At 37.9% G+C, this 130593-nt stretch overlaps 18 protein-coding genes and 1 long non-coding RNA gene across 21 annotated transcripts; 14 read left to right on the plus strand and 5 right to left on the minus strand.

Moving 5' to 3' along the window:
• The first annotated feature begins 13369 nt into the window (after window positions 1-13369).
• LOC106397313 lies at window positions 13370-15609 on the plus strand. Its single transcript, XM_013837897.2, has one exon. The coding sequence runs from the start codon at window positions 13409-13411 to the stop codon at window positions 15500-15502; it is 2094 nt and encodes a 697-aa protein (XP_013693351.1). The 5' UTR covers window positions 13370-13408; the 3' UTR covers window positions 15503-15609.
• Window positions 15610-19988: 4379 nt separating this feature from the next.
• Window positions 19989-22330, plus strand: BNAC05G17000D. Its single transcript, XM_013841003.3, has one exon. The coding sequence runs from the start codon at window positions 20048-20050 to the stop codon at window positions 22166-22168; it is 2121 nt and encodes a 706-aa protein (XP_013696457.1). The 5' UTR covers window positions 19989-20047; the 3' UTR covers window positions 22169-22330.
• Window positions 22331-28975: 6645 nt separating this feature from the next.
• Window positions 28976-32114, plus strand: LOC106397437 (replication factor C subunit 4-like). The gene is made up of 12 exons (XM_048756793.1): window positions 28976-29126; window positions 29227-29305; window positions 29429-29508; window positions 30021-30143; window positions 30291-30360; window positions 30441-30514; window positions 30767-30887; window positions 30973-31035; window positions 31129-31188; window positions 31292-31417; window positions 31498-31584; window positions 31776-32114. The coding sequence occupies exons 1-12, from the start codon at window positions 29083-29085 to the stop codon at window positions 31860-31862; spliced, it is 1014 nt and encodes a 337-aa protein (XP_048612750.1). The 5' UTR covers window positions 28976-29082; the 3' UTR covers window positions 31863-32114.
• A 204-nt stretch (window positions 32115-32318) lies between these two features.
• Window positions 32319-33325, plus strand: LOC106401330. The gene has a single exon (XM_013841830.3). It carries the CDS (start codon window positions 32547-32549, stop codon window positions 33156-33158), a length of 612 nt encoding a protein of 203 aa, XP_013697284.2. The 5' UTR covers window positions 32319-32546; the 3' UTR covers window positions 33159-33325.
• On the minus strand, window positions 33285-37107 carry LOC106401329 (SWI/SNF complex subunit SWI3C). The gene is made up of 9 exons (XM_013841829.3): window positions 36848-37107; window positions 36211-36729; window positions 35346-35875; window positions 34885-35242; window positions 34710-34783; window positions 34459-34544; window positions 34312-34349; window positions 34043-34209; window positions 33285-33966 (listed from the first exon to the last, which is right to left on the minus strand). The coding sequence occupies exons 1-9, from the start codon at window positions 36861-36863 to the stop codon at window positions 33436-33438; spliced, it is 2319 nt and encodes a 772-aa protein (XP_013697283.2). The 5' UTR covers window positions 36864-37107; the 3' UTR covers window positions 33285-33435.
• Window positions 37108-40697: 3590 nt separating this feature from the next.
• LOC106399952 lies at window positions 40698-41732 on the plus strand. The gene has a single exon (XM_022702446.1). It carries the CDS (start codon window positions 40698-40700, stop codon window positions 41730-41732), a length of 1035 nt encoding a protein of 344 aa, XP_022558167.1.
• Window positions 41733-46058: 4326 nt separating this feature from the next.
• On the plus strand, window positions 46059-47693 carry LOC106402204 (N-glycosylase/DNA lyase OGG1). Its single transcript, XM_013842894.3, has 3 exons — window positions 46059-46766; window positions 46933-47143; window positions 47248-47693. The coding sequence occupies exons 1-3, from the start codon at window positions 46123-46125 to the stop codon at window positions 47458-47460; spliced, it is 1068 nt and encodes a 355-aa protein (XP_013698348.1). The 5' UTR covers window positions 46059-46122; the 3' UTR covers window positions 47461-47693.
• Window positions 47694-47842: 149 nt separating this feature from the next.
• LOC106397178 (proteasome subunit beta type-3-A) lies at window positions 47843-49677 on the plus strand. Its single transcript, XM_013837748.3, has 7 exons — window positions 47843-47988; window positions 48067-48248; window positions 48342-48449; window positions 48527-48616; window positions 48891-48975; window positions 49207-49301; window positions 49400-49677. The coding sequence occupies exons 1-7, from the start codon at window positions 47983-47985 to the stop codon at window positions 49446-49448; spliced, it is 615 nt and encodes a 204-aa protein (XP_013693202.1). The 5' UTR covers window positions 47843-47982; the 3' UTR covers window positions 49449-49677.
• A 4-nt stretch (window positions 49678-49681) lies between these two features.
• Window positions 49682-54174, plus strand: LOC106397177. Its single transcript, XM_013837746.3, has 4 exons — window positions 49682-49907; window positions 49996-51919; window positions 52374-52505; window positions 52576-54174. Exons 1-2 carry the CDS (start codon window positions 49822-49824, stop codon window positions 50567-50569), a joined length of 660 nt encoding a protein of 219 aa, XP_013693200.2. The 5' UTR covers window positions 49682-49821; the 3' UTR covers window positions 50570-51919; window positions 52374-52505; window positions 52576-54174.
• Window positions 54175-56852: 2678 nt separating this feature from the next.
• Window positions 56853-59323, minus strand: LOC125586916. The gene is made up of 2 exons (XR_007323448.1): window positions 57396-59323; window positions 56853-57329 (listed from the first exon to the last, which is right to left on the minus strand). It is a non-coding gene; the product is annotated as an uncharacterized LOC125586916 (long non-coding RNA).
• A 213-nt stretch (window positions 59324-59536) lies between these two features.
• LOC106402308 (kinesin-like protein KIN-7C, mitochondrial) lies at window positions 59537-65905 on the plus strand. 2 transcript variants are annotated; one of them, XM_048756795.1, is made up of 23 exons: window positions 59537-59861; window positions 59936-60033; window positions 60138-60227; window positions 60376-60428; window positions 60754-60819; window positions 60901-60954; window positions 61270-61329; window positions 61451-61529; window positions 61836-61903; window positions 62041-62103; window positions 62239-62343; window positions 62421-62525; window positions 62692-62799; window positions 62881-63015; window positions 63256-63441; window positions 63567-63743; window positions 63924-64121; window positions 64250-64390; window positions 64487-64609; window positions 64719-64769; window positions 64862-64909; window positions 64999-65262; window positions 65352-65905. In XM_048756795.1, exons 1-23 carry the CDS (start codon window positions 59635-59637, stop codon window positions 65547-65549), a joined length of 2697 nt encoding a protein of 898 aa, XP_048612752.1. In that variant the 5' UTR covers window positions 59537-59634; the 3' UTR covers window positions 65550-65905. The 2 variants fall into 2 exon arrangements, with proteins under 2 accessions (XP_048612752.1, XP_048612753.1); XM_048756796.1 differs by having other exon boundaries at window positions 59539-59861; window positions 63271-63441.
• Window positions 65906-71237: 5332 nt separating this feature from the next.
• LOC106397252 (protein ROLLING AND ERECT LEAF 2) lies at window positions 71238-74937 on the plus strand. 2 transcript variants are annotated; one of them, XM_013837838.3, is made up of 5 exons: window positions 71238-71595; window positions 71692-73235; window positions 73358-73542; window positions 73625-73848; window positions 74001-74937. In XM_013837838.3, the coding sequence occupies exons 2-5, from the start codon at window positions 71765-71767 to the stop codon at window positions 74809-74811; spliced, it is 2691 nt and encodes an 896-aa protein (XP_013693292.1). In that variant the 5' UTR covers window positions 71238-71595; window positions 71692-71764; the 3' UTR covers window positions 74812-74937. The 2 variants fall into 2 exon arrangements, with proteins under 2 accessions (XP_013693292.1, XP_013693291.1); XM_013837837.3 differs by having other exon boundaries at window positions 71238-73235.
• A 306-nt stretch (window positions 74938-75243) lies between these two features.
• Window positions 75244-79318, plus strand: LOC106399787 (protein disulfide isomerase-like 1-1). Its single transcript, XM_013840239.3, has 9 exons — window positions 75244-75517; window positions 75795-75825; window positions 75904-76191; window positions 76268-76453; window positions 76535-76660; window positions 76971-77108; window positions 77192-77429; window positions 77501-77613; window positions 77694-79318. The coding sequence occupies exons 1-9, from the start codon at window positions 75351-75353 to the stop codon at window positions 77901-77903; spliced, it is 1497 nt and encodes a 498-aa protein (XP_013695693.1). The 5' UTR covers window positions 75244-75350; the 3' UTR covers window positions 77904-79318.
• Window positions 79319-86323: 7005 nt separating this feature from the next.
• On the plus strand, window positions 86324-88894 carry LOC106401035 (F-box protein 7). The gene is made up of 10 exons (XM_013841452.3): window positions 86324-86560; window positions 86905-86988; window positions 87056-87168; window positions 87260-87473; window positions 87608-87681; window positions 87772-87825; window positions 87916-88023; window positions 88112-88170; window positions 88325-88535; window positions 88631-88894. The coding sequence occupies exons 1-10, from the start codon at window positions 86551-86553 to the stop codon at window positions 88688-88690; spliced, it is 987 nt and encodes a 328-aa protein (XP_013696906.1). The 5' UTR covers window positions 86324-86550; the 3' UTR covers window positions 88691-88894.
• LOC106401037 (acetyltransferase At1g77540-like) lies at window positions 88720-89332 on the minus strand. The gene is made up of 2 exons (XM_013841454.2): window positions 89082-89332; window positions 88720-89004 (listed from the first exon to the last, which is right to left on the minus strand). Exons 1-2 carry the CDS (start codon window positions 89322-89324, stop codon window positions 88924-88926), a joined length of 324 nt encoding a protein of 107 aa, XP_013696908.2. The 5' UTR covers window positions 89325-89332; the 3' UTR covers window positions 88720-88923.
• Window positions 89333-89557: 225 nt separating this feature from the next.
• On the plus strand, window positions 89558-91065 carry LOC106347386 (BTB/POZ domain-containing protein At1g21780). The gene is made up of 4 exons (XM_013786915.3): window positions 89558-89785; window positions 89867-90012; window positions 90090-90205; window positions 90277-91065. Exons 1-4 carry the CDS (start codon window positions 89673-89675, stop codon window positions 90880-90882), a joined length of 981 nt encoding a protein of 326 aa, XP_013642369.2. The 5' UTR covers window positions 89558-89672; the 3' UTR covers window positions 90883-91065.
• A 14016-nt stretch (window positions 91066-105081) lies between these two features.
• On the minus strand, window positions 105082-106508 carry LOC106398671 (glutathione S-transferase T3-like). Its single transcript, XM_013839190.1, has 3 exons — window positions 106424-106508; window positions 105530-105906; window positions 105082-105438 (listed from the first exon to the last, which is right to left on the minus strand). Exons 1-3 carry the CDS (start codon window positions 106506-106508, stop codon window positions 105082-105084), a joined length of 819 nt encoding a protein of 272 aa, XP_013694644.1.
• Window positions 106509-120296: 13788 nt separating this feature from the next.
• LOC106402145 (TLC domain-containing protein 2) lies at window positions 120297-121635 on the plus strand. Its single transcript, XM_013842820.3, has 3 exons — window positions 120297-120693; window positions 120774-121051; window positions 121139-121635. The coding sequence occupies exons 1-3, from the start codon at window positions 120447-120449 to the stop codon at window positions 121472-121474; spliced, it is 861 nt and encodes a 286-aa protein (XP_013698274.1). The 5' UTR covers window positions 120297-120446; the 3' UTR covers window positions 121475-121635.
• Window positions 121636-126040: 4405 nt separating this feature from the next.
• On the minus strand, window positions 126041-127351 carry LOC106399358. The gene is made up of 2 exons (XM_013839839.3): window positions 126920-127351; window positions 126041-126608 (listed from the first exon to the last, which is right to left on the minus strand). The coding sequence occupies exons 1-2, from the start codon at window positions 127326-127328 to the stop codon at window positions 126262-126264; spliced, it is 756 nt and encodes a 251-aa protein (XP_013695293.2). The 5' UTR covers window positions 127329-127351; the 3' UTR covers window positions 126041-126261.
• Between the last annotated feature and the right edge of the window lie 3242 nt (window positions 127352-130593).

A 130593-nucleotide genomic window follows, 5' to 3' on the forward strand; every position in this document is an offset into this window, starting at 1 on the left:
CTCTTTGATATCCTTTACTCCACACATGTTGCATAACCATTACTATTTCTTGGACCTCACTTTCAAACGAATTGTTAACTCTTCTTCCCATCCCTTGTGCAGCCCCTTTGTAGTATTCATCTTCATCTCGTAGTATCCACCCATTCTTGGTGTTTGCGAGTTAATAAATGAACTATCAACATTACATTTCAGCCAACCCCTCTTTGGCTGTTTCCAGTGGTTGCTTCCATATCGCATTTGGTCTCTATGTTGGAATTTCTTTGTAGCATTATCCTTCCACTCCTGAGCATCTCTTCGTGCTTGATGCAATACCCATCTCCAGTCTATATGCTTTCTTTGAAATATAAGAATGTTGCGGTTTTTCCATAGTCTCCACATGATACAGAATGGGAGGTTTTGAAAATGAGCTAATCTTGTGTGTAGACAGCATTGTAGACACACTTCAATTTTCTCTTCCAGGGAAGCTAAAGGATCAGTAAGTATTCTATTATCTGTCCCTGATTCCCGCCATACTGCTTGGGCATACGGACAATCAAACAGCAGATGCTTCTCAGTTTGTGGTTCTTGACAACACCTTCTACAAAGGTCATCAGTAGTAATGTGTCTCCTCTTTAGATTGCTTCCAGTGGCTAGACTCCGTGATAATGATCTCCAAAGAAAATGATGGAGTTTTGGTGGCATTTTAGTCTTCCATAGTCTTCTTTTGAGGTCGATATTACCGAATGTTGGTTGAATCCCTTCTTCCGTTGAGAGGTGAGTACTCAACCAGTAGCCAGACTTTACTGTGTAGAGGCCATGCTCAGTATATTGCCAACCAAGCATATCAAAAGTTGCAAAGTTCGAGGTTTTTATGGTTGTTTTCTCTTACAAAAACTAAAGAACCAATTTTAAAAAGTCAAATTAAATGTATGGTCTTAGAGTGACTTAAACGCATGTTAGAGAAGTTAATCTTACAATACTAAAAGGGCATAATACTCAAAGGAGAGGCATGCCACATCATTTTAAAAATCGTCCAATATGAGCTTCCCATTTCGCCACGTCACATAGCTTGGTCTATTGAAAAGAGTAACTGGGCTTCACGTTTGTCTCTTAAAAATAAATCATGTCCCATTATCCAGTCCAGTTTCAAAAACCTCCTCTCCTATCAATCGATGAATCCGACTCTTCATTCCTCTTCCCCATCTCCGTTCCCAGCAATCACCGTTACCGCGAATCCCCTTCTCATCAATCAATGTTCCTCTTTAATCTCTTCTTGATGGTTTTGTTCCACCTCCCGTTGATCTTCCTCTTATATAAGTCGCTTCATCTAAACCTAAATATAGACAAAACCTAAAACCTCCCCTTACAAAACTACATCTACGGCGATGGAATGGAGGTAGTATAATATCTTCATGTAGACATATAACACAGTTTATACTGCATGGATTTTGTTGTCCCTCTTCAACTTCCTACCTCTGAACGAGCGATTCCTCACACCCACACAACAAGCACAAGTGGCTACAAAGAACTGTCATCGGAACACATTTTCCATCGGTATATGAGAACATTGTGTTATCCACTCATTGATTTGTGTCTCTCTGTGTTATGTTCTGATTTTTTTTTCCTATCTTTTTTAACGCTCATTCGGCATAAATTTTTGGCATAATTTCTAATGTTTTCTTTACAGCCAAGAAATCATGGCAAGCTGAAGCTCGGCTCTTACGAGATTACTATGTTTCTTGGTGCTTGCTTATATTGGTTCTTTTTCTTTAGATCAGTTGTGGCTTTCAAATATAGATGAGTGTTGCCTAATGTTTTTTACCTAGACGAACTTAGCTGAAGCTATTGGTGCTTCCTTCCTTCCGTCAATAGATGGTTACATGTTTATTAAAGGTGTGTACGCATCTCTGACTATACTTAGGACATAGATATCATAGGGATCAGTACATCTACTACAAATTTTAGACTTTCTCTAACCCATCTTTCTTCCGTATGGTTTATTGGGTAAGTAAAATGTAGAGTAGTGCAGAAAGAATAGGAAAATATGAATAATATTTTAGTGTTTGTAAATCCTTTTTTAATCTCTATCTGCTTTTCAGATTATGACCGAGGAGATTAAAACCGGTGCATGTCTAATTGTCTATGGATTACCAAGCACATGAGTTTAGAGTATTGGCCAACTCCAGTGGTACATGCATAGTACATGGTGGGTTCAAGTACTTGGAGTATTTGCTCTTATCTCTCAGTTTCCTTAGCCAGTTAGTACAAATGACTACCAACATTGTCATAGACATGTGGTGAAGCTAAGCCAACGTGAGTGTGATCAATAAACAAAATCGTTTTGGTTTTCTGTCTCTTCGCTATCATTTTTTGTCATTATTTGGTTGATTTTACTGCTGATCACATCTGTTTTGCCAGTAAGTTTACAATTTATTATGTACACACAAAATTTTCCATGTGTTACTCTCATTCGTCAAATCATTAATATTTGGGCTGCATTGTTTTTATTGATGTTGTTTACTATTTTATAGTGTCAGAGGAGATACATGGATACACCAACCAGCAACGTTTGTGTCATCAGGTACCACATGAATATGAACTGATTTGATATTTGCTTTCAGAAACATAAAATAAATAGCTAAAACAAAAAAAAAAATATCTTCCATGTGTTACTCTCATTAAGCATTGTCATTTCTGACTAGCTAATATCCACATACAACAATCATGTCATTGGTTCTTTACAAGATCTGGTCTTTCTTAAAAGTTTAGTTGCATCTATACTACAATAAATACATATGGTCTGAATTAGCTGAAGATGATGATATAACTGATTATTACTTATTTGCTTGGTTTCTAACAATTTTGTTACTGAGCCTCATTCTTAGATTATGCATTGTAAAAACACTTAACTCAACACCATTGGTCTCCTTTTCCGGAAAGAATACTGATGATGTTCCATGAAACATTAGTAAAGCAAGAAAAACTATCACTATAATCAGAACTTATATTGATCAATTTCTTAATTCCTACATATATATTCTTTGTTGCAGTTTTTCTTACCATTTGAGATTTTTCTTTGTTGGGAATAGATTCAACTTTAAGCTTATGTTGTGCAGAGACGCAACTTAAGCTTATGTTGTGCAGATTACTCGCACAATATACTTATGGCCTTAATATGCAGCATTTTGTTTCCAACAAGATGAGAGTCTACATTGGCAATAGAGAGACCAGGAAGAGAGTCATACATTGGCAGTAGAGAGGAATATGAAAACGAGTTGGTGGACGCTAAAAGAGATTGCCATGTTTTACATGAAGTCTATTTTCATGAAATATGGCAATAACAGGAGGGGTGTCCTTTGGATTTGTGTTTTTGGACGAGTACATAGCAAATGAGGAAGTATGGCGTTTTTTCTTTGAATTTTTTCGAAGAGCTCTTGGTCAAATGGTGTGAACACTTATCTTGATTCTTTTGCCACCTAATCTATGCTACGTGCGAACTTCCTTCTTTAAGTTTGTCATGACATCAAATAATAGCATAAAACTAATTTATTGACAACAAACAGTTTAATTATAAATTAATTTATTAAAATATTATTAAAAGACATTTGAACATTTAACTAAAGAAATAGCATAACAAACTATGAAAGTATTACCTATTTACAATTTAAACCTTCAAACTTTTTGGCTAGCACTTTTAACTTTCATATTAACATTTACATCATTAAAAACCTTCAATCTAATTTATTTATTTATCAAGTAAAAAATTGACATGTTGTACACGTAGAAATGATGATGTGTCAGTTATTTTCCAAAAATAATATTTAATTATAAAATAAATAAAACTAAATAAAAATTTAGAAAATTAAATAAAAATCAGAAAACTAAACAAAAATTAAGAAAATTAAAAAAAATAATTAAAAATCAGATAATTAAATTAAAATCCGGAAATTAAATTAAAATCAGAAAATAAATAAAATTAAAATTAAAATACATAAAATATAATAAATGAAAAATTCAGAAAATTCATAAAAATTAGAAAATTCTAAAAAATTCTAAAAAATTCTAAAAATCAAAATATAATTTTAATTAAAAAATATTTCTTTAAAATTACAAGATTGATTTAAAAAACTGACATATTATCATCATTGACAATAAAAATTTCCAACATATCAATGTTGAAAATGATGGTTTCTCACATAACAATTAACAATGATGGTTTTTGACATATATTTAACGATAATTTTTGACATCATCGTTTAAAATGAAGGTAGATATGTCAATAACACGACATTTTTAACAACCATCATTATTAACATAATAATATAATTATTACTTTGAATTTTTTATGTGAGTTTTGATATTCGAAAACTAAATATTTATAAACTAAGAATATTAATTTTATGTTTGAAATTTTTGAGGGGGAAAACTAAGAATATATTTCTGAATATTAATTACTAAAACAATAAATTATAATGTAATTTATCAGCTCTAAACGAATGAATAAACTAAACTTATCAACATCGTGTTAATGTCAAAAATTTCTGCTTATTCAAATGAAGTCCATCAACAAAAACAAGTAAAATGCGATGAGAAACTATCACATACCATTTTTTGTCAAAGAGAATTATTATTTATGTAAAACAATTAATTATTTTTATAAAATTTAAAAAGATATATATAAATAATTAATCCTCACAAAGCGTGGTCACAGATCTAGTAGAGGATAATTACACCAAATGTGGCATTGAATTTAGATGAACTAAGCCTACTAATTTGATTTCTGATATTTAACTAGATTTGGCTGATCATCCTCCTCTACATGTGGGTCCGCCCCTACTTCCTTCACACTTCTTTTTAACCTATCCTATAAAATATGAAATCTCATGAGTTTTTATATGAGAATTACTAGGGGCGGATCCACGTGTAGAGAAAGAGGGTTAGTTGATCATGTAGAGGAAGGGGGTCAACTGACCTGATTAAATATCAGAAATCAAGTTAGATTTTGGATTTAAATCCACTTTCTGACCCTTAAATTTAATTTTACTAAGTTGATGATTGTTTGAATGGTTTTTGCAATTTAGTTTTTCGTTTTAGATTATAGATTTTGGTTTTTCATTTTGCAGTAGATTTTAGTTTTTTTGAAAATCATGAATTGTTGTTTTAGATCTGGTTTTTGTTTTTAGATTTTTGTTTTTCAAAATAAAATAAGTTATTAAAATAAAATATTTATTTTAAAAACAAAAAAATATGATTATTATCACTATAAATAAATAAATTATAGCAATCTTAATTTAAATTAAATTATAAAATGAAAATAATAGCTATAATTTAAATTATATTTATTTTATATCTCCCGGAAAAAAACAATTAATAGTTAAGATTTAAAACTGACTACATATCAATAATTGGATCTAAAAGTACAATTCATTCTAAAATTAATAATTAGATTTTATAAAAAATATTTATATAATCATATTTTTTAAATGGTAAAATGACATAATATTTATGTAATTCAAATATTTTAACATAAAAATTAATAGCTATATTTTAAATAAAAGCAAAATTACAGTGTAATAAATGTATAAGAATTATAACTAAAAGTTTAATTAACTTAAATTTTAGTATATGATATTAACTAAATAATTATAAAATGGAAAAATTTCAAGTTTACCACTAGTACCATTATTCATCTTTACCATCACTAAAGAGATATTTTCAAAAATAAATTTTTCATTAAGTAGCAAAAGACTTTTATACCATTGTTTTAAGACTATTTATATATATAATAAATAATTATTTAATTAAATTAAAAATAAGTAAATAAAAATAAAAATAAATTATTATGTTTTTGGAATTATATTTTTCAAATTCGAACTTTTTATAAATTTTTTTTGAGTTTTGTTTATTTTGAAATTTTTTTTTCAAAATTTCTTTTTGAAAATCGAAAAATTATGTTTGAAACTATTTTTTAATTATATTTTTAAGTATTTATTTATATATTTATTATAATCCTAAATTTTACATTCCAAAAATCAATGTTTTGAAAACCGGACCGGATACCGACTCGGTATAGCTACCGATTGACTGGTTTGACCGGTTTGACCGGTTCAACCGGTTTGACCGGTTCAACCGGTTGGACCGGTCGAACCGGGTTTTCTGTTTTTAAGAATTAAATATATATTAATATTTATTTACACCATATAAACCTAAAACAAGGTGAAATTTGATGTTTACCACTTTCAAGATACCACTTTCAAAGTACCACTTTCAAGGTATGACTTTTCATCTTTACCACCACTAAAAGTACATTTTCAAAAATACTTTCCTCACTAAGTGACAAAAGACTCTTATATCCTTGTTATCTATAAATATGACAAAACATTATTTAAATAAATAAAAAATAAAAAACTAAAAAAATTAATTTTTTTTATGTTTTCGAATTATACTTTTTCAAATTCGAACTTTTTATAATTTGTTTTTTAAATTTTGTTTTTGAATTTTTTTTTTTTTTTCAAAATTTCTTTTCGAAAATCGAAAATATGTTTGAAACTATTTTTTTTTTTAATTTATATTTTTTTATATTTATTAGAATCCTAAATTTCACATTCCAAAAATCCTACCTCACTCTTCAACTCTAAAATCTAGGTCTATATTAGTTAACCCTAGATGTATAAATGTCTTTTTACCCTTCATTAAAAGTGAAGGTAAAAGTGATTAGGGTACACATCAAAAGTGGTACTATGAATGTGGTACTATGAATGTGGTATTTGTGGAAATTTTCCCTAAAAAAAAGCTGCTCCTTTATTTACAAAAATAAACAATAAACATAAATTTAGCTATATACACGATAAAGTGAACTCTATGTAAACTGAAATTGATAAAACCAAATGCTTGACCGTTCAGATTATGATATTTCTTTATTTTTACAATTAAATTTTAATTTTTATAAGTATGGCAAAATAAGAATAGTACTAGATTCTGATCCGCCCTTGAAAAGGCGGCTATATTTTTTGTTTTGTTTTTGAAATTTTTAATTTTTATATTGTAATTTTTAATCATTGTTGTGTTTATTATTAATCTAATTTAATATATTTTTGGTAAATAAATTAAATATATCAAGTTGCATAACTATATACATGTGTTTCAGAAAATGAACTTTAAACTTTATTCTTGAAGTTTGCAATATATTATATTTTCTTAATAATTACCTAATATAATTAATCAAAAATATTCGTACCCAAAAAAACCTAACTCGGAATCAATACACGTGGCCTATATAATCGAACAGTTCTTAAAATGTTATATCCGAAAAAATATCAAACCCCAACCCGTACCGTAACAAAAAAATTGAAAAATGTTTGAAAAAATATCGAACGGTTATAGCTTATATTATTGGTAAACTGCATATTGATTACGAACGGTTACATTAGGGTAATAGTCAATAAATATATGAAAAACAAAGTATATATATGACAGTAAACATATGTTTAATTATTAACAGGACATATATTTAGGGTTATATGAACAGGCGGTTATATTAGAAATTATCAAGGAAAGTATGGCGGCCACTAAACACATTATATATCCACGATCAAACAAAAATGTATCATATTAGTTGTAAAAAGAGCAGACAGTTAATTAGGAGCAAACAGATACGTAAAAGTGATATATACATTTTGATTTATCTTTAAATAAAAAAAATAGTTGGACCAACTAATATCAACCGGACATGTTCCTAATTTAATAGTATTGATATGAGATCTAAAAATATTTTTTACATCATTTCTTATGAAATAAAATTTAAAAAACTAATTAAATATTGATAGTCAAACGTTGATTTTGAAATACTAATTAAATTTTAATAACAACTGAAAGCACATTAATTATATGTTAATATTTTAGAACCGGGTTTTGAAGTTGACCCGGGTCACTGGGTTTACTAGTTTTTTGTCGGTTTTACTGGTTTTGTTCATATTCGGGTTTCAAATCAAACCGGACTCGGCTTCTTCAACGAGTTACGGTCGGACTGGTTCGACCGGCCGGTATGGTCCGGTTTTCAAAACCATGCCAAAAGCCCTACTCCACCCCTCAACCCTAAAGCTAGATTAGTTAACTTTAGAGGTACAAATATTTTTTACCTTTTATTAAAAAAGAATGTAAAAGTGGTTAGCTTAAACATGAAAAATGGTAATATGAATGTGGTATTTTTGACAATTTTCCTAAAATTAATCTATTTAAACATAACTCCAACAAATTAATTCGTAGAGAAGATTATTAATATTTTGTTTTATTCATGTCTTTTGGTAGAATATATGTATCTTTAGTAGAGCTTTACTAAAAAATATTTTTTACAAAAGTAATTTTTTTAAAAAATAAAAGTATATTTTAAATAATTAATTACTTTTATTTATTAAAAATAAAAAGTTATTAATATATATTATTTTCATATTATGTATGTTATGCAAATGATTCTTACTAAACTTTACATATAAGTATATTTTAATGCATGAGTATAGTAAAAACATTTTTTTCTAAAAAAAAAGAAGAAAAAGAAGATTGAAACCAACGTAATTTATTTTTGAAAAAAACCATGAAAACTTTGCTTTTGGTTTCGGTGTGAAAAAAAAAATTATTGGAAAAAACTAGTTTCTCTACATTTTAGGGAATTTATTCTTTAAAAATCTTGATTGAATGAAAAATAGTTTTTGGAAAACCAAAAACCAAAAAATAATTCAAAAACTACAAACATTGATCCTCTAAATTTGTTCTTTAGTTTTTGTAGGTTACGTTTCCTTCTTTCTATACCGCATCTGACACATATTTTTCTTTCATTTTTCTCCAAAATTAAAACATCATTTATTGTTCTTGTAATTTGTTTTTTCTTTTGCAGATATGCTTCAATAAATTATACTTTCTCTTGTTATTTTTCCACCTCACCAAAACTTCACTTGAAAAAATTCAAAACTACTTATTTCTTCACTACCACTATCATTTTTATTTACTTTTTTATTTTGTTGGTACATTTTTTATATAATAACAATCCAAATACATGTTTAATAATTTGAGACAATGAACTTTTGTATGTTTATTTTATTGATTATATCATCATTTAAAGTGTGATAATAATATATATTTTGAAATTTATTATATTAAATATATAATAGTATTTTTTTAAAAATTATTATCCCGCTTAAATTATTTTCTAAATCCGCCACTAAGCTGCACCGATTAAATATCATAAATCAAATTAATAGACCTAGTTCGCCTAAATTCAATGGCACATTTAGTGTAAATATCATCTGTTGACCCCTTTAACATGCGTTCAAGTCCACTCTCTGATCCCTACATTTAATTTTACTTTTTAAAATTGGTTATTTAATTTTTGTAGGTTACGTTTCCTTTTTTGTATAAAGTATCAGCCATATAGTTTTTCTTTCCTTTTTCACCAAAATTAAAATATCAATTATTGTCTTGTAATTTGTTTTACTTTTGCAGATATGCTTCCATAAATTATTTTTTCTTCTTGTTATTTTTTGCCTCATGAAAACCTCACTTCACAAAATTCAAAGCTACTTATTTCTTCATTACCAATATCATTTTTTTTGTACAAATTTTTATATTATAACAATCAAATGCATGTTTAATAATCTTAGACAGTGAACTTTTGTATATTTATTTAATTGAGATTATCATCATTTAGAGTATGATAATAATATATATTTCTGAAAATTATTATGTTAAATATATAATAATATTTTATTTAAATTATAAGCGCAGTTAAATTATTTTCTGAATCTGTCACTGAGTGTTTAAATATCAGAAATCAAGTTAGTAGGCCTAGTTCACCTGAATTCAATGACACATTTGGTGTAAATATCATCTGTTGACCCCTTTAACATGCGTTCAAGTCCACTCTCTGACCCCTACATTTAATTTTACTTTTTAAAATTGGTTATTTAATTTTTGTAGGTTACGTTTCCTTTTTTGTATAAAGTATCAGCCGTATAGTTTTTCTTTTCTTTTTCACCAAAATTAAAAAATCAATTATTGTCTTGTAATTTGTTTTACTTTTGCAGATATGCTTCCATAAATTATTTTTTCTTCTTGTTATATTTCACCTCATAAAAACCTCACTAGGAAAAATTCAAAGCTACTTATTTCTTCATTACCAATATCATTTTTTTCTACAATTTTTTTATATAATAACAATCAAATGCATGTTTAATAATCTTAGACAGTGAACTTTTGTATATTTATTTTATTGAGATTATCATCATTTAGAGTGTGATAATAATATATATTTCAGAAATTTATTATTTTAAATATATAATAATATTTAATTTAAATTATAACTGCAGTTAAATTATTTTCTGAATTTGCCACTGATGTTTAAATATCAGAAATCAAGTTAGCAGGCCCAGTTCACCTGAATTCAATGACACATTTGGTGTAAATATCCTCTTTTGACTCTTTTAACATGTGTTTAAGTCCACTCTCTGACCCATACATTTAATTTTACTTTTTAAAATCGGTTATATAGTTTTTGTAGTTTTTTTATATAACCATAGTGTGATCCCAAAGGTTTTCTACGCTCAAGGACTAATCACCACCAGATCCATAGAAATCCATGTTTTCTTGCCACTTAACGTGTCTATGGGTGGCCAAGGAGAACCAAGGGCGGAAGCTCCAGCCGGAGCCCAGAGCGGAAGCTCCAGCCAGCCGGAGCCCAGAGCGGAAGCTCCAGCCAGCCGGAGCCCAGAGCGGAAGCTCCAGCCAGCCGGAGCCCAGAGCGGAAGCTCCAGCCAGCCGGAGCCCATGACAGAAGCTCTAACCGGAACTCTTTTATCACTAGGCCAAGACCACTTGCTTACGTTTTTGTAGGTTATGTTTCCTTTTTTTTTGTATAAAGTATCTGCCATATAGTTTAATAATTTAACTTATTTCTTTCCTTTTTCACCAAAACTAAAACATCTTTTATTGTTCTTGTAATTTGTTTTACTTTTTGCAGATATGCTTCTATAAAAAAAAAATCTTGTTATGTTTTCGCCCCACCAAAACCTCACTTGACAAAATTCAAAACTACTTATTTCTTCATTACCACTATCATTTTGATTTACTTTTTATTTTTTGGTACAACTTTTTATATAATAACAATCAAATGCATGTTTAATCATTTTAGACAACGAACTTTGTATGTTTATTTTATTGAGATTATCATCATTTCAAGTGTGATAATAATATATATTTTGAATTTATTTTATTAAATATATAATAATATTTTATTTAAATTATGACTCCAGTTAAATTATTTTTCTGAATCTGTCATTGAACTGCCACAATTAAATATCAGAAATCAAGTTAGTGGGTTTAGTTCACTTAAATTCAGTGGCACATTTGGTGTAAATATCCTTTATTGCCCCCCTAACATGCGTTAAAGTCCACTCTCTGACCCAAACATTTAATCTATACTATTAAAGCAAAATTACTATTAAGATTTTGCCCTTAATTTTTAAAGTTATTTACAAGAGAATGTCACTCCTAAATTTATGCTATATACGGGTTATATAGAAATCGTCGGATTTTTTGTTCGACCACAGATCTAAGCCGGATATGGAAACACTGCTTGAAACTCAAAACAACTTTCATTTTTTTTTATAAAAAATTATAAATTCATACATATTTTATCAAAACTATCACCAGAAAATTGGTTATTTAGTTTTTGTAGGTTACGTTTCTTTTTTGTATAAAGTATCTGCCACATATTTTTTTCTTTCGTTTTTTACTAAAATTAAAACATCGTTTATTATTGTTCCTGTAATTTGTTTTATTTCTTGCAGATATGCTTCGACAAATTATTTTTTCTTCTTGTTATATTTTCACCTCACCAAAACCTCATTTGACAATATTCAAAACTACTTATTTCTTCTTTACCACTATCAATTTTATTTTTTGGTACAATTTTTTATATAATAACAATCAAATGCATGTTTAATAATCTTAGACAATGAATTTTTATATGTTTATTATATTGATTATATCATCATTTAAAGTGTGATAATAATATTTTTTTAAAAAAATTTATTATATTAAATATATAATATCATTTTATTTAATTATGTCCCCGGGTAAATTATCTTCTGAATTCGCCACTGGAAGGAAATTAGAGATATGGATTAGGACCACTAGGAGAAGTAGTAGCAACAAAGTTCCAAACGACAAGTAGTGAGTGCAAAGAAAATATCTATACACCGTATGGAAAAAAATGATCTCATAAAGCAACGTAGATGGTATCATGTCGTAGCGATATCTGGGTAAATCATTTCGTTATTAATGTTATCTTTATCGATGTATCTAAGCCAGGATTATCTAAATGTGTTAGAAGGATTTGTACCACTGCGACATGATACCATCCAGGTTGTATCCAAACCATAAGAGTCCACGAAACAACTAGACATCCAATAATTGGAGAGTGGGATCTTGTAGGCATTTTTTGTTCCCTTCGGAGCCATACAGAAAGAGATCATATTTTCAGTAGCAAGCATCTTTCAAACGACGACAAGGCAGATCCGTCAAATCACATAGCAGTTAATCTAGCCTAGTTTAATGTCATAATAATTGTACACTGTTCATGCTTCTTTAGTATATACTCACTCTGTTGTATTTTAATTATCATTTTAGATTTAAACGCACAGATTAAAAATATATTTAATTTTGTATATTTACTAAAAGAAAACAATATTACCAATACAAGTAACCACATTTTAACCAATAGAAAAATAGATTAAAATATAAAGTCAATAAATTTTGCGTTGAAACTATAAAATGACACTTATTATGAAACAAATTTTTTACTCTAAAACGACATTTAAATTGAAACAGAAAAATATAGTTTGATACTTATCCTAATTCAAGTAAGACATGCTTGATGATTTGTGTGATTAACCTCTGTTTATCTATAATTGAATATTTAAGATAAAATCTAAAAGATATACACATTTATTTGGATTGAAATCTGATGATCTATTACTAAATTTTACTGTTAATACTGCTAATATTCCTAGATTTTATTTGCCTCAAATCATTACTTCCCCGATAATGTCAAGATCCTATCCTGTAATGTTCCCAGTGTATTTTCTCATCCATGACCTTCAAATTCAGATTGACATTTATCCAAAACTACCAATCATATCAATTTCATCCCAAACAAACAAGGAATTTGAAACTTTTTTTATCACATAAAAAGGAAATAGAATCAAATAAATAAACTTAAAAGGCAAGGAATCTTCGTATTTAGTTAATAGAATATAAATTTCCCGAATTAGTCAAAAGCTTTAAAAATAAAAGTGTTATCCACGTCAGCACTTACAACTATTATATAATGCTCCCGCCAATTGCCAAATCCCAAACATTCAGACCACCCAAAAAAATCATGAACTCGACTCTAGTCTTCTTCTCGTTCTTCCTCATCTCTCTCTTCTGCTTATCAGCTTTAGCTGAGACCTCTCAAGCTTCTGATGGCTCCACCATCTTGTTCACGACGATGGGTAGCTCCACTTTCGAGTTCGACATCTTCACCCTCCACACCAGCCGTCGTCCTCCATCTCCTTCCGATGAGCACCGTCTCACCGACGGAAAATCAATCAACTTTAACGGCCACTTAGCGTCTCCTTCCCCGGCGCTAATCTCCCTTCTTCCCAATACATCCGGGGTCCAACCACAAGACAAGACTCTTCTCCATCTCATCTACGTCACCGAGAGAGACGGCGCGCCTACCTTACACTACGACGTCGTTCACAGCGATAATAAAGGAACCAACGTTCAAGTCCCGTTACTGTCAGAGCAACAGAGTGGCATGAGTGTAAACTCGATGAAAGACACTCCTGTCTTAACCAACGAGCATCTTGTCTACGTGTCGACTCACGAGAACTCCGGTAAGCCCATGGCGAGTTGGGCCGCAGTCTACTCCACCGAGTTAATAACTAAAGCGACTCAGCGTCTAACGCCTCCCGGAATCGCTGATTTCTCTCCGGCCGTGTCTCCGTCGGGGAAGTGGACCGCCGTGGCTTCCTACGGGGAGAAAGGTTGGAGTATTGTGTCGAAGGAGCTTAGCACGGACATCTACGTTTTCCTGACTGGAGACGGGACTCAGCGAGTCAAGGTGGTCGAGCTTGGAGGATGGCCGAGATGGACCGACGAGTCGACTCTTTATTTCCACCGCAAAAGCGACGACGGTTGGATCAGCGTGTACCGTGCGGTTTTACCCAAAACCGGACCGGTTTCAACCAAAACCGTAACGGTTACCCGAGTCACACCTTCTGGTATTCACGCGTTCACACCAGCCACGTCACCAAACAACAACGACTTCATCGCTGTTGCGACGAGGAGGCCCGAATCGGAGATCCGCCACGTGGAGCTTTTCGATTTAAAGAAAAACGAGTTCGTCGAGCTGACTCGTCTCGTGTCTCCGAAGAGTCACCATTTCAACCCGTTTCTTTCCCCTGACTCGTCCCGAGTCGGGTACCATAGCTGCAGAGGCGACAGAACGAATCCTCACAATCTCCTCCAGAGGCTCAAAACCACTTCGGAGGATCTATCTCTCTTCAGATTCGACGGCGCGTTCCCGTCTCTCTCCCCCGAAGGCAATCGTTTCGCGTTCGTCACGTTCACGGGAGTTTTCGTAGTGAACCAAGACGGTTCCGGTCTACGCCAGATTCTCCCGCAGGTTGGATTTGGAACGGTTTGGGATCCGGTTCGACGCGGGATCGTGTACACAAGCTCAGATCCCAGTCTTAATTTCACAGCTCCCGGCTTAGTAGGGACACATAAAATCAATATCCTCGCCGTTAACGTCGACGCACGAAACCCTTCATCCGCCGTTAAAAAACTAACGACTGGCGGCCAAAACAACGCCTTCCCGTGGCCATCACCCGACGGTAAACGCATCGTGTTCCGGTCTGACCGCTCCGGTACGAAAAACCTTTACATTATGGACGCGGAGAAAGGTGAAGCCGGTGGTTTGTTCAGACTAACCAACGGTAACTGGAACGATACGATAGCCACTTGGTCTCCAGACAATAACTGGATCGTGTTCGCATCGAACCGGGAATATATTGGTACGTTGTTGATGGATTTGTATGTGGTTCACCCGGACGGGACCGGTTTAAGGAAGGTGGCGCAAAACTTGACCGGTGGAGTTTCCATGCATCCCATGTTTAGTCCAGATAGTAAAAGAATCGTGTTCACTACTACTTACGCTGGTATCTCAGCAGAGCCTATTGGTAATCCGAAGTTTAACGTCGCGAGTAGTGAGATTTTTACTGTGAATTTGGATGGTTCTGATTTCATGAGGCTCACGCACAACTCGGTTGAAGATGGTCCGCCTCTGTGGTTTCCGAAGATCAAAGCTACTGGTGATGTAGCATGGCCCAAGAGGTTTGGGGCTAGCTGCGCTTTTGAAGATTTCAAGTCGCAGAATACGACCGTGAAAATGAATAAGCGGTCATTGATGTGTCCCTCACAATAGTTTGTTATTTAATAACTTACTGTTTGAGTTGATAACTTTGTTATAGTGATATCTTATAAATGTATTGGAAATGAATAAGGAATAATATAGTATTGTACTTTAGATTTCTTGATATCTTTCGGTGGTAAATTTATGAAAGAATGGCAATACATTTTCAAAAACTAGCTAGAAACATTTCATGAGAATTTGATTAATTTTCTCGTATCCATTAAACTAAAAGTCTGAGGTAGGGATCATAGTTACCTCAAACCGCTGGATATGTGGATAGCTATGATCTTTGTATTCAACCGATACAGAATGAGAATATGTTTATCAGTAAACTGCGTGGCTGATAACTGGTTGTTGGGATAATGTGCTACATTTGTATTAGTGCATATGTTCATTTGGGACGGTGTTAGACTTTTGGCTGTTTTTCTTTATAAAACTAGCTATTTAGAAAAAGAAGATGGAACCAGAGTATATTCAAATTGATTGTCATTCTCGTTTACATTGATTATTGTCTTAGAATGGCTTCTAATTTCGTATGTGTATTTTTAATGAAACCACAATAATATTCAAATTCATATATCTTGGTTACAATTCAATTAGATACCCAGTCATATATGGGTATTGGGTATCATCTAGCATCTTCAGTGATAGGGATGCACCGATGCAAGTTAACCAGCCAAGTCTTGACGTCTTATACCAATTGGATTGGAAATAAAATACAAGTCCGAAGGGGTGTCAAACTGAGTTATAGCTCATAAACTAGTCCAGTTCAGCTCGATTTTTCATGAGCATGAGAGCTGTTTTTTTTTAGGCTCATTTAGAAAATGAGCGTAATGATCGAGCTTAAATTAAATCACGAGTTATATGAACGATCTTTAATGAACATGAACGAACTCATGAGCTTGGTCGTTTTTATACTTTATATATATATATATTTGTGTGTGTGTGAATTTTATTTTTCTTATATAAGAAAATATAGTTTCTATATAAATCATATCTATCTTCTAATTAAAATTAAAATGTAAAATCAAAAAGCTTTAAATACATATAAGAATGTAAAATAATATTGATATCAATCCTCATATCATATATCTTTAGAATTAAAATGTAAAACAAAATATTCCTAAGACTCTCATGTGGAATATATATCTTTATTGTTTGAATAGATGAAGACTTTGAAGATGATTCATCTTAAGACTCGTATGTGGAATAGATTTTTGGATCACTAATTTAGTTTTTATTTAATTTATTATTAGGTTTTGGTTTTATTCAGTATTTAACATTAATGTTTTGAATTTTTAATATTAAATTTTAAATTATATTAGGAAAAATATTTTATTTAATTTTTATTTTATAATTTTTCTTTTTCATATTTGATCGCGAGTTAGCTCATTTAACTCATGATCTTGATGATCTGAGTTCGAGTTTACATATGGTAGCTCATATAATAAATAAGCTGAGTTGAGGTAGCTCATGAAAGATCCGAGCTCACTATGAGCTGAGCTGAGTTGAGCGAGCTAGCTCATTTTGACACCCCTACAAATCCGTAAGTCCAACATTTTCTATGATGTTGAAAACAAACATGAATTAACTTTGATTTTTTTTTTTAAGAAAACAAAACACAATTGAAACAAATATCCATCCAGAGTTTCTAAATTGATTATGGCTCCGATTGGTAAAGACTGTTGCTTTAGGCTTTGACTTTAAACTTTTGGCTGTAGAGATTTTAACTTTAAAAGTTGTGACTGTTAGTTACAATAATTTTATAAATCTGATTGGTATAAAAAACTGTAGAGGCTATAGAAAGAAAATAAACTGCATACACATACTTGAGGTGATGAAACATGACACCACAGCCGTAACGTTACAATGCCTCGCTATTTCATGTGCCTGTTTAGTTTATTTCATCTTTCTCAATTACAAAAAGGCGTGAAAATATAAATTTTTGAATCAACAAAAGTTGTTAGTTCTTGGAACAATCCATTCTCCCCGCTCACTTAATAGTAACTATCATGAGAATAAAGTACACAACTCTTTCAGTCATAAGGAATTTTTTTTTTGTTTATGAGAAATGGATCTTAAAATAAAGAGACAAAAAATAATTGTTAACTAACTAATTTATTCTTTGCGATAACATATATAATAAAGGTAGAGATGTGTTTCTATTCTTCGGGTAAGAAACGAAAAGAAAAAAAAGGTTTATTTTTTTTCTCAAAGCCACTATAAGCTGACTGTTGTTGGAAACTTAAAAAAGAGAATAAAATGGTTGTGATGGCTTTAGACAAATAAATGTTTCTAAAAGCCCGATTGGAGAAAAAATGACCGTAAGAACTGTTACAAACCATACAGCCTCAACAGTTCTACTACCAATCGGACCCTATGTGAAATAAATATTTACCATGAGATGTAAAGGAAGGGAATTTGGTGTGGGCATGGCGGAAGCTCCTGAAACTTAAACCATTGGCATATGATTATCTAAGGTATGAAATCAATGATGGGACTTCGGTCTCTTTTTGGTTTGATGATTGGCTTGGAGTTGGAAATTTGATATACGTCACATGCGATTTGGGAACTCTGTACCTTGGGGTTACGCGTTCTGCAACGCTTGTTGATGTGTTTGATGGACACAGTTGGAAGATTCGTAGTAGGGGAGAGCGTTGATACCCTGAGCTATATGCTAAAATTGCTGCTGCTAGTCTCCCTCGTCCACAATCTGGTGCTGATAGGGTGCTATGGAAGAATGATAATGAAGATTACAAGGAAAGCTACTCCTTTGCAACAACTAGGAACTCACTGAGAACCAAGAAAATCAATGTCTCTTGGCGACATCTTGTTTGTTTGGACACAGTACCTCGACAATCATTTATGACTTGGCTTGTGTTCCATAACCGACTCTCTACAGTGGACAGAATGAATATGTGGGGTATTGATCAAGGTTGCATGTTGTGTGGAGAAACCAATGAAACAAGGGACCACTTATTCTTTGCATGTCAATATACTTATGGATGAACATTGCTAGGAAGTTGCTTGAAGAATCCATCTAGCCAGATTGTGATGATATGATCACAATATTGTTGCACACTTCTCATAGTCGGCTAGACATAATTCTCATGAAGATGGTATTTCAGACCATTATATATATCATTTGGAGGGGGGGGGGGGAATTCAAAGCGTGGACATCTCTACATACTCGATCACTCGGAGCATTGACAAAATGATTCGTAATCATATTTCCTCTCTTCATTACGCTAGGGATCACCCGTAACCCATTGAAAGGGTTACTAAGAAGATGGTTCGAGATTAGTTCAGTTTGATACTTGGGACACCCATTCTTTTGTTTTTTCTTCTTAGTTTAGTCTTTACATTTTCTTAGACTAGTATTTATACTATTTTAAGAATTCAATATTCATTTTCTCTTTAAAAAAACATAACTCGATATTCATTTTCTCTTAAGAAAACATCTTTATCTCACTGGTGAATAAAAGATTTAAGCATTTTCAGAATCAACAAATGACAATGTTTAAGTGGATGTTTACGAGCTGCATCGAACCTGAAATATATATATTTTTCATCGACACTAGATGCCAAAATCAGGGATGAATCCGTGAACCACCTACTCTTTCAATGTCCATATGTGTATCACCAAATGGGGAGATGGCTGGGTCCTTGCTTGAAAACCTCCATCGAGTGTTAACCCAAATATGGAGGAGTGCGATGTCAATTAGAAGGGGAAGAAATGGTGAATATAGCTGGTCCAATGATCTACAAAAAGGTAAAATGGTGTCCTCCATCACCAAATTGGAATGTATTACTAATTTAAAAGGAATCATGATATACCTAATTGCAGAGTTGTAAGTTATTAAAAAAAAAACTAATGGTGGAAATGATGAACTTCGTAGCTGAACATTACTTGTATGAAGGGATTCACCACTAGAATAACATCGAAATTTTGTTGACATGACAAACCACAACCGATCAAATATGTAGTTGTATTTTGACTGCAAGTCCAACTTGTGTTCATTTGGGTTTGAGACGGTACTAGCCTTTTGTTTTGGCTCAGCATCCACTTAGCATTAACCAACAAAGTCTCACAACAACCATTATTTATCGTCCTCAACATATAGACTTCACATATGTTATATTCAACGACTATCGTCATGAGTGATGTGATACTTAACGTGGAACGTATTACTCTTCTCTCATACGTTTATCTTCTTTTTATCGCCTTGTAAATTAAATTAAATCGACAGTTGAAAAGTAGCGTTTCACCATGCTGGTTCTGGATCGGAACAAAGACTATTTTCTCCACTCATCCAATACAAGAGACGCAAAATCTTCTACGGAGATAACAATAGTATAGTAGTTGTTTATTTATCAACTTTACAATTACAGATTCCACGAGTGAGTGCCACGTATCAACATTATCTCGAAATGGCCCCACACTACCACAGTGACGTCATCACTTACACCACTCTCTTGCAAACGTTTCTCACGTCTATAATAATAACTTGAGATATCATCGGCTCCATCGTGTGGCCAACAACAAACCAACCCGCCATGAATATTGCTCCGCTTATACTCTTCGCGTCACTTCTGCTTCCGCTTCACTCATCGGCGGAAGAACATCAGAATTCAAACCCCAACGGTGGAGACACCATCGTGTTCACCACTCTAGGACGATCCCGCTACGAATTCGACATATTCGCCCTCTCCACGACTCATCCGCCGTCGATCTCCGGAGAGATTCGGATCACCGACGGCGAATCGGTGAACTTCAACGGCTACTTCCCTTCTCCATCTCCGGCGCTCATATCTCTCCTCCCCGACGCAACCCTAATACAACCGGGAGATTCCTCTCCTCTTCATCTCATCTACGTCACTGAGAGAAATGGTACTTCGAGCATCTACTACGATCTACTTCACGGCGGGGATCCCGATTCCAAAAGTAAAAGACGATCGATGTTAGAAGCACAGTCTCGAGTCCAGATTCAGTTGCTAACCAACGCTGATAACCGGAGTGGCAATACGGTAAATTCTTTTAAAGATAAGCCTAGTTTAAGCGGTGAGTTTCTCGTCTACGTGTCAACACACGAGAACTCAGGTGAGCCGAGGACTAGTTGGACTGCCGTTTACTCCACCGAGTTGAGAACCGGGTTAACTCGGAGGCTGACTCCGAGTGGAATCGCTGATTTCAGTCCTGCGCTGTCGCCTTCCGGGAACTTGACCGCGGTGGCTTCCTACGGAGAGAGAGGCTGGACAGGGGAAGTTGAGGAGCTTAGTACGGACATCTACGTGTTCTCGACTCGTGACGGGACTCAACGAGTCAAGGTCGTGGAGCACGGTGGCTGGCCATGTTGGGTCGATGAATCGACTCTGTATTTCCATAGAAGAAGCGATGATGGATGGATCAGTGTTTTCCGAGCGATCTTACCTCAAAGCGGATCGTTGAGTACAGAGTCAGTGAACATTCAGCGAGTTACACCACCGGGAGTTCACGCTTTTACACCTGCCACGTCACCGAACAACCATAACTTCATAGCTGTTGCGACGAGGAGACCAGGCTCGGATTACCGCCACGTGGAGCTGTTTGATCTCAGGAGGAGCGAGTTTACAGAGCTGACTCGTTTGGTGGCGCCGGGGAGTCACCATTTGAACCCGTTCCTCTCCCCTGACGGGTCGCGAGTCGGTTACCATAGTTGCAGAGGCCAGGCTAATGGAAAGAGAAGTCCTTTGCTTTTTCTTGAGAACATCCAAACCACTACAAGTGATCTCTCTCTGTTCAGAATCGACGGTTCGTTTCCGTCCTTCTCTCCAGCAGGTGATAGGATCGCGTACGTGAGAATGCCTGGTGTGTATGTGGTGAAGCCCGATGGTTCGGGGCGGCGCGAAGTGTACGACGGGATGGCGTTTTCTACGGCTTGGGATCCGGTTAGACCAGGAAGGGTGTACACTAGCTCAGGTCCAACGTTTGCTACAGAGAGAACGGAGGTTGATATCATCTCCATTGATGTTGATGCTGTAGACAAGTCTTCTTCCGTGAGAAGGCTAACAACAAACGGGAAGAACAATGCTTTCCCTTGGCCGTCTCCTGACGGGAAGCTGATCGTGTTTCGCTCTGGGCGGTCTGGTCACAAAAACCTCTACTTGATGGATGCTGAGAAAGGCGAAACCGGCGGTCTTTGGAAGTTAACGGAAGGTGCGTGGACCGACACTATGTGCAGCTGGTCACCTGATGGCGAATGGATCGCGTTTGCATCGGATCGAGAAAGCCCTGGCTCGGGTAGCTACGAGCTGTTTTTGATCCACCCTAACGGAACAGGGTTAAGGAAGCTGATCCAGAGCGGCACTGGTGGGAGAACTAACCATCCGATCTTTAGCCCGGACAGTAAAAGTATTGTCTTCACATCTGACTACGCTGGGATATCAGCTGAACCGATCTCGAACCCGCATCATTACCAACCATATGGGGATATCTTCACGGTGAAGCTGGATGGCTCTAATTTAAGGAGGCTGACGCATAATTCATATGAAGATGGGACTCCTGCATGGGCTCCTCGGTTCATCGACCCAAATGACGTGGTGTTGCGCAGGAAGAATGATTCGAGTTGCGCATTCGAAGACTGCCACTGGCTCAATAAGAACCCGACAACACTAAAAGGCCAAAAAATCTCATGTTAATATGTTAAGGATTACACAACTATTTTGAGTATCTTTGTTCATAGAGCTGCTGCTGCTCCACTGTAAGATGTATTCCAGCTTGGAACTATAGTTATAGACTTGTACGAGAGACCGCAGATGTATATGCTTATCGTTGTAAAATGAAAGTTTTAGGTCCGAATATTTCTGTATTTTATTAAAGTTTTAGATCTGAATATTTCTGTATTTTATTAAGAGAAAAAGACAAAAATAGCACTAAATCAAGTTTTTGTTCCTAAACTAGCACTCAAGGTCAAAAGTCACAAAAATAGCACTTAATGTTTTATAAAAAGTCACAAACTTAGGGTTTAGAGTTAAAGAGTGGGGTTTAGGATTTAAGGTTTAGGGTTTAGGGTTTAGGGTTTAGAGTTTAGGGTTTAGGGTTTAGATTTTAGGGTTTAGGGTTTAGGGTTTAGGGTTTATGGTTTATGGTTTAGGGTTTAGAGTTTAGGGTTTAGGGTTTAGAGTTTAGAAATGAGGTTTTGGGGATAAGATTTCAAATTTTGAAAAATAAAAAAATTAAAATTTTCAAAGGATAAACTTAGAAATATGCTATTTTGGTCATTTTAGTTTTTGAGTGCTATTTTTGTGATATAAACTTAGAAATGTGCTATTTTGGAGATTTACCCTTTTATTAATGAATAAGAGATCCCTTTATATAAGTGTTACATAAGGGTTACATGAGAGATAAATAAAAATACATAAATGGCAAGATTACAAATCATAAATATAGATGAAATAAGAAAACTAGAAGAATGGAAAATCTCTAGCCGATTTTCCCTTTCTCTCCATGCCGCGGTCGCCGCCTCTCTCTCTAGGGTTTGGACCATCTCTCTCTAGGGTTTGGACCGGTTATGGACCGGACCTGTTATGGACATCCACCAATTGATTTATAACACTCCACTTTGGATGCGATAACCATTCAGGGATTGTAATACGCTTAATGTTGCCTCATTAAAACCTTACAAGGAAAACCCAGTGGGACAAAACCATGATGAAGGAAGAAGAGTACAACACGTACTACTCCTCCTGATGTGAACATCAGTGGAAGTTCTTCAGCCTACGCATCTGATGCGTGAGCTTCCTGAACGTGCAGGTAGGAAGTAAACAAATCGGCCAAGTTTATTACTGAACCGTAACTGGATTACTTTGACTTCTCCGGTCTTTTCTCATGTCTTATGACATCGTGTGTGCATGGTCAATAAGTGAATCTTTGCTGTCGACTACTCTTAATTTGGTCGGTCAGACTTACAGACAATATACATGTTGAGCATGGTGTCATGAACTTGTAATCTCAAGTCATAAGTCTATGTCCTGGTGCATCTTTTCTACACGGATGTATATCAACCACACTCTAATCTAATCGATTCATGTTGAGTCATAGATCTCGCCTATACATGTTTATAACTTGTCTCATGAGTATCTAAGATCAAGATGTGATCAATGATTATTGCTGTAATGAGTTTTACGATCTCATTGAACTATGGCTCTGCAGCCAAATACACTCATGGACCTCATACATGACCATCGACTCTTCTTGCCTTTGGCAATGAAACATTCATTAGTCTTTGCAGTCCTATCTTAATATATGATGGCGTCCCATGACCTTTCTTGCCGTGGACCATATCACGCATATTAGGTCATGGACCTCGGCCACATGTGTTTATGGACTACAACACGATGGCTGATCTTTCTTTTCACTAGCCATGATCAAAGAAGAAGGGTTGGACGCCTATAGCCGGACACCCACACAGATTTAATAGATAATCTGTATCAATCAACTAACATTTCTTTAGGCTGGTTTAGGATAAGTAAACACAAGGAATTCAAATCTCTTTTATAAGTATATGGACTGAATTGGATTGTTCTTATACAACTCCTTTACATAATATATGTTGCTGCTTTGTTTCAGTCCATGAACAGCTTAGGAACAATGTTGTTCTTTATCCAGTGATCCATATGATGCTTACTACATCAGTGTATGTCAATCTAATTTCTTTCTTATGACCAGACCTTTTGTCAATTTCGAAAATCTGTAGCAGCATCCACCACATAGGAGTTTATCTCCTTATAATTTGTTCCTTTGGTCTCTGTGAGTATCCTTGTGTAACAAGCTATGATCGAATGTTGTTAGTAGGAAAACATGAACACCATTACACCTCGTGATCATGTACCATCTCTCACGGTTTTTTTTCCCTCACAAGACCCATCTATTTCACTGATTTATATCATATGACGTTTATGTATATGTATGTATGGCCAATACGCCTATCTCTTCTTTATAGATACTTTAAACCCCACGTTTATCTTTTCAATCTAATCTTTAATCTTTATGAGTACTCTTTCGTGGGTTCTGATCCTCGTTTATATCTTTATGTTCAAGTGCTACTCTCTTATGTACAAATATATCTTTATGTGTCGACACTTATATATGGTTCCATTGTGTTCCAGACATGATCTAATCAATTTGAGATTTCATTATCCAGGACCTTTGTTACCTAGTTTAGCTGCGCATCCTTTTCTCAATGTCTGGTCTGGTTTCCTTATGACCTCGGATTTGTATTCTATGCACCTTTCTCTTTTTCTTTCCGAGGTTCCTTATCTTATGGAACACTTTGGTCTATCTTGTATAGACTCTGTAGCAACTTGTCTGTGTCTCTTTCTAGGACATCAGATTTCGTTTGGTGCTAAGCTGGTTATGACTTAGTCATTCTTTTCTTTTCTTTTCGGGTCAGTGTCTGGCATCTCGATTAGCTAGCTATGTATAATCTTTTCTTTCTTTGGACGTCTATAATTCTAATCCGAGGATCTTTGCCAAGACAATGATGGTTGATACCATTCTGTTTCTTATCATTCTTTACTCTTTACCAGCTTATAGCTTTCTCCTTTTAATGTTGGATAGTCGGATTCATTGATCATGCAATCTGTGTACCTGGCCACTTTCTAATCACCCATATTTGGCTCAAGGTCTCTTAAAACTCGTGGGAGAAAGACATACTTTTATCCAACATATATTCCCAATCCTCTTCTGAGGTTCCATCTTAGACGGCACATATGTCTGTGATGGTTTATTCAATAGTCTCTTAAGATGGTATATGTCTGGCTCATGACCCGTATTCAATCTGATATGGGAATATCTATGCTTACTTATATGGCCTGATGCATATTAACCTTATATACATGTAAAACTCTTGATGTCCCAAAGCTTATAGACTTTAGAGTTTGAACCTTATAGGTAATAGCCTGTACGGCCAAGCTGTTATCAAGTTGTTATATCCGTGTTTATAGTATGGTCATGGACCACGGGTTTGTCCTCACTCCCCCTCATGATCATTATATAATCTGCAGATGCTTGGAACATTATAGCCTAATGAGTTTCCCTTGTGTACATGTTACACAACGTGAGATACTATGGGATAACTCTGTGTGCCCTTTTAATATCAATCTTTTTCATCAAATTTAGACCAGGATGGCTAATCCGGTCATGTCGTATAGTGTATAATTTTCGTGGGGTATACCAATCTGGTTACCATGGCTTTTGCTTCTTATCATACTGATCTTTGCATATTCTAGATCAGTAGAGAATGCATGTATAGCTTCGACCACTCTTTGTTTCCTTTGCCCATTGTTTCTATATGGAAACCATTCTTATATCATATATCTTATAAACTCAATGGGCTTCTATGGGTGGATATAGAGCATTAGGTCTTTCAAGCATGCGTGCTCTTTTTAGGCACCAATGTACATAGCCTCTTTAGGCGCCAATGTACTAAGTCTATCCGTAGCCCTTTAGGCAATTCTATACTGGTCGCATGCCCTTATCTGACTGACCATACCCGCAACATTGCCTTATATATTGGCGTTTTCTTAGTCATATCTAAAATCATTCATTCATCTTATAATATAAGTTCTTAATTCAAGAAAATCACAAACATAAAGCAAAGCAAACACAGAAGTCGAAATCAACATTATTCTTTTTAGACAATCAGATGTTTTAGCCTAATGATTCCCCATTACATATCTTATGGCACACTGACTTGGTCAAGTGTGGTGGCTTAGAAATGCCACAGCCTCCTCTCCCTTAACCATGGCCAAAACTGAGTTCACAACCACGGTTATAGTGATTACTATGTCCATGGTCGTATAAGGTGGTTTGGCTATGCCCACGTCCTTTCCATCCATCACGGTTACAGCCGTATGGTTTATCATGATGGACGTGGTTGCTTTCTTTAGTTTTTTTTTTCTGCAGCCCCATTGGCTTAGGGTTGGCGAGTAATAATTATTGCCATGTATCTATTACTTTCACTTGTATTATTGTCCTCGATGATACATTCACCGAGGCCCTTTGATTTCAGGACAATCTATGTGTCTAATGCCCATTGTAAATAATTATCTCCAAAGAGATTTATGGCAGCATAATCTAGATTGCTGATTTTCGACATCTGTAATCATACATCACTCAATTTTTATAAGAAAATAAATCGTGTGACCAAGTAAACAATCGAGTTAATGCATTCTTAATAAACAAGCCACACGGCTATAGGGGTGATGTGCAATGAGGCCACACGGCCTAGGTGATGTATGATGCGGCCAAGAAAACAATCAAGTAATGATCAATGCATCAGTAAGTAAGCCACACGGCTATGAGGGTTTAATGCAATACAATCAAGGCCACACGGTCATACAGTCATGATGCAAGCAAAGAGGCCACACGGCTAGATAGATATATGATGCATACGATCTTAGCTTTCGGATTCTATATGTGATCAAGGTGATATGATGTATGCAAGCCACACGACTATGATAGTAAGGTGCAATAAAGGCCACACGGCCAAGCTATGATGCAAACAATCTATGTTGATCCAATTAGGGTTTTATCATCTTAGCAATACAAAATGTGGCTAGGGTTTCAGATTTTATGAGAATCAAAATAATCTAGCACCTTAGCTTTCAAGACATCAATTAGATCAGTCAAAATAACAAGAATCAAACCTAAACTCAATTTGGATCAGTATCATGCGATTTAGGGTTTCAAGGCCCTTAGGGATTCAAATTCGAGATTTAGGATTTCAGATTCAATATGCAATCAATAGAATCAATCAAGCAAGCAAGCCTTATGGCTAAGGTTTATGCCTCACGGCCAAGAAGAAGCCACACGGCCAAAACAGGAAAACAAGCCGCACGGCTAAAGATTCAATTCAGGATCAATGCATATAGTTTGTTGTGTAATTGCAATCCTAGCATAGATGCATTCTATCAGTTTATACAATGTATTCAACACAAGCAAGCTAATCGGCCAAACAAAGAACAATCATACTTGATTTCAATTTCAATTTCAATACCATCCTAACATGAGATTCTAAGTGCAATTGCAATCAATCAATGTGATTAGGTTTATGTATGAATGCAACAAGGCCACACGGCCACAAGTATGATTATGTCTGAACAGTTTAACCTAATCATATAGTTTTAGATTTTGATTTTTAAACAATCTAAACTAGATCATTAGAGTTTTGATTTAAATAAGCCAATTACTTCAGATTCAAGATTCAAGTTTAAACAATCTTAATCATAGTTCTAGGTGATCAATCAATCAAACAATTTTTTTTAAAATCCAAACAATTAAAATCGATTTTTCAAATTAGGGTTTTGGGAATTCGATTTGATCTTAGATCAAGGGAGTTTAATTTTGAGATTCAAAACCTTCAAGGTTCTGATTTTAATTGATCAATGGATCAAATCTCGATTTTAGGGTTTGGATCGAACTTATAGAGCTTCGATTTACTCATAGGGTATCAATCTATTATCCTATGGCTTCATCCTTTTAGAGATTATATTTTAGGGATTCAATCTTTACAAAACAACCAGATTCGATTCATGTTTTCAAAATTCGAATTACCTTTAGGTTTTGAAGATTGTAGAACCGGACCACCAAGAGAACCTCGAGCTGGACGGGACGCGAGCTGGAACAAGCTGGAACGCGAGCTGGAACGAGCTAGAACGGACGCGTGCTGAGGCGCGAGCTGGAACGAAACGCGTCTGATCGGGAACGCGAGCTGTAGCTGTCCGAGATGTAAGCTGAGAACGGATGGAGCTGAGGCTGAGTTCGTCTAGTATCAGGAACGCCTTAGGGCTGGGGCTGATCGGATGAACACGAGCTGGAACGCTTGCAAGAACAAATTAGGGTTCGTCGGGCTCGAATTAGGGTTCCAAAGCAAATCGGCGCGCACTGTATCGGTGCGTAAGGGCGCGTCGGTGGTCAGATCGACAAACGGTTTGCACTGACTGATTTGTCTTGGCAAGAGCTTCGATTTGATATCTTGATCGTTTTCTGGGTCCTCACGGTTTGGGAGAACGACCTCTTTGAAGTTCCGAGGTAGATTCTTTTTGTTTAGGGTTTTAGGGGTTTGGTTTTAGGCTCATGGTGTTAGAGGCTATCGTGCTGATAACGTGTTGTAAAACGAAGTTTTTAGGTCTGAATATTTCTTCATTTTATTAATGAATAAGAGATCCATTTATATAAGGGTTACATAAGAGATAAATGGAAATACATAAATGGAAAGATTACAAATCATAAACATTGATGAAATATGAAAACTATAAGAATGAAAAGTCTCTAGCCGACTTTCCCTCTCTCTCTCCATGACGCCGCGGCCGCCGCCTCTTTTTCTAGGGTTTGGACCGTCTCTCTCTAGGGTTTGGGCTGGTTATGGACATCCACCGAGTATCATATTTTGAATAATACACATGCATAAAACTTTATTAAGGAGACTGTTGTATATCATATTCTAAAACCCTCTTATCGAGTTGGAGGGTTTACGGCGGGAGCGGGAAGGAATTATAAAGGAGTCTCCTCTCCTCACTGGGATGGTATTATTGTGAAGGAGAAAAGAGTAATGGCGCCAGTTATTCAGAGCACACAGCCATGGGTTGAGAAATAGTACGACTTATCCTTACTGAATTTATCCTCCCGTCGACAGAACTTCTGTCAGATTTTAACTCGGTATCTTCTTCTTTTTTTTCTCGATTTGGTTTTAAAGCCGGCCGAAGCAGGTGAAGGACGTGGCGCATCAGGAGGAGGTGGTTCGGGTCCTCACCAACACTCTAGAGACTGCTAACGTAATCCGACAGAACACTCTTGGCTATTATCTCGAATGATTATATTTGATTTCAGTTACAATTGTGAAAACCCTAGATGACGGATTCGATCTCAATTCTGGGTTTGTGTTTTTGTCGTTGCAGTGTCCGCACATGCTCTTTTATGGACCGCCAGGCACAGGGAAAACCACTACGGCACTTGCCATCGCCCACCAGCTATTTGGGTATACAAACCTCAAACTCTGATGATTTGAACTATGCAAGTAGTTGCTTGATTGATTCATTTGAGTGTGCTAACCTTTAATATCATACATCCATGTTTGTGCTTCGGATTATCTCCAATAAGATAATGCGGATGCTGAGAATAATTTACTCTCAGACTGTGTTGTTGCATTGTGATATACCAAGTTTTCCAATTAGACAGTTACTTAAATTCAATATAATAGTATCCATTATGCGGTGTCGCTATGCAAGTGTTTAGGTGTGAGAAATTTTAATCTTCTTTCCAACAAATTGAAAGCTAAGTTTTCTTGTTCTTTGTTCCATGGGTGTGTCAAGTTAGTTAGTTTAAGCTTGCTTATTTGGGGGGGGGGGGGGGTTTGTATAACATGAGAGTGTCGTTTGTTTGCTTTTTATTTATTTATTTTGATGTGATTGCTGGCAAATTGAATCTTTGTTTAAGCTTCTTTTGTTACTTGAGTTTTAGGTGAATTAACTAACGAGTCTTTTATTGCAGACCTGAATTGTACAAGTCAAGGGTGTTGGAGCTGAATGCTAGTGATGACAGAGGGATCAATGTTGTTCGGACAAAGATTAAGGATTTTGCTGCTGTAGCTGTTGGGTCCAGTAACCGTCAAGGGTATGCAAAATTCCTTTCTTTTTATATTATTGGCTATTGTCAATTACCTTTCTTTTTTTTTTTTTTTTTTTTTTTTTTGCCAGTTTCTCGTTTCTGCTTTTGTTGTGTTGTGTGCATTTCATCTAAGACCACAATATTATATTTCAGTGGTTATCCTTGCCCATCATTTAAGATCATCATCCTAGATGAGGCTGATTCGATGACAGAAGATGCTCAGGTACTCTGAACATCTTTAACCACAACATTTTGTACTTTGAATAATGGGTGGTACCATGAACTATGTGACTGATTGTGCAGAACGCCTTGAGGCGCACAATGGAAACTTACTCCAAAGTCACCAGATTCTTCTTCATATGTAATTATATCAGCAGGTAAATTCTTTTACTATGGTACCTAGATGTTGGTTAATTTCCTCGTCCATTCAATTGTATCTCACTGTCATTCATTCTTCGATTTTTCTCTCTTTGGGAATGTTTAATGATTGACTCGTAAATTTAATGATTGAGTTACTAGTAGAATAACATTCTTACTAAGTCGTAATGAAGAAGAACATTCTGTGGAGCGCTGAACTATGAAGCTGCCGATTTCGATAACCTTTTAACTTTCATTTTCTTATTCCTAAGGATCATAGAGCCCCTTGCTTCAAGATGTGCGAAGTTTAGGTTTAAACCACTTTCTGAAGAAGTCATGAGTAACCGTATATTGCATATTTGTAATGAAGAAGGTCTCAACCTTGGTGGTGAGGTGTGCACATATGCTTCAAGCTCTGCTCTTTCTTTCGCTTAGTCTTTGTCAAAACTGCTTATACTACTATGTAATTTCCATGTAGGCTCTTTCAACTTTGAGCACCATATCACAAGGTGATCTCCGGAGGGCTATCACGTATCTGCAGGTTGGTTGAAACTGTCTGTAAATTGTAAAATATATTTAATGGACGATATTAACTGTTAAATTTTGATCTCGTCTTTCCTCTTAAATATTATAGAGTGGTGCCCGGTTGTTTGGATCAACAATAACTTCTACGGATTTACTCAATGTGTCTGGGGTAAGGATGAAGATAATCTACTTTTCTGCAAGTGTATAGTAGTTTCATTAAAAATAAAACTCAAGTCAGATAGTTAATTTTGGGTGTCTTTTGAACCTTTCAGGTAGTCCCTCTGGAGGTAGTCAAGAGATTTTTTACTGCATGCAAAAGTGGTGATTTCGATATTGCGAACAAGCAAGTGGACAACATAGTTGCAGAAGGATATCCTGCATCTCAAATCATCAATCAGGTTATTATACCCCCCCCTCCCCCCACGTATAAGTCTTGCAATAGTGGTCATAACCACGTCTAATACAAGTCTCCTTTCAGCTATTTGATATAGTCGTTGAGGCTGGTGATGACATAACAGACAATCAAAAGGCTAAGATCTGCAAATGTCTAGCTGAAACAGATAAGGTGAGACTTCTCTTCCTGCCTCATCTATGTATTTAGTTAAAGACTCATGTGAGAATAGTTACCATCATCTCTGCTCAATTACATAACAAGTTTTAAGTCAAGTTCACATCTTTTAGACTTGTGTCTTTCACTGTCACTTGGATCTTTTAGATATGTTTCATCATCATTGTACCCTTTTTTGATGTATGCAGCGACTTGTAGATGGTGCGGATGAGTACCTGCAGCTTCTGGACGTTGCAAGCAATACGATTACTGCACTCTCAGAAATGGACTTTTAAACCCTAAACCCTTTAAAGCTCTGCATCTTGGTTTGAATTTTAATTGTTCTTGTGTTGATTTTGAAACGTATGAATTGTCATAATGGCACTTGTCGAGTTATCATTACTCCTTAAATGTCGACAACTAAAAACGTGGGGGAGGTTACAACCGAAAAAAAGTTGGGAGTCAATTGCAGACGGAACCTGATTCTGCTGTTACCGTTTTGTTTTGTTACAACAGTAGGTCTTTTGGTAAACAAAACTTTTTTTGAAGTCATACATAAATCATAAAATAGAAAAAATGGTGGTATTATTTAATTGAAATTTTATGCTTTTTCAGTCAATATAGTAAATATTATATACTTTTTACTGAAGATATTACCTTTTTAATATCAGTGAGATCCTCCAAAAATGTTAATAAAATTAAAAAGTGTATTTAATTACGTAGATACTCTTTATTTGGGTCAACACGTAGATACTCAACATCCACATAAAAAGGAAGGTTTGGATACACATCCAATGTGTATACAGAAAACATATATGCCCCCACAAATAAATTCTGTCAATAAGATTAGTTTCACATAAAAAAAACTGTTGTGAAACTGGTTTACGTTCTAAAAATAATCGGTCTTGAACTATATAAGTTGTTGTAATAACCTTAAAGAACTAATCAGAGAAACGTTGTTTTTTATTGTTTGTTTCTCGATGGTTGATGATGATGGTGGTGACGGCTCTTTCAAGAGACCCGGAGCTGTGCCGTTTAACTGGGAGATCCGACCCGGTATCCCCAAGACAGCGACAAAAGATGATGTTCCCACTCTCCTTCAACCTCCCAAGAAACTTCATCCTCTCCGATTACAACAACTCTCACCTCCGTCTTCTCCCAGACCACGCGCTGTCTCTCCCTTCGCTCCCCCTCCTCCGTATGTCAAGCCCAAACCACCGTCTGCTTCGGGACCTCCGTCTCCCTATTGGCGAAGTTCATCAGCTCGAGGTAAACTCGAATCCGGTTCTCCTTTGCGGCGGTGGCGTCTTCTCAAGTCATTGATCGGGCTGAAGAAGAGTCTTAAGAGCCGCGACGTGAAAAAGAAGGACGGTGATCAGGATTCGATGTCATCACAATCTGACGAGTTCTACGAGTCGGGGACGACGTTTTCGCAGTCGGAAGGTTCAAGCAGGGGATCGGTGGGCACGAGCTGGAGCTCGCCGCATTCGTCATTGTCTTCTTCGTCTTCTTCTCTGAAACGTAACGAGTCGGATCTAAGCTCGTCTGAGAAAAAAGTCATGTTAATGATGGCTCGTGCGCACCTCGGTTAGACCATGTAATGTGTACATATTGCTTCTTTTGTCTTTCATTCAATATGTTTTTTTTTTTTTTTAGAATAAGACCTTTCTTGTAGCTTACGTTACATTCGTTGCCCTAAACCTAAGTAACATAGTCCATGGCAAATGATTTTTTTTTTATATAGAGAACTGTTTTTGATTCACAATGATAATTCCAGAGAGTTTTGATACTACATGAAAACACTAACATATAACTACGGTCTTCAAAGACAATAACTTCGCTCAAAACAATAAGCTAAAGAGATGGGTTTTAGTTTAACCCTAAGCCAGACCCGGATCCAGAACCAGTAGAAGACCTAACCATCGGGTGACTAAATGGAGGTTGGTTGATGGATGCTGGACCTGCAGGGTTATTATTAAGTTGGTTGTTGCCAAACAGTGAAGGCGTTGATCCTGCATTGGTCTGTATAGCATTGAGAGGTAATCTCGGGCCAAAGGAGAATGCTTGCTGTTGTTGTTGCTGGCGTGCCATGAACTGCATCTGCGCATGGAGTTGTGGGTTGTTGCTGAATCCTGGGATGATGCTTGGTTGAGAAGAGGAAGCTGAACCTTGTTGTTGCTGGAGGAGAGTATTGATGTTGTTACCACCACCAGTGGATAGAGACATCCCTTGGAGATTATTAGTGTTACTAGTCTGTCCAGGTGATCCAAATCTTGCTGAGACCATACGAGCTCGTTCTGCAGCAAATCTCTGACGGGTTTTCTCCACTTGTTCGCATTCTTTCATCAACAACGTTTCGATTTCTGCAAACTGCTTTAGCTTCAGCTCCATCCTCTTCAGCTGCACATCAGCAATAAAACACTATCAACAAACCATATAAATTATCAACGTCAACTAGGTTCTGCTGTATTTATACCTGATGATTTACGATATTTGCAGAAAGCCTTTGGATTTCACGTTCCTCATGATCAGCAAACAACTTTGCTTTGGTTGCTGCAGCTGATAGACCGGCTCTAAATGCTGCCATAACCTTGTCCTGTGGCAGAGGAGTCGGTGCTTCCGCTCCGTTTTGGCATGTTGTTTCTTTTACCATCAAAGGAGATATGTATTTGACACAATTACGTTACAAAACAATGGAGTTAAAAAAACTAACTGTAAAGTGAACAATCAAGCAAAGTGCCTTACCATCAACCAAGCTGGGATCTTTTCCTTCAGATTTGGACCTTAATAATAGATTGAAAAGTTTCAGCAAAAGTCCATAAGATAAGTTGAATGAAAGTGCTACCACAAAGAGTTAGAAAACGGATAGTAGTAATCACGAAACACACTAACCTATCATCCGCGGATAAAACCATGAGGGACTCATGGGCACAGGACGAAGCAACTCTAGGTCCAACTGCTGATGCCAAAAATGCTACCTAAAAATGTTTCAGGTATCAGAGAATCATAGTTAATAGAGAGGACCAACTTTTTACACTCTCTAAAATATGCACACAGTTTAAGTTTCATATCAACGGATTCATGGATCACATGGTATGATCACAAGGATAATGAGAAGCGTATATGAATAAAAATTCACAAACCAATGCCATAACCGGATTAGGAGACTTCACGAAAGGAAGATTGATCTCAGTTTCAGATTCTTGCTCAGAAGATCCTGCCAAAAGAAAGTCGCACAATGAGTATAGCATTTCAAAAGCAAGCCTACAGCTAAACAATGGTTTTGAGATGAAGTAAAAAAAAAAAAAAAAAAATCACCTGGTAAAGCCCCATTTGAATCTGTTCCTTTATGGTCATATCCATTTGTAGGGTTTGCCGGGTAAGCTACACCTGGAAGCTCAACGTTATCCAAAAGACCATCCTCCACAGGTAATCGAAGAAAATGAAGAATGCATTGAGCTTTTGACTTGGAACCAACATGGTCCGCAATCTGAACCCAGTTTTCATTGTAGAGTTCCACAGCTTCAAGAAGCAAGAGAGTTTCCTGATCACTCCAATTCTCTCCATCTTGATCGCCGTACTGTTTGGTCGTATCCACCCTTACAAAGTCAATACAAGAATGTCCAGCAACAAATCTTGCATGGTGAAAACAATCAGAGCATAAAAGTACATCCTCCTGTAAACAGTAAGCAAGATAAGGTTTGTGAGTCTATTACATCTGCTAAAAATCAGATAAGTAAACACAAATGCGTTGTAAGTAGAGGAAGTAGGATAAGAACCTTCTTTTGTGATTGGAAGTACACAGTTGGGAGCGGACGAGAACAATGGTTGCAATGGTTATCGCATAGGTGTTCACGAATTCTTATGTCCAAGTCAGGGAGGTCAACATCCGAACATGACACGGATGAATCTGACTTGTGTCCACAGCTGGGCTTGTTAAATTTGATCAAACTCTCAATAGATGTTAAAGCAGCAGATGGCACATGGACTTCACCGTTTGAATCCTCCCTAACATCTGATATATCCCTAGAAGGCTCAGGATGACACTGGGAAGTGGCGCAGTAATTGATTATTCCCCAGTGATCAAGAAAACGGAACACTCGTGCAAAATCTTCATTGTCGACACCATCTACCAATCCTTGACAATCAGATATCGTCAGTGCCTTTTCAGGGTTATCCGTGTATTTTGAGACAATAGCGTTCCTGAAGTGCATATAACTTTCTGGTGAATGATTTGGAGATTTTCCGGAGAAGAACTGTGGCACCACTTGCCTCTCAAGCCGATCCACTGTGTTTGGTGCAAACCAAGCTGCTCAAATAATGATCAGAAAAAATATTAAGAGGATACATCTGAGCTGCAAAGACTACAGGAAGATAGCCCAAGTGACATTTAGAAGGACAACACTTTGCATAATCAATTCAAGGTGCAACATAAGACACCTAGGAATATTCAAATCTAGAGTAACACAAACCAGGAACAAGAAACTAGATAAAACGAAGATTATATCTAATGCATTTAGGAATATACCGACGTAAGGCCCTGTTGAGACATCTTAGAGAAAGATCACACGTATGACAAATATAGTTTAACACTTATATGTCTTATATGCAATCTCATGAACTGAAAGGACTATAGAAACGAACCTGAATGCATAGGCAAGACATGAACCTTATCCCCAAACCGTTTAACAACTCCTTCTCCTTCCATAATAAGAGGTGGAGAGATAACATAAGCAGAAGACGCTCCATCACTCCTCTCAGTATCAAGCGACACAGAATCAGCTGGCACAGTAGATAACGCCTGCAACTGCCCATACGAAATATTCTCCAGAGATGGAAGCGAGCCTTGCCCTCTACTCTCCCCAATCAACCCAGCTCTCTCAGCCGCCACAACAGCCGTTACAGAGGCGTGTGGCCGGATCACCACGCGCCTGACCACTGAGGGGAAATCAGAGATGCGAGTACCGGAATCTTCGACTACCTCGTTAACACCGGGTCCCGGATCGGGTGTTGCGCCGCCGTTTTGGTGAAGCTCATCGGCATTATCAGCATCCTCCATCTCTTCGTTGTTGTTGTTGTCCTCGTCTTCTTCCTCCATGTCTTCCTCCTCTTGCTTCGGTCTCCTCCCACCTCGCTTCCGCCGTTTCCATTTCCCTCTTCTATCTGCGACGGAGCTCAAAGGGGGATAAATCAATTCGTAAAATGGGTAACCCAAATCGCAATCCAAAATTGGATTTTGAGGGAGATACAGATGGAAAGTCGTTTCCTTTCGTGAATTTACCTTCAGAAGCTGGCATTTTGTGTGGGTGGAGAGAGGGAGAGATGCGTGGGGTCTCTCTGATTCGTGAGAATTGAATTAAAAAGCAAAGAGCTTTAACTAAGTTGTACAATTGCTTTCTTCTACTACGCTCCGAGTCGCTCTACTTTCCAGTTTCCGAGCAACACAGCATATCTTTTCGCTAGTCTCTCTGATGTATTCATTCTCGACGATGACCTAACCTTCTTGCCGAGCCAGAGGTTTTGGAAGACCGAGGTCTGACTTCAAAATTCAAGCTTCGGTTCGGTTTAAGTTTTCGCTTGACAAAAAAAAACGGATCAACTCAATAATTCGGTTTACTTGGTGAAGACAATGTCATTTTATTATTTTTTTCTTGTTACCCGAAAATGTCTTACTACAATTTCAATGCAATTTATACTTATTTTTAGTTTAATATTAATTGTAAATTACATTGATTTTATAAATAAATTTATTTATCTAAAATACTATTGGTTATAAATTTATTTATCGGCGGAGCTTGGCGGAGAAAGGTTCAAGGATCGGCTTTCCAATGGATTCCGGCGCTCGGGGCTGCGGGATCCCTTCGAGATTGGGCTCTAGCTCTGAAGACTAACCCTGAATGAATCATCAGCCGGTTCCGAACACGCTGGACGCCGTGAAGTTGCGGTGGCATCGGGATTTGCAATCCAATCGTGTTCGTCGGAGTGGGGCTTCATGCTCCTAGTATCTTCTTTCCCTCGCTTGTGGTTTTTCTTTCTTAGATTTAGATCTTGATCTGGATCTTAAGTTGTGCTTTGTGTGTATGTTCTTGTCTTAGTCTCGTTTCTTTAGGTTTCTGGTTTTTCTCCGGCAGTTCTATACTTTCCGATCCCCTTTTAGGTGATTTTAAAAATAATATAATATGTTAAAAAATACACTAAGATAAATAATAAGAAGTGACAAATACATACAGTTTTAAACAATTGACTAATTGTAACATGTCAATTTTAAAATTATTGTATTTGAAACTAGGGCCGGCCCGGGCTACGCCCGAATTTTGTATTTAAATATTAATTATAATCATATATTTATGTTATTTTTATATATAAATATTATATAAGTATAAGTAGCTAGATAATTATAAAATTTTATTTAATTATTTATTGTTTTCTATCTTATGAATTTCAATTAACTCAATTTCTTACAATAAAATTTTCCGTTGATTTATTTATTGAATGAAACTTGTGTAGCTTAAAATCATGCATGCATTTAAGCTGAATCGAATCTAAACTAAGCCGAAGTAAATCCGGTTATGTTATGTCGTTTTTCTTTGAAACAAAAGGCTCAAAAGAAAAGACCCAATGGAAATTGAACGCATTGCTTCCTGTTTATTTCCCTTTTAAGTTTAAAATATGTATCTCATATCTCACCAACACGCATGTCTCTGCGCGTGTATGACACTTCCATTCATGTTAATTCCCAAAAACTAATTAAAAAATGAAATAAAAATCTTTGATTGCTTCCCTTATCTTTTTATGATTCGTTCGGAGCAATCTTTTCTTTGATAATATCTATATTTCTTTGGACAAAAAAAAACTATATTTCTCTCTTGATCGAGTCATAGCGGAATTGAGAAACCGATCTGATTTACTCGCCACCGCTTAAACTGTAGAATACTTTTATTAATTGGCTCGATTTTCTTTTTTAACCTCTTCAGTGTTGTTGCTCATCATCCTCTTCCCTTTGCCTCTTCATACTCTGCAAAACCCATCGCCAATAATTTTAAACTCTTGAATGTTATTGAGTTACGGTGGCGGCGAAATGAACCGTCACCGTTGATATCGCCTCCAACCAAGGCGAAGTCAGTAGCATCCAAAAACTCACGGTACGCTCTTTCTTTTCCTTCTTGTTTCCAAAGTTTCATTATTTACATATGTTTTCATTATAGTGGCTATCTCTCTGTATTTGGATTATATCACGGTGTGAACAAAAAGCCCACTAAACCGTAAACAATTATGAAACGCATCAACCCACATCAAAACTTAGTGAAACGATGAGTTTTAGGCAAAGAAGACAGGTATCGCACTCACAATCAACGATTTTATGACGTGGCGCAACAGGAGGGAGGCAAACATTTTTTTTATATATAGATAGTTATATAAACATTTAAGCATATCATTAACGTTAAAAATATATATTACTTATGTTTCAAAACAATAATTTATGTATTAGAAAAGTGAAAGCAAACAACGGCGCGGTTGCGCGGGTCAAAATCTAGCTAAAACTAAACTGATTATTTTACTCCATCGAAACAGCATCGTTTTTGCAGCTTTGGTATAAAGGGATTTTAATCTCAAATGTGTTATAAACCATTTAGTGATCGACCCATTTATCAGCCCGTGTAGCAAGACGGGCCAAGCCCATCCGCAGGATCATACTGGCGCCTATCTACTCTTGTGTTTATCTACATTATAGTTGGTGTTTATCTTACGTATTGCTAGTCATTATCTAGTTAAGGATAAGTACGATCTCATGTCGATCCAGCACTTAGACCGTCATTACCATATGTATATAAAGACCAGTTGGTCGACCTAATAATACACACAAGTTCCCCTCTTCATTCACAACACGTTATCAGCACGACCTTGTCTCTAAACCCTTCCAAAAATCCACCACCCATAAATCAGAAACCAAATGATCTCTTGCTATTTTCCGGTGACTCCTAAAGCTCTTCCAGTCGCCTCCTTTTCTCTCTGTCAGCAACCAGCAGCAGCTCTCTCTCCTCACAGACCGTTCAACTCATCACAAAAGGTTCAGGTATCTTCAAAAAACTCAAAACAAAACCAAAAAGGATTTAAACCCTCAGCCGTATGTCTTTGCAGAATAAAATCTAAAACCCTAATCTATTTTCAAAGCTTAAATCTCGTCTTGTTTCACCCTGTTTAAGCTTGTTTGATTTTTTTAATCTTCCTGATGTGAGTTAATTGCTAGAACCTTTTAGGTTGACAATTACACCAATTTTTTTTTACATATCCGACTGCTGCATCAACTTAATCTGATTGTTTGCTTGCATTAGAAACTTGTTCTTGAAAGTTTAAAGTCTTTCTATGATATGTTGAAATCGACTAGAACCTGTCTCAAATTTGAAAGAATTTTTTTAATATTTTTAAGATAAATCCGATTTCTTATAGATAAATCTGAAATTTTAAAGATAAATCCGATTTTTTTGATAAATCCGACTGAAAACAATATATTATATATTTTAATTAGATTTTCCTATTTTTAAACCTTATATCTTTATCTTAAAAAATATATATATATAGGATTTTCAACATTTATCAGAAAAATATCGATTTATTTTTTTTCCTAATCCTACTAGGAATAGGAATTGCTAGTATTTATCTGAAAATAAATAAATTTCGGATTATTACTGATATACTAGCATTATCAAATCATTATATTTAATCTGATAAATATCTAAAACAAATAAAAGTAAGAAATGATTGCATTTTTTTTTGAAAATGTATACTAATCTGATTTCATGCATGGATTTAACTTTATCTCGATTTTGTATAGGTTTAACTTTACCTTCCTGCATATCACATGAAATCATCTGATTAGGATAGATCATTCATACTGATTAGTTTACTTTCATGTCGAAAATTGATAAAACTGATCAGATTTCATGCAATGGATTTAACTTTATCCTAGATGTATAGGTTTAACTTTACCTTCCTGCATATACATGAAATCGTTTGGATCATTGAAAAAAAAATATTGTTATTTACTTGCATTGCTTGTATCCGACTGAAAGAGTATGTGAATGATCCGATTATTTTCTTACTAATGGGGATAAACTACAAATATTTTTCAGATGTCAAAGATTGCGAATCTTGATTTCAGTGCTTTGAAAAGCAATGGTGACAACTACCTGGAATGGGCGCTTGATGCAAAGATCATGCTGCGATCAAAAGATCTTGGTGACACAATCACCAAAGACAACAATTCCAGTGACAAAGACAAGTATAGAGCTATCTACATGATACGCCACCATCTCCAAGAGAACTTGAAAACTCAGTACATGACCATGGAAAATCCATATGACCTTTGGATCGCTTTACAGCGAAGATATGACCACCAGAAAACGGTGTTGCTTCCAAAGGCTCAATATGATTGGAAACACATAAGGTTCTTGGACTACAAATCAGTAGACGAGTACAACTCAGTCCTGTTCAGAATTGTGTCCTTGTTAAGGTTATGTGGTGAAAAAGTAACCGAGGAAGAGATGCTTAATAAAACTCTCTCCACGTTTCCTCAAACCAACATGGTATTGCAACAGCAGTACAGAGAGAGGAATTTCGCCACATATACTGAGTTGATAGAATGTCTCTTGTTGGCTGAAGCTAACAACGAACTGTTATTGAAAAACAGTGAGATGAGACCTCCTGGTACAGCTCCATTACCCGACATCTCTAAGCTGGCTATAGAGCCAAAGAAAGAGAGTAACCTTGTCCAACACAATGACCATCCCGGTCCAAACCGTGGAAGAAGTCAAGGACGAGGTCGTGGTTCTTTTAAAGCACACGGGCGAGGACGTGGTCGCGGTACCACACCCGGCTTTAGCCGTGGTCGTGGCCGAGGCCGTAGTGTGTCTTTTAAACCACAGATCAAAGCTGATCGATGCCACAGATGTGGTATGGGTAATCATTGGGCAAAGAATTGCCGAACTCCTAAGCATTTGTGTGAGCTTTACATGGAGAGCTTAAAAAGAAACCCGGAAGCTAACATGGTTCGAGACCCGGGATATGATGGTGATGATGATGATGACTTGGAAGACGTCCAGGATCACCAGCACGAGTCAGACAAAGTTGATCACATGGAGTTTGAAACTTCAGACATACTGAAATAAGGAATTAAAATTCCATATCGTTTTTTATTGTTTTCCCCTGGATTTGGTGTTCTTTAAGATTGTTTATCAGTGTTTGGCTTTGGATTTAACTTTATCCTTATGAATGAATAATTTTTTTTTCATTTCTCATATGCCTAAGAATTAGATCATTAAAGATACCATCTCTGAAAATTTTATTATTGTTCATTAACTTTATGATTATTGTTTTTGAAGAATGAAAAGTGGAATGGATACAATCGTGGTGGACAGTGGCACCAGCCACACCATTTTGAGAGACAAACGATTTTTCATACATCTCACACATAAGGTAGCTAACATCACCACTATAGCTGGCACGGCTAGCTTAATTGAAGGCTATGGCCACGCCAATATCTTATTGCCAAAAGGTACACATCTTGAGATTGAAGATGCTTTGTACTCACCTAGCTCAAACAGAAGTCTATTGAGCTTTAAAGACATAAGACTGAATGGTTTCCACATCGAAACAATGGGTGAAGGAAGTAAAGAATTCCTACAGATTTATAAAATCACCCAAGGCAATAAGAAAGTCTTTGAGACTATACCTGCGTGTGGGACTGGTCTTTATTATGCCCAGACCAGTCTTGTTGAGGCTAATGCCGTCTTGAATAAAGAATTCAAAGAAGAGTTCACTCTTTGGCACAATCGGCTGGGACACCCCGGTTCGAACATGATGCGAAAACTCATATCAAATTCAAATGGTCACAGTTTGAAAACAAAAAGAGTTATCCCTAAGAATATCACATGTGAAGCATGCTCACAAGGGAAACTAATTACTAAGCCATCACGTACCAAAGTGAATAAGGAAGTGACAAATTTCCTAGAAAGAATACAAGTTGATATTTGTGGACCAATACACCCACCCTGTGGGACATTTAGATATTTTATGGTCCTGATTGATGCATCCACAAGATGGTCACATGTTTGTCTCCTATCAACTCGTAATCTAGCACTTGCAAGATTGCTGGCTCAGATAATAAGACTGAGAGCACATTTTCCAGATTTTCCATTAAAGACTATACGTCTAGACAATGCAAGTGAATTCACTTCCCAAGCTTTTAATGACTATTGTATGTCCATGGGGGTAAGTGTGGAGCATTCTGTAGCACATGTCCATACTCAGAATGGCCTGGCTGAATCCTTTATAAAACGGATCCAGCTGATTGCCCGGCCACTCTTAATGAATACCAAACTCCCAGTATCAGCTTGGGGACATGCAGTACTACATGCAGCTGAGCTAATTCGCATCAGGCCATCTAGTGAGCACAAATACTCGCCATCCCAACTACTAACGGGTCATGAGCCAGATATATCCCATCTAAGAGTTTTTGGATGTGCCGTCCAAGTGCCTATAGCACCACCACAGAGAACAAAGATGGGACCTCAGAGGAGGATGGGAGTATATGTTGGATACGATTCCCCTTCTATTATTAAGTACCTAGAGCCAACAACAGGTGATTTGTTTAAGGCCAGGTTCGCGGATTGTCATTTTGATGAATCCCAGTATCCAGCATTAGGGGGAGATTATGGTAAGCTGGTACAGGATATAAAATGGAATCAAACATCCTTAACATGGCAGGATCCTCGGACTAGAGATTGTGATCTAGAAGTCCGGAAGATTATACATCTTCAAGAGCTAGCTAACAGATTGCCAGATTCCTTTGCTGACCCAAATAGAGTAACCAAGTCATACATACCAGCTGCAAATGCACCAATAAGACTTGATGTCCGTGATGGACATAATCAGGCTGCTACTACGTCTAAACCACAATTGAAACGTGGTAGACCAGTAGGTTCCAAAGACAAAGAAGTTCGGAAAAGAAAGAGTGCAAAGAAATCCGACAAAGTGGAAACTCTAGACATGGAAAAGGAAACTCATGTACCACCAAAAGATACTTGGGACGCTAAGAATCAAGGTAATGAAGTTCCTGACAATAATGAGATCTCAATAAATTATGTCATGTCTGGAAGGAAATGGAACAGAAAACATGTCGACATGAGTGATATATTTGCTTATAATGTAGCAGTCGAATTGATGGATAATAAGGATCTAGAACCCACATCTATACTAGAATGTATGCAACGACCAGATTGGTTGAAATGGAAAGAAGCCATTAATGTGGAGTTAGAATCACTGAAAAAGAGAGGAGTGTTTGGACAGATCATCCGGACACCTCACAACATAAAACCAGTGGGATACAAATGGGTTTTTGTGAGAAAAAGAAATGAGAAAGGAGAAGTTGTGAGATATAAAGCACGACTTGTTGCACAAGGATTCTCACAAAGACCAGGAATAGATTATGAGGAAACTTATTCCCCTGTGGTGGATGCTACGACCTTAAGATTTCTAATAAGTCTGGCTGTAAGAGAAGGTCTTGATATGCGGTTAATGGATGTTGTAACTGCCTACTTATATGGTCCACTGGATAATGAGATATACATGAAAATTCCAGATGGTATTGAATTGAAAAACAAAGAGAGTTCTCGAGAACAACATTGTATCAGATTGAACAAGTCTCTTTATGGATTAAAGCAATCAGGTCGAATGTGGTACAATAGACTGTCCGAATATCTCCTGAAAGAAGGATACAAAAACGACCAGATCTGCCCATGCATATTCATAAAGAAGTTCAATAAGGGTTTTGTAATCATTGCAGTATATGTAGATGATTTAAATATCCTAGGAACCTCTGGAGAAATTTCCCAAACTGTTGAATATCTCAAGAAAGAATTCGAGATGAAAGATCTTGGAAAAACAAAGTTTTGTTTGGGATTGCAACTTGAGTATATGAAAGATGGAATTCTTGTGCATCAAAAGGCATATACAGAAAAAGTACTCAAAAGATTTAATATGGACCAGTCTCACCCATTGACTAGCCCCATGGTCGTGAGAAGTCTTGGTCCGGACACTGACCCATTTGGTCCGAAGAAAAAAAATGAGGAAGTCCTTGGTCCCGAAGTGCCTTATCTCAGTGCCATAGGAGCTCTGATGTATTTAGCTGGCCACACACGACCAGACATCAGCTTTGCTGTGAACTTACTTTCTAGGTTCAGCTCCTGTCCGACCCAAAGGCACTGGAACGGGATTAAACATATACTTCGTTACCTACAAGGAACGAAAGACTTGGGTCTTATGTTTACTAACAAATCTAAGGAAGATTTAGTTGGTTTTGCTGATGCAGGTTATCTCTCTGATCCACATTATGCTAGATCTCAGACTGGTTATGTTTTTACACACGGTGGGACAGCTATATCCTGGCGGTCCATGAAGCAGACCATGGCAGCCACATCCTCTAACCACGCAGAAATATTAGCCATGCATGAAGCCAGCCGTGAGAGTGTATGGATGAGATCCATGACACAACATATTCGTACCACTTGTGGTATGATCAAAGGAAAGGATCCACCGACCATCCTATACGAGGATAACACAGCATGCATCGCACAGCTTAAGGATGGATACATTAAAGGAGATAGGACGAAACATATTCTTCCTAAGTTCTTCTTTACACACGAGCTTCAGAAGGCAGGAGAGGTCCAAGTATTGCAAGTCCGTTCGAGTGAGAATTCAGCCGACCTCTTCACCAAGTCACTACCAACCTCAACGTTCAAGAAGCTCATATGGAAGATAGGCATGCGTCGACTGAAGGATCTTCGGTGATGCATTCATCAGGGAGAGTTCATGTGTTGTACTCTTTTTCCTGTCTTGTTTTCCTTTTTACCACATTGGGTTTTGGGTTTGTCAAGAGAGGTTTTAATGAGGCAACATCCAAAGCATGAATGAACCTTGACCGGATGTGTCGATCAAGGGGAAGTGTTATAAACCATTTAGTGATCGACCCATTTATCAGCCCGTGTAGCAAGACGGGCCAAGCCCATCCGCAGGATCATACTGGCGCCTATCTACTCTTGTGTTTATCTACATTATAGTTGGTGTTTATCTTACGTATTGCTAGTCATTATCTAGTTAATGATAAGTACGATCTCATGTCGATCCAGTACTTAGACCGTCATTACCATATGTATATAAAGACCAGTTGATCGACCTAATAATACACACAAGTTCCCCTCTTCATTCACAACAAAATGGATTTGGAACTGATCAATTTATTCATTCTCGACAACGAGCTAACCTTGTTGCCGAAACAGAGTGTTTGGAACTTCAAAATTCAAGCTTCGTGAATCCGATTTTCGGTTTAAGTTTTCGCTTGATAGAAACCGGATTAGTTTTATAGTTCGGTTTTAATTATCTGGTACAATTTTGATATTGGTTCAACCGGGTACTCCTACTCTGATACATTAAAGATTGGTTAATTGGCAAACCGTCCCGCACAAGAAGTGGTGTGTGTGGTTCCGTTAACAAGCAACGGCGATGAAGAGACCTCGACCCCCATCTCCACCGTCGATCTCCGCCGCCGCAAAACCACCACTTTCTCCTCCCCCTACTCCGATTCTCAAACAGAAGCTACAAAGAACAGGAGCACCAAAATGGCTCCCGTTAAAACTCACCCAAACGGAGCTCACGCTGCCGTTAACATTCCCGACGGGTCAAACATTCCGGTGGAAACAAACCGGACCGGTTCAGTACAGCGGATCGATCGGTCCTCACCTCGTCTCTCTCCGCCAGCGTGCAGGAGACGACACGGTTTCCTACTGCCTCCACCGCAGCGCAAGGCCTAAAGCCGCAGAGCTCGCGCTGCTCGATTTTCTCAACGCCGAGATCTCGCTAGCCGAGCTGTGGTCCGATTTCGAGATAAAGGATCCTCGTTTCGGAGAGGTGGCGAAGCATCTCGGCGGGGCGCGTGTGCTGAGGCAGGATCCGTTGGAGTGTTTGATTCAGTTTCTGTGCTCGTCGAACAACAACATCGCGAGGATTACGAAGATGGTGGATTTCGTCTCGTCTTTGGGGTTGTATCTGGGTGAGGTTGAGGGGTTTGAGTTTCATCAGTTCCCGTCGTTGGAAAGGTTGTCTAGGGTTTCTGAGGATGAGCTTAGGAAGGCTGGTTTTGGATACAGGTGTGTCATCACTATCTAAAGTTACTACCTTTCAATAGCATTGGTTTAGACTAATGTTTGTTTTCAGCTAGATAATCATTACATGGCCTGTTTCTTTGATTGCTTCTGTTTTAAAGTAGGCAACTTTGATTTTTTTTTGGTTTACATCTTGTGTGTGGGTGAGCAGAGCGAAGTACATAACGGGTACAGTGAGTGCTTTGCAGTCGAAGCCAGGTGGTGGCGATGAATGGCTTCTGTCTCTACGCAAACTGGATCTCCAAGATGCGATTGCTGCTCTGTGTACATTGCCTGGGGTTGGTCCGAAGGTAGCAGCTTGCATAGCTCTGTTTTCCCTTGATCAGCATAGTGCCATTCCCGTTGATACGCATGTCTGGCAGGTAAAAGAGTCCACCTTCTCTGGAGCTTATGTATCGTAGTTACTTGATTAGCTTTAGCTGGGTGATGGCTAAAGTAGCTCTTTTGTTTTGGGGTGATGAACCAGATCGCAACAAGGTACCTTGTGCCAGACCTTGCTGGTGCCAAACTGACGCTTAAACTCTGCAGCCGAGTGGCAGAAGCATTTGTGTCTAAATATGGGGGATATGCTGGTTGGGCTCAGACATTGCTCTTCATTGCTGAGTTACCCGCACAGAAAGCTCTCTTGCAGTCCTCACAGTCTATCCAACTGGTTAAATCTTCGGAACAGAAAAAGTAATGAAGCTAGCTTTGACGCCATGAAGCCTCCATAGAGAGCATTGTTTCCCTTGACCAGTTTCTCTTAGGGCATTCAAACCTTGATTTTTAGTACTTGTTAACTTTTCATTCATACTTTCTGATTGTTTGTATTGTAATGGCAAATCTGTGTCACGTATCTCGATTCTACTGGTTTTGCTAAATGAAGATCTTATGTAAGAGACTGCATAGCTAATTATATCTCGCATTTTTCTATGATTCAAACTTAATACTTTGTGTGTGTACAACAAACAGTAGAAGCATTACTGGAATAGTTAGTGGCTGTCCTAAAGAAAATGAAAAGACCACTCTAATAATAGCCCATAGGTGATAAGCCCATTAATAGGCCCAACAACTTATATTGAAGTGGCAAAAAAAGAGACTGGAGTTTCTTCCAAGCCACCGTCGACTTTACTTACTCTCTCTCTCTCTCTCCTCCGTCTGAGATTTCTTCTTCGTTCGGAAAGCTCCAATCTTTTTCTCTCAGAAAACCCTAATCTTCACGATGTCGGTAAGTTTTGATCAGTAACAGTCTCTTTGGTTGATTCATTATGATGGGTGACTAACTAATCGATGGCGGCGATTGCAGATCTTCGAGTACAATGGAAGTGCCGTTGTGGCTATGGTTGGGAAGAACTGTTTCGCCATCGCCAGTGATCGTAGGCTCGGTGTGCAGCTCCAGACAATCGCCACTGACTTCCAGAGAATCTCCAAGATCCACGATCGCGTCTTCATCGGCCTCTCTGGTCTCGCCACCGATGTCCAAACACTGTAAGAAGGAAGAAGCTTCCAGATGTTTAATTTGCTTCTTCTCGTTTTGAACTTGTTATAAAGATTTTTCCTTTTTTGGGGGATGGATTGAAGGTACCAGCGCTTGGTGTTTCGTCATAAGCTCTACCAGCTTCGTGAAGAGAGAGACATGAAGCCTGAGACTTTCGCTAGTCTTGTCTCCGCCATTCTTTACGAGAAAAGGTCTGTGCTTTGTGTTTTGATTCTGATTTAGGAGTGAGATTGCTTAGTTTGTATCTGCCTCATGATTTTGGTTTCAGATTTGGTCCTTACTTATGCCAACCAGTTATTGCTGGCTTGGGAGAAGATGACAAGCCCTTTATTTGCACCATGGACTCCATTGGAGCCAAGTAACCTCATCTCCTTTCCTTTCCTTGACGTCGATTCTCTTATTCAATATCTATTAGCTCGGTTCGTCTAGTGTCTGTAATTCTTGTTACTTGTAGAGATGGTTTATTTTACGTATGGGTTTGAGGTTTTGTTGTTGTTGTTTCTCTGATGATGCATACTCATATGTTTGGTATTTTTATTTGGTTTCACTTGTGTTTCGAAAATGAGTTGTCTATTACTCTTGCATATCGTTTGTTGCTTGATATAATGACAGAGATGTTGTAAAAAATGCAGGGAGTTAGCTAAAGATTTTGTTGTCTCTGGAACTGCTTCAGAATCTCTGTATGGTGCCTGCGAAGCTATGTACAAGCCAGATATGGTTTGTCTACTATCATCTTTTTCACCTCTCTATTAATTACCGAGTCCCTTCAATGCTAATTCTCAAATTACCTACACCACACTTCTGCGTTGAAGTTTGGAAAGTAGAATCTGTGAAAATTAGGGAGCATAAACACTTGTAGGATTTTTTAATCCTGTTAGCCATCTTCCATTTTTAGTAGAGACCTATATGCATCAAGACTTTGGTTTTAATAAATTGGGATTTTATCAGGAAGCTGAGGAACTATTCGAGACAATATCGCAAGCACTTCTGTCGTCAGTTGACCGTGATTGTCTGAGTGGTTGGGGAGGGCATGTCTACGTTGTGTAAGTTTCCAATTTCTTCTCAATGGGCTGCTTTGTCTCATAATGTGTTATCTACAATCACTTCTTAAACATACACTTTGTTGGTGATATTGTTGCAGGACACCAACTGAGATTAAAGAGAGGATCCTAAAGGGAAGGATGGACTGATCCAATTTGCCATCATCATCTGCTTCTATCCAAAGTTGTTTTTCGCGTGTAATCCGGTTTTAATCATAGAACCATTCATTCTCTCAAGTTATGGCTTGTGGATGAAGTTTGAATTTCCCCCCTCTTTGGATTTTTTTTTTTTTTTTATTCCTAGAGTTAACGCATGCACTGTACTCACTGGTTTCTATTTTAATTTTATTTTTACAAAAAGAAAAAAAAATTAAATATAGTGAAAAAGACCAAAGGGAAACTAAAAAGATTCACACAGTTGGTTAAAAACCAGATCTAAAGCAGTTACAGGGTCTTTCTCTAATGTTTTGTCCGCTTAATGATAGAAAAATAATCTAAAAAATCAGAAGTTAGTGGTCGTGTGATGGACTCGTTCTTCACTGGTTTCGTTCATTCTCTCGGAAACTTCTTTGGTTCTCCGCTTGACTTTCTCTCTGGAAAATCTTGCAGGTTACTTTCCAAAACCATATAATATATCTTCTTCCATGTTTATTGATTCTGCTAATCTGACACTATAAAGCATCTTACGTGGAAACAGTACGCTCTGTCCATCACCGTGGGATGTGTTGTGCTACGTCGAGAATTTCTGCGTGGCTAGTCTTGCTAAAGCCGCCTTGATCCTAATCGTAGCCTACTTGTTTCTATTCTTCATCTACATGTTATACAAAATTGGTTTCTGGCATTGTATCATCCACGGTTTCTTCAGATTCCTCTGGGCTTCAGTCTCTTGTTGGTTCTACATTCTTAGCAATTGCTGCACTTTCTTCTGCTATGATCTGCTACACACCAAACGCAGAAGAAGACGCAGAAACCGCAGATATTCAGAGGACGAAGACACTGATGATGGTGGGTCGTTTAGATACCATAGGTCGAGACGAGAAATGAGAAAAGAAGAGCGTCTTAGAAAGTCTCTGAGACCGAGGAGCCATCGTGTTAGAGTTGGTGTGAGGAAAGATCATCCTACTTTTGACTTAGGTTTGAGCCAACATGCTGGTGGTGGACCTGGTGGTGTTGGTCCGGTTCATGGTATTAGAGTGAGCAGAGAGTCTCAATTCGCACGGAAAGGTTCAGAACGAAGAGCTCGGGTTTACCATGGTCCTCGGAGAATCTGAAATGAACACTGCCAGTCTCCAAAAATACATGAACTGTATATCTTAGTTTGTTGTGTAATAAATATTGCTGCTGCTCTTTGCTTACATAAAGTGTAATGAAAACCAACTACTATATATCTCTATTTCTTGTCTGAATTTCCATGTTGATATTCTAAGAATAGACAACGATTGGATTTCTCACGGAGTACCGACTAAACCAGAGCTGCAGTCACATTACCAGATTCCGCCATCGATCACACCGATCATTATATTGCTCTCGATCTTAGGGACATGTCTGAAAATTTGAAATTGTCACCAATTCCCATAAACTCCCAAGATCTTGTTGTTTTGAAGCTGCATGAGACTGTTTGGGAAAACATAAACTACTCCTTCCCTACCTAAAGATCACACACATAATCATAAGATTTTAATCGTTAATTAATTTGATAGGATAATTTATAAACTCACCAATAAACTTCTTCCATAGCTTCTTACCAAACAATCTCTTACAGAACTTCATGACAAAACGAAAGTCTAGTGAGAGAATTATACCGCAAATTTGTTTGTTAAATGTTTATACCACAGAATTAAGAAGAAGAAAAAATAACATAATGAATACTAGGGTAAGGATATATATTTAACCCTTGACTCCAGTACTTCTCCAAGGATATTTTGTTGGTGAGACATAGGAACATAAGCAATCTTTGAAGGAAGAGGTCCCATGTAAGCAATCCACTAAAGACATAGGAACTGTATGATTATATCACAAACTGTTTTTGCAATTCCGGACGATTTTTTTTGCCATCACTAAATGACAGTACTTGATGTATTCTAAAAGAGATATAATTTTTCTCAGCTGGTAATCTCAGTTATGTTTTAATCAAATCTCTTTGAGAAACGCTTCTCTCTCTACCTCTTTTTTTATATGTTCCAACTCTAAAAACTCAGAACCTTAGAGCATGATTATCGGGATTCCTTAGCTGGAATTTCTGGGGTAATTATAATTAAAAATAAATCAAAATTAGCTATTATTGGAATAAACGTTCCATAATTAAGGACAATAAAAAACGTCTCTTGAGATATGTGTCACATGTTAAAAGTTTTCCATTCTCTCCCTTTCTCTGCCTCTCGCCGGCGTCAATGCTTCGATTCTCTTCTTCCTCTTGACTTCCGTCTTCTCTTTTGGCTGCAAGAGAAACGAAAACAAAAAGGGTCAACAAGGATTTCTGAAGTCTCCAGAAACATCTATCCTCTTCATTCTCATGGACCCAGTTTTCACAACGCCTCCGTCAAAACGGTGGTTAGAGAATGGGTTGACAGTGAACCCTTTTCTGGTCGAGGCTTTGCAGAACCCTTGCCATCGTCTAACGAGTAAGCTTCCTTCTCTGATTCATCTCACAAACCCTAATCTGGACATAATAAAGTGTTGATTTTTATTGCTCAGCTTAGCTTAAGTCCTTGTATAATTATGTATATTTGGGTAATATTGATTTGTTGTTACTTAGATTTGAGGTTATGGAGATGCCCATGAACTTTGTACTCTAAAACCATGGTTGGATGTTATCAAAGGAATAAAATTTATTGTGTGGGTATGATTCATGAAGTTGGTTTTTGCTCAGCTTAACTTAGATCCTTGGATAGTAAGGTCAACTTGGCTGATTTTGATTTGTTGCTACTTAGATTTGAGGTTATGAAGATACCCATGAACCTGGTACTGTAAAACTATGGTTGGCTGAACCAGAGGATTTATGAAAGTATGTTTTTCTTAGAAACTTTCAAAGATGGCTCACAACATTCTCACAATTTATGTAAATGTTTGTTGCAGATTAGGAAGATTTCCGGTTGTGAAGACAGCAGTACCCGTACACAGAAGATTTGAACACATTGTACTTTCTTGTAACGAACATCTGACCACACCATCATTTGGATCGAACGAGAAGCTCAGCGAGCTCTCAACGTAAGTCTCCCACCAACTCCTTTAAATGTTTCACCGGTTACTGATTTTATCTATAGCTTTGCATCTGCAGCTAATGTTGGAGAAAGAGAAGAGAATGGAGATACAAGAGAAGTAGAGGATGGAGAGACGAGAATCAGTAGGAAGAGTCTCATCAATAATGTGCACATTTGCTATTGTCTCTTAACAATGTCTCTTACTCTAAAAATAATAATAAAAAAAGCTAAGAACTCAAAATTTTGTCCCAACAATAATGATGCTCTTAGATCTAGATTTATTGCGTCTACGTGGCCGGCCTCTTCTACGTCTCTGGCCGCCCCTCCCCTTTTTCTTCTCTTCTTCTCCGACTCTCCTCAATCTCTTCCCTCTGTGTTTCTTTTCTCGCAGCTCTAAACTCCTTCGCTACTGCGGTTTTAGATCTGGCAACCTCGAAGTTTCGGTGAAGCTTGGAGGCAGTTTCGGCGAGTGGTTTCTTTGGTTGAGTAGGGTAGCGGTGGTCTAGATTTGGTGTCAAATATGGCAGTTCGAAGTGGGTTGTTCCATTTCTCACCGCCTTGCTCATCCTTCTCGTGGTGGGATGGATGCTGGGTCTTGTTTGACGGTGGAGGTTCGGTATTCTTCCACTCGTTTTTCTTAGATCCCGGCGGACGGTCAGTAAAGCTTTCGAAAGGTCTCTGGGGATGCTTTGGTCCCAAGCTAGGAGGTTCCGCTACGGGTTCTCCATGGTGGGTGCGAGAGAGGCGGTTTGTTTCTGGTCTTGTCAACCGTCACTCTTCCGTCTCGGTGGCATCTCGCACTAAGCCAGTTAGCTTTCAGGGGTAGGGTTGTCTCTTGTCCACTTCTCTGATGTGGTGTTGGCTTGTCTCTTGGTGTTGGTCTATGCCGTGTGACGATTTCGGGTGGTCCTTCTCTCCAAATAAAGCTCGTCTATGTCTACGTGGGTGAGCTTGCTCGGGTGTTGCTCGTTGTCCTTGGCTGCTGCTGATAAGGAAATCTCTCTCGAGGTATTATTGAGGAGCTAATTATTAAGAACTGATCACCTAGTACCGCCGAATCTACCGAATTCCGTTCTCGAATTAAAAGTGGTTCCAATTTTGTGCCAAGAGTTTCTGCTGAGTTTGGCGTAGCCTTGGTCTTGCTATTGATTTGCTTATAGTTGGGTTGGTGTTTAGCTCAAATTGAGTTGGTGTTTAGCTATGTTTATTGTATCCCCTGTATTTTTCTATTTAAAATTTGAAAATGGTAATAAAACTTTAACATTGTTACTAAAAAAAATTATTTCAGCTGATATGCTGTCATATCAACTCTTGCATTGCTTTTTTTTTTTTAATTCAACTTGAATCGTTTAATCGTTTATAAAATGAATTAGTGATTTTTTCACAAAGTCAATTAAAATTAGTAATGATTATTTTTGTTGAACATTAACTACGACGTGTTTGTACTCATTTAACCATGCATAAATAATTATATTTTTTTTTTTTTGAAAATTATATGGATAGACATATATAGTTACGTAAAGAGATATTTTAATTTGATTTACATGTATAATCAGTTAACAAAACATTCATAATAATTAAATAAACATAATATATGACATGTGAATATGAGAGAATACAAATGTGACCATGAATGTATAAGAATTATATTAATATTTACACATATATAATATATTTATATCATCATATATAACAAATAAGCAATTATTGTTACCAGATTTTTACAGATCATATTTTATAACAGTGGCAGTTGTGTAATATAAAAATATAATAGGTATTTTCATGCACCATGTGTAGTAATTTTTTTTCTAAATCTAATTTATATTTAAAAATAAAGTTTATTAAATATTATAGATTTTACTATTTTTTTACTAATATTTAATATAGATTTGATATATATTAAATCAATTTGTATAAAACTAATAAAAATAATATAAAATTGTATAATTAGCAAATATTTAACCTAAACAATATTTATAAAATTTGTAGATATATAAGTCTAATGATCTTACGATTAGATATTTAAATTTTTAAGAAATTGTAGAAATTTTTGAAAGTTTTAGTAATACAAATTGTATAAGTATACAAAATAATAATATTTCGAAATTTGAAATGTTAGATATGAAAATATATATTTTATAGATGATGTATGAGTTATTACCGTATTTTAAAAAAATTTACCAAAAAGAAATATCAATATTAAATTTAATATATGAATTATTACCATATTCTAATAAGTTTGCCAAAAATATAAATCAACATTAAATGAAATTATACATGTCATATTTTTTCGGAAGTCATGTCATCAATTTCAGTAGGCATGTCATATTTGTTGTGAAATTGATTGTAAAAAGGACAAGTGACAAAATCACTTCGCAAATATAGTGTAGGAGATTGTTTTTCTTAATCAAATTCATGCCGGTATATATGTGTGGGCTGTCCATCTTAGTATTTTTTTTTTATAGGAATAACCGATAATCACGTAGTGGCTCGTAATACATTTTCACACTTATTATTTTCTCTCTAGCGTTTGTTTATGGGGACGATACGTTAAATGGTGTCAAAATGGGACGAATGAAGCATCATATATTAAAACGTGTCTCATTACTCAGCCCCGATCTCTAGTTGCACAGGTCCTCCTACTAGGGAAGTACGCTCGCAACTCCAACTTCAGGGAGTGTCAGGCTCCGACCAATGCCTCACACGGCTGGCGCAGCGTTTTAGCAGGAAGAGAAATCCTCCGTAAGGGTCTCAGCTGGACAGTCGGCAGCGGTGATAAGATTAGAGTATGGAGGGATCCATAGTTGTCGTGTGAGACACCACTGATACCAGTCGGACACCAAATGTTTTGGATGCAGAAAAATGTATATGCAAAAAAATAGAATTTAGGGTTTGAAAATTGGCAAATCTCCAAAATAGCACATTTCTAAGTTTATATCACAAGAATAGCACTCAAAAACTAAAATGATCAAAATAGCATTTTATCTTTTGAAAATTTTAATTTTTTTATTTTTCAAAATTTGAAATCTTATCCCCAAAATCTCATTTATCAACTCTAAACCCTAAACCCTAAACCCAAAACTCTAAACCCAAAACCCTAAACCCTACCTAAACCCTAAACTCTAAACCCTAAACCCTAAACCCTAAATCCTAAACCCCACTATTTAACTTTAAACCCTAAGTTTGTGACTTTTGATAAAACATTAAGTGCTATTTTTGTGACTTTTGACCTTGAGTGCTACTTTGGGAACAAAAACTTGATTTAGTGCTATTTTTGTCTTTTTCTCTTTGAAAATAATATTTTGATTTTAAAATGTCATTTTTGTCATTTTTGTCATTTATCATTTTGGACTGAACTAGATGCATCTGCATCCAGATGCACCATCAAGACTCACTTTCATTTGAATGAGAATTTGAGATGAGTTTTAAAAAATTCAGATAGATGTAGCATTATAATGCACAAAATGAACATCGATTTGCATCTTCACCCAGATGATCCATCTGGGTGAGCAAACGAACAGGGCCATAATAGAAAAATTGTTCCAATATACACTCAAAGCACATAATGATACCCTAGCTAGAAAAGATCAAGGTTATGGAACCTATGGACATAAACAGCAATTTCCTGAACACTGTCAAGTGTCAACCATGAGCACATGCTTAACCCTGGCTACGTAAGGCTCTGCATCAAGCGTCTTTGTTTGCCTACTTCTTTGGTTGAGTCCAATTAACCATCCAAGACGCCTGCCTCAACATATGGAGGCCCTCACATCACCCTTGTTACAACTCTGGATGTGTATGTATTTCAGGATGATGAAATCCTGAACCAACCAGTTCTTCGAAATCGCATACTCTACAACATCACATCACCAGGTGCAAACTCATTATGCTCACAAGCTAAACCCTGCAGATAAAGCAAGAAAAAAAAACAGACAAAAAAGTTGTGTGACTCAATAACAAAAAAGGTATGACTCAATACCCTAGTTTCCCACGAAAGTGACTAAACAAAAGTCAAAAGCACCGAGAAACTTAAAAGAAAATATTGAGCCAAGGTTGTAGAACCCCGTTATTTGGGTCAACATCTCCATAGAATATTCACGGCACCAATCAAAAATTGTATTTTGAAACAAAATATATAAGAAGTAGCTTTTATTATCAGAGTCAGCTGTCAGCTTATTATAAAGATAAATGGGAGGGAAACACCGCAACGCTAGAATTATGGTTGCTGGCGCAGCACGAATGGGTGAACAGTCGATCTAAGAATTTAGGGTTCTTCGAGATCTGTTTTTGGATCTTTCGATAGCTTCTTGAGACCAATTTCATGTTTTGATGAATTGAATCAAATCGGAAGGTATAAAGCAAAAACTCTTCTATTAAATCAAACATATCAAATAAGAAAGCCACAACTCTGCTTATATAATCCTTCCTTTAGACAATTCCTAAGAGGAAAAGGATTCTATAAACCTTATTTTAAAAGGAAATATAACTTTTTAAAAGAAAGACATGTAAAACCAAAACCTAAATCGATAAAGCTAAAGTATTATTCAAACTTATGATGTTGGCGCCAAAGACGTATCCGATGCTGCATCAGTTGCAGATAGAAGAAGAGAGTTAGAGAGATCAAAGAGGAAGCTGATTTCAAGTCGACGCCCAAAATGATTGATGTATCACTGTCACACACATCATATAACCTAAAGGCAAGCAAGCATGTTCTAACACTCACAGTTTCGAAATTTATAGGATCCACTTTGCTTGAGCTTTTTCATTCGGCTGTTGCTGTAAGGATCGAAGAAATTCCCAATGATAGTAACTTCAGCAAAATCAGGAAGGACTGCAAAACAACCATTGGAACAGTCCCACAATTGTTATACTGGTGAATTGAGAGATCTTGGTTTACCTGACTTATAACCTCGGAATCTAATTGTGTTCTGCTTAAGCATGCCTTCTCTTCCACTAAGATTCCCAAGACCATCTGTTGGTAGAATAATCTCGCTTACGGCAATGTAAACTCAATCATCCTTCGGTCTTGCAAGATCAGTTTAGCCGTCACCCCTTGAGTCGACTCACTTGAACTGCATATACACATGTACTGCTTTGATTCTAGGTAACTCAACCTTGATTTCGGTGGAGGCTTGAAAATCTAATCTGTTTAAATAGAATGGAAAAAGGAGAAGACGAAGAGAGAATCGTTAGGTTGTTTCTTTTTTTTTTGTTAAACGATATGTTTTCTCGTAAGTGATAGGTTTATGATAACTGATATGTCAAAATGATTGGCTAAACAAGCTCTTCTCTCTCTTGAGATTTGATTGTGAATTTTTTGTTGAAAAAAAGAAGATCGTGAGTTCTTTTTGTAAGGTTCTCATATGGAAAGCCCATAAATTCAGACATAAAGGTATACGATTTTTCAAGTAGAGTAGTTTCAAAAAGATATATATATAAAAAGTATATTGTAATCGATTTTAAAAATTATAAACTGAATTGTCATAAACTTTATGCTACTGGGCTCCATAGAGCAACAGCTAGATCGTGTGATGTTTACCCAAAAGGACCACAGCAGATTTGGCTATCAATTTTACAAAAACAACAAAACTATCTTCAGTGAGCTAATGTGAAACGCTATATCCATATATATCTCACTAATCCACGTTTTGTCACATATACATATATATGAGATTTTAAGATGAAATGTTGCTCGATTTGGGCAAGCACAATCAAGAAGAAAACAAATGGAATCAATTTAGTCCACCAACCTTTAAATCTAAGCGACAACAATAATGTTTTTGTTGGTTGTTTCATAGTCGCCAACGACTAAATCTTGTTTACGTTTTGTATGACAAGTTTGGACGACTAACGACTAAACTTGTTGTTGTCACTAACAAACACAAAAACAAACATGATTATTAAGTCACTTAACCGTTGTAATATGTCCTCTATCGTTATCACAAGGCAACAAAGCAACAACTATGAAACTCGTTGTCAATGTCGTCCACGACTACAACACACAAATACAACTCCATTATTGCAATCCCGATGCTATCTATCTCCTTCCTCAATTAAATGTCAAATGAGTTGTCCACGGCTAAATAGATTTGTCCATATGAACATTTTTTCTTCTTCTGGATATTAATGATCAGATTCAAACAAAGCTGTATGTTCAAATATAACAATGACCAATGATAAAGTTTACATAATCTAATTTAAAATTTAAAATCTTAAAATGGAGTTGTTCATGTCTAATAAATATATTTTTTCGACATTTAATTTTTCCAAATCAATTGTAACGTATAATTTTAAGTTATTTAAACCGTCCACCAACGAACAGATCTGGCTTACTTTTTTATCCATGCAAAATTAGGCGTAGCCTACTTAACTCACTTTGAGCATGAACTAACCCTAACCCATATATATATCTTATATTTCGGCACTCACTTCATCCATGGACAATCGATTTTCTAATCATGTCCACCTCTTGCTCAACTAATTATCACTAATGCCGCCAAATACTCAACAGATCTCCCACTGTTTTGATGTTATTCCAATCATACCCTCCAAAATAGCGGTTAGGTGAGGACATTTTCGTTATTTATCTTTTAATCAGCATAATTACAAAAACAAATGTTTCTCTGTGCCCGCCTGAGGATAAGCATTATTTTTTTTTAATTTTTTTAATTTTTTTAATTTTTTTGGTCAAATAGGATAAGCATTATATCTTTTCCTTAGAAACAACAACAACTCTGTTATTCTGAATTCAGAATATTACTATTTCGACAGCTCACCAAATTTATTTAATTCCTTCCTGTCAGTCCAGAAAATTATTTTAAATATTTTGTCCATGTGATAATAACTCTTTTCAGCATTTCATAGTTGCAGAGTGAAAATAAATAAATAAAACAAAATCGTTTAAATAGAGAAATATTCTTTTTTAATATCGGAGGGTATTTCCGTCATTATAATAGAGAAATATACAGCACTTTTAATATCAGAGGGCATTTCAGTCATTATAATATTCTGTTTTTTGGAGGGAGTGGGAACAAATAAAAAAAACAAACGATACAGTCAGTATATGACGTGACCCCCATTGATTTCGCCAACGAGCTTCTTCTTCTTCCCTCTCTCACTCTCTTAGACCTAAAACAATGTCTGCTCCTAGGTCACAGAGATCATCCACGATCTCTCCCTCTCGTCCTCTCAGATCTCCGGCGAGTGCTCCGACGAAACGCCCTGTGACTCCTTCCTCTCCGGCTGCTTCCTCGACTTCGCATCTACGTTCTATCCCGTCTCCGTCTACATCCTCCGGCACGGCGGCTGCTGCCACGAAACTGAAGGAGAATATCACGGTCACGATTCGTTTCCGTCCTCTCAGGTTAGGTTAATGTGGTCTAAGATTGGGATCCGGTTTAATGTTTTGGTTTATTGACATTTGATTTGGTTTAATAGTCCTCGAGAGGTGAACAATGGAGATGAGATTGCGTGGTATGCTGATGGAGACTACACTATTCGGAACGAGTACAACCCTGATCTTTGTTATGCCTTTGGTTAGTGTTAAGTGAAATGTTTATATTTCTCCGGAAGACTCTTCTTGTATTTGCTTCTTTGTTCTCGATTTGGTTTTAAGTGTTTTTTCGTTGTTTGGTTACAGATAGAGTGTTTGGTCCACCAACTACAACCCGTCGTGTTTATGATACTGCTGCTCAGCAAGTTGTTAGTGGGGCTATGTCTGGAATAAATGGTATGTTTCATGATTCTCATCGTATCTCAAGGGCTTTAAAAAGACTACTCCTTCTCGTATAAGTTGAATATTGTGATGTTGGGAGGATTTCAAGTTTGGTGCTTTCTAACTCTTTGACTTTAAATATTCTTCCTTGCTTTATTTTCAGGTACTGTGTTTGCTTATGGAGTTACTAGCAGTGGCAAGACTCACACAATGCATGTAAGTTACTATTTTTAGAGGAGGAGCAATGTCCTCATGTTTCTCTTCTGCAACCTGAACATGATTAATTGGGCAAGTTATTTGCGATCTCTCCTTTATCATCTGTTTTAAGCTCTCTTTTCATGTCGTACTCATCATCTTTTGAGATTGTGTGCTCACTTAGATATAGGATGTCGTTCCATCATTCTCGTTAGGGATTAAAGTAAGCTGTTATATATGTATATTACCTGTTCAAAAGAGATTCAAATGTGTTTCTCTAATTCCCGTGTACTAACTAGGCACCTGTGCCTATTAGACCTTGACTAACGACATATTTTGCATTTAGGGGGAGCAAAGGTCACCTGGAATAATTCCGTTGGCTGTAAAGGATGTATTCAGCATTATTCAGGAGGTGATAGGTTACTCTTTTGTTGTGTCTTCTTAAAAGGATTTGGTTCTCGCTTCTTTAGCTAACTATGTTTCAGCTATCCAGACACCAGAACGGGAATTTCTTCTGCGTGTTTCATATCTTGAGATATACAATGAGGTATGTTCTGACTCCAGTATTTTTTTGCATCACCTTCTTGTAATTCTAATTTGTTTTCCAAATTCTTAATGGACATGTGTCTTGTGCACCTATGATTAGAACTTAGCTGGAACCTTAGAAGAATGCTATAGGTTTTAGTCCTTAAGTTCGTTCTTGTTCAAACCTATGACAGTGAGTATGCTCAAGAAGATAGTTTTAGGCTGGAATTTCTATTTCAATTGTACACGTAAACTTATAAAACTGCAAACCAAAATTTCATTTCCAACTGATTTCTCAACTGGTCCATAATTTAAGGGTTCTTAATTATCCTTACAGGTTATTAATGACTTACTAGACCCAACAGGGCAGAATCTACGAATACGAGAGGATTCTCAGGTCAGCGGTGGATTATGTTTAACCAAATTTTTATGTTGGGCTTTGCAGTCTCATTTCGTTTAACCAAGCTTCAGTTGCCTCGTTAAGTTTCATTAGTATTAGTGTGTGTTTATGTTGATAGGGCACATATGTTGAAGGCATTAAAGATGAGGTTGTCTTATCCCCAGCTCATGCTCTATCCCTCATAGCATCTGGTGAAGGTATAAGATCGTAATGTACCTGTTAACTTTAAGCGTCAGCTCACTTATTGCATAATGTAGTTTCATTATTATGTGCCAGTTAGAAGAAAAATGGTTTTCCAGTAACAATAAAATTATGTGCTTCATAGTTATTAGCTTCTCGCAAGGGATTTGTTACACCATGTAGATAGTTTAATATAGTTGCATTATTATAATTCAGTATACTTCGGTTATCAACCTTTTCTTCTCTTCATATGGTCACACCTCTCTTATTTATGTTTTGTTTAGTCATGTTATTAAACTTTGCCTTTGCCGGAATTATTGCAGAACACAGGCATGTTGGTTCAAATAATGTCAATCTTTTTAGCAGTCGGAGCCACACAATGTTCACCTTGGTAAGTCCTATTGCCTAAAGTGTATCGTTCTTGTATCTATCACAACTACGCATACGCCTTCGACCATTGGTGATGTGCCTTATGATTGGGCGCTTTATTTTTTTCTCCTTCCCTTAAGTGTTTTCTGTGTGTTTCAGACTATTGAAAGCAGTCCACATGGAAAGGGAGATGATGGAGAAGATGTTACTCTCTCTCAGTTGGTAATTACTAAAGAGCTCATACTGATTCTGCTATTGTATATGAAGACATGTCACACTTGTTGCTGAGAGTGTTTTCAGGTGTCGTTCTTTTCTTACATTCTGGTTCTCTAATATTTGATTCCTGGTTCAATGCAGCACCTCATTGATCTTGCTGGATCTGAAAGTTCTAAATCTGAAATGACTGGACAACGGAGGAAAGAGGGATCTTCCATCAACAAAAGTTTACTCACCCTGGGAACTGTAAGGAAGTTTTCTTGCAGTGTTACATTTTTTCCTCTATACATAAGCGTGACTTAACTTCTAATCTCCGTCTTCAGGTCATATCTAAATTGACAGACTCCAAGGCAGCTCATATACCGTACAGGGATTCTAAACTTACTCGTCTCTTGCAGTCAACACTTAGTGGTCACGGACTAGTATCAGTAAGTTCCTTAATTAAGTCAAAATAATAGTTTATTGGAGAAGTTCTGAAGGCCAGATGTGTTTCTTTGGGTGATGAACTTTCATTTGTTGACATAGCTCTTTTTGTAGAAAGTAAGAGACTGCTGTGTCAATATTGGCTTTCTTACCCCATCTGCATTTTTGCAGCTTATTTGCACTATAACACCTGCATCCAGTACAAGTGAAGAGACGCACAACACACTGAAATTCGCTCAGAGGTGCAAGCATGTTGAAATCAAAGCCTCGCGAAATAAGGTGCTTTTATGGTTTTGATGTCTCTGGGGTTTCTGGATTTGGCAAAAGCCCTAATCTTGATTTTTACAAAATTTTGTATAGATTATGGATGAGAAGTCCCTAATAAAGAAGTATCAGAAAGAAATATCATGTTTGCAAGAAGAACTTACGCAATTGAAGCACGGGGTTTCTATGTCTACGTCTAACCAAGAAGATTTGGCTGATCGAAAACTTCAGGTTGGTGTATGCAGATAGTTCCTTGGGACTTTTCTTGTCTTTGTAGCATAGTTATTAGAAAACACTGAATGAAAATCTCTTCTATACTAGGCAAATTAGTAGCCAGTTGAATTTTTGAAGTGATTAATGTTTAATCAACTTTATCTTTTTAATCTGTTGGTTACATCTGTACACTTAAAAGTTGCATTCTCCCAGAAATAACATGCCTTTCTTTCATTGTGCTCTTTCTCTTTTGATAAGCTGAAATCTGTCCAGGTTAAACCCCAGTTAAGGTTGGAGGAGGAGGAGGATGAAGCCAAAGCAGCTCTGATGGGAAGAATTCAGCGTTTGACAAAACTAATCTTGGTTTCAACAAAAAGTTCCCTGCAAGGAAAAGCTTCTGTAAAACCTGACCATATATGGAGGCATACTTTCGGAGAGGAAGAGGTATGTACGCTAATTCAAAGTTGTTTTGAGGATATCATTCCATCTTGGTGGAACGCTAGTATTTGTTTTTCTAGACTGTATATCATATGTTAGTGATGTTTAACTTTACACCATGATTTCCGCAGCTAGCTTACTTGCCCGATAGAAGAAGGGAGAACATGGCTGATGATAATGCTAGAAGCACAGTTTCTGAACATTCCAGGGAGCCGAGAGATGGTGGAACTAGTGGCCTGGATGAGATGACAAAGGACCGGAAAAAGAATAAGACTCGTGGAGGAATGCTTGGCTGGCTGAAACTGAAAGTAAGTTCTACTTTTCCTCACTGTTGTATCAAAATGCATTGGTGGAATTGGTACACGATGTGAACTGATATTAAGAATGATCCTCAAAATCATATTTTACATGCTAACTGTTTTAGATTCGCTTCGGCAAATATGATTCACAACCTGTTAAATACAAGGCTCATAATATGTATGCTGCAGAAATCTGATGGTGTGGCTGGGACATTACTGACTGATGGTAACCAGAACTCTACAAATGGATCTGCTTCTTCTTCCTCGAAGTGCGCACAAACAAAATCAACCAGGAGAGATAAAGCAGCAACAAACAAGTCTTTTCCAGAAAGAACTGTGGCAGAAGACTTATTCAGTGCAGCTGTTGGATCAGGAGACCCTTCTCTGGTGAGATGATATTGTTTTACCAATTTCTTGTTGCTTCTGTGATTATACATGGCATTTCCTAGGTTTTTGAAAGTGGTCATTCTGTAGCATATTACTGACATAACCAGCAAAATGATGTACTACAATAGATTGCAACTACTATTGCGGATCAAATGGATCTTCTTCACGAGCAAACAAAAATACTAGTTGGGGAAGTAGCATTGCGTACCAGTTCATTGAAAAGGCTTTCTGAGCAAGCTGCTCGCAACCCTGAAGATTTCCATATCAGAGTGAGCTTTCCTTCCGTGTGATATCCTTCCATAACAATGCTTAAATTATATTAGCATATAACATTGCTTCTTTCATGTTTGCATTGTTGACTGCAGGATCAAATGCAAAAACTGGAAGATGAAATCAGCGAAAAGAAGAATCAAATACGTGCACTCGAGCAACAGATGATTGAAAGTTTCGGAATGAGTCATACCACAGACTCTCTTGGAATGTCCCAGGTTGATGCAGAAAAACAAGAGTCGTTGTTTTATTCAGGACTCTCTGCTTATATGAATCCAATTCAAAAACACTTGTCAGACAATATTTTCTTGTTTCTGTTTGATATAGGTTTTGTCAAAGCTCACAACGCAACTAAATGAGAAAATCTTCGAACATGAGGTACTCATTTCTCTTTGCTCTCATTACTTGTCAATGTTGTTTATGATCAGATTTGGTGACGATACTTTTTTCCATGAAACGCCTTTTTCAAGATAAAGTCTGCAGACAATAGGATACTTCAGGAGCAGCTCGAGATAACTGTAAGTCAAAACTCCATTTATTTATTTCTGATGTCCCAACAGTTTGAGATTCATCAGATTTAAAGTTTATGATTACTTAATATGCACAGAAATCAGAGAAGGCTGAGATGCAGGAGACAATCATGCTGCTAAGGCAACAACTGGATTCATTAGCCGAGAGAAAATCAACATATACACAGCAGCAGAACGCAGCAGACGAATCAGCAGGAAGGAATACTCACAGCAGAAATGGTGATGAGTTGTCAGAAATCTATTCTGGAGCAGGAACACCGACCAGCGTTATGAGCTTAAATAGAGTGTTTGCTCAGGAAGAGACTAAAGATATCAAAAACGGAACAACCCTCAACTCTCAGGTATCTTTCTCATACAAAGTTTGCTACTTTCTTCATCTTCCAGACGCACCAAGTCACTGTAATGATCATGTTATCGGTCATTCGACTAGGCTTTGGAAATAGAGAATCTGAAGAAGGAGAATATGAGACTGATTGAGGAAAAAGATGAGCTTGGAAAACTTAATAACAAACTCACAGAGGAAGCCTCTTATGCTAAAGAATTGGCCTCTGCTGCGGCAGTAGAGCTCCAGAATTTGGCTGAAGAAGTTACTAGACTCTGCAATGAAAATGCGAAACTTAGCAAGTGATAAAAGCTCCAGAGACTCCAGCATTCAAGATAATGCTGCAAAGTAGATCATCTTCATTGAACTATAATGCAAATCTCAGACTAGTTGAATGCTCTGATGCTTCAAAGGAGCAATGATGTTCTTGGAGAATATAATGCTTCTATCTCCCAAAAGACATTCGATCTGTTTTTGAATCTAATTCTAATGGCTGAGATGACAAACAAATGATGTAAATATTCTCACAAATTTGTTTTCTTGCTCTTTGTGACTACTGCCCTTTGTATGTTCTACTTAAGTTCGAACCGACGATGTTGCAACGAGACCAACTGTTAGTTTTTCATCTCAACTTTATTGGCTATATATGATTTGATTTAATCTTTGAAATTCGGCAAAACTAAACTAAGTAGCAGATCTCCTACACATTCTTTTAGAAGATCGTAATGACAAGTTCTTGTCAAACATTAGTTTTTGAATATACGAAGGTGTGTAATAAATTGGATTGTGTATATTACATAAACAAAATCTGCAAAATTATTTTTTTCTCTAAAAGCAAAACCAAAGCAATTGGAATGATGTTAATGGAGATGGAAGCATGATGTTGTTTGTGAAAAGAAAGAGGAACAGAGATCTCTATGTTAAAAGTTCAATTATCCAAAATACACTTACGAACACCCCTCAGACTTTTTAAATTCACCAGAACCACTTTTACTTTTAATACAGGTTATTCTAAAAGAAAAAAACTCACAAACTTTCACATCATCGTCTTTATTCTGTTTTTCATTTTGTTTAATAACAGTTTTTTCGTTTGCTCTCCAACTTGACAAAGGTCGTTACTCGTATTCACCTAATAGTGTTGTACAAAAACAAACTATCCTCCTTTTATGTTTAACTAATGTTGAACACCATTATCGTATTCACATATATAGTAATAGTCCAGGAATGATTAAACTAATGTCCATTGCCCACCAACGCTTATGTCACACGCTCATGCGCGTAAAAGAAAAACTACGTACGCATTGAAAAAAAGAAACTACTAGCCTAGTATTTATCTATTCTAAGACTTAGTCAGAAGTATATGTCATATTTCTCCAAGTCACATGGTCATGTAACGCGGCAGTCTTCGTGGGGTTTTGAATAAACATTTCCACTTTTAAAATAAAATAAAAAGTTGGGGTTTGGTTTTGATTGTTGAGCATTCAAGATTCCCCTCTTTTGGGTGCTCTTGGAATATTAGTTTCGACGGATTAGGTTAACCGATGTACTTGTTGATTAATACATCAACGTTAGGGTTTTTTCAAGAAAGTTTCCAACGCCGCCTGCGATACGGCTTGGTTATTGACTTCTAGTTAATATTCTTATGATATGTTGTTATTTCTACAAGGTTGACAAATAAAAATGGTGACCACTTATATCTTCATGGTTAAGCAATTTATGTTCTCATAGAGAGTTTTTTCCTTTTATATCAAGTTGATATGTCGGAAGAAAAACGCAAAGGTTAATTTAAGTACTTAACAAGATATTTAATTAGACATTTTCAAAAAAAAAAAAAGATATTTAATTAGACAGAAATTTCTCAAGAAATAATGAAACCTTGGGTATTCTCACCCGTACCAACCACAAAAGTACACGATTGCAGCTTGATTTTTATATTTGTTTATCAAACTGAATGGAAATAGATCACTGCATGGACTCCATGGTTTGAACAAAAAAAAAAAAGGGACTCCATGAAGTGAAACTATATAAATCGTCTATGGAAAAGATGACGTCGAAAAAACCTAGAACGGATGGTGTTCCCTCACCAAGGGAGCTTAGTTTTGACATGAAAGCAAACGTATTTCGTAATGATATTTAATTGTCATCAAAATTTTGATTTGTTAAATGCATAACAGTCAAAGATATGGAGCTAAAAGGACGGGTGGGTGGGGCGGAGTTCGACGCCATCAAATGATGACGCATCAAGTTGAAACTCATGGTGAGCCCCCAAGCGATTAGTTATAAAGATTTAGGGTCTTAAGTGGTATGATGTTCATCAAAAACCTTTTTGAGAAGATTTACACACAACAAATACAAAAAATTATTCTTCCTTTTTCTAATGTCGAACATTTTAAAATGTTTTATCTCTATAAGATTACGCACTATGTTAAATATGTCAAATGATGATGATGCATATCGTGGAAAAAATACAGAGAACCAAAAGCAATAAAAAGTGATTATGTCATCAAATAGAGTTGGTTAACCATGAAGAATTGGTATTAGAGTTGCGGACTTAACGTAAAAAGGATAAAATGTGGAGTAAGAAATAACCACGTACCATTGTCGTCTATCTTATCTCCGTGCAGTTAGCTCACCATTTGTTTGGACATTATGTAACAACTAACAACCATTAAGAATTAGTTAAGATTAAAAAGTGATATCATCACTTCATTAACTACCTCACTGACTTTATCACTGATTATTGCATGATTCTCTACCTGATTAATTGTAAATAGGTACTAGTAATTAATTCTGCTATTTTTTAAGAGTTTATTTTACGTATACACGTTAACTTACTTTGAAAAAAAGAGTACACACATTAACAAAGTACACTCAACTTGACCAACTACGTTATTCGTACTTAGTATACAAATTTGTGAGTTATCAATTATGTTGGTACGTCGTAGTTTGAGAGAAAATAATACTATAACTTTGCGTTTCTTCGAATTCATAATACTTAAACAAAAAAATAGCAAGGGTTTAATATATATATATACACATATGTTGTTTTTAGCAAAATGTTAAAATATGCTAACTTTTAATTATTACAATGTTTTACCCGTTCCATAATTCCATTAATAACTATTGAGATGGTATATATTTTCTAATCATCATATCGATATTACATTAATGAAAACACAGTAAAAGTCATGTTATTTTATCATCCAGACGAGAGATCTTGGAGTTCTCTTACATGTATCTTCTTACACATACCATCAGCTTTCTAAAACGTATACTAATAGTTAATCACTTAATTGTATACATACTAGATCATGATGAGAGAAGCATGGGTTACATGCATATATATATAAAGATAATGTAATTAAACACCGCAATAATTATTTACCTAACTCTACTGTTGCTTTTTTTTTCTCCCCCTTTTTGATAAGCTATTGTTGCTTTTCGTCCTCTCCCCATATGCTTAGATCTTGATTATGTCGATTATTGCATGCCAACTTTGTTACCAAATTTATCAGTGGCCAGTCCTCTAGCTTCGGTTTTTGTAGTCTTTTAAGATTTTAAGGCATCTCCAATATATATCTCTATAATTTCCTCTAAAATAGAAATCTCTGTTAAAGAGGTGAAAATGCTCCAATGTATGTCTGTATAATAGAGTTTCTTTATTTTAGAGAAAAATATAGAGGAAACCTACTTTTTACCTCTATTTTTAGAGGTGAAAATAATATATTTCTATATTTTCCTCTATAAATAAAAAAACTCTATTATAGAGGCATACATTGGAACATTTTCACCTCTATAATAGAATTTCTCTATTTTATGAGAAAATATAGAGATAGAAATAGAGGTGGATTGGAAATGGTCTTAGCAGACTAGCAGTTAGTAACTAATAACGTGACTACACATGTTTGAGTTGATATATAACTAGAATTACATAGTAGAAATTAAATGGCAAAATCAAAATACCAAACTCAACATTAAATAGGTGTACTCATCAAAATATTTGTAAAATATTTTATTTTGAACTAGAGAAATTAAACTATAAGGAGGGGTTATTGGAATCAGAATTCAGAAGGAGTTAAGTGATTTTAAAAGTTGACAGATTCTTAGAAGTTAAGTAGAGTTAACAAATATTCTCCAAAGTTCTATCAAATACTTTGTATTGACTTTTGTAGATTTTATTGATTTTTATGGATTTGCATAATATATTATTTTCAAAATATTTCTTCTTATAAGGCAATGTATAACAATCTCTTCGGAACATTTCCAAAAACAAAATCTGGATGTAAGCCATATATATAAACATCACGTAATTGACACAATGATACCCATATCTTCTTCTTTTCTCCTTCTCCTTCTCGTGTCCAGCTACATACATGTATCTACTTCTGACCATTAATTAGTTCTTGAATAAGATTACAATGGAGGATAAGTAAAAAGGTAAATATAATTTCTGGACTCAGGATGAAACGAAAGTATTGATTGAATTACTTGTGGAGGGAATTAAACGTGGATGGCCTGATTTTGAACCACCATTCTTGTTATCAATGTGAGTTTGGTTTCTTCGTCATTATTGAATCAAACGGTTGTTTTATCAAATGAGAAACTATAAAAATATAATAAATTACAGATCATGTGAGTTTAGTTGCAATATGTGCATGTTTTTCTTATTACACAGATTTCAAAAATCTTATGTGAATAGATGATATTTTCAAAGTCTAGTTTTATGAGTAAAAACATAAGGAATTCACCTTCCAATAACAATAGAATTCAATAGAATGATAAAATCCATGATAACTAAACTTTATGAAAAACAAATGATTTGAATGGAATTTAAAAGTCTTTAAACCAGTAACAATGGATTTTGATAAGATTTAAAATTTTTTAAATCTGTAAACCAATAACAATAGATTCTCAAAATTTTATAATTCCTTTAGAATTCTTAAACCAATAACCCCCCTAAGACTATATGATATCAAATCAATATGTTAGCAAGCTTTCGAGGGTGGATTATACTAGTTTTGGTAAAATGAAATGATTACAGTGACATGTGTTAATTAATATATATGAGTTTGATGGTGGCCAGAAATAGGTAGACATCACAGGCACAACATCAACTAAAAAAATACAATAAAATTTTGAATTTTAAAGAATCAATTTTGAAATTCCAAGTTTGGGACGAGAAGGTGCATGCGAACCGGATATGACAAGCACGTGAAAACTCGATTTGGCATCACGTGACTAGCACACTTTCCCAATGGCATGTTTCAGCTTTTCTTCTTCTTGTTAGCTAGCCTCAAGCCCCTATCTCTACTCGTAACATGTTCATGTTTCCTTCATGCATTTGTTTATTAGTTTTTCACTTATTTTCGAGCACTGAGCCCATTTCTCATTGATTTTAAAGAAAAAAGCTTCAAAATTTCTACTGGTAACTTTAATGTTTTACATTTCCAATGTCCATCGATATCCTATACTCTCTCTGTTTAAAAACAAATGTGTGTTTGTGTAATCTATAGAACCATCATATTATTGGACTAACAGTTTATTTAAAAGACTTGCAGCTAAAACGAAAAGATGTTTTGGCATAGTTTTAAGTTTTAATTAATACTGTTTCTTTTTCCTTGTTTTCAAAATACTGTTAGCCTCAATAAAACTAACTAAACCTGTCAATTTATCACGAACATGTAACGTATAAAGTATCAAAAAGTTTTAGTGACCAGTTTATTTGTTTTCGGTTATCTATAATACCTGTCAGTTTATAACACATTCTACCTACCAAACTAGAGACACTTTTTACTGTACACTTAAATTTACAATTTGAGGAGTATATAGTTCAAACCTTTTTTTTTTTTTTTTTTTTTCTCGAAACTCGTTAAAGAGTAAAAAGATAAAAGTGAAAGTAATAGGGCAAAAGGGTAAAAAGCGAAAAGTAGGGAGGAAAAATCATAAAGAATTAAAAGAAGAGGGTCTTATCCCAACCTCCTTTCGTCGCCGACGTCGTTTCACTCATGTCTCAGTCTTTCCCGGAAAAATTCTGCAGAAATTTCAGAAATTTGTTTTTTTTTTCCTCGTCTCTAACACTTTCTTCAATACTAGCATTTAATTTTCGCCCCAGATCCCTAGCTTCCTTACACACATCCCTATCTGTTAAATTTCGTAGACAACAAACTTAATTGCAACAAGACGAATCCTTTTTTGTTTTTAATAATAATAGTTATTAAAATTTAACTCGAAAACCCTTTTTGCTTTCTGTCTCTCTCTCCTCTGTTTTGTGTCTGGTACGGGGTCTCGTTTAAAGAAATCAGCAAACCCATGGATTCTTCTGTCACTCTCTCGCATGCACGAGAGCTCTCTTGTACGTTTAATTTAACCCCTTTTGTTTTCTTCCTCCCCATAACGACAAATCACTAATCTTTGGATTCTATTCTTCAATCCTCTGTTTTCCGATTAGAAAGCAAGCCCAACCAAAGAGATGGTCTTCCCATTGTCCTTTCAGGCAAAAGCATGAGACTTGAGACTACGGAATGGGTTGCGGAGGATCCAAAGTCGACGACCAACCGCTTGTGATTCTCTGTAGAGAGAGGAAAGAACTGATCAAAGCGGCGTCGTATCACCGCTCTGCTTTGGCCGCCGCTCACCTCGCTTACTTTCAGTCTCTCTGCGACGTCGGAGAGTCTATCAAACGCTTCGTCGACGAGGAGTTAGTCCTCTCTGCTGGCTCCAACAACAACTCTTCGCCGCCGGACTCGCCGGTTCTTACTCTGCCTTCCGACGAAGGGAAGAAGAAACACAAGATCTCCTCTTCTTCGACCTCTGTTTCGCATTCCGTCGTCGAAGAAGATGACGGAGAAGGCTCGCATTTGCATTTACCGTCTGGATCTGAGTTCGATTCGGGATCGGAATCTGGATCTGATGATTCTTTAGGTCATCATATCCATATCGAATCTAGCCCTAAAGTGCTAAAGGAGCAACCTTTACCGGAAACTTATCCTCCCGGTTACCCACCAAGTTACCCGCCGGGTTTCTCCTCCGGTTACCAGTATCCGGGCCAAGGTTGGGGCTTTATGGGAGAGAACCCGAACCCGTATCAAGGAATGTACTTCATGAAGAAGTCTGCGCCAGCGTCTCGTCCGGTAGTGTTTCAGCCGGAGAATCACCGAGTTGAGAACGGGCAGTGGCCACAGGAGAATGGTTATGGTTATTATGGTTATCCTGAGCAGCAACGTAGAGCAGCGCCGCCGTCTCCGGCGAGGCCTCCTCCGTCTCCTCCCACGGTTTCCACTTGGGACTTTTTGAATGTGTTTGATACTTACGATTACAACAGAACTGGAGCCGGTGAAAGTTATCCGGCTGCTGGTGGAGTTAAGTCGAGTTCAAGCAGTCTTGACTCGAGGGAGGTGAGAGAGAGGGAAGGGATTCCTGAGTTGGAAGATGAGACAGAGCAAGAAACGTTGAAACAGTCCAAGAGAAAAAGTGTTGAGAAGATGAAAGAGCATATACCTGAGAACGAGCCGAGCCATTGGTCCCAACTAGATGAGAGGAAGATTAAGAAGAGAGGAGGAGACTCAGGTGAAGGAACATCGAGGGATGTGCCTATGGTAGAGAGCTCTTTCAGTTCAAAGACGGTGTCTTCGTTTACCAGCAGTGAAGAAGGGTCTGAGTTTCACCATGTTAACGAAGGAGAAGAGAGTAGTAGCAGCCACGGGCATGAGGCTGTGGCTAGGAAGAGCGTTGGAGAAGTAGAGGAAGAGTACGTGAGGAAGAAAGGAGTGAGCTTTGAGTTGGAGGAGAATATACCAGCAACTTCTTTTGATGTTGAGTCTTCCAAGATAAGTAGCCTCTCTGCATTGTCGGTTCACGCCACTAGAGATCTAAGAGAAGTTGTGAAGGAGATCAAGAGTGAGTTTGAGGCTGCTTCTTCGCATGGTAAGGAAGTGGCTGTGTTGCTTGAGGTCAGCAAGTTGCCTTATCAGCAGAAAAGCTCTGGCCTTAAAGGTAATGAATAATGCTCTCTTTGCCTCTGAGATTGAACTGTTATGGATTTGATTATATGAATCATAGATTAGATTTGCATCACTTGAGACTTAACCTTGTTGCTTTTTGTTTTCTCTCTCTAGTTATCTTCTCTCGGATCATGTCATCACGCTCTCAGCCACAACCATCGATAAGGTTAACATCAAGGATACTTAAAATAGCAAAATCATACAATGTTCAGGACGTTCCAGAAGGCTTCACTGCAAACCTCTCATCAACCTTGGAGAAACTCTACGCCTGGGAAAAGAAACTGTACAAGGAAGTCAAGGTATCAATCAACTCTGTTTCTTGATTTTTGAATGGTTTAATGTCTCTTTAGGCAATATTGTTGTGACGTTTGTTGATGGCAGGATGAAGAGAAGCTTCGAGTTATCTACGAAGAAAAGTGCAAAACACTGAAGAAACTAGATAGTCTTGGTGCAGAGTCTAGCAAGATTGATACAACTCGAGCAGCCATTAGGAAGCTGCTAACCAAACTCGATGTCTGTATAAGATCCGTTGATTCCATTTCCAATAGGATACATAAACTGAGAGACGAAGAGTTACAGCCACAACTCACTCAGTTGATTCATGGGTAATAAATAAAAAAACCATTTCATTTTTGTAACTCTATAAATTGATAAAAAAATGATTTTTTAAAAAAATTAATAACTCTATAAATTAATAAAATATCATAGCCCCAACCTTTTATAACTGTATATTCCTTTTGTGTAATATACGATTCAGGTTAATAAGAATGTGGAGATTGATGCTTAAGTGCCACCAGAAGCAGTTCCAGGCCATCATGGAGAGCAAGGTACGATCTCTGAGAGCAAACACCGGCTTACAAAGAGACTCTGGTCTCAAAGCGATTCTTGATCTTGAGATGGAGCTAAGAGAATGGTGCATCAGCTTCAACGACTGGGTCAACACTCAGAAACTCTACGTGGAGTCTCTAAACGGGTGGCTATCAAGATGTCTTCACTACGAACCCGAGTCGACGGAAGACGGAGTGGCTCCTTTCTCTCCGGGCCGCGTTGGAGCTCCGCACGTTTTCGTTATATGCAAGGACTGGCAAGAAGCGATGGAGAGAATCTCAGGAGATAACGTCACAAACGCCATGGAAGGTTTCGCCGCGAGTTTACACGAGCTGTGGGAGAGACAAGACGAGGAGCAGAGGCAGAGAGTGAAAGCGGAGTACGTGTCTCATGATTTCGAGAAACGGTTGAATGATCTTCGGATGGAGAGGGCGAGGGTGAGGATGAGAAACGAGCAGTTACAAGACGGCGGCGCGTCGTCGGAGAGGAGCGTGGTGTTGTCGGAGAGCGGGAGGATCTCGGCGCTGGATGATCTGAAGGTGGATTTGGATTCGATGAGGAAGAAGCTGGAGGAAGAGAGAGCGAGGCATAAGGAAACGATTAAGCTAGTGAACAATGCGGCTTCAAGTAGCTTACAGTCTGGTTTAGTGCCCATCTTTGAGGCTTTAGGGAATTTCACATCACAAGTTGTGAAAGCTCATGAACATGTTAGGTTTCAACAGCCTCAGTCTTCTTCTTGATGAAATGGAAGGCTGAGGATTTTGATTTTGCATCAGAAAATTTTGGTAATGAAAAATTAGATTCGGCGTAGAAAAATTGTTTGTATATGTTGTCTCCATTTATAATATTCATTGATTGGTTGACTACTTGCTTTTAATCTTTTAGCCGTTGTTCTCTTAAAGGTCATCGTACTCTTTAATCATGGTCAACAGTTAACACTTATGAATATGATAGAAATAAAATGAAATTAACAGAATAGTATAACGTATTAACGTGTCAGATCTAGATTACTGCTGATAAAGCGGGAAAAAAATAACAGAATAGTATATTTGACAACCGCCGATGGTCAAGACAATGTATTTTTATTACAGAAGTTGTTGCCATATTGCCTAACTATTAGTACTTAATGTCCAATGGATGATTGCCACGCGGATGAACGACCAAGTAGCATTAAGTTTACGTGAAACGAGCTGATAAATATCTCCGATAGCTTCGCTCTAGAGCTTACAGAATTTCCGACCGAAGCTTGGTGAGAGAGAGGGAGAGACAGAGATCGGTAATGGCAATGAGAGGATACACGTTATGTTCGATCCTTGTGTTCTCGTTGTTCGCTTCGTGCGTAAGAAGCAAGGAGACGAAGGAGTTTGTGTTGACATTGGATCACACTAACTTCACCGAAACCATCAACAAGCATGATTTCATTGTCGTCGAGTTTTACGCCCCTTGGTATTGCATTTTGTAATGATTCAACGTTTTTTTTATTTATTGATATGAGTTTTTTGTGTGTTCGTGAATCTGATGGATCCCTGCATGGATCTGAATTGACCGTTTGATTATTCTTTTGTCCCTTATGGATTTGCGTGCGAATGATTTCTTCTGATCACTAACGTTATCTGGTTATTGCACTGTTGATCTATGATCTGAGGTCACAATACGTGCTTGTGTAATCGATGCGTGAGAGTATTTGTAATCTTGTGTTATTTTGTAATCTCTTCTTCTTCAGGTGTGGACACTGCAAGCAGCTAGCTCCTGAGGTAAAAATCTATCATCATTTACTTATTTGTATAATTTCTATAGTCGTGAGTGTTGATTTTTTTTTTGTTTGTTTATAGTACGAGAAGGCTGCGTCAGAATTGAGCAGTCATGTCTCTCCAGTGGTTCTCGCCAAGATCGATGCAAGCGAGGAAACAAACAAAGAATTTGCAACGAAGTACTCGGTTCAGGGCTTCCCAACAATCAAGATCCTCAGAAACGGAGGGAAAGCTGTTCAAGAATACAGCGGACCTCGTGAAGCTGACGGGATTGTTACTTACTTGAAGAAACAGAGCGGTCCTGCTTCTTTTGAAATCAAGTCTGCTGATGCTGCTGCTGAGGTTGTTGGTGACAAGAATGTGGTTGCAGTAAGTGTCAAGAAAACATCATATTCTGTTTCATGATCATTTCATTATATAACGTCACTTTCTCTTGTGTTTATAGGTTGGTGTTTTCCCTAAACTATCTGGCGCTGAGTTTGATTCTTTCATGGCCACTGCTGAGAAACTGCGCTCTGATTATGATTTCGCACACACCTCAGATGCTAAGCTTCTTCCTCGTGGAGAGTCTGTGACAGGACCTGTAGTCAGGCTATTCAAACCCTTTGATGAACTGTTTGTTGATTTCAGGGTACATGAGATAAATCTTTTCACTTTGTATTATGAACGAGTGGTCTTGTTCTTATGGTACACTGTTCTGTGATGCATCCAGGATTTTGTTGGAGAAGCTTTGGAGAAATTTGTCAAAGAATCAAGCATTCCTCTTATCACCGTCTTTGATAGTGATCCAAACAACCATCCATATGTTCTCAAATTCTTTGAAATCCCTAATACTAAGGTAACTCATAGATCTCACTCTGTAACCAGTTCATGAATTATACTAAAATATGTAGTTTGTTTTTGTTTATTATCTGTCACTAAAAGCTTCCTTGTTCTTCACTGATCCTATAATTGCTAACCTTGTATTGGTTTTGATCAGAGCTTGTCAATAAATTATCAGTACATATAGTTGTATTAATAAATTTGGGGTCTAATAATCTATTATACAAATTAGCCACTAAGATTTTGAGGACTGAAGACGAATGTTTCATCTCGCTATGCCCATGAACAGTCATGGCTTTGATGATGGGTACTATTTTGAGTTTCAGGCGTTGTTTTTCATGAACTTCAACGGAGAAGGAGCTGAGTCTCTTAAATCAAAGTACCGTGAAGTTGCTGCATCCAACAAGGGACATGGTCTTAGCTTTCTTCTCGGTGATGCTGAGAACAGCCAAGAGGCACTCCAGGTTTAGTCTTCCTACCGTTTCATCCTGTGTTGGTTACAAAATGCTAAGCAGTTTTTCTGTCTTTTTTTCTGAACCAATAACAGCACTATGGAGTCGAACAGAGGCAACTTCCTCTCATCATCCTCCAGACAGTGGATGACAAAAAGTACCTGAAAACAAATGTGGAGGTTGACCAGATTGAATCATGGATCAATGACTTCAAGGACGGGAAAGTTTCTCCGTACAAAAAATCTCAACCTATCCCGAGTGAAAACAACGAGCCAGTGAAAGTTGTTGTTGCTGAGAGCCTTGACGAGATGGTTTTCAACTCTGGAAAGAACGGTGAGTTACATTACAAGGTTAAATAGAAAATAGTGTCCCAAACTATTAATGGATCACTTTTTTACTTGCAGTCTTGCTTGAGTTCTATGCTCCATGGTGTGGACACTGCCAAAATCTTGTTCCAATCCTGGACGAAGTTGCTGTGTCGTACCAAAGCGACCCAAGTGTAGTCATAGCTAAGTTTGTAAGTCATTAGTGTAGTATGTTCATTGATCCTCTGCGGTTTTATGTTGTTGGTTTCTTACTCATTTCACTCTCGTCCAGGATGCAACCGCAAATGACTTCCCACATGACACCTTTGATGTGAAGGGCTTTCCAACCATTTACTTAAGATCAGCGAATGGAAACATTGTGCTTTACAAAGGAGACAGGACAAAGGAAGATATCACAAGCTTCATTGACAAGAACAAGGACACAGCTGGAGAGACTAAGACAGAGGAAAAGACAACTAAGGAAGTTAAGGACGAGCTCTGAGGGGAGAAAGTGTGTTCTGTCTCTAAGCTGCTAGCTTAATTAGTTTGGTAGTTTTGAGGAAAGTACACAGAAGAAGACAAGGCTTTGTGTAGATAGACAGAAAGAGAAGGTCTCTTTATCTATTCATAGTTTTAATATGCAATCTGCAGAACAATAACGGCTGCTTCATTTGCTTTTGTTTTGGTCATTTTTTATTTTATTTTTTGAACTCCGTTCTCTTTTAATATTATACTAGACCCTGAGCGCGGATATGAATTTTCAGTTTTTAATTATTTATTTTATTAAATGATGTATTTGTAATATTCGTTCATATTATATTCATTAAATAAATATTTTTTTTTGCATCTTAAACTATCTATTTTTTTTACGAATGTGTGATATCATATAAAAAATATAAAAAAAATGTGTATAGAGTTAATTAGTTAATTTTAAAAACAAAAATTTTTCTTTCGTGTGCGATATCATATAAATAATGATCCACCCAGTTAATAAAAATCATGATTATTTTATGTGTAATTTTTTTTTATTTTGAATATTTCCTTAAGACTATATTAAATTTTACATATTTTAATTAGAATATTTTTAATATATTTACTTTTTATTTGAAATGCAACTCAATATTTTTTAACAATTATAACAAAATATTTAAAAAATATTTTTTTAGAATTTGTTTGAAAAATATGAAAATTACATTTTAAATTAAAATTATCCTAAAATATGATAAGTTTTGATGTAAACGAAAACTCATATTATGTCAAAAATAATGATATTCAATGATAATAACAATTTTAATTGATTATTTTTTAAAAAATACATTTACAAAAATATTGTTTGAAAGAAAATTCATTTATCTTTCAAATATAAAATGAAAATATTATAATTAAATAATAAAAAATATAAATAAAAATCATAAATTTAGCAAATGACAACTGAGTTATATTATGCTAAAATTTTCTTTCTAACAATTTATCAAATGACAAATGAGTTATGAGCAAATAATACCATATAATTTTTAAAACCATAGTCATTCTTAAATATTTTTTGAATAAATAATTATTTTTAAATTTAATCAACTGAAAATAATATCTGTACAATTGTGTGAGTCAAATTCTAGTTTTATTGATGCATGTTATATATTAGTGCTGCATGTTTTAGGTAACATTTTAATGATGCACGTTTTCAAAAATCTTCATTATTAAAATTATGCACGTAAGGATAACTAATGAGTTTTTTTGGTTGATTAAATGACATTATGTCCAAATTTATTTAAGGATATTTTATTAAGGTAACTGAAAAAGACAAACAATAAAATATTAAGTTTAAATTCATTTAAGCATATTTCATTAATGTAACTGAAAAGACAAGTAATAAATTACGCAGTTTTATTCGTTTTAAGATATTTCATAAATGCAACTGAAAATGACAATCACAAAAAAAGGAGTTTAATTAATGAAGTAAGAACATTTTCAAATGGGTACTTATCTTTTAATAATATATAGAAGTGGTAGGTATAATGCAACTCCAGGGACCGAGTTTCTAATACCATTTCCAATGATTTATTATATTCTTTATTCTATAATAGAGTTGATTTCTACTGAAATAGTACTCTACTAGGTTAAGACCCGCGCTTTACGCGGGATCAACATTATATATATAAATTATTTTATGTATTAAATATTTTTACATATTATGAAATAATTAATATATATTAAATAATTAAAGTTCAGTATATATTAAATATATAATTAAATTGGTGCGAACATATAAATTAATTTTATTAATCCAAAAAATATGTTTTTTTATATTTGATAGGATATGTAATTAAATTTAAATGATACTAACATAGATAATATATTTTAGTATATTTTTAATATTAATATCTATTAAATGATGATTTCTACTCATATAGTTTTTTCGATCATTAATATCTTTTATAGAAAAAAATTTAAATTACTAATAACAAAATTTTTATTGTGGGATTAATAGTTTTAGTAATTTATAATTTTTAAAAAAAAGTTGTCAATGATCGTTCAAAACTTTTATCAAAAAATTGTTCAAAGTAAACTTTGAAACAAAAATATTGTATTTTATATGGTTTATAGTTTAATTTAAAACGATATATATATTAATCTTAATAATTAATTAAATTAGACTTTTTACTTATATAATTTTTGTAATCATTTATATTTTGTTATAACAAAATTTTTAAACCATGGATCATAAAATTTGAATGTGAGACTCTTAACAATTTTAGTAATTTATAGACGTTTGTAAAAATTCAAAATATAACATATACATAAAAATCTAAATTTTTATTAGATGGTTATTGTGGTTGTTTAATTTATTTAATAGTTTAAAATTAAACAAATATGATAGAAGATACACTATTTTTTTTATCAAATCTTTATTATTCAAAATCATTAATTGCCATATATACTTTAGCCACATTAGGCAATTCCGTAAATTTTATTTAAGGAAATAATAAAGTATATTAATGATGAATTTATTGTTAGTTTAATAAAAAACTTATTATATAATTAGATGGACCAACATATTTCTCTAATGATTCTAAGAATCATCTTAGTGATGACATGTGGCTACAAAAAGAAGTTGTAATGCTTCTCAAATAATATATAGGGGATTTTATAGTGAAAAATAAAGTGATGAACAAAAAATAAACAACTTAATGCATCTCTAATTTCACTCTATTTTTTCCTCCAAAATAGAGTAAAAAAGAGTATGAAGTAAAAATACTCCAACCCTACTATATTTCTCACTCCATAATGAGAGGGAAAATGGCTTATTCCCCTATGAACTAGTTGTTCCCGGCTTTTTCACACATGAACTTTTAAGTCATGCCAAAAACCACATGAACAATGGAAAAATGACTTATTCCCCTATGAACTAGTTGTTCCCGGCTATTTCACACACAAACTTTGAAGTCATGCCAAAAACCACATGAACAACTCTATTTTTTGAATTACATGCACAAACTATCGATTTTAAAGTAATTCTCTGATAGAGAGCGGAAACTGTGAAGTTCAAAGATCAAAGGTTTGATCTCGAAACTGGTTTCTTGTAGTCAAAGGTAATTCGAAAACAAGATGGATAGGGTGTGAATACTCTTCGCAGTGCCTTTTGCAAAGCTCTTTTAAAATCTAAAACTTATAACTTCTTATTAATCAATCGTGTCTTACAAAGGTTGACCACGATCTCTATTTATAATAACTATAAAAGCCAAAACCTAAATGAATCGGGAAACCCGTAATTATTAGGAAAACATACTAAAATGAAATAAAACCGTCAATAGATAATAAGGAAAGAATCCTAATTAGTTGTGGAGGTGGAATCGTCGAAAATCCTAGGTGCTGCTGCATCAGGTCTCCCCGGGTGAGAAGGAATTCGACCACGAATCCGGATCATCGTTGTCTCCATGATAAGGGAAGAGATGCTTGACATTAAACACATCAGAAGTCCGAAGAGTAGGAGGAAGCCGAACTCGATAAGCATTTGGGTTGATCATCTCAAGAACCTCCCCCGGGCCTATCTTGCGGGACTTAACTTTGTTGTATTCACCAGACGGAAGGCGATATTTAGTCAAGACGACCCAAACAGAATCTCCCGGCTCAAAGATCAACTCTCGCCGTTTCCTGTCAGCAGCCGCTTTGTATTTAGAAGCAGAGGTTGTCAATTTATTAGTTGCCATTTAATGAATGTCTTGAATACCGGAATCGAAATCTAAGGCTTCGCCATGAACACGCGATTTATCAGGCAATGTGGTGAGGTCGAGAGGTCCGCGAGGAAGGATGCCATACACCACCTGAAAAGGACAAAAACCCAAACTCCGGTTCAAAGCCCTGTTATGCGCAAACTCGGCTTGTCCGAGCTTAGTATCCCATAATTTGATATTGTCGCCCAGGAGACAACGAAGAAGATTTCCCAGTGATCGATTAGTAACTTCAGTTTGTCCATCCGTCTGAGGATGATACGCAATACTCATATCCAAGCTAGTACCCAAGAGTTTCCACAAAGAACGCCAAAAGTGACTCAGAAACCTTGTATCACGATCCAAAACTATGGAAGTCGGTAGCCCATGTAAACGGTAGATCTCTCGAAAGAAAAGCACAGCGACATTAACCGCATCCGTGGTCTTCTTACAAGGAATAAAATGAGCCATCTTGGAGAATCGATCCACGACGACGAAGATGGAGTCGTGGCCCTTTTGAGTTCGTGGCAAACCCAGAACAAAATCTATACTGACATCTGTCCAAGGTTGTGTGGGAATCGGTAACGGAAGATATAAGCCCGCATTGGAAGCTTTACCTTTGGCAAGTTGACAAATCGCGCATCGCTCCACAAACCTCTCAATATCACGTCGCATAGATGGCCAGAAATAAGATGTAGTTGCAAGCTGGAGCGTCCTGTCACGACCTATGTGACCCTCATTATGTAGCTCTTGCACGAACTTCAGACGCAAGCTACTCGCTGGGACGCAAAGTCGCAGACCTTTGAAGAGGAACCCATCTTGGAGCGTGTAGTCCGTAGAGATGCCGGTCGTAGCGTCGTCAAACAAACGTTTAAAGAAGCTATCTTGTGTATATAAATCAGCTAAAAAAGCAAAACCCGGAACCGTAGCGTGGATTGATGTGAGAAGGCTGTGTCTACGGCTCAAAGCATCAACCACACGGTTCGTCTTGCCCGACTGATGGCGAATAGAGAACGTGAATTGTTGCAAATAGGCAATCCAAGATGCATGGCGTGATGATACCTTTGCCTGGCTATCAAGATGATGCAAGCATCATGATCCGTAAAAGGAATAAAGTCGCGGTGTACAAGGTAATGACGCCAATGTTTGATCGCTTGAACAATTGCATAAAATTTCACGTCGTATGTACTATAACGAGAACGTGTACCCGCCAGTTTCTCGCTATAGAAAGCAATCGGATGCCCTTGTTGGCTAAGGACGGCCCCAATACCTAGATTCGACGCATCACTATGAAGCTCAAAGGTTGCTGAGAAGTCCGGTAGTATGAGAATTGGTGCGGTCGTGAGTTTGGTTTTGATGAGTTCGAACGCAGCTGTTGCCTCGAGGGTCCAGTGAAACTTACCCTCCTTCATACAACTCGTTATCGGTGCCATGATGGAGCTAAAGTGATTCACAAAACGACTATAAAAGAGGCAAGCCCATGAAAACTCCGGACTGCAGAAACCGTCGTGGGGATAGGTCAGGAACGGACGGCTTTGACTTTAGTGTGATCCATTGATAAGCCCGCGGTGGAAACTACGTACCCCAAGAAAAGGACCTCTGCAACACCGAATTCACACTTTTGTTGGGCGCCAAATAACTTCTCCATGCGCAGAACTTGCAACACTTCGCGAATATGGGCTACATGCTCGGTGATGCAGGAACTAAAGATCAATATGTCATCGAAATAGATGACAACAAATTTACCAATGAAAGGCCGCAACGCTTGGTTCATAATGCGCATGAAAGTGCTAGGAGCATTTGACAATCCGAACGGCATTACAAGCCACTCGAACAATCCTTCACGCGTTTTGAAAGCTGTCTTCCATTCATCCCCGGGTCTAATCCGTATTTGATGGTAACCGCTCTTGAGATAAATCTTAGAAAATATTGACGCACGCCCAATTTGATCTAATAAGTCATCAAGACGGGGAATTGGAAAACGATATCGCACCGTGATTTTATTGATGGCTCGGCTGTCCACACACATACGCCAGATACCATCTTTTTTGGGATGAGAAGTGCCGGCACAGCGCATGGCGACATGCTCTCGCGGATATGGCCTTTTCACAGGAGATCTTCGACCTGGCGCCGGAGCTCCTCATGCTCGTCGGGGATCATACGGTAATGTGGCCGGTTAGGTAAGGTAGCTCCTGGAACGAGGTCGATACGGTGTTGTATCGTAGCGGAGGTAAGCCCGTCGGAAGATCTTTTGGAAAGACATCCCGAAACTCTTCCAGAACCGTGATGATAATATCTTTATGAACCTTCGGAGAGGGAAGGTGAGTCATAGGTGACTGTATTAATGCAAACATTCGACTTTCTGTTTTCAATTCAGATCATAATATCTGATAAGAACAGATCAATGATACCCGCTTTGATGGAGGTGTAGGAACAACTGGTGTAGTAGGGATTGGTAGCATTGGTTCTTTCGATGGAAGAAGTAGTATCTTATGTGTGTCCCATGTGAACTGATAGGTATTATCGGTACCATAATGAATGATATTCCGATCGTATTCCCATGGACGTCCCAACAAGAGGTGGCTTATGTCCATTGCTGCAATATCACAATAGATCCGATCTTTGTAATAAGGACCGATCGAAAAAGAGACTAGGGCACACTGGGTGATCCTCACCGTGGTATCTTCATGAAGCCATCCTAGAGAATAGGGTGCCAGGTGTGTTTCCCGTGCGATACCTAGTTTGTCGACTGCGTATTCGGAAATAACGTTTTTGCTACTTCCAGAATCAATCACAAAGCTGCAAACACGATCCTTTATGGTGCAAGTAGAGCGAAAGATATTCGTACGAAGCCACTTTTCATCATGTTTACATGGTGTGAGGCATGTCTGACGGAGCACAAGTATGCGTCCAGTATCACCGGTGGTGGGATGGATGATATCATCGTCTTGGTCGCCTTCTTCTTGGGAGTCATAAACTTCTGGTTCGCCGAGTGTCTCTTCAAGCAGGAGTCCACGGCGGTTAGCATGCGGGCAAGCCGTCTGTCGGTGGCCTTGTTCACCGTAGGAATAGCAACGGAGGGCGTTGGGTCGCGTAGACCGACGTACTGTCTGCTCGTCCTGGATGACTGGTTTGGTTGCAGAAGATGCGGCTTCAACGTTTTCTTTTGACGATGATGTATTGCTCGATGGTTGCTCTTGTGTCTATGATCGGATTTCCGATTGAGACCAAGAAGACGAACGTGATTGTTGTTCAAACGACGCTGCACGCCTAAGAGCTTCCCCAATTGTCGAAGTATCAAATTGTGCCATGGCTGTCTGTAGTTGCGACCGGAGACCACCAATGAAGCGAGACACCAGTTGAACTTGACTATCATTAATTTCGTTACGCGTTAGTAACAAAGAGAATTCTTCAGCGTACTAATCGACACTGCGATTGCCATGTCGAAGGTTTTGTAAACGCGTATACATGGTTCTCTCGTAGTTGTGTGGTAGGAAGGTCTGTCGTAGATGTTTCGTAAGCTTCTCCCACGACTGGATAGGTGCTTTCCCGGTGCGAGAGCGCGTTGATTTCAGTTGCTTCCACCATGTAGCGGCATGACTGCGGAACCGGGTTGCGACGAGTGGTACACGCCGAGCTGGAGGTACTTGTTTAAATTCAAGTATTTCTTCGACTGATATCAACCAGTCAATGAGATCATCACCCGTAGGCCGCCGTGAAACTCCGGTATATCCACGCGGAAACTTTTTTCCCAGTGGTTGCCATAGTTATCCCGTTTTCGCAGATCCTCAAGGAAGACTTGTTGATGTTGATCATCTTCATCGTCCTCGATGGCGTATTGATGCTGGTTTCTCTGGCGCCGGTCTTGTGGTGGTGGAGGGAGAAATTGCTGGTGCGGGTGGAGTTGGTGTTGAGGTGGAGCTCGTTGATGGTGTCCTGGTCGTGGTGGTGGAAGCTGTTGTTGTTGCTGGGGGTGCTGAGGCGGAGGAAGGTGTTGTTGAACCGGTGGTAATGGAGCTTGAACCCCGTGCTGGCCTTGATGTTCCATGCGCGGTGTTAGAGCTACCGTTAAAGCGTCCAGACGAGCTGCTAACATCTCGCCTAGTTGCTGGATGGAAGTTTGAGTTGCTGTTGAGTTACGGTAGAGGTGACGGAGACGAAGCTGGTTGTGGACGGAAAAGGAACCGTCGGAGATGGAGGTGACGAGACGACAAGAAGAGCGTGTTCTAGCCCTGGTGAAGAAACCTGTCAAAGATAATGTGTTCGACATTTTTTTTTTCTTAGTATTAAAATGTGTTTCTTTTTTTAATTAGGGTTTGATTACTAGTAATGGCAAAATAGTAAATTTCTATGTTTCAAAAGTTAGTGTAGTAATTTTAAAATTATACTATGAGTTAATCTAGTCATTTTATGATTAATTAGAGTCATTTAAAATAATTTCTCTTTAAATAATTACAAAAACACATCGGTTTTTCGGTTCGGTTCGATAAAATCGAACCGAACCGAACCATTCAGGTTAGGAAAATCTTCAACCGAATAGATTGAAATAGACTTTGGTTCGGTTTGAATCGATTTGGGTTCGGTTTGAATCGATTTCGATTCGGTTGGTTCGGTTTAACTCGGTTCGGTTCGAATATTTTGCCCACCCCTAGTAGCAACCACACATCTTTTAGGAACCATGATAAACCACCAAAGAGAAACAGCTAACCATACCACTTTGGTTCAAACATAGTACTATATAAAAAACCTACCTTGAAACGTCGGTTTCCATGTGAATAATGTGAGCCTTCTTCGAGACAACACAAAAATAAAAATAAGTCTCTGGTCTTAATCTTATCGTCCTGTTTCTTATTTTTTCGGTAACAGAGGATCGCGGCTACGAAACCGCTCTCGAATTCGTTTTTTCATTCGGAACATCACCCAATTCTCTAGCAATTTCCCATGACTTCAGGTATTTCAGTTTCAGATTTAAGTTTTGAATCGTATCGTCTTGGCCCCACACGGATCAATATATGATCTATCGAGAACACGGGTGGTCTCTGTTTTGCGATTTGATAAATTGGAGCTGACTCTGAATGGATATCTTCTTTATAGATTTTAATATATCGCTCAAACTCATCGTGTTGATTTGCATAATAAACACAGCTTTTGCGCGGAATGAAAAAAAAAAAGAATGCTTAGTAATTGATCTAAAATATAGTCTCGTGAAATGTGTTTGTTTTAAGTGCAAAAATTGAGAAAAAGAAAGAGTTTTTGATCTAACTTATTATTGATTCTGTTGTTTTGATTTAACAGATGCTCTCAACATACCATCCGAGCTTGAATCTGCGTTACGGCTCAGGACTGTACAATACTTTATCACAAAGAGGCCTTGGCTTGGTACTACTAATCTTTACTCATTTAGCACCAGTGTGATTTTTACGCTTTCCTCTTTCTTTTGTTTCAGATCTCTATGGAGTCCATGTAAGGCCCGTGGCACCATTCGGAAGCACAAGCAGTAAACCACAGTTCGATCCAGCATTGATCCATCGTTCCTTGCCTGATGAGCTTCTTTTCGAGGTTGGAGCCTTCCCCTATCTGTTCTTTTTAGCTGCTGAAGTTGGCTCATGGATATATATATATATATATATATGTTGTTACTTTTTTGTAGGTGTTTGCTCGGATGTTGCCTTATGACCTTGGCAGAGCAGCTTGTGTCTGCAGAAAGTGGAGGTACACTGTTCGCAACCCTGTCTTCTGGCGTAACGCGTGCTTGAAAGCTTGGCAGACTGCTGGAGTTATCGAAAACTATAGGATCTTGCAGTCTAAATACGATGGATCATGGAGGAAAATGTGGCTTCTTAGATCCAGAGTTCGTACTGATGGTAATCTTTCTTTTGTATACGGTCCTTGATTAACATCATCAACTCTTGCTATATATCTTTCTTCAGTAAACTTGCCTTATTCCGGATACTACCATTTCTCAAAGACTTTTGGCTTGTATCTTCTTAATTCTCAGGTATTTATGTGAGTAGAAACACTTACATTCGAGCTGGAATTGCTGAGTGGAAGATTACAAATCCAGTTCACATTGTAAAGTCTTTGTCTTTTCTCTTGTACTTGCATCTTGTCCCCCCCCCCCCATACAGACCCATCTAATGAATAGCATCTTCTTTTTGGCAGGTATGTTACTTCCGCTACATAAGATTCTACCCTTCTGGCAGGTTTCTTTACAAGGTTTGTACACTTCAATCCAAGTAGATAGATATATAAACGTCATCTACTTTGATAATTTACATTGTTTTTTTCTTTTTTTGGTTACTCCAGAACTCTTCGCAGAAGTTGAAGGATGTTGCCAAATACATGATCTTTAAGTCTTCTAAAGCAGACGGTCTTTACAGAGGCACTTACACATTGTCAATGACAGATGACAAGGTCAGCTGCCTCTTAACTGTGTATTGGATTGGTATATCAACAACATTAATTCTTCCATCTCCTGAAAACAGTTAATTTTTTTTGGCAGATCGAAGCAGCTGTTCTGTATCCAGGGACGCGCCCTACTGTCTTAAGGATCCGTTTAAGGTATTACAATCCTTCAAAATGTCAGGATAGAGAAAGTTCCATTTTAGTAGTAGTATAAGAAGCTTGGTTTGCTATGGGAACATAGAATTCATTTGGAAGGATTATTGCTTGAACTTTTGATCTTAGTGTTCTGTTTTTGGGGTGTGATGTATAGGTTAAGAGGAACGGCGATTGGAGCGAATAACAGGATGGATTTGCTGTCACTAGTGACGAGTGGTGTGAACGACGAGGAAGGAAGTAGCACAGAAGAGGACATTCTTGGGGTAGTTGAGAATTGGAGAGACGACGAGACTCACAATCCGGATATACCTGCCGTCTCACACAAGAGGGGTATGACTCCCTTCGTCTTCGTCCCGTTCGAAGAGGCAAGTAACAAAAAGATTGCTTTATATATCCCTTTGTTGGTTTCAAGTCTATAGCTAATTTGATATGAATCTGTTTTTTTCTTTTTGTGATTCAGGTTGAACAATCGGTCTTGAACTTACCTCCAGAGAAAATGGATTACTTTGTCACCGGCTAGAGTGACACATCAACCAACGCCTATCTCAATGTACAAAGAACATAATATATCAATGTAGAATATAATGTTTGCATGTTTTGCTTGATTATTATGACAACAACATTACTAGTGTCTCTGTTTGTTGGTGTTACACGCCAAATGTTGACATTTTGTTGTTTACATAAACATGAAAGAAGGCTTAATAATGTAATGTTTTATGTTTTATTCACCAAACGCAAAGCAAGAGAGCCTGATCAGATGCTAGATTTGAGGATCTTGGACTCCTCTGTGTAAACCAGATGCTTCCAAGACGGGTTTCGGGGAAGAAACGTTTCCTGCCAAGAAGACGAGACTTTCATCATAAGATTAAAAAAACGGTATACGAATCGCAAAGGAGGAAGAATCAACTTACGGAAACGTAGGAGCAAGTGGGGACGATGGAGAAGGAGCGAGAGGAGGCGTGTTCGAAGGCAGCGACGCAGAGATGCGAAGCCAAACCCAATCCTCCTTTTGAAGACGGCACGTAAGTTCGAACCAAGTCCATGAAGGTCCCGTTGTTCTTCATCTTGTACTCAATGAAAGCTTCGTGATCCTCCGTCTCGAATCTATGTCTCCCTTCGTTCCACACAATCTTCGGTTTATTCTCCGTCGCCATTTCTGAACTTTCTCATTTCCATTCCCGACCACGAGTGAGTTGTTTGTTTTATCTTGTCTTTACTAAACCGGAACAAACCGGTTCAATGTTAAAAAAAAAAAGAAAACCCGACATCCGACGAAGAGTGAGTGTGATTCTCGTTGTTTCATCTCGTCTTTACTAAACCGGAACGAACCGGGTAAATGATTAAAAACAAAAAACCTGCCCATCTCCGTACACGTGGCGGACGATGAAGGCTGTTGTGTCTGTGTGTTAGTTGCTTGCTTGGGTCGTGTCATCTGGCGTGAAGTAAAGCGTTTTCCAGAGAAAAGCAAGTCAAAAAGAATCTTTGAGTTCAGAGAGAAGTGGATGGGGGACACGAAGGTGGAGACAATCTCGAGGTTAGCACAATGGCGGATTGAAAACTTTGGACCTTGCTCTTTCAAAAAGTCCGATCCTTTCAAAGTTGGAATCTGGAATTGGTAAAATCTAAGTTTTTGATTTTTTTTTTTTTTTTTTTATAATTCTGTTTGATTGATTCATGTGTTCTTGGATTGATGAAGGCATCTGTCTATAGAGAGGAATCGTTACCTATCCGTTAGGCTCTTCCCAGAACTCTCTCGTGTGTCCAAGGAACAACCTCCTATTGCTAAATTTGTTCTTCGTGTCTCCAACGTTGGCCCTAACCGTAGGCTATACATCTCTCCTGGTATATCCACTGTTTGTTGTTTTTGTCTATTTAACTTGTGCTGTGGTGGTTGAAGTTAAATTAGTTGACTATTGTAGTCTATGAGAAGCTGCTGCGTACGACTGATGATTGTGTGTGGCATGTGGACTCAAGCTTCCACGGTCGGTTCACCATTGATGTCGAGTTCCTTGATCTCAAAATCTGCCCTCTGAATGTAAGTTTTTCAGATTTTTCTTTTAATTAAGATGCAAATTTCGCCAACTCTCTAGCGTTTAATTTATACAGGGTGGTGAAGCTTCTCCTGTTTGGCCAACGGATACAACAATGCAATCAATCTCAACTCAAACCACTCTCAAATGCCTATCCCGTATGCTAGAAGAAAACATCCTCTCCGATGTAACCATCCACACATCCGGCGGGACCCTTTCCGCTCACAAAGCCATCCTCTCGGCCAGCTCAAACGTCTTCAAAAGCATGTTCCATCACGACCTCAAGGAGAAAGAGTCCTCCACCATCCACATCGACGACATGTCTAGAGAGTCTTGCATGGCGCTCCTCAGCTACCTCTACGGTAACATAACGCAAGAAGACTTCTGGAAACACAGGCTCGCGCTTCTAGGAGCAGCGAACAAGTACGATATCACTGATCTGAAAGCGGCCTGCGAGGAGAGCCTGATGGAAGATATAAACTCCGGGAACGTGCTGGAGAGGCTGCAAGAGGCTTGGCTTTATCAGCTGGAGAAGCTGAAGAAAGGGTGTTTGATGTATTTGTTTGATTTCGGCAAGATTTATGATGTCAGAGAGGAGATCAGCGGTTTCTTCAGGCAAGCTGATCGTGAACTGATGCTGGAGATGTTCCAGGAGGTGTTGTCGGTTTGGAAACCGGTTTGAGAAATAACATTATACTTTGAAACATTGGTTTCAAAATGTTCGAGTTTGATGATTGGTGTTTTGTGTCTATAAATATAATCATATGATATCTTGTTTTCTTGTGTTGTGTCTGTAACAACTAACAAAAGAACACACTTGATTTTTTTGTTGTAATCTTGTATAGCATGAGCAGGTTTGCCTCTAGATCTCCGAGCCTAGGTAGTTGTAATTGAACCCGAACCAATATAAATCTATGCACCTGCTCTGAGATACAAAAATATGTGAAGAATCAGTGGTGTTTTGGATTTTGGATATTTTATCTGAATTTGATCCCAACTCAAAACTGAAATAGCTCGAAAAACTCAATTCTAAATTCTAAATTAGTTGAAATGAATATATCAAATACTTATATTTATGTTTACTTTTAGAGAAAATGATTAGGATAGCACTAAAAAAAGTTTTTGTCACAAATATAGCTTCTAAAAAAAATGACCAAAATAGCACTTAATGTTTTATCAAAAGAGATAAATATACACTTATACCCCATTGGTAAATTAATTTAGACATTAGAGTTTAGAGTTAAGGGGTGGGGTTTAGGATTTAGGGTTTAGGGTTTAGGGTTTAGGGTTTAGAGTTTAGGGGTGGGGTTTAGGGTTTAGGGTTTAGAGTTAAGGGGTGGAGTTTAGGATTTAGGGTTTAGGATTTAGGGTTTAGAGTTTAGGGTTTAGGGTTTAGAGTTGGGGAGTGGGGTTTTGGGATAAGATTTTAAATTTTAAAAAATAAAAAAAAATTAAATTTTTCAAAAGATAAAATGCTATTTTGGTCATTTTAGTTTTAAGGGTTATTTTTGTGACATAAACTTAGAAATGTGCTATTTTAGAGATTTGCCCTTATTTTTATCCGAAATGAACCAAAATATTATTTATGGAACCCAAAATAGATGAAAGATAGATTGTAGACAGAATTATAAAATCTATCCAAACCTGAAATAATGTTTAACCGAACCTATATAAAACTTGAATGAAATTTATGAAGTTAGAATCCAAAAATCTGAAATATTCAATAAAAAATCTAATAAGACGTTAGAGCAACCTCAACGGTATAGATAACCATTTGAGGTTCTGAATGCTAAAATATTATCATTTTTCTAATTATACTAGGGCCACGCTTCGCACGGAATTACTAAAATTCTCTACATATTAATTGAGAAACATTTGAAAAGATGTAACCTCAATTTTGTAATAATTAAAAAAGATCCCTTGTTTATTTGTCAATCAATTAGGTAGTTAATTAATCCTACGTATCATCTTCACATTGAAATTGAAAAACATGTTGGTCCAATTCGATTTTTATATCTCACTAGAAATATTTAATACCAACTATATGATGTCATATGATATTAACTAAACCAAGGTGACTATTTATTATATATTATTTTCTTAAATAAAACCTACAGAATTAGCTAATGTGATTATGATATATATTAATTAATGATTTTAAAAAATAAAGATTTGCTAATAATATGTATGCTTTCTATCATTTTTGTTTAATTCTTTACTATTAAAATAAATTACACAATTACATTAATCATATATTAAAAATTTAGATTTTTTTGTATATGTTGTATTTTGAATTTTTCAAAACGAGTATAAATTATTAAAACAGTTAAAAGTCTCACATAAACTTTTGTGATCAATGTTTAAATTTTTTTCTATAATAAGATACAATGATAATAAAATCATATAAATAAATAATTTTATTTTAATAGGTGTTTATGTTAATATATATATATATATATATATACTTCATATCGTTTAAATTTAATTATATATCATATACGATAGATACAATTGTGTTTTGATTTATTTATTCTAAAATGATTACGAATAAACAAGAACAGTCATTTGATTTATATGTGCAAGTCAATTTCTTACATAATAGTAACCGATTTCTTAGTTATTTAATATATAATTATTATTTTATTATTTCATATTATGCAGAAAAATATAAAATAAGTATTTATTATATACAATGCGCATATCTTAACTTAAGTATGTATCTCTTTAATAATTTTGAATCTTAAACATTTTCTAAATCTCAGGCCAAAATAAAAGAAAAAATGAGAATAAACTCAAAAATCAATATTTATATCGAGCAATAACCAAAATGATAGAAAAAGGAGAAAAATATCGAAGATGGATAGGATTGGCACGTGAACGTAAACTTCTCATAACCATAATTAACTTTTAAATTGCTAAATCATGATATAAAACCGAGTTGGTATAGTTTAATTGTAACCAAATAGTAGGCATGAGATTCTTCGGCCTAAACGTTAAGTTTTTATGCGATAAATAATTTTTTGACCTAAATTATTTTTAAAAATTGGATCAGTTCATTAGTAAACAAATTATGTAATTAACAAATTTTTTTTTAAAGAAAATTGTTTAAGGGCAATATATTAATTCGATCAATAATATATTTTTTATACGATATTTATTAAATAGTTTTCATATAAATTTACCCTTCTTTTAGACCCAAGACTCGCTTCGGCGGGTCGATCCGGGCGGAGGACATTGTCAGGTGGGGAGTTTGGCTGGGGCGGCACATCTGTTAAACCTTTCCAGGGAACTTGGGCCCGGTCCGTCGCAGAGGACACTTCTCCAGACTACAATCCGAACGCCGAAGACATCCGATTTTCAAGCTGGGCTCTTCCCGGTTGATTTTCGTCCACGATGACTGTCCGTCAGTACGCACATCAGTACGTTGGCCCTTCCCGTGAACTATCCGGATGATTTTGGCCCACGAGGTCTTATCCTAGTTAGCTATTGTATAAATGTTTGGTTTATGCAGTAATTAATGTTGCGGTATGATTCAAATCCCCTATATATTATTTGTGAAACATTACAACTTCTTTTTGTAGCCATAGAATAATTAGAGAAATACGTTGGTCCATCTAATTATATAATAAGCTTTTTATTAAACTAACCATAAATTCATTATTAATATCATTTATTATTTCCTTAAATAAAGATTACGGAATTGCCTAATGTGGCTAAAGTATATATGACAATTAATGATTTTGAATAATAAAGATATGATAAAAAAATAATGTATCTTCTTTTAAATTTGTTTAATTTTAAACTATTAAAATAATTAAAAAAAATCACAATAACCATATTATAAAAATTTAGATTTTTCTGTATATGTTATATTTTTAATTTTAAAAAGCGACTATAAATTACTAAAACTGTTAAAAGTCTCACATTCAAATTTTGCGATCCATTGTTTAAAATTTTTGTTATAAAAAAATACAAATGATTACAAAATCATATAAATAAAAGTCTAATTTAATTTATCATTAAGATTTAAAATATATATGTATATATATCATTCTAAATTAAACTACAAACCATATTGAATAAATAAATATTTTAATTTCAAAATTTAATTTGAATAATTTTTTTTGATAAAAGTTTTGAACTAACATTGATAATTGTTTTTAAATTATAAATTACTAAAATTATTAATCCCACAATGAAAATTTTGTTATTAGTAATTTAAAGTTTTTGCTATTAAAGATGCACATGTCAAAAAAACATATGAGTAAAAAACATCATTTAATAGACATTAATATTAAAAATATACTATGTATGTTAATATCATTTAAATTTAATTACATATCCTATCAAAATTAAAAAAAATTGTTTGGATTAATAAAATTGATTTATACGTTCGCACCAATTTAATTATATATGTAAGAGTTACTGACTTTTAATTATTAAATATATATTTATTATTTCATAATATGTAAGAACATATAATACATAAAATAATTTATATATATAATGTTTATTTTTAATCTAGTTAAAGTATTAAAAACTATGTCAAAGCATTACCGTTGGTCTAAGCAGTAACTAATTAGTATGTCATATTTCTTAAAAAAAATACAACTGCTTTCCACATTATGGTTTTGTAAAGCTGGCAATGGTAAGTTATAACACAGGCTAGAATTTATTGCAAAACTGATGTTAATCAGCAACTGAGTGTATGAACTACGCGCAGGGTGGTTGGAAATTTGGTTTACCTTTGATTGTGTTGTGTTTGAAATTTTATTAGATGTTTAGTTGTTTTGGTATTGCATACATTTTGTTTTATGTGTAAAGCTATTATTTTTGTCCGTCTAAAGATTTGGTTAGTTTGAATCTATGAAACAATAAGTTGTAAGATGATTTTGGTAAAGATGTTTTTGGTATATAAGATCATTGTGGTTGAGATATTATAGTCTTTCAGCTTGATTAATTGAAAGTTCACATGTTTTGTTTTGTATTTATCTTCAGAAGTTATTTGAATATGAAGATTTTTAAAATGTTATGTGTCCTCATGTACCTATTAAATTTGTCCATTGTTGGGCCTTTTGAAAAAATAATGATCTTTAATTTTTGTTTTTATTGACTTGAAATTTCTTTTGAGGACTGCATTTTTGGAATGTTGCTGCTGGATTGATGAATGGTCTTATTAATAATAATCCTAATTTAGTTACAACACTAAAACTTTACATATTTTGCTTAAGTCATGGACATTATTTGTTTTTAACTTGTTTGTTGTAGAAACTTGTCACATTTGTTTTCGATGTTGTTGCTATGGTAAGTAATTGTGGCTTTTATATCCTTATAAATTGTATGATAGCCTTGTAATTGTAAGAGAAGGTATGAATAATTCTTATATTAACGTGATGACAAAGATGTCATATATATATTACAAAGATGAAACCCTAAGTAGATATGCACCATAAAGGAAGAATATACAATTGACATATTTAGAAGATGTGATTGAGATTGTGTATATCTTCTATATGCCCCCTCAAGATAGACTATTGGAGGATAGTCCTATCTTGGATGAATGTGCGGCCAGGAGTGACCGGGAAACAGGTTTGGTTAGGGCGTCAGCTAGTTGGTCTTTGGAGGAGATGTGAGAGACTCTTAAGAATCCAGCTTGAACAAGCTCTCTAATGTAGTGATAGTCTAGTGCTAGATGCTTCATTCTTGAGTGAAAGACAGGGTTTGCACACAGATAAGTAGCTCCCACATTGTCACAGTAAATGACAGGCTGAGTGTTGGAATGAACTCCAAGTTCTCTTAGTAATGAGACGATCCACTGTATCTCAGCTGCTGTAGCGGCAACACTTCTATACTCAGCTTCTGTTGAACTTCGAGCCACTGTCTTCTGTTTCTTAGATGACCAGACAACAGGGTTGGAGCCAAGATAAACAATGTAAGCACTAGTTGAGGTGTAGTCATCTCTGTTGCCAGCCCAGTCCGCATCAGAGAATGCGTGAAGAGACAGAGTTGTGTTGCTGCGTAGGAGGATGCCACGATCACGAGTTCCAGCAAGACATCGCAGTACTCTTTTGGCGGCTTGCCAATGTACATCGGTCGGTCGATGCATGAATTGAGAGAGCTTATTGACAGCGAAGGAGACATCAGGTCTGGTGAAGTGTAGGTATTGCAGACTGCCAATGAACTGCTGCACTCTTGTCGGATCATTGCCTGTAACAATGATGTCATCAACATAAATGAGGACATAGAGAGTTATTTTACCGACAATAAGAATGAAGAGAGAAGCATCTGCAACTGAGTTCTTGAACCCAGACTGGAGAAGGAATTGGCGCAGCTCTAAGTACCATACTCGCGGTGCTTGTTTAAGACCGTAGATGGCTTTGTTCAGTTTGCAGACATAATCTGGTTTATCTTTGTCTACAAAGCCTTGTGGCTGCTCCATATAAACATTCTCGTTGAGATTTCCTTGTAGGAAAGCGTTGTTGACGTCTAGTTGACGCAACGGCCAGTTGTTCATGACGGCGAGACTGAGGACTAGAAGAACCGTAGGTTGTTTGATGACAGGACTGTAGGTGTCTTGATAGTCCACACCAGGGCGCTGATGATACCCCTTGCCTACAAGTCGAGATTTACGTCGATCTATTGTTCCATCGGCCCTTCTTTTTATCCTATAAACCCATCTGCAGCCAACTACATTGTAAGACTTCTTGCGTGGAACCAGGCTCCAAGTATGGTTACGTAGCTGAGAGTCAAACTCTTCACTCATTGAGCCACGCCATAGTTCATCTTTTAGAGCTTGGAGAACTGTAGTTGGTTCATTTTCAGTTGAAAGAAGAGTCTTTTTGTTGACAACAAACGAGAACTTCTTTGCCGGTTTGAAGACTTGGTTCTTGGCCCTCGTTTGCATTTGATGAGTGTTCCGTTGGTGAGCTTGTGGCTCTGTTGGAGCTGCGGCTGATGCCACTGTCGGCTCTGCTGTAAGGGGGGATGAAGCTATATTTGGTTCTGTAACCTGCGTCAGTACAGGTGAAGCAGAAAGAGGCGTAGGTACATGTAACTGAGGATCAGTAGGTTCAGAATCCATACCTGAGGGCACTTGTGACGAAGGAGCACTTGATGATGGAAGATCGTTTGGCGTTACGGAGATTCTGGTGACTGGCGGGCACCAATTTGGGAAAGTGGGTTTGAGTTTAGATGGAGTTGTCTTAAGAGAGTTAAATGGGTAAGATGTTTCAACAAAATGGACATGGCGTGAGACATAGATTCGAGAGCAGGTGGGTTCTAGACAAAGAAAAGCGCTCTGGTGGAGAGAGTAGCCTAGGAAGATGCAGGATTTTGACTTAGGCTCAAGCTTGTGTTGATTGTATGGCTTGATCCAAGGGAAACAGAGGCAACCAAAGCTTCGGAGCTTAGTGTAGTTCGGTAAAGTACCAAAAAGCTTCTCAAAGGCTGAGACATTCTTTAGTGTTGCAGTAGGTTGTCTATTAATTAAGTAGACGACTGTTGTTAGAGCATAAGTCCAGTATTGTGCAGGCATGGAGGCGTGTGATAGCAGTGCAAGGCCGGTTTCAACAATATGCCTGTGCCTTCTCTCCGAGAACCCATTGTGTTCTGGAGTATGGGGAGGAGTGGTGAGGTGAGAGACACCGTGTGTGGAGAGATAGTCAGCCAAGGCAATGTACTCACCTCCATTGTCTGAGTAAAGTGTTGTGAGTTTTTGCTCAAACCTTGCTTCCACTAGCGCTTTCCAACGTATGAAGATGGCTTTGACGTCTGACTTATGGCGAATTGGATAAAACCAGATGTAGTGTGTGAAATGGTCAACAAATATAACGTAGTACTTGAACCCATCAATGGAGACAAGTGGAGAGGTCCAAACGTCAGAAAAGACGAGTTCAAGGGGTCGGGTTGTTGTGAGAGAAGAGGTGTTTGAGAAAGGTAGTTTATGGCTTTTGTTTATTGAGCAATCAAGGCAGTTGAAAGAAGACATAGAGTTTGAATCAGAAAGCATAGATGATGAAACAACAGATTTTAAAACAGAAATTGATGGATGTCCTAATCTTGAGTGCCAGATTGAGAGAGGACATTTGATAGAAGTAGAGAAGGCTAAAGGGGTTTTTGAATCTCGGTGTGGCCAAACATATCCGCCATCCTCAGTTCTTCCCTTGATCACTTGTGCCCCCGAGTTCAGATCCTTGACCTGAAACATTGTCGGGTAAAATTCGACAGAAACATTGTTATCAGTACATAGCTTGTTGACTGAGAGTAGATTACGAGCAATGGTAGGAACATGTAAGACATTTTTTAAATGAAGAGATCGAGTATTGGAAGGAAGAAGAGTTGAACCAGTGTTTGCAATTTCAAGTCCCATTCCATTACCGATCTGGACTTCTTCACCTCCATTGTAAGGAGCATGGAGAGAGAGGTTGGCAAGATCCGATGTTAGGTGATGAGAGGCACCAGAATCAAGGAGCCAAGATGGTTTCTCATGTCCCTGAAACATTGCACTATACCCCTTTGGAGGGTACTGATTGTATCCTCTGTTTTGTCCCTGAGAAGAGCTTGAAACCAGTTTGAACTGAGGACAGTTCTTCACACTGTGACCTTGAGTTCCACACGCCTGACAACGACCGAGATATGGCCGTGATGGACGTTGATTGTTGTTGTTCTGGCGAGAGCCGTTACCACCATGGTTGTTGTTGTTGTGGTTACGCCAGTTAGAGTTTCTGTTTTGCGCATGAAGAGCAGTGATGGGGACTTGCGTAGTGGAACGAGCATTGGTGTTGATGGCAAGTTCTCGGGTGATGAGCTTTTCATGAAGCTCAGCAAAAGAGATGGGAGTATCACGACCATGGATTGCTTCAATAATAGCTTTGTACTCATCAGTAAGTCCGTCAAGAACTACATCAGTGAGATCCTCTGCATCGAAAGGATTTCCAAGGAGAGCAAGAGCATCAGCTTTCACTTTGATCTGTTGCATATACTCGTCAATGGTGTTGGTGCCTTTGACGCTGTGTTTGAGTTGGTTTCGGAGTTGTTTGATGTGTCCCCGAGTCGGATTTGCATATGTCGAAGCAAGCAAGTCCCAAGCTTGAAGAGCGGTGGTGGCTGTTGCGATGAGCGGTTGATGCGCAAGCTCAACTGAGCCCATGATAGCGCTGTAGAGGAGACTATCCTGACGCTGCCAGATCATGAAGGTCGAATTAGGAGCATCATGACCGTCAGTGGTGATTGTCATCGGCGGCGGGGTGGTGTTTGGATCTATGAACTTGAGTAAATCATAGCCACGGAGGAGAGATCGGATCTGAGCGCTCCAGGTTATGTAGTTGGTGGATGACAGCTTCGTCACGTTGATCATGTTGACAGAGATGATAGATCGGTTGTTGCCGACGTTGATCACTTCAGCGTTAGCTTCGTGATGAGCCATAAGGCTTGAAGATCAGGTAAGGTGATGAAAAGAGATAACAAAGAGAATTTTTTTTTTTTTTTTTTTTGAGGAGAGGTCTTTTAGAAAAGAAGCTCTGATACCATGTAAGAGAAGGTATGAATAATTCTTATATTAACGTGATGACAAAGATGTCATATATATATTACAAAGATGAAACCCTAAGTAGATATGCACCATAAAGGAAGAATATACAATTGACATATTTAGAAGATGTGATTGAGATTGTGTATATCTTCTATAGTAATTAACCCATAAAATGATTGTTAACTCGTAGATATTCGATTTATTAACCCGAAGATTTTCGTTCAAATTATTTTCTATATATTCTCCTTTACATAACCACACCAAAAACCAAGTATAGATTTTGGTTCTTAGTTGGACAACAATTGGAAAAATTATCCTTATCCTTTTCTTGTCTTTGCCTTTGCTTTTTTTGCTCTCTTCTTCTTCTTCTCCATTGAATCTTTCTCTTTTGATATCTCCTGTAACTGATGTTGCTCCCCCGGAGATTTTCTTCTTTTTTTTTTTCGCTTCTCCTCTTCTTTCTTAATCATCTCATCTTCATCTTTGGTTAACTTAGCTCTTCTTCTTCTTCCTTTGTTGCTGGCTTCTATATCTCCTCTTTTCAAGATACCAATTTCTTGACAGTTGTTGGACCCTGGTCTGGCTTTACGGCCTTGGTAGATGTTCTGGTCTGGGTCTTCTGCTCGGCCGGTTTTGGAACAAACTTTACACTGTTTTTACCCATCATATTTTACAGACTTTCTTTTCTAGAGCAACATAATCACAAACTGATACATGAAAAATTCTTCCTAGCAAGCAATCTGAAGCTTCAGCTTCATAAACTGGTGCCTCAGCTCCCATGGCAGTAGCAGCACCAGAACCCTTTACATGTGTATCTTCTCATCATTCTTAGTGTGTCCCACATATAAAACCATCAATTGAAGAATATAAATAATTTCACGAACCAACAATAATACTTCAAATGCAAGCCAGTAGGCCAAGTATTCTAAGAGGATATTTGAGTAAACTCACACACATCCTAGCGTACATATTTGCGTTAAGAAAAGGGGAAGCAAACTGGCAAAATATGTTTTATTATTTAGATGGTACTATTTATTTGCTGCCTTTACATATGCACTGATTCATTTAAAGTTTTTCTTAAGATTAATATATATATAACGTAAAAATATGGTTTAAGAATAAAAAATTAGAACTTAAAAATTTTAAACTAAAACCTTTTAAAAAAAAACTCTTCCTGAAACAATGACCAAAAGTTTTCATGTAAAATCCAATCACCAAGTGCATAACCATATCAAGCCTTTCCACTGATTTGTGAGCTTCGTATACTTAAAGTAAACAAATGCAAGACCACCCGAATCACCAGTCATATGACAAACAACGCACATCAAAGAAGAGAAACAATAACTGAGTCAATTACAAAGACGTGAGACCATAGTTTTCACTAACCTTCAATATCTTGAAATAAATACATCCACGACCTTTCAAGACTTTACCAATAGAGGATAAAGATCATCTGCAGCCGTACCTACACAACACATAACAAAACCCTAAATCTCTTAGAAGAAGATAACCGTGACCAGTATTACAATAGCCGACTTTCAAGTCGGCGAGCAGGAGAGAAGAGAAGAGATTGCCTTTTGAGAGGTATGAACTGATGAAAACTCACATATATATAGCTTCGAGTCACACAATGGAATAAACGAGGGCATGCATTGAATGAGACATCGTGGGATGAGTGGAGAAATAGTGTTAATGTGAGCCTTAATGGTGATGCTTGAATGCGGTCGACTTACGAAACAGTGCAGTCAAACAACTCATATCGATTAGCCACATGATTTTGTTTGTCGATGAGAAGAGCTCAAATCGATTAGTAACAAACGGTGGCTTCCAACTGAGTTTGGTCGGAATCAATAGTTCTCAGTGATACAGTCGGATCTTCTTAGCAGTTGGAAGAATAAAAGGAGTTCTTCGGCGGCGAGGACTTTGATTCGATAAGACATGGAGACGATGATACCTCGCCTTGAAACGCATCGTATAAGTAGATATGATTTAATGAAACGCAGCGTATAAGTAGATATGATTTAATGAAACGCATCGTATGAGTAAAAGGGACAAGTGTTAGCTTGTGGTCATCCGAATTGATGACGTGTCACTCTCTCAGGAGAAAAAATCTTACCTTATATATATAGATAGATAGATATTATTTTTTAAAACACTATTATTTCATTTTTTTTGTCGGTAACTTAAACAGATTAATATATATTCTGTAAACCAAACTGGTAGCTCCACATATGTATGGACAATAAACAACAGTTACTTTTTTGCATTACGAGACTGTCCGCCCTTGAATTATGCGTCTATAGTATATGAAAGAACTCTGAACTGGTGAAATTTCTCTTCAAAATCTTTATATCTTTTAAACAATTTGCAAAAACTAGTCATTTTTCTAGTTCCGAAACTATCTTCATCAACTGAGAATAATCCGTTGCAAAAAACACTATTACTTCATTAGAATGTGAAAATTTCAAAGGTAATACAAGGAACAACAGCAACAATTTAATTTTTAATATTTATTTAAATTTTCAGTTTTTTTTTCTAAAAATTGCTCAATTAAAAACATATATTTGTGCTCACAAGTTCTGTTTTAAGAAACTCTCATGTTTCTCCTTCCTACATATACATTATTTTTATTTTTTAATACGTTAGATATCCCACTAAAAACCATGGCCTTTAGAGCATGATTAGAGCAACATTATCCATAGCACCCCATTAGGGGTGCTTAATCACTTTTTTATTATTAAATATGTGTTAAGCATTTCATTAAGAAACTTGTATATTTTGATCCTCCAATGCAAGATGCTTAATATGGGGTGCTTAAGAAAATAAAAGATTAAACATTGTTTATTTTTTAGATAAAATTTATTTATTACATAAAACATATTAAAAGATCACATTTTAAACATACATTTAAAAAAAACATAAAAATAAAGATTAGTACAATAAACAAGATTAATTTGAAAAAAACATGCGAGATCATTGGTTGTTTTCATTACGTCCAAATTTACGCCATACATGTTCAACCAAATCACCTTTCAGTTGTTCATGCATTTGTCGATCACGAATTCTAGTTCGAACACCCATCATATTGGCGATATTTGTAGGGATATCTGTAGAATACGTGAGATCGACATGTGATCTTCCGTTGTCTTCTCCTTGTTGGAACTCAGAAACATCAAATTGAGTGTATCCATCTCGTTCGTCTTCTACTATCATATTATGGAGTATGATACATGCTCTCATAATCTTACCAATTTTGACTTTATCCCAAAAAAATGCTGGATTTTTAACGATGGCAAAGCGAGCTTGCAAGACTCCAAAAGCACGCTCGACATCTTTTCAGACAGCTTCTTGGCGTTGAACAAATAACACCGCTTTCGGCCCTTGTGGTAGTGAAATAGATTGGATAAAAGTTGTCCATTTCGGATAAATACCATCGGTGAGATAGTAAGACAAGTGATACTCTCTTCCATTGACAGAGTAAGTCACTTGCGGAGCTTGACCATTTATTATGTCGTCAAAAACAGGTGAGCGATCAAGAACATTGATATCATTTAAGGTACCTGGAGGTCCGAAATATGCATGCCATATCCAGAGATCATATGAAGCAACCGCCTCTAAAACGATTGTTGGTTTGCCCGAACCCCGAGAATATTGCCCTTTCCATGCGGTGGGACAATTCTTCCACTCCCAATGCATACAATCGATGCTTCCTATCATCCCGGGAAATCCACGATACTCTCCAACATCAAGTAGACGTTGAAGATCAGCCAGTGTTGGTCTTCGTAGGTACTCATCGCCGAACAAATAAATGATTCCCTCCACAAAATTCTCCACACATGACCGAATTGTCGTTTCACCGAGCCGGAAGTATTCGTCGACCGTATCAGCCGCAGTACCATATGCCAAGACACAGATAGCTGCTGTACACTTTTGGAGTGCTGAGAGACCAAGCCTTCCAAGACCATCTTTCTTTTGGCGAAAGAAGTCAACTTCGCTCGAGAGTCGATCAACAATGTGCATGAACAATGGCTTGTTCATTCTAAAACGTCGTCGGAAATAATTTTCAGAATACGTTTGCGTTTCACTGAAATAATCATTCCATAAACGTATATTGCCTTCTTCACGATTTCTTTCGATATAAGCTCCTTTTTTTCTTTTTTTCCTTCGTTCTTCTTGATCAACATTAATGGTAAATTTCTAAAATGTTTGATCAAAATAATCATCAAACATTTGATCAAATGTTTCATCAAATGAATCATCTAAAGTATTTTGAGATGAAGAAGCCATTTATGGTGATTGAAAAGAGAAGATGAGTAGAGAAATAAACTTTGGTGTTTTGGATACGGGTGAGGTTGAGAGTGTTTATTTATGGTTGTTTTTTTAAAAAAATTCGAGAGAGAGGTGAGATGGAAGAAAGGGTGATAATATGATTTGGTGATCAAAGATGATCTTTAATGTTTAGGTGAGATGTAACGAGTTGTGGTTTGGTGAGATGAAACAAGGTATGAGAGGGAGAATGAGATGATCAAAGATGATCTTTAATGTTTAGGTGAGATGAAACGAGTTGTGGTTTGGTGAGATGAAACGAGGTATGAGAGGGAGAATGAGATGATCAAAGATGATCTTCGTTTGGTTTGGTGAGATGATGATAGTATGAGAAGTTATCTTTGTTTGGTTTGTTCGATGATAGTATGAGAAGGAGAATGAGATGATCAAAGGTCTTATAATAAGAGAGATAGCTAAATAACACAAGCTTACAAACAAGAGAGATAGCAAAGTCAACACTAGCTTACAAACCTTTCATAATAACACAAGTCTCCTGATACTAGCAAAGAAGAGAGATAGCAAAGTCACCAATACAACCCGTGATGATACACTAGCTTACAAAATCCCTGATACAAGCAAACAAGAGAGATATCAAAGTCACCAATAGCTTTAAACCCGTGATACACTACCTTACAAAATCCGTGATACAACCTTTGCACTAGCTTACAAAATAGTTCACTACACAACCCGCAAGCTTCATTACCCGTGACCTGAAACAAACACTTCATGTTCCGTGAATCTTGTTCTCTTATCTTCACCCTTGACCTGAAACAAATAAGCAAAACAAAAAAAATCAAAATTTAGAAAGATGAAACTGAACAGCAAGTAACAGCAAACATATATATTAAACTTAACCAACAAGGTACAACTAGATTTTAAAAACTTAACCTATTCAACTTAACTAACAACAGAAACTTAACCAACAAGGTACAAACAAACCAAGACTTCAACTTAACTAACAACAGAAACTTAACCTACAAGCAACAGAAACTTAACCTTTTCAAACAAACCGACACTTCAATATAGCTAATTAGGCATCAACTCATTAATGAGTCTCTTCTTCAAATCTTCTTCATAATCCGCGAGTGTTCCTTGTCTAGCAATGAGAGCCTCTAGTAGCTTGATCTTAGACAACCTTTCTTTCAAAGCCAAATCCGCCTTCTTCATGCTCCACATTGTCTGAAAATCACCCAGCTCCTTTCCATCAACCAGTGGCTTCCTAGAATGCGCTTTCGCGGTCTTAACTCCCGGGGGACGAGTTGTTGCTTCATCATCGCCACCAGAATCTACTTCAGTTGCTTTAGAGCTTCCAGACTGAGAAATATCCACACTCTTCCTCTTTTTAGAGCTTCCCTCAGCTTTAGCCGTAGACAACTCACTCCACTTTTGGTCATCACGCAACTCTTTCCAAGCGTGCTCGAGGGTAAATTTTTTTTTTATGGTTGGTGAAGAAGATTTCGTGGGCTAATTTGACCACATCATTCTCGTTTTGTCCACTGGTTTTCTCCCTGCTCGCAGCATCATAAGCTCCACAAAACTTGCATACGATGTCATTGATCTTCTGCCAACGATTCTTGCAGTGAGTTGCCTCTCTCTTTTCAGAGCCAGCAAGCTTAGGACTGACATTGTAGTACGCCGCAATTCTTTTCCAGAATGCAAGCGACTTTTGCTCAGTCCCAACTACGACATCTTTGCTCGTGTTAAGCGACGAGCTGATGAAAACAACATCGTCAGTAGGCGTCCACGCTCTTCTTTCTTTACGACTTGCTTGACTGTCATCAGCAAAGTTCAAATCTTCGGGGCCTTGACTGGCAGAGAAGGGAGCTTGGGAGGAAGAGAGTGAAACACTATCTGTCACGTTTCCAAAGACCACATTTTGTTGACTGTTTAGTAAGTCAACAAAATTTGCAGACTCGCGAAATGGATTAAAATCAATTTCCAACGTCAAATAGGAGTGGGAAGAGAAGGAGAGAGTTTCAAAGATGGAAGAGAGAAATAACAGATGAAGTTGGAAAACAAAGAGAGAGTTTAAAAGATGGAAAAACAGATAGGAAACATTCAGAGTTGGAAGAGAAAGAGAGAGTTGCAAAGAGGGAAGATAGAAATAACAAATTGTGACTCGCATTGAACACAATTTGACAACTAACTACAATCAAATTCGAGTTGACATATATCTAACTTTCACAACCATAAACAAACACAATGCAAGTAATTTACTATAGCCAATTCAATACAATTTCAAACACAAAGCGCCAACCACCTAACTCAACCTGACTAATAAGCCCTATTTCATTTCAACAGATCAAAGCGCATCACTTCTATTTATTAACAACATCAATGCGAACAGTCCAAAGCATTAACTACCTACCAACATCAATGACTTTACAAGATGAAGACATATACCTGTATTTCTGAAGCAAATGCACTCCTCTACTTTGACGATTATCCCTCATCTAGCTTGATCCGTGCAGCTCAACAGACAAACACACAGAAACAAAACAAATATGATTAACCGAACATGATACACGATTCAACTCAGACCAGAAGCTATATCATATAATTGAACTCTTAAACAATTGAGATCAAATTCCAAAGCAGATGCTAAATTATATCATTTCAGACAAGAACATAAGCTACAACATATCAATTCATTCGTTCCTATCTGAACCTAAGTAAAACCGAGCAACGAATATAAACAAAGACACAAAGGCAGACTAATCAAAATAACAAACAAGGATTCAGACATGAAAGGAAAAATTCTTAACTTTACCTTTCGTCGATAAGAGCTCCGGGCCTGAGAGAGAGGAAAGATATGGCGAGGAGAGGTCTGGGCCTGAGAGAGATGTGAGGTGATTCTTCATCGAGGTGAGCCGTCGAGAGAGAGAGTTGGAGGAGATCGACACAGAGAGTCGCCGAGAGATTCACCACGGAGTCATCGAGGAGCGAAAGAGACGAAGAGAGATCATCTTCCACTGATTCGTCGAGGAGAGAGAATCTTCGAGGAGGGATCAGGCGGGGAGATCACAGAGGCGGAGTCGGATGCATGTCGGAGGCGTTGAGGATATATCACGAGGAGAGATCACCGAGGCGTCGCGGAGAGATCGCGACGAGAGCTCACGGAGGCGTCGCGGAGAGGTCACGAAGGCGTTAAGAGAGATTACGGAGGCGTCGCGAGGAGAGATCACGGAGGCGTCGAGGAGAGATCACAGAGGCATCGAGAGAGATCACGACGGGAGAGCACCGGCGATTCTCGATTTCGTCAAGAGAGAGAACACGAAGGCGGAGTCGTCGAGAGAGAACACAAGATTGGTTTCCTGATGAGGGAGAGAGAAAGAGACGCGGATAACCCATGGTGCAACACGTGTCTCCTAAGCCTCGCTTCTTCTGAAGCTTAATTAAGCGCCATGTTTTCAATAATTACTTAATTTTTTTTTTTAAATACAAAAATCTTTAAGCACTCCACTAAGCAGCCTGGTTAATGCTGTTCTTAACTGGAGTTCTTAGGATGTGGTTCTTAGCGGAAATTAAGAAACAATTTCTTAACTTCTGCTAAGAACCCCACTTTAAGAACCCATGGTTAATCGGGGTCTTAGAATCCAAAAATCTGAAAAAATATAATCCGAATGGATATCTCAATAGCTAAGACATAACTGGGCTGTAGCTGAAATGGGCTGAAAAGGCCTCATAAGGTGCCGATATCGAATGTCGGCACATTAGAATATATTTTTGTCGGCTTTGTTGTAATATTAAAAGTTTTGTACTCTAGCATAAAGAAGAGAACAAGTCTTGCTGATGGACACGTGTCGGCTGCGTCCCAAACACGCTCTTTTACATACTTATTAACGTAAAACAACAGGAGAAGATAGATAGTCGGAGGAGCTCGAGGAGGAGGGCTAGCCGCTATGAAATCGAAATTAGGGCTAAACTTTGCCGGAAATCTCAAAAAGATAAAACTTTAATTACCCCATGACTCGTAGACACACTGATAGCCAATCGGAGGCGACCAAGGACGCTGTCCCTTGGAAGGAATGATGTATGTAACGCCGGCACCTCCACTTCGCCTCAATAAATCCCTCACCGTCTTGTGAGAGGAGCAAGAATCGAAGACATTCCCCCATGACTGAGCCCGCGGGTCACGAAGCAATTCGGTCGGGAGTGGGCCGAGTTCTTCGAAGATCCCTCCACAAGGCCCATCGAATAACAGGCCCTAGCCCGGCAAGCTTGACCAGTTTAGTCGGCTTAAGCGGCTAAAGATGTCGACTCGACCCCATAGTACTTTTAGCCGATCAGTTAAGCCGACTAAATATGCTCGGCTTATAGAGAACAGTACCAAGGCCCGCATACTCGGCCTTTAACGACAGGGCCCAAAGGACGACACGATTAGGGCATCACGGACGAGGACACTATAAGAGGGGATGAGGAGACAACGAAAAGAGGACTTTTGGACAACACACACAGAAGCGGCTAGATCTAGGGTTTCCTAATCATCTCTTTGATCCTGTTGCTTAAACCTTTGATCTTGTCTCCTTATTTCCCGTCAATCTTGTAACCTCTTGTTTGATTCTAATAAAAGCGTCTTTAGTCACCCCATTCCTAAGTTCATCATTCTAATCAACCGAATCCTGCACAAACAATTGGCGCCCACCGTGGGGTCGACTAAAGTAATGTTCTAGATCTACATGGTTCAAAACGACGCCACCCTCGGCGCTCCGGGTGGCGAACCAACCCCAACGCCCGAAGCCGCGCCGCCCGTCACCACAGATTTCATGAGCTCTATCATGGCTCGACTTGCTCATCAAGACGAAGTCCAAAAGACGACCAACGACCAGTTAGCTGCTCTGGTCGCGCCCCTCACAGCTCCCGACGGCCAAACAAGCCGTCCCCAGCAGATACGCCGTCGCCTCTTTAACACCAACCCGACGGCGACCGGAGGCGAACATATCTCAGACGACTCCAAGCCTAACGAAACCCTTCTCGCCAACCACCCCCCGGTAGGTTCTGATCTCGCAACCATACGCGAGCTCGCCGAGCTCAAACTCAGCTTCCAACAAATGAGCGAGAAGATCCATCAAGTAACCAGCGCGGCCCCGCAAATCGAGAGCGTCCTCGCCGCAACCTCACGCACTCCGTTTACTAGTGCTCTGACCAGCGTCCAACTCGGAAAAATAGAAAAACTGCGCCTACCCGAGTACAAACCCGGCGGAGACCCAGTGGAACACATGACAGCTTTCAACATTGCGATGGCACGGGCTCGACTCCCAGACGAAGAAAGGGACGCAGGCTACTGCCAACTGTTCGTCGAAACTCTCCACGAGCAAGCCCTAACCTGGTTTTCCCAATTACAAGAAAACTCCATCAGAAGCTTCCGCGACTTGTCAGCAGCTTTTCTCAAGACTTACATTATGTTCACCAAGCGCAGCGCTACTGGCTCTAGCTTGTGGAACCTCAACCAAACCAAAGACCAGAGCCTTCGCGACTACATGGAGAAGTTCAAAGCCGTAGTCTCAAGGATTGAAATTCCAGACGGTATCGCCATTGACGCCTTGCGGAACACGTTGTGGGTTCGTTCTAAATTCCGGGAGGATTTATACCAAAACCCAACTACGTCGCTCCAGGACGCTATCGCGCCATCTGATAATTTCATCCGAATGGAAGAAGATACTAACGCCATTCTCAGCAAGATGAACACACCCAAAGCTCCAGCGGCTAAAAATGCCAACACGCGACAAGAACCGCGCCAGCATGCTCCAACCGACAAAAACGGCCGCAAAGACGGATACATGTATGTCGTCAACGAGAACAACATACCGGTTTCAACTCTCTTAGTCCGCGGAGAGGGATGGAACAAGTGGGTAAGGGAGCTCGATTCGCCCTACAAACCAGTCGATACTGTTTGCACCACCCAACCTACAGCCGGAGCCGGGTCAGCAGCGGGGCCTTCCAGAACCGTCGATCTCACCAAGCATTGCAAATATCACGACGTCAAGGGACATGATACCACAGAATGCAAATCACTCTACGCTCATTATCTCTCGTCCCTTGCGAGCGGTGAATTTAAGTTCGAACCCTTGAAAGCTAAACCAAAGAATGGCAAGAGCTGGAGCAAGAACAAGGAAAGAAGAGCCCAGCGCAAAGCCACCGGCAAAGGTCGACAAAACGACGCTGAACGACGAGACGACGAGGAGGAAACCCCGAAGGATAACGGTGAGAGAGACTCCTCAGCCGACGAAGAGCATTCTGCTAATCGCAGACGCATCGAGGTTATACTCTCTCAGCAATCTTTGTCGTCCGACGACGATAACGACGATGCGCCTGTACTCGGAGATCTGAGAGACGTCCTGAAGCGGAAGTTCGAGTCCGAAAATGATAGCAGTCCCAAGCACAAAGATCTCCGGACGATGCTGGACACACGGAAGTCTCGTCGTATCTCGACAAGCGACGCTAACAACAACAAAGGGCCAATTACCGACCTCCGAGATAAACTCAACGCTGGCGCCTGCGACCTTCGCATACAGCTCAACCGTTCAAAACTAACAGACTTACGACGACAGTTGGAGCGAGCTAAAGATCATTTTCAACCTCCAGCGCATGACACCAACATATCCACAGACCTCCGAACCTTGCTAGACTCTAAGCGAGTACAAACGGGACAGTCGTTGAATGTCATCATGGGAGGCTCCCCTCCTAGCGGAGACACTGTCCGTTCTGTAAAAGACTACCGTCGACAAGTCGCGACTTCCCAGAAGTGGCCGACTAAACCAACAAGTCATCCTCCGATAACCTTCTCACCAGACGACGCTGAAGGAGTTCACGCTCCCCATAATGATCATCTTCTCGTCGTCCTTGGAATTGGAGAGTATGATGTCACCAAGATCCTCATTGACACCGGAAGTTCCGTCGACCTCATCTTCCGAGGAACTCTGCAGAAGATGGGAGTTGATCTTGACGACATAAAAGCGTCTTCCATGACGTTAACCAGATTCAATGGATCCTCCGAAACTATCTTGGGAACGATCCGCCTCCCGGTACGCGTGTGTGGCGTTACTCGAACGGTTAAGTTTGCCGTTGTAAGCACAAAAGCTCCGTATCACGCTATACTCGGCACCCCTTGGCTACACTCGATGCAAGCCGTTCCTTCCACCTACCACCAGTGCGTCAAGTACCCTGGCACGGACGGAAGGATAAAAACGCTGCAAGGGGATCAAAAGGCCGCTAGGGATCTCTTAGTCGCCACAGTCAAACTCCAACGGTCATCTCTACCCGTTAATTATGTATCTCCCCCAACCTCAAAATTCTGTTCCCAGGAAAGCGAGGTTCTCGAGTTACCTATTGACGACGCCGATCAAAGTCGAACCGTAAGGGTTGGTGCATACCTTTCTAAGGAAATGCAGCAGTCAATTCTGAACTTCCTCAGGAAGAACGTGTCTACATTCGCTTGGTCTATGGCAGACATGAAAGGCATTGACCCGACTATAACGACTCACGAGCTAAACGTCGACCCAACATTCAAACCTATCCGCCAGAAGCGACGTAAGCTCGGCCCTGACAGGTCGAAGGCCGTAAACGAAGAAGTTGACAAGCTACTCGGCGCAGGTTCGATCGCTGAGGTCCGCTACCCCGAATGGTTGGCAAATCCGGTAGTCGTCAAAAAGAAAAATGGCAAGTGGCGCGTCTGCGTCGACTTCACCGATCTGAATAAAGCCTGCCCAAAGGATAGCTACCCTCTTCCCAACATTGACCGTTTAGTCGAGTCTACGGCCGGAAACGAGATGCTGACCTTCATGGACGCCTTCTCTGGATACAATCAAATAATGATGCACCCGAATGATCGCGAGAAGACAGCCTTCATCACAGATAGGGGAACCTACTGCTATAAGGTCATGCCGTTCGGTTTGAAGAACGCCGGAGCAACCTACCAACGACTTGTGAACAAGATGTTCGCAGATAAGCTGGGCATCACCATGGAAGTGTACATCGACGACATGTTGGTTAAGTCACTCCATTCCACTGATCACCTCCGTCATCTTCAAGAATGCTTCGAAACTCTCAACAAATACGGCATGAAGCTGAACCCAGCAAAGTGCACATTCGGAGTCTCTTCAGGCGAGTTCCTCGGCTACATAGTCACGCAGCGAGGAATCAAGGTGAACCCGAAGCAAATATCCGCGGTCCTGAACCTCCCATGTCAGAAGAACAGTAGAGAAGTACAACGGCTCACGGGCCGGATAGCTTCTCTAAATCGTTTCATCTCCAGATCCACCGACAAGTGCCTCCCCTTTTACGATCTCTTGCGGGAAACAAGAAGTTCATTTGGGATGAGAAGTGCGAGGATGCATTTACTCAACTCAAGCAATACCTGACAACACCTCCAGTACTCGCTAAGCCGGACGTCGGTGATGTTCTATCTCTCTATGTCGCGGTGTCACAAGCTGCAGTCAGCAGCGTTCTGATAAAGGAAGACCGCGGCGAACAAAAGCCCATCTTCTACACAAGCAGACGCATGACCGGACCAGAGACGCGATACCCGACTCTGGAAAAGATGGCTTTAGCAGTTGTCGAGGCAGCAAGAAAGCTTCGACCGTATTTCCAGTCACATTCAGTGGAGGTACTGACTGATCAACCTCTCCGAACGATACTCCAAAACACCAACAGATCTGGCAGACTCACGAAGTGGGCCATCGAACTCGGCGAGCTCGATATTACCTACAAGAACCGCACAGCGGCGAAGTCCCAAGTCCTTGCGGACTTCCTGGTCGAGTTGGCCCCAGAATTGGAACAAGATCTTATACTCCCAAGCTCAAACTGGACGCTGCACGTCGATGGATCATCGACCAACAAGGGAGCAGGAGCCGGAGTCCAACTACAGTCCCCGACCGGAGAGCTAATCAGACAGTCTTTCAGCTTTGGCTTTCCCGCGTCAAACAACGAAGCAGAATACGAATCTCTGATCACCGGACTCCGCTTAGCAAAAGCCGTAAAAGCTAAACGACTAAGCGCCTATTGCGACTCTCAATTAGTCGCCAGTCAGTTCAGCGGTGACTACGATGCCCGCAACGACCGAGTGGACGCCTATCTCAAAATAGTGCAAAGCCTGGCAGCAGAGTTCGAGTTTTTTGAACTCATCAAAGTTCCAAGAGGTGAAAACATCTGCGCCGACGCCCTCGCGGCCCTTGGCAGCAAACTTCATGATCATGTTAAACGCACTATCCCGATACATCGTATCGAGAAACCAAGCATCGATATATTAACCGATCAAACACTCGTCGTTGCCCCGGTCATCGAACCCGCTACCCCAGATGACGACGGATTTGGTCCTGATTGGAGAACTGAGTTTATCGACTACCTCTCGAAGGGAGAACTCCCAAACGACAAATGGGCAGCTCGCCGACTAAAAACACGCAGCGCCCATTACGTCGTTCTTGACGATGAACTACACCGCTGGACCGCGAGTAAAGTGCTCCTAAAATTCATTCATGGCGACGAGACAGCAAGGGTTATGGCGGAGACGCACGAAGGCGCTGGCGGAAATCATTCGGGCGGACGTGCATTAGCAATCAAAGTAAGGAGCTTAAGCTTCTTCTGGCCAACAATGAACGCAGATTGCGAGTCTTACGCGAGAAGCTGCGACAAGTGCCAACGGCACGCACCTAGTATCCATTGTCCAACCGAAATGTTGCGAACAACCACCGCTCCATATCCGTTCATGCGATGGGCAATGGACATCATTGGACCACTTCCCTGTTCCCGCCAAAGACGCTTCATCCTCGTCCTCACCGACTACTTCACCAAATGGATCGAAGCTGAAGCATACGCTCAAGTCACAGACAAAGAAGTCCGCGGTTTCGTCTGGAAAAATATTATTTGCCGCCACGGTTTACCTTATGAGATCGTTACCGATAACGGATCGCAGTTCATGTCAGGCAACTTCAAGGAGTTCTGTGGCAAATGGAACATTCGACTAAGCCCCTCCACTCCTCGTTACCCGCAAGGTAATGGCCAGGCAGAATCCTCCAATAAACTCATCATCGATGGCATTAAAAAGCGTCTGGATCTGAAAAAGGGTCACTGGGCTGACGAGCTCGACGGAGTCCTATGGAGCCATCGCACAACGCCGCGAGGATCGACTAAATCGATACCTTTCTCCCTCGCCTACGGCATAGAAGCCATGGCTCCCGCTGAAGTCAACGTTTCAAGCCTCCGACGCTCCAAGATGCCTCAATACGTCGAACTCAACAAGGAAATGCTACTCGACGCCCTTGATGAGATAGAAGAACGACGAGATCAAGCTCTGCTGCGCATCCAGAACTATCAACACCAGATCGAGAGTTACTACAACAAAAGGGTCCGTGCCCGACCTCTGGAACTCGGTGACCTCGTCATGCGCAAGGTGTTTGAAAACACTAAGGAGCTAAACGCCGGTAAACTCGGCGCCAGGTGGGAGGGACCTTACAAAATCATCAAAGTCGTCAAACCTGGAGTATACCGACTTCAAACTTCACGTGGCGAAGAAGTTCCCCGATCATGGAACTCGATGCACCTAAGACGTTTCTACTCGTAGGTGTATTCCAAAAAAAAATAAATAAAAAAATAAAAAAAAACCGAGTAGATGCACCCCCGTGGTCACTTCTACTCGACCGAGTAAATGCGCCACTCACGGCCACTTTTACTCGGGGAAAACGAACTACGGATGGCTTGATCCTCAACCAAGGTACGTAGGCAGCCTTAACAGGTCCAGCTGTAAAAAAAAAAACCGAGTAGATGCACCCCCGTGGTCACTTCTACTCGACCGAGTAAATGCGCCACTCACGGTCACTTTTACTCGGGAAAAACGAACTACGAATGGCTTGATCCTCAACCGAGGTACGTAGGCAGCCTTAAACAGGTCCAGCTGTAACAAAATCAAAGTCAAAATCTTGTTCTTTGTCTCAACTTCTACTGAGTAGATGCCTGTTATCAAACCCAACGGCACCCGTGTCTCCAGTAGGAGATACGCGGACACTATCGTTCCATTTCCTGGCTATGTCCTGATCAGATACTTAGCCTGAGGACCCAACAGTCGCTAGTCCCCTATGCCCAAGGAGCATTGACCGACTAAACGGAGTGAATCTTTAACCTTTTCTCGACTAAACGCGTAATGGACTAGCTACCCAATTACTCGATTGTCATTGAGGAAACGGACGAAAGAACCTTCCACTCTTAGATTCAGTCCCTCGTTTTCAATATAAAACGATGCGCCTAGACGTCGTCTCGATCGAAACACGACAAGAGCTGAATAAAGCCCCTAGCGGTTCGTTTCCTTATCTATTTGCAAAAGCCAAAGGTCAGGAATCTATTGTTTCTAAGCGAACACATCGCGAGACACTAAAGATACTGACATTTACTTTAACAAAGTTTGCAAGTACAGATGAGAAACACAACAACCCACAAATTTAAAGTCCGCTTAAAACAGTGACTTGCCGATAAAATAAAAGTATGTCTAATCGTACAACAACAGGGTCTATCAAGACCATAAACAAAAAAGAAGAGGAGAAAATAACATAGGTAACACATCAAGGCACAGAATCTTGATCGTCAGGACCTTTGGTAGCGGCAGCAGTCGGGTCTTCCGCCCAAGTAGAAATAGGGGCAAGAGAGTCTACAACAGGAAGTGGAGGAACATCTGTATCCCCAGCTTCGTAGGTCGTCTCCTCCTCAGCGGGACGTGGCAGCGACGCCTCCTCGATTCCATCGTTATCCTCCTCTCCATCCTCTCGTCCTTCGGAGGAAGAATCCGAGACAAGCACGGGATCCTCGACGCCCACGTTCTCGGTCTCTCCCTCTCGAACCAGAGTGTCGCCCATCTCGAGGCCGTCCTTTCCAGGAAACCCCTTCAGATTCTCATTCTCTGGACGCTCGTCAAAACCGCTTCCCACTGGGGACTTGACATGCTCGGTAGGGATAGACGTGACGTCAACCAGTGGCTCCTCTGATGGCTCCTCAACAACTTCGAGCGAGGTAACGAGCCGAGAAGCCGTCTCTGGCCCGATCAAGTTTACGTTCGACCCATAGGGATCGAATGACGTTCTGAACCGGTCCTCGACGAAACGAGAAGGAAGGACCAGCGGAGAAAGTGTAAGGTCGCTATCAGACAGCGGCTCTACTCGGAGTTTCATAATCTCCACCTCGTAAAGTTTCTCCTGCTCAACGAAGACATCGATCATTTCTTGGGGGATCTCCGTAACACTCGCCTTTATAACCTCGAGGCACTTCTTCGTTCCCGAAGCTTGGCCATACAGTTTCTTCGCCTTCTCAAAAGCCTCCAGACGAGTAAAATGGTCGCGCACGCGATCAAAACGGCGACTTGCCTTCTCAGCCATAGCAGCCTCGACTCTTTCCCTCTCACGAGTAACCTCCAAACCCCGGGAGTCCCTCAAGCGTTGCCTCTCTCTGATTAGTTTGTCTACCGCGGCATCTCTCTCTTCGACTAGCTCGGTCTTCTCCTTCTCCAGGTTCGCAGCCGTTTGCTCCAAATGACTTTTTTCTCGGACGAGCTCTTTCCTCGCCGCGCTGGAAGATTTAAGCTTGCCCTCCAGCTCTTCGAACTTCTCTCGAAGAATCTCTTTCTCCTCTCCGGCCTTCTCGTTGGCCTTCTTATGCTCCGCCCTTACTCTCTCGATGACCTACAACCTCGTCTGGGCAAGCTTCTCCGAAGATCCCAACTGGATCATCGTCTGTTTCAGAGTACTATCGTATTTCTCAACGAGAAAGTTCATACTTCCGTCACTCTGCAGAAACGACAAACACAGACCACGTGAGACGAATGAACCCGACGAATCGAATAATGAGATAAAGTATGAAGGGTAGCGCAGTTACCCGAGCTCTCGAGGAAACATCGTCTATGTATTCAGTCTTGAAGTAAAGGTCGTCCAATTGTGGCATCTCCTTCGTCCCACCACGAATTTGGCGCGTCAGCTCCGCGCACCCAAGAGGATTAAGGATTAGGGGGTCGTCTCGTTGTAGGAAAACTCGACGCGATCGGGGAACTCGATCTTCTTCCTCCTCACAGTTGAACCTTCTGAACGAGACCCTTTCCTCGCAGACGGATCAGGAATAGATCTCTCACCCGTAACAGGATCACTGCCCCGCGCTGAGACCTCTCTCTCCTCAGGAGGGGTTTCAAGAGAAACGTCGCCTCCCGCGACAACTTCGACGAGGCCCGTCTCCACATCAGAAGGACGCGGCTCTGCCTCGATGGACTTCTTCTTCTTCTTCTTCTTCTTTCTGGGACGATCTTCAGGTGCCGCTTCGGAACGGTCAGACTCGACGGAACCCCTTGTAGCGCCTTCTCGTCCTACTGCCGGCGCCTCGCCGTGATCAATGGAGGAAGTAGCCCCTTCGTAAGATCTCTTCCTTCCTCTCTCTTCCTTCCTTGCTTCCAAGAGGTTTCGTCGAGAGAAGCGATCTGTTCAAGAGGAAGCTCTTCGGTCGTTTTCCTCCTGGATTTCTTGCTCTTCTTCTTCTTTTTAGGACTCAAGGCAGGAGGCTCCGCCCCAACATCTTTGTCGACTAAACCAGGAGCTCCTTCCTTGGAGGCTCGGCCTGCGTCAGAAATGGTCGACCCTTGCACATCGGCAGGAATTGACTTCTTCGAAAGCTATTGCAGCTTCCCCTTCAACAATGCACTCAAATCCGGCACTCCGTCCATCTTTCTAGCTTCGTCTAGAAGTTTCTGCTGTATCCGAGTAAAAAGGGACAGACGCGACTTACGGGGCCCGTGTACAACAGGAAGTCTCGATTCCCAATCAACTGTAAAAAAGAAAAAGAAGAGAGACTAAATTGTTGATAGAACTTCTTGGAGAAAGACCGATGAACTCACCTCTAGCAATCCGAGCTTCTTGACGTCTTATCCACTCTCGACTAAGATCAGGCCAACAGAGATGGCTGTGAGCCGCGATCGCCTGAGCACTCTCGAAGAATTTCTCCGGGTATGCGATCGTATTCGGGTGACGAACTGCAACAACAAGAAACACGCTGTTAGAATACTCGAATAAGGCATGATGACAACAAACACTATCTACCAAGCGTTTTGTTCCATAGAACGCGGTAGTCGTCCCCAGGTGGCTCCGAGAAGGCATGCTCATCAGACTTGACGTAAAAATATGAGCGCTGCCAGTCCTTCGTCTTGTTCGTGTGCCCAGCCAAGACGTTGTAGCTCGAGCGCATCTTCACTGAAAATATTCCATGTGGCTCCGCCTTCGTAAAAGTTAACTCATCGAATACTCTCACACTCATCGAAACGTCTATCTCCGCTGCCATCACCATTAGCATAACCGCGATGCGCAGCGACCCGTTAAGCAACTGACAGATGGCGATGTCCCGACGAAATGCGTATGACATGATCGGTCGGGGAATTGGAAACCAGAGCTTCGTATGGTCTCCAAAATAGGACTCGTAGACACACTGATAGCCAATCAGAGGCGACCAAGGACGCTGTCTCTTGGAAGGAATGATGTATGTAACGCCGGCACCTCCACTTCGCCTCAATAAATCCCTCACCGTCTTGTGAGAGGAGCAAGAATCGAAGACATTCCCCCATGACTGAGCCCGCGGGTCACGAAGCAATTCGGACGGGAGTGGGCCGAGTTCTTCGAAGATCCCGCCAGGATGATAGATCGTGGGACGGCAGTCTATCTGGTCGAAAGGAATCTCCCGACTAGCTCGTCTCAAAGATCTTGAGGCTTGGCTAGACGCTTCAGAGCCGCTACCGCTCACGTCACTGCTCCCGACTTCAACGCGATCCGCGCACTCATCACAGATCATCTTATGAGCATCAGCGACCAAAAGGCGTTGAGATAGGGTCATATTGTCTAAATCCCGAAGAGCATCGCGATGAATCAAGTCGAAATCATCCGGTGGACTGTCGGCTACCCGTGCATCTCTGGTCGGACTCGGAGAATCTGCGACGCCCTTCCCTTTTTCTTCTCGCGACAAACGACCTCTCAGAGGCATGATCCTGGATTTAGGGGACGACTACAACCGCCAGACGATACCGACGAGCCTGTGTAAGGAGAAACGTACCTAGAGAGAGAAAGTAAAAGTAGAGAGAAGGGAGAGAAAGCGGAATACCTGAACTTGCGGAGAAGAATGACGAAAGCGAAATGGAGGAGCCTATTTATAGCAAAAACAAGGGCACATCCTCCGAAGCGCAATCATTAGGTCTACAGAAACCTAAATGGGCCTCAAAGGCCGCCTAAATACCCAAAGGCTTACTCGCGACGGTTCAGTTTCTCGTTCAAACCGATCTCTAATCGAGATGCCAGACCGAAATTAATCCCCGATTTCGGTCTAAACCGGTTTTCTAACGTAAACCGATGAGATAAGCTTGAGCTCTTATATCGGGGTAATTCGCCTACCGAGTAAAACGTGCCTCCGTGACAAAAAAACCTCGGCGAGCAAAGCAGATCATGAAGAAGTACTACTCTAAGCGACTAGAAACGTCAATAAAACGGCGTGCGACTAAACACGCTAGGACCTGATATACGAACGAACCTGACCCACAAATTCACTGAGACCGCTACGCCGCTCACAAGCGAACTGGGGGGGACTTATTGTAGGAGATGGATTACATCCCTCCACAAGGCCCATCGAATAACAGGCCCTAGCCCGGCAAGCTTGACCAGTTTAGTCGGCTTAAGCGGCTAAAGATGTCGGCTCGACCCCAGAATACTTTTAGCCGATCAATTAAGCCGACTAAATATGCTCGGCTTATAGAGAATAGTACCAAGACCCACATACTCGGTCTTTAACGACAGGGCCCAAAGGACGACACGATTAGGGCATCACGGACGAGGATACTATAAGAGGGGATGAGGAGACAACGAAAAGAGGACTTTTGGACAACACACACAGAAGCGGCTAGATATAGGGTTTCCTAATCATCTCTTTGATCATGTTGCTTAAACCTTTGATCTTGTCTCCTTATTTCCCGTCAATATTATAACCTTTTGTTTGATTCTAATAAAAGCGTCTTTAGTCACCTCATTCCTAATTTCATCATTCTAATCAACCGAATCCTGCCCAAACAGAAATCTCAAAAAGAAATGGGCTGAATAGGCACCTTATACCATAATAGGTGTCGATATATTAATGTCGGCACATTAGATATATTAATGTCGGCTTTGTTGTAATATTACAGTTTCGTAATTATAATTGTTGGATGAGTCAGCATAAAGGACAGAACAAGTCTTGCTGATGGACACGTGTCGGCTGCGTCCTAAACGCGCTCTTACAAACTTATTAACGTAAAACACAACAGGAGGAGATAGATAGTCGGAGGAGCTCGAGGAGGAGGAGCCGAGAAATCAAAATTAGGGCTAAACTTTGCCGGAAATCTCAAAAAGATAAAAACTTTAATGGCGAGGACGGGAACCGCGAAGAAGAACGGGGCGGGGCAATTCTTCCTAGCGACGCTGCTTCTATGGCTAGTCTCCGTCGTGTTTGAGATTGCATTCAACCTAAGAACAGAGCTTCTCTGGGTGATTGGCGGCGGATGCTTCTTTCAATCGGTGAATTGGTTCGTTCGCTCTTGCCTCTCTCGCGACCCTCTCTTCGTCAACACCTCCGTCTCGCTTCTACACTCAATCATCACCTCCGCCTCAGGTCTCCCTCTCTCTCTCTCTCTCCCTTTCTGCTTCGCCTATGGTGCAGTTACTGATTAATGATTTTGCAATCGCTCGTAGTGGTTTTCATTCTGCTCAACCAATGCTTAGCCAAAGGTGTAGACGAGATGTTCGATCATTCGGAGCTCGTTGGTGGGAGTTGGAGATGGGCGTACCAAGCTTTGTGTTTCTCTTGCGGCTACTTTGCTTATGACCAGTGGGATATGCTTCAGTACCGGTTGTACAGCGGCTTGATCCCTTCCATTCTCGTTCACCACCTCGTCCTCCTCGTTTGCTTCACTTTGGCTCTTTACCGTAACGTTACCATCAACTACCTCATCCTCACTCTCATTTGCGAGGTGCGTTTCAAATAAGCTTTCTATTGCCTTTGTTAGCCGTAGTAATCATATATATTGTTATAAACAATTTGATGTGTAAAAAAACAGATGCATTCGATCTTTCTGCACGTGAGGAAGCTGAGGAGGATGGCGGGAATCCGAGACAGCAACACGGCGTTGGTGAAACTGGAGTGGGTATTAAACTGGACGGCCTTTGTTTTTGCGAGGTGCGTTCCTCACATTCTCATCACTGTCAAGCTGATCAAAGACGCGCGTAAGTTTGAGAGGGGCGTGGAGTGGCCGCTCGCTCTGTTTGGTATGGCTGGAATGAATATACTCAATGTGGGTCTTGGAATGGATCTGTTCCATGCTTTTAGAAGAGAGAGAAGCAACAGACGAAATCAAGAGAAGAGCAACCATGTAGAATTATTTAAGCCAATTTAAGAGCAATCATCAACTGAATCCAGGGTTTATTGTAAGGCTACTACTACACACTCATTTGTTGTTTATGTCTGAGGCGCTTTGCTACTATGTTCTATTAGCTTTCAGATTTTTTTTGTATGTACTATAAGGAAAAACTACACGTAAATGTTATTTGTTGATCATTTTTTTTGTCTCAGTCAGCTCAAAGAGCTTTGATACCTCTTGGTTCGGTATTGAATTGAAGCCAAGCTGTTTCAAGGACCATAACCTTCTCTCGGTCCAATACCTTATGGATCACACTTATATGCTCTCCAATAAATCTACTAAACTGTGTCATGATCATTCGTGCACTGTTTTCAAACACTTTAAGTTGAGGCTGATTCAGATTGCTCCAGTTCCATAAGAACAAATCAGAATCTGACATTTATAGTAAAACCTGCGGTTAAACAGCAAATTGGACTACCAACTTCAAGAACAAATTGCTCGAAGACGAGATGGTGATGTCTTTGGTTCATTGGCTAGTTTAAGCTCCTTTTTGATCTCTCTTCCCATTTTATGTCAACTCTGAGCTCAATTTCTTCACAACATTTAGTTTTCACTTTGGTGCTCATCCTTTTCTATGTCTACCTTCTCCAACGTCTCCTTTAAGCTCAGTTCATATTCAGTCTTAAGAGTTTATAGCGTCTTAGGCAGAGCCACAAGACGTTCCATCTCAAAGATATCATCCATAATATCTACTTCGGTAGAAGAGTTAGTCCCCTAATCACTGACTTTTTCAATCTCGAGTTGATTTAGCTCACAAGTCAATGCTGATGTTCCCTATGAGCCAGAGAAAATCCACTCCTCTTCCTTCATCTGAATGACTATCTGAGGACAGATTAGATGGTAGTGATGATTCTTTAGCCAGATTCATGCACTCAGCTTCGAGTTCCCCCACCTTCTTTACGCTATCTATATGCTCTGCTTACTAGCAGCATAAGCATATTCATACAAATGCAATGAAAAGTACACATATACATGTATAAATATGCACATATCGTCAGATACGAAATTGGATAAGTGTTGCTGTTGAAGTAGTTCCAAGTATTAAGTATATACGTCATGCTCTTTAGTACAAGACTTTAAAATTTGAATCCCACATGTTGTTGTCACTCATGAATCATGACTAACATTTAAATATATGTTTAGAACATGCATTATCCATGCAACATCAGATTATATGTCGTAACATGCCAATTATTCTCAACATCGGATAACTAACCAGCGTAGCTGGCCCAGATGGTCTTGAGGGGAAATAAAAATCCCCAATACGGAACACGCGGGTTCGTTACGCTAGCTAGGCAATTGGAGTATCTAATTCCCCATAGTACCAAATGGTCCGCCTCGCGCCTAGGGGTTGGCCCCTGGGGTTGGAAGTCCCTCCAAGTTAAAAAAAAAAAAAAAAAAAAAAAAAAAAACATCGGATAACTACATGCGTCCACCAATGGGGCTACGTCCTGACCAACGATCCTTGCCTTGCCCATTACATGAAATTTCCATTAGAATTATTTTTGTATGTGGTAATTAATTGCAAGGACTTATGAATCAATCCGAATGATATATAATTTCAAGCTATATATTTTCTGAAAAATGTCATTAACTGTTCAAAATCTTTATGTTAGGTAATCAGGGAATAGGTGCGTGGTCCTGCTCCTGGTTTTGAATACGATCATCTATAAAAATGGTCCCGTTTTTAACCCTACAGCTAGCCAACGCTCTCGACAAAAGAAACCCAAATTTACAAAATTTATGCAAAATCACTCATAAATTGGAAAAAAAAAACAATCCCCATGTGCTATGTAGGTCTCAAAACGAAGCTAATTATCCGGATTTATCATAATCACCATATTTTCGATCATTCTTTTTCGTTTTTCTCCATTATCCAGATCTGCTGTATTTGGAGACCTGTTAATATCTTGGTGGACTCTTCAATGGTTATTATATAGTAGAACTTGTTTCAAGTTTCGATCTGAATAAATAGAAGTACTCCTAATCCCAAAAAATACTAACATTCAGTCACTAAACATCCAGCTAATCTGCTCAATAGTTTTTTAATAATAGTTTTAAAAATATAAAAAGTGAAAAAGATACAAAAAAAGTAGAGAAAAGTACACAGAACAACAAATGGACTCGTCGTTCAATCAACCTAAAAATTAGGTTTTCTCTCGCATCAGACCTACCACATTGATAAAATTCTTATATAATTTATTGGGGGAGTCGCATTGCTTTCCTACTTTTGCTTGATCTTAGAAACAAACTAAAGCAACTCTTTTCCTTGAGTAGTCACCTCACAGCACAATAAAGATCATATATCAAAATCAACATTGTCAAATGAATCTACTATTGATTTTACATTTTAACCTATTTCGTTTCAAATCAACATGAACTTGGTAAACTTAGGTAACATATGAAATGACAATTCTCCAACATAAACCGATGATGTCCTATAATTATCTCACAAATTCAGCTATAATATTTTATAAGAAAGTACTTTTGATTTAGTATTTGGAAGTATACAATGTGTACAACAGAGACAACTATAAGACAATGTGAATGTGGCAAGGCGTTGGGGTCTTTTTTTGTGCTACAATGTTTCCCACTATTGTGAACAACCTAACATGGACTCTCCTCTTGCATTAAAATGGTACTACTCTCATTTATTTATTTTATAAAATGAGAAAAAGGAAACTAAAGGTGAGCACTAAAAGTCACAAAAGAATTCCAAAAATCTCATGTAAAATCAATACTTTTACGAAGGAGTTTTAATAAATTTATTTAAAAAAGTTGTTTGGACCCTTTCATTAACTAATAATATTTTGGTCTTACTTTGATTTGGACAAACAATATGTTACCTTAAATTTCTCTAACAATCATTTAGTCAAAGTTTTTATTTTTTGGACCCATATATTTTTGTAAACGAAAAGATTATACCATATATATACGACCACATAAATTTGGTTCACGAAAATATAATATCACATACACTTTATTATACTCTTCTCTAAATATGTCTCATTAACTTCATAATTAAGATAACTTTAAAAATTATATATTATGATAATTTTATTTTATTGATAAATAACAATTTACTATTTAAGATAAGTTTAAAATTATCAAAAACCCAACAAATCGTTTTTTTACTGCTCAACAAAAAACCTACAAATCTATACTATTAAATTAGCCAAAAACCTCTCAAATAAATCTTAAGTTTCACCAACTGAACAAATATAACTTTTATAAAATGCACAAAAATATAATGAAAGGTTAGATTTGAGCATTCAGGTCTTCGGGTCAAATATAAATCGGTTTCTTTCAGGTTCAAGTTCTTTGGGTCTTGGGCATTTATATCCAACTAGGTATTTGAATTTATTTTTTTTGTTCACGATCGGTTCCTTTTAGTTCCAGGTCAGTTTGAGTCAATAATTCAAGTATATGTAAAATTTACTATGTAATTTGGCTACGTAATGTGTCTAGCTCGGTTCGAGTATTTAGGACAAAAAGATCTAAAGAATCCGAAAAGCCAAAAAATCAAAACACAGAAATATCCAAAATCAAACAAATACCATAAATAACTAAATATCTAAAAGACCAAAATATTACCCGAAAACCAAAAATATCCAATATTTTAAATATATTTTTTAAAATTTGAAATTTTACCCAAAACCTGAAACTATAACAGAAAACGCGAATCCGAAATTTGCAATAATATTTTTATACTGAGAACATATATGAATTACTCAAATATACATAATATGAACAAAACATTCTGGGTACTTTGGGTACTCGGAGTCTAACAGAGATCCGCATGTCCAAAAAAATCTAATAGATACTTTTTTCCAATCCCGAACCTCGACCTATATTTTGTATTGATTTGGTTCGTTTATCAAATTTGGATAAAATTTTCATCCTTAAGAAAGAGTTACATAAAAGTGTATATAAAAAAACTCGAATAAACTTATTCATAAGTTATATAATTTTAAACAAATTTATGTATTCGATATAATACGACTTAATACACAATATACTCAAAATACCATCTCATATCCAATTTCATATATAAATCATAAAATCCGCGTTTTCAAAGCGCAGATCAAAATCTAGTTATTTAGTTAAAAGCAACTCACTTTTGTTTTTTTTTCCTCGCTTTCTTTAGCTTCCTATTTCTTTTACTGAAATCTCATTAACATTTGCAAATTACAAATGTGAAAGATATTGGCGAGATACATTGCTGCCAGGTTACAACTTACAAACCTCTTGAGATAAAACCCCATTAAAAGGAGAGGACGTCCCCAACCCAGAAGAACTATTAATATTAAAACAATAAAAAAAAGAAATATTATTATTTTGAAAATAGTGATAAAAGGCTATTTTGACCCTTCTCCCATCTTTTAATCACTTTATCAGATTCAGACCACATGCCAACAAAGAGGTATGGTAAATGGCAATCCTCTTGCCCCTTTTACATATGTTTGAGAAATTATATGTAAACTATTTTTTGAAAAAAAACACAAAAGGTTACATGCAATACACCTAGGTTTACAAAAATCTAATCAATTCAACGATTTAATTTATGGATGACCCAGCAATGTCATTACTTACAACAACAAAAAACTTCAAAATATTTCTTCTTTAAACAGAGGCATCAATCATTGACAAAACGACCAAACCAAATATTAAACTAAAAAAAACTAAGCAATAGAAAAAAATTAGTTTTTTTAAACACCAAAAAATATTTTGTTTTAGTTGTAATAAATAAATATATGAAAAATTCAACTTTTACTTTTCCTGGATTTTCTTCTGGTCAAGGTCCTCACGGACCTCACCATCCAACCCTGTTTCCTCACTTTGGTTCCTTCGACCTTGGATGATGCCACATGACGAGAAGAGGTGGACCATCCTGATCTGAGTTTGATGACATGGAAAAGATGACCAATACGTTTGCGCCACCTGAGAGATGACTTGACACTATTATGCTCGACGATACTCATACTGCTCGTTATAAGGGACTGCTGCTCCTTACATGCTGAGCTTGTGTTGTCTACACAAACCTTTGACACTGTTTTCCTCTCCCATGACGCGTTTCCATCATTTTCGAATTTTATTGATATAAAGGAATCTGAACACACACACACAAAGGAAAACAAATAAATTTCAATTATTCATTGATTTGTACAACAACTAAGATTATTTTTCCTCAAAAAAAAAACAATTAAGATTTTCTATAGATTATACATAACTTTCAAGAACTATAAATGATAATTAGCCGTAGCCATCGAATCATCATCATACCGAGTTAACCAAAAAAGGGAATTATCCAATTGGAACTAGTTTAAAATTTATCAAAATAACATTAATATATGAAGTATATACATAGATTGTGTGTATGAGATACGCATCTATACTATAGATATGTGTAAAGTTGTGTACCTTCTTGGCTTGTGGAGACGTCAAGATCGGAGGATGGATGGAATTTCCTGCCGCGACGGAGATCGAGGCGACTGAGGAGAGAGCTCAAGTTGAAGATCTTAGGGAGGTTAATGACTGGTGAAGATGACGAGTATTTGGTTCTTGACGATCTCTGCTTCGAAGCTAAAACCAGAAGCCTCTCGTTCAAACAAAGTGGGCACACTCCAACATATTCTTCCTTCGGATGGAAATAACAGTATGGTGAGCTATCATCTTTGTACATATCCATCTTCACTACCAAAGGAGAGAAGAGAAGAAGAGAGAGGGTAAAGGAGAAACGGAGAGATAAGAAATGATTAGGTCTGAAATTGAGCTTCGTAATATATATCGAATATATTAGTGTTTTCGTATATATATATATATATTTCATATTATTTCTCAAGTAGATAAGCCTTTTATTGGAGGGTTATTAGGATTAAGTTCTTAACGTAATATAAAAACCGTTTCTTAATTTTTAAATAAGAAAAACTAAGAACCGACTCTTAGATAAGAGTTTTAAGAGACGATTCTTAGTTTTTTTGGTTAAAATTAAGAGACAGTTCTTATATTACGCTAAAAATCTCACCACAAAATCCGCCCGGTAAACATGGCCTACTTGGAAGAAACGGAAAAAGAAAGAAAAATGACGAGCCTTTTAGTTGTGATAATATTCTAATCAACCATCCATTAAATATGATGGTTTATTTTAATCAGTAGATTTTGCAGACATTACTGTTTTCAGATATTGGCATAATCTAGAAAATTAATCTATATATATACTAAGGTCATGCATCTGTTATTAACGAACAGATCTCGAGCTTAGCTCTTATGGGACTTTATTTGTGTAATTTTTGTTTGTTTGTAAAATGGACAACATATCCCTTTATTATTATTTGAGGAGCATTAAAAATAAATAACCTTTAGTTCATGTGTTTATTACAAGTGTGCCATTTCTTACGTGGCAACTCCACAAGCTCTCTCACCTATTCTATTTAAAACCCCTTTGTTAACTAGAGTAATTACACAACATGCCATTGATCAAAACTTTATAATTTCCTTAGTTTTGTCTACATTTGTCACATATATACGTTGATACGTATTACATCAAACCTTATCATTTATTTCTTGCGTTAGTTACCTTAACCGAAGTTCTACGTATTACATCAAAGATTTTAAAATTATGTTAATTACCTTGACTGAAGTTTTTTCATTAATTTGTTTCAATACAAAAACATTACTGACATACGTAGTGGTCTAATTTTTTATTCAAAATGAATATAGATGCGAAAAAATTAATGTACGATTATCAATCAAAGTTTGTTTTCTGAAAAATCCTAAAAAGTATTTGATGATCAATACGTGCTCAAGTGATTGATTTTCTTAAAAATACGAAAAAATATTTGTTCTCTTAAAAATATATCAAGAGGAAAACTTTGTTTTAAAATAGTGAAACAGAAGAACCATGCATATGGCATATACTTGCCCCGTTTCATTAAATTGTTAGATGATCTCCGCCTTGCGTTGTAGAAACTAAGGTAAAATACGATTTTCTGGCATACAATTATAAAAACTTACCTTATATGATCTATCGTAATTAAGATTTTAACGCCAGCTTGCATAAAGCAAATAATGGCGGAGCAAATTGCCCATGATTTAAACGTGATTTGCAAGGAAGAAATTGATTGATGATTGGGAAAAAGGAAACTTCTAATAACTTTGATATATTTTTAAATTACAAATTTGGTAAATTGATGGTAATAATACGTGATTTGTGAGGACTTGACTTTTGTATATAAGGAACGTAGATTAAGGTTCAAATTATTGTAATCAATTAATAATCATGAACTTTCTTGAATTTGTTCAATTGCGATTGATAAAAGGAAGTTTGCATTAACTATTTACAATATTAAAATAATTCTCGACTAAGATTGGAGCGCAAGTTATGTGTAATATTCGATTTAGTTACGGCCATTATTTTGAATCCATATGACCGACCCCATGGCGATTCCTTTTTAGTATAAATATACGGCTTCTATAATTTAGAAAACTCACCACACTTTTCTTCTCGACTTTGCTCATATCAAAACATTCTCTCAAGCAATCAAATGGCTAGCTTTAACTCTGTTTCCGATTTGAAACCATTCAAGACATTGTTTCTTTTATATTTTATTAGTCTATTGCTTATGTTTCGTTTTATTTTATATTTATAATTTATTTTATGCAAACAAATATACAATTTTTAAACAAAAATTCTGCAGCTTAATTTAGATTGATATACTAAATTTCGTCTAACCCTTACTTTATAACATATAGTATTTCTTGCTATGACTTTAATTTTTATTATGTCTACAAATTAAAAGTGATAATATTTTGAAATCTATTTACTCCGCGCAGGGCGCGGATTATCACCTAGTTTCAAAGTATTTATGATGTTTAATTATACATATACAATATCTTTTTTTCATATACAATATCTTTTAGCGATAATAATATCTAGGAACGTTCAACAAGTAATTAGATTCAGATATTGCTTAATTTTACCAATTAGACGAATACTCCGATCTTCTTGTAAGATATGGAATCGGACAGATACTCGAAGAAGCATAACTGATCGCTTGTGGATCCGTGTGTGACAGATATTATTTTAAACTAATCAATAATCTAGAAAAAGAATACTGTGAACAGAAAATCTATATTCTTTTGTTGTTAATAAACTTGGACGTGTTGGCCGAGAAACATCCACTTGTAGTATTCGTAATCCAAAAGAGAATGTAGAGGGTTCCACCAAGACAAGTCATCATTCTTTGTTTGATATGTGTGAGTGATTTTGGAGGCCTCTCTCCATTTTAAAACTCCTTTTTCTCATCTTAACTTCAAGTTTTATTTTTTTGGCAGCTGATCGAAATTTCATATTTCCATGAGATATATTTTTCGAAAATGTAATAGGAATCCATTAATGTCCCATTCACTAATTATAACTCAAACTCTTGTTATATACAGTATGGATTATTTTAGTTCATATAGAGAATAATTATGTTTGCTTCTCAAGTTGGCTTTCTCGCACCACATGGAGTGTGAAGTCTGCATTATCAAGACCATATCGCTTCATCTACAATTCTTACTTCTTTGGGCGAAACAAAAGATCAGATTCATCTTAGGGTTTGATGAAATTTCTCCCTATTTGCTAATCATCTTGAAAACTGTTCAAATTAAGTCTTCTGTTTGTCTTTACAAACTTTGAAATCACGTGCTTATCCAACAAATGGGAGTAATTATTAAAGTTTGGGAGCTAGATTGACCTAATTTTATAAAGTTGGGGGTCTTGGGTGTGTGAACATAAAAGGGGTCCATTTTATGTGTTGGTCAAGATTTTTGGGCGTTCACGTGATCTAAAGGAAAAAGAAGGTGAAGAGACAGGCTTCAATATCAAGACTAAAAACCCAAAGACTTTAAATAAAATAAAAAACATTGATAAGTGATATGTTTGTGTAGTGATGAGTTTCAATGTATCATCACTTTTTAGGTAGACCATCCCACATACTTCCTTTACACTATAAGACTCAATGATCGAAGTTATTAATGTCTTTAACCAATATAAAAAAAGTACACACATTAACTCTGTAAACCTCCCAGGCACGATAACAGAGGAAAATCGT

The sequence above is a fragment of the Brassica napus genome, chromosome C5, assembly GCF_020379485.1.
Source record: "Brassica napus cultivar Da-Ae chromosome C5, Da-Ae, whole genome shotgun sequence".
NCBI classification, from domain to species: Eukaryota; Viridiplantae; Streptophyta; class Magnoliopsida; order Brassicales; family Brassicaceae; genus Brassica; species Brassica napus.

Coding starts and splice junctions, on each gene's coding strand:
- LOC106347386 (XM_013786915.3), top strand. CDS start 89,673: ATGGGGGACACGAAGGTGGAGACAATCTCGAGGTTAGCACAATGGCGG. Junction 90,013..90,089: donor TAGGCTATACATCTCTCCTG/GTATATCCACTG, acceptor TGACTATTGTAG/TCTATGAGAAGCTGCTGCGT. Junction 90,206..90,276: donor TCAAAATCTGCCCTCTGAAT/GTAAGTTTTTCA, acceptor TAATTTATACAG/GGTGGTGAAGCTTCTCCTGT.
- LOC106402204 (XM_013842894.3), top strand. CDS start 46,123: ATGAAGAGACCTCGACCCCCATCTCCACCGTCGATCTCCGCCGCCGCA. Junction 46,767..46,932: donor AAGGCTGGTTTTGGATACAG/GTGTGTCATCAC, acceptor GTGGGTGAGCAG/AGCGAAGTACATAACGGGTA. Junction 47,144..47,247: donor TTGATACGCATGTCTGGCAG/GTAAAAGAGTCC, acceptor GTGATGAACCAG/ATCGCAACAAGGTACCTTGT.
- LOC106397313 (XM_013837897.2), top strand. CDS start 13,409: ATGAACTCGACTCTAGTCTTCTTCTCGTTCTTCCTCATCTCTCTCTTC.
- LOC106397177 (XM_013837746.3), top strand. CDS start 49,822: ATGGACTCGTTCTTCACTGGTTTCGTTCATTCTCTCGGAAACTTCTTT. Junction 49,908..49,995: donor CTCTCTGGAAAATCTTGCAG/GTTACTTTCCAA, acceptor ACGTGGAAACAG/TACGCTCTGTCCATCACCGT.
- LOC106397252 (XM_013837837.3), top strand. CDS start 71,765: ATGGGTTGCGGAGGATCCAAAGTCGACGACCAACCGCTTGTGATTCTC. Junction 73,236..73,357: donor GAAAAGCTCTGGCCTTAAAG/GTAATGAATAAT, acceptor TTCTCTCTCTAG/TTATCTTCTCTCGGATCATG. Junction 73,543..73,624: donor AACTGTACAAGGAAGTCAAG/GTATCAATCAAC, acceptor TGTTGATGGCAG/GATGAAGAGAAGCTTCGAGT.
- BNAC05G17000D (XM_013841003.3), top strand. CDS start 20,048: ATGAATATTGCTCCGCTTATACTCTTCGCGTCACTTCTGCTTCCGCTT.
- LOC106401035 (XM_013841452.3), top strand. Junction 86,989..87,055: donor CACAAAGAGGCCTTGGCTTG/GTACTACTAATC, acceptor CTTTTGTTTCAG/ATCTCTATGGAGTCCATGTA. Junction 87,826..87,915: donor CTGGCAGGTTTCTTTACAAG/GTTTGTACACTT, acceptor TGGTTACTCCAG/AACTCTTCGCAGAAGTTGAA.
- LOC106401329 (XM_013841829.3), bottom strand. Junction 34,545..34,709: donor CTAATCCGGTTATGGCATTG/GTTTGTGAATTT, acceptor AAACATTTTTAG/GTAGCATTTTTGGCATCAGC. Junction 34,210..34,311: donor AGATCCCAGCTTGGTTGATG/GTAAGGCACTTT, acceptor TGATGGTAAAAG/AAACAACATGCCAAAACGGA.
- LOC106402145 (XM_013842820.3), top strand. CDS start 120,447: ATGGCGAGGACGGGAACCGCGAAGAAGAACGGGGCGGGGCAATTCTTC. Junction 120,694..120,773: donor AATCATCACCTCCGCCTCAG/GTCTCCCTCTCT, acceptor AATCGCTCGTAG/TGGTTTTCATTCTGCTCAAC. Junction 121,052..121,138: donor TCCTCACTCTCATTTGCGAG/GTGCGTTTCAAA, acceptor GTAAAAAAACAG/ATGCATTCGATCTTTCTGCA.
- LOC106397178 (XM_013837748.3), top strand. Junction 48,249..48,341: donor GCCACCGATGTCCAAACACT/GTAAGAAGGAAG, acceptor GATGGATTGAAG/GTACCAGCGCTTGGTGTTTC. Junction 48,450..48,526: donor GCCATTCTTTACGAGAAAAG/GTCTGTGCTTTG, acceptor TTTTGGTTTCAG/ATTTGGTCCTTACTTATGCC.
- LOC106399358 (XM_013839839.3), bottom strand. CDS start 127,328: ATGAAATATATATATATATATACGAAAACACTAATATATTCGATATAT. Junction 126,609..126,919: donor CGTCTCCACAAGCCAAGAAG/GTACACAACTTT, acceptor GTGTGTGTTCAG/ATTCCTTTATATCAATAAAA.
- LOC106399952 (XM_022702446.1), top strand. CDS start 40,698: ATGTCAAAGATTGCGAATCTTGATTTCAGTGCTTTGAAAAGCAATGGT.
- LOC106401037 (XM_013841454.2), bottom strand. CDS start 89,324: ATGGCGACGGAGAATAAACCGAAGATTGTGTGGAACGAAGGGAGACAT. Junction 89,005..89,081: donor CCACTTGCTCCTACGTTTCC/GTAAGTTGATTC, acceptor TCTTCTTGGCAG/GAAACGTTTCTTCCCCGAAA.
- LOC106397437 (XM_048756793.1), top strand. CDS start 29,083: ATGGCGCCAGTTATTCAGAGCACACAGCCATGGGTTGAGAAATA. Junction 29,509..30,020: donor ATCGCCCACCAGCTATTTGG/GTATACAAACCT, acceptor CTTTTATTGCAG/ACCTGAATTGTACAAGTCAA. Junction 31,036..31,128: donor GGGCTATCACGTATCTGCAG/GTTGGTTGAAAC, acceptor TAAATATTATAG/AGTGGTGCCCGGTTGTTTGG.
- LOC106399787 (XM_013840239.3), top strand. CDS start 75,351: ATGGCAATGAGAGGATACACGTTATGTTCGATCCTTGTGTTCTCGTTG. Junction 75,518..75,794: donor GTCGAGTTTTACGCCCCTTG/GTATTGCATTTT, acceptor CTTCTTCTTCAG/GTGTGGACACTGCAAGCAGC. Junction 77,109..77,191: donor ACAGCCAAGAGGCACTCCAG/GTTTAGTCTTCC, acceptor AACCAATAACAG/CACTATGGAGTCGAACAGAG.
- LOC106398671 (XM_013839190.1), bottom strand. CDS start 106,508: ATGAGGGATAATCGTCAAAGTAGAGGAGTGCATTTGCTTCAGAAATAC. Junction 105,907..106,423: donor TTGTAAAGTCATTGATGTTG/GTAGGTAGTTAA, acceptor GAAACGTGACAG/ATAGTGTTTCACTCTCTTCC. Junction 105,439..105,529: donor GACAAAACGAGAATGATGTG/GTCAAATTAGCC, acceptor GATGACCAAAAG/TGGAGTGAGTTGTCTACGGC.
- LOC106402308 (XM_048756795.1), top strand. CDS start 59,635: ATGTCTGCTCCTAGGTCACAGAGATCATCCACGATCTCTCCCTCTCGT. Junction 59,862..59,935: donor ATTCGTTTCCGTCCTCTCAG/GTTAGGTTAATG, acceptor TTGGTTTAATAG/TCCTCGAGAGGTGAACAATG. Junction 61,904..62,040: donor GCCACACAATGTTCACCTTG/GTAAGTCCTATT, acceptor TGTGTGTTTCAG/ACTATTGAAAGCAGTCCACA.
- LOC106401330 (XM_013841830.3), top strand. CDS start 32,547: ATGGTTGATGATGATGGTGGTGACGGCTCTTTCAAGAGACCCGGAGCT.